This window comes from Myxine glutinosa, chromosome 2, assembly GCF_964187855.1.
Source record: "Myxine glutinosa chromosome 2, kmMyxGlut1.1, whole genome shotgun sequence".
Taxonomy (NCBI): domain Eukaryota; kingdom Metazoa; phylum Chordata; class Myxini; order Myxiniformes; family Myxinidae; genus Myxine; species Myxine glutinosa.
Window position 1 is genome coordinate 190,119,500 of NC_136262.1, and position 144,179 is coordinate 190,263,678.

A 144,179-nucleotide genomic window follows, 5' to 3' on the forward strand; every position below is an offset into this window, starting at 1 on the left:
GGAAGAAGGTGAAGATCGACGAAATACAGTTTCGATTTATGCCAGGAAGAGGAACGGCAGGCGCACTCTTTATTGTGAGGCAGTTGCAGAAGTACATGGAGAAGAGGAAGAAGTTGTTTCTTGGGTTTGTTGATCTGGAGAAAGCATTCGATAGGGTTCCACGCGAAGTAGTGACATGGTCATTGAGGAAGTTAGGAGTGGAGGAATGGTTGATCAGAGTAGTGATAGCAATGTACAAAAGAGCGCGCACAGCTGTAAGGACGAAGGACGGAACAGTGGTGAGTTTGAGGTGAAGGTTAGAGTGCATCAGGGGTCGGTGCTAAGTCCACTACTATTTGTAGCTGTGATGGAGGTGCTGGCTCAGACCGTAAAGGAGGGTTTAGCGTGGGAGTTGTTGTATGCAGATGATCTGGTGTTGATTGCGGAAAGTATGGATGGACTGAAGGAAAAAATGAACAAGTGGAAGGAATGTATGGAGACAAAAGGTCTGAAGGTGAATATAGGAAAGACGAAGGTGACGGCAAGTGGTAAAGCATGTGGTGAGGTGGAAAGAACTGGGAAGTGGCCATGTGCTGTGTGCAGGAAGGGTGTCGGAGTGAACTCCATTCAATGTACAATGTGCGCTGAGTGGGTTCATCAAAAATGTAGTGGTCTGAGAGGGTCATTAACCAGTGTGGCAGCTACATTCAAGTGTAAGGTGTGCACAGAGGGAGCTGCAGATGGAGGAAATGTTGAGTTGGATCTTGGAGACGGCATGAACCTGGAAGGTGTGAAAACATTTTGCTACCTAGGAGACATTCTGAATGGAGAAGGTGGATCAGACTCTGCAACGATTGTGAGAACGAGATGTGCATGGAAGAAGTTTCGGCAACTGAGTGGCGTGCTGATGAGGAGGGGAGTGTCGTTGAAGCTGAAGGGAAAGGTGTATGCTGCATGTGTGAGACGTGTTATGATTTATGGGAGCGAGACATGGGTAATGAACGTAGAGCAGCAACGAAGGCTGGAAAGGGTGGAAATGTGAATGGTTCGGTGGATGTGCGGAGTGTCGTTGAGAGAGAGGAAGACAAATGATGAATTGCGAAAGATGATGGGAATAGAGCCTGTGATTGATGCTGTGAAGAGGAACAGGTTGAGATGGTTTGGTCATGTGTTGAGGAAGGATGAAAGTGACTGGTTGAGAAGAGTGATGGAAATGAATGTAGAAGGAAGTAGAGGACGGGGAAGACCGAGAAAGACTTGGCTAAAGATGGTGGAAGAAGAAATGCGGGCAAGGGGGTTAACAAGGAGAGATGCAGAAAATAGGGCAAAATGGAGAAGATTGTCATGGGGACCGCAAGGCTAACCCCCGCTCTTGCAGGGAAAATGGCCTTAAAATGCATGTTGTTGCACACAAGAAGCGAAAAGTGGTGTTAAGCAATTAATTCACTTTGTCTGTCTGTCTACAAACGTCGGTTTACGAGTTTATGATCGAGGAACAATGTATTAAAATTGAATATTATATTTTGAACTCGAATCGGAACCTGAATGAGAAAGTATAAAACCTGTAGTTTAGCAGTACTTTGGCTCTGAATTTGGCCTGATCGTGCATTCACAAGGAGTGAGATAATATTTTTTAGTCCATCTGTCTGGCAGTGAAATAAAATTGAAAATAATTTCAAACAGTAAACTTACTGTATTAAGGACACAAACAAAAGGCAGGAATAACTATAAATAAATAAATAAATAAATAAATAAATAATTTAAAAAAAAGGTGTAAAAGACACCATCTACTGTGTTGAACTTCCAAACACCTTTTTTGTTATACAACCTTTAAAATCTTAATTTTTGTACACCACTCCTATCTTATGCCATCTCCAGCTGCTGCACGACGTCATCACCACGCACCGAAGGGGACCTGGCAATGACGCGTGCTGAAAGGGAGTACTCAGTTTTCACTCCGGTTTCTTGTTTGTTTGTTGGTCCGGGCGATGTCTCAACCATCCTTTGAGCTAGGAAGCTGAAAATTGGACACAATCGTGAGCATGTGCTTTTGAAAAAACGATATTTTTTTATTTTTTGATTAATCAATTCAGATTCATTATTTAATTATTATTTATTTATTTATTATTTACTCTGAGTACTTACACAGTCGTGGCCAAAAATATTGGCACCCTTGCACTTTTTTAAAATAATGCACCATTTCTTCCAGAAAATTGTTGAAATTAATAACTATTTTTGTATCCACATATGTATTTCTTTGGTTTGCAGTGGAACAAAACAAACAAAAAAAAGCTGAGGAAATTACTAAATCTTAGCTTATTCCACACAGAAATCCTAAAATGGCCCGGACAATATTATTGGCACCTTTTAGAAGTTGTTAGAAATATAATTGAACTTACCTATGGTGAGTTGCAGGTGCCTGCAATATAAAAATCACTCATTCAACCAGTTTTAATAGAGAAAAGGGGTCATTCTACTGTTTTGTGTCACTGTGTGTACCGCAATGAGCATGGAGAAAAAAGAAAACCAGAGAATTGTCTGAGGAGGTCAGCCACAAGCTTGTAGCCAGCATGGACAATCTCCATCTCCAGAGACCTTGATGTTACTGTGTCCACCATACGCAATGTTATCAGGAAGTATAAGGCCCATGGCACTATAGCAAACCTCCCAGGACGTGGCCGCAAGAGAAAACTTGATCGAAAATTGCAGCAAAGGATTGTTCAAATGGTGGAGAAAGCACCTCAATCAACTGACAAACAGATTCAAGCTGACCTTCAGACAAAGTACGACAGTTTCAACTCGCACCATCCGTCGCCAACTCAGTGAAAGGAGATTCTATGGCAGGAGACCCATGAGGACCCCACTGCTGAAAAAGCCCGACTGGAGTTTTCCAAAACACACCTGAACAAGCTAAAATCCTTCTGGGAGAATGTCCTGTGGAAAGATGAAACCAAATCAGAGATTTTTGGAAAAGCACATCATTTCTATGTTTACAAAAAACAAAATGAAGCCTTCAAATAAAAGAACACCTTCCCTACAGTCAAACATGGAGGAGGTTCAGTGATATTTTGGGGTTGCTGTGCTGCCTCTGGCACTGGGTGCCTTGAATGTGTGCATGGCATCATGAAATCAGGAGATTACCAAGGCATTTTGGAGCGCAATGTTGAACCCAGTATCAGAAAGCTGGGTCTCCATCGAAGGTCATGGGTCTTGTAGCAGGCCAATGACCACAAACACACTTGAAAAAGCACCCAGGAATGGTTCAAGACAAAACGCTGGACTGTTCTGAAGTGCCCAGCAATGAGTCCAGATCTAACGCCCATTGAACACCTGTGGGGAGATCTGAAAACAGCAATTGGGAGAAGGCACCCTTCAAATCTGGGAGAACTGGAGCAGTTTGCACAAGAAGAGTGGGCCAAACTGCCAGTAGAGTGGTGGAGGAAGCTCATTCATGGCTATAGGAAGCTCGTGACTGCAGTTATTTTGTCCAAATACTGTGCTACCAAATATTAAGTCGAGGGTGTCAATAATTTTGTCAACGCCATTTCTTTTTATTTTCTGATTTAAAAGGATATGTTAAGTTCTGAATCAAAAACAAAGGTTCTGTAATATTAACAGTGAAATAAAGAATTGTGGAGACCAAATCGTTTTGTCAATTTCAACTTATTTTTAGAGAAAATTGTGAGTTATTTGAAAAAAGTGCAAGGGTGCAAATATTATTGGCCACGACTATTTTTTTTTTCTCATCTGGGCAATATCTCAGGAACCTTTTGAGCTCGGAAGCTGATATTCAGACAACAATGACCAAGTGATTTGGCTATAAAGGGTATTTTTAATTTATTGATTAATCAATTAATTATTAGATTAATTACTTCCTTTTTTTTTTTAAGTTACAGGTTCAGATGAAAAGGTGGGGGTTTAGGTATTATATTAGCCAATTGATTAATAATTTTACCATTATTATTTGTTTCTTTTCATTATTAATAAAACAATTTTTTTTTCTTTTTCATTTGGACAATATCTCGGGTACCTTTTGAGCGAGGAAGCCGATATTCGGACACGACAGTGACCAAGTGATCTGACTATAAAGGATATTTTTGATTTATTGATTGGTCAATTTTTGATTTGTTGATAAATCAAGTAATCAATTTTTTTTTCGATTAATAAATTATTTAATTAATCCTCAAAAAGTTACAGCTTTGGATGAAACACTGGTGGTTTAAGTATGCTATTTGCCAATTGATTAAGAAATTAATTACTATACGATTACTATTTATTTATTTTAATTACGCAATTAATCAATCAATTATTGTACACCTCTCCCTCCCAAAACCAGCTCTATGTGCTGCATAGCGGCAATACCGCACGCTGGAGGATGTTATTTATTTATTTTATTTGGCATGGCGGCGGTGTACTTTGAATGTATCTGTACTTGTATTTAAATTTAATTATATGGTGTACTTGAAGACTGTAGAACACGAAACACCTTTTTGGCACTTTTAACCCTTTCATATCGTTATTTATGCTTTGGAAACAAAATGAAAGGGAATGGAAAATGCAATGAAGGTAAAGAGGTCGTAATGAAGGAACGAGGTGCAGTATACACTTCAGGTAAATGCTCTGGATATGACAAATTACAAACTGTGGTCTGTCTTTCCAACATTCTGTGACGTTTTATATGTGCACTTGAAAATTTCGAGTTCAGACTTTGCTTTCTGGGATTTAACATCACAGCATCGCACACCTACACTCAGCTGAAAACGCAAAATATCTCCCTTTTGGTAGAATAAATGCCTTATTTCCAATCAAACATGTCTACAAGTTATTTTAACAAGTCAGAAAAGCATAAAACATAAATGTGGAAATTTATTCATATGTAAATCAATCATTAATAGCCATTCCAAAATACTTTTCCTTCATTTCCCAGCAAGTTAGTCATAACCCAATTACAAGACGCAAATTCCACTGCCCAGGTAAACTGCAAACAAATAGTTTTAAAGCAATTTGAGTGAAGGAACAATTTGCACTACTTGGTAACAAATCCTGACCACTTGCATATCTTATACATTTAAACTTTTACAAATATTCGTATTTATAAATACAGTAATATGTACAACCGTCATGTAAATAGCTTGATTATGAAATATCTTTAAGCATAATGAGCAATGCATTAAATTGAGGGATGTGCAGACAATGACACCTGGAAAGACCAATCAGCTCGCAAAATGGGACTTTCATAGTTAAGCACAAATGACTATTTCCTTTACTGAAGGTAAGACTTGGTTGGAAAAACTAACTCCTCAAATTTTAGAAATGTTATTCGAAAAAAAGGAAGAATAAAACTAGTGTTGGAGAAATTTCATATCCCACACCCCCTGCCCTCCACATTACTTACCAAAGTACATTCATTTGTTAAACAATTAGCAAAGACCTGTAAGCAAAACAGCAACATTTAGGTCATCCATTGGCTTTGCAATATCATTTAGATTTCACCACAAGAATGAAAACTTTCCAGAACCGAGTAAAAAAGGATGAACGATAGATATAAACCTCATTTGCCAAACACTCTGCAGGATAATCACCAATGTTATCAATAAGAGTTCAGCTTAAACCCCATCGGCCCGCTGAAAGAAGAAAATATTTCCAAAAAACATGACCTGTTAAAATTGTATGCACCACATTATGTGAATTAGTATTATAAACCTCAAAACAATTGTTTAACAATTGTGCATTTATAACTTCAGCTTGCACGAACAAATTCGATCTTTACAAGAAGATCTCCGGTACAAAAACAGCATTATTCTGTGCACTTTACAATAATTGCACCAGGCACCAATCCTTTCAAACAATGCTTGCAAGGTCGTAATTCCTATGCCTATCGGAACAAGCAGGAAACATTGATCCTGTCTGTGGGTCACAGCAAAAAGTAAACGAGCAATAAAGTTTGATAAGACCAAAGCAAATGTGACTACAATCCGCTCTATTAGAGAAGATTGGCAAAACCCAAGCCATTTTGTACTGTAATGTGAGGCAATACAAAGGTAGTAATAGAGAAGGGGTGAGAGGGAGGAAAGAATCAAGGCCACAGACACCGTACAGGAGCCATCTCCCACTTCAAAAGACAGGACATATTCCGTCCCAGCAGTTCCAATATCTGGCTTGTCATTGGACAACCGATATAATCAAAGAATCCTACATCTCTTTTCGTCTTGCTTTCTTGACCGCCGATCTCCTCCTGAAGTCGGCCCCAGCAACGGTCCTGGTGTTGCTGCTGGACCAGTGGCAGCCCCAGCAACAGACTCTACGGCAGGCCGTGCCACGGAGGATGGTGACGGCTGCTGCCTTCTGGGCTGAAGAATAAGCACAACCATGTCGTAAACATTAATAACTTTGGCACAATTACGCCTACGCATCAATTAAAGATCTTGGGACTACTTTGACCATAATATGCATTGCGTTGATTGTGTATGGTTAAAAAAAAAATTCTTTTTCAAGTATACAAAAAAAACAATCCCCCCAACCAAAACCATGATCGTTACTACCACCGTTAATCCACCTCAAATCCACCCCCTACAAATTCCGTTTTCTTTCCCAAAAGTCCCTATAGTGTCCATCTTTTTTATCCCATGTACCCCAGCCATCTCTCTTTCCACAGATCTCCCAATGTCCTTGTTCCCTACTATTGCTGTGCTTCCCTCGATCTCCCCCTCTCGCTCCCTTTATTATGTTTCTATGTGTTAGCTCTTATACGAGCCTCAACTTAGTGTTAAAAAAAAACAAAAAAAAACAACGGAATTCTCAAAATATTTTTCAAAAAAGTCAAATCAAAATATCTCAAAAAAAAAAAAAAAAAAAAAAAAAGATAAAAAAGCATCTCAAAATAAAGAACAAGAGAAATAATAGAAAATGACAACTACAATGGCACTCTTCGACGTTGCAGCATCCCCCGCCCACATTATTACATCATTATACATACGGTACTTGTACCAAATTTGATTTAAATCCCTTCAGCTCTTCTCAAGTATCACTTTTTTTAATGTGACATGACCTCTGACCTTTGATGCCAAAATCTATTCAGTTAATCTTTTCATCATAATATACAGTATACTTATACCAAATTTGGTCAAGATTCCATCACTGGTTGGTTCACAAGTTATCGCGGTAATGCAAACCTATTACAGACCTTTGACCTCTTGACCCCAAAATATAATTAGTTCATCTTTACATACCTGTACCAAGTTTTGTGATGTAAAACGATGGCTATATGTTATACAGAATTTGTTTAAGATATTTCCAAAACTATATATCTGCGATCACACCGATCACCAAGGGTAAGCCTCACCCGACCAGGAGAGGCTTAGCATTGGCGCTTTACTGGCGGCCTACCTTTGGCCCACGATCCAATGATGGCCATATTTATTTTGGACCATCATATGACCTAGACCTTCAACATTTAGTGATAGAGTGTAAATTAAGAAAATGTGTCCCCATCTAAAAGGTATCCATAATATTCAATCGAGGGATGTGCAGAAAATGACACCTATAAAGACAAATCAGCACACAAGATGTGATTTTGCTAGTTAAGCACAAATGACTAATTATTATAATGATGGCTAATTAGGCCACAAACCAAAAGTAGGTCAAGGACTAATGAAATATCAGGTGCTCAACTTCATTGCAGGTCCACTATTATGATACAAGAACATCTTGGAAGGTCAAGCGGTCTTTGAGATGCTGCATTAGAGAAATTGAGCAATGACCAAAAAAAAGCGTTATTTTTTTCAGACCGCCATTTGACCTTGACATTTAACTTGGAAGGTTACAATGTAAATTAAGCTTAAATGTGCCATGCTCTCGGCTATCTAGAGAGGGAAATTTCGTTCTGATCAGACAAACCTTAGTTGATTTGAGAAAAATGTTAAACTGCCTATAATTAGGTCATGACCTTAAAATTAGGTCAAGGTAAAAAAAAAAAATGAACCCCGTGTACTTTGCATTCCCATTATTGAGGCAAAATTTCATTCCGAATGTCCTTGGACATCGGCAGAAAAAAAAATCGAAATAGTGCTTTCATACTGCTTCAAAAAGGGGACCAAAAAACAACAACAACCATGGTTCCCGAAAAAGGCCAACCCCCGCTTTGCGGGGAAAAATGGCCTCTAAAGGTGGTTTTTTATACTCCTACCCCGAGGTTTTTTTTTTTTTAAATACTCCTACCCCGAGGGGTGCAATACATTAACCTTTAACCTGGAGGGGCATGAGATAAATCAAGCGTAAATGTTCCTCACTCGGCGGTATGGAGATAGGGAATTTTTTTCCGATTGGACAAACTTTAGTCGAGTTATGGTGAAAATGTCAATATGTCTATGATTATGTCATGACCTCATAATTAGGTCAAGGTATAAAAAAAAAACCCCCACATACTTTATATTCACATTATTGATGCAACATTTCATACCGAAAGTCCCAGCAGGCTCCGAGATACAGCTGGGAAATTGATACATTGGAAGAAAAAAGAAAATAAATAATAATTTTCTAAATGGTGGGTTAGTACTCCTAGGGGTCTAAGAAACTCTTTGGTACCATTAAAATTGGAGGCACCAATTGTAGAAAGAAACCCTACAACACGAACAGCAATAAGTCTTCCCCTATCCTACAAGGGAGACTTGATTAATTATAAAAAGGCAGAAAGCATTACCTTTAGGGAAATCTACAAATACAGAAATCTGAAACTAACATGCTTCAATGGGTTCGGCAAAGTTTGACCAAAAAAAAGAAGAAGGTATTAATGAATAAATCCACCATTTGAACACAATTCATCCAATAGATTATTGTTACAAAGGTCGTGTCAGATAAAAGGGGCAGTTTCGACAAAGCTGGAGGTTTTACAGAGAAGGTGAAATAAATCCTATCAATATCATAAAACTTAACCAAAAACCCAGCAACTCACCTGCTGCTGCCTCTCTTGGTCCTGGTAAAACTGTGCTGCTCGAATGTTTTCCTCTTCTTGAAGCTGCTTGGCAAACTCCAAATCACTAACAGCAGGTGCTGTTGTGACAACTCCCTGCTCCTGCTGCAGTGACAATGCCACTAAGTAGTCCTGGCAAAAACAATGCCATGGCCAGGTAAAAAGCAGGGGGGATTCCAGGAAGGCAATATAGTTGCATGCATTTTTGACAATTATACCATGACTGTATGTCAAAGCAAAAAATGACCAATTTTCACAAATAAGCCACTTTTTTAGGTCTTTGTTTTGGATTATCTTCCCTTCCTGGATATTGTGCAATTCCAAGATTCAGGGAAAACTGGGGAAAGAAGCAATACATAATGCTTTATCAACTTCATCAATTATGAGATCATTATGCTTCATTGATGTAATTATCGGAGAGCAATGCATTTTAATTATCATTAAAAACAAAATTTCAAACACTCTAGACAGGCTGGTGCTGCTCTCCCAATTCTCGGACAAAAGATCCGAGTGATCTCCCTTGATTCGAGCATTTGACAGTCTAGCATCTCACCTTGCTTTCCAAACTGAGCCTACGGCCTGCAAGAATACCAACAAATGACTTGTTGACTTCCATTTTCAATGGGATCCTCATAACTCCTCTCCCTGTCAAGGCAGAAGTGCTCTAATTAGAAGTGTACTGGGCCCAGTGCTGTGCTCTTCTTCATCTTCAGCAACAATCTTCCAGTTCTGAGTTGCTGCACATGAAGATAGAATCTATAGCTTCCACCTCAATTAAAGTTAACTTTTTCGAACCGGCCCTCCGTGTTTTTCTGTTATATTTTTGTAGATGTTTGCCGTTTGTATTTTCATCAAAAAGTTTCCATGATAAACCGTACCTTATTGCCGATATTGTTGAATTTGTTTTTCATGTAGCCCAGGCCTACTCCCTGAATGGCCAAAAGCTAAATTGTCTCGGTTTTGAGATGTTTGTCGTTGTTTCTTTCTTTTTTTTCACTCCATAATGTTGTCCTTTCTGCCTCTTCAATGTTATTCTATTCCCCTCGCTTCCAAAAAAATTAAAACACTCCAAAACACAATGATTCTGCCTTCTACTTGTACTTCCTGTACATATTTTATTTGCTTTCCTCTCACTTTTCTCAATGTCTTCATGGAATATGCTTCTTCCATTAAAAGCATTTTAAAAACATTAAAATGCTTCACCATCCTTATTTCTCTGGCACTGGCACCCCACGTGTTCTTCTTCATCATATATATTCTTCCTCTTCTTCACAAGGGATATTTTGCAAATCTCTATCTCACCGAAGCACTTGGATTGCGCCCAAAGTCTGCGCTTCGTCGACCCTTGTTAATCATCACCAAGCTAATCCCTTCCTTTACAGGTTATTGTGGTTTTCTCTCCTCTCCCTCTACCAAACTTCCCATTTAATTACTGAATTGTTATTTCATCCCTAGTTTTTCCTTCCTCTTCTTTCAGCCTTTTACTTCGTGTGCTTGAGCCTGTATCCAGTTCAATCACCCCCAATGTCTTCCTCCCCTCTCCATACCATCTCACTCTTCTACTCGCCCATTCTTCCTCCAAGTGTGTCTCTGTTGTGTCTCTCCACTACCCTGGTGTTGGTGTGTTTCCTCGCTTTCCACTGTGTTCTAGCTGCTCTGTTCTGTCCGAGCTCTTCCTTCCACAAGCCTACACTTCATATACAAAAAAAAGAAAGTGTATTCTTTTGGATGTTCAGCCTGTCAAAATGTCCCCGATTTGAAAATATTATATAAGATCATTTAATTCCTCATACGTCTAGTCACCAATATAAGTTACCTGGTCTATCTGCTCTTGGTTGTTGCTAGAAACAAAAGTGGTGCTGGGTTCAGAAGGTGGTCGGAGTCCAAAATTTGCATCAAAGAAATTTCCATCACCATCAACATTCTGAAGGCTCTCCCAAACAACCTTGTCTTCTCTCAGGAAGCCCTGGTCAGTAACTAATAGGTACAGCTGGCCCTGTGGTACATCAGACATTACAGACGCACAAAGGTATTCATGAGCTCCATTGCTCTTAGGAACAATAGTGTGAAAATACACATGCACACGGGTATTGTCCATTTGAATGCAAGAAACTCGATCTCACCTTGTGCTTATAGATGGTGCTAAAATGGTTATTCCTGAAGAAGACACAGAGCTCCCCTTCTTTGATGTTTTTGTTCACTTCACACAAGCCATGGTATGTTAGTTGTGTAGCTGTATTGTCCAAAAACTGTTCAGCTATTATCCCTGCACATGAGGCAGATGTAGAGACAGTGCAAGGGGGTCATTCAATGCATGAACAAAATACAAAAATTGGACATTTTAGGGTTAATGGCAAATTGAATGGCAAATTCATATGATTTTTTGTTGTTGTTTAAATATTTATGTTCAGTGGATGGGGTGGGATGGGAATGGGGTCAGCGACAGAACCAAGGCTCGGTATGGTTTGTGTGCTTGTTACGTGCAGTGAATTTCACCTCCCTGCACCTTGTTGTACACCGCTCCTTTCCTATTCCATCTCCAGGCGCTGCATGACATCATCGCCAGGCACCAAAAGGGGCCCGGTGATGACGCGCGCTGAAAGGGAGTACTCAGTTTTCACTCCGGTTTCTAGTTTGTTTGTTACCTCCGCCACCAAAGGTGGATGGAGGTTATGTTTTCACCCCTATCTGTCCGTTTGTGAACATGATATCTCAAAAAGTTGTGGACGGATTCGGACAAACTTTGGCAGAGAGGTAGCATGTGTGACAAGGACGAAATGATTAGATTTTGGTGAAGATCCGGATTCAGATACGGCTAGTAGAATTTTTTTTAAAGTGATTCTTCACCATTGCGAGATTGGGCCAAAAACGATACAGAGCAGGATAACTCAAAAAGTTGTGGATGGATTTGGACGAAACTTGGTGGACCGGTTGGGTGTCTGACAAGGACGATTCGATTTTGGTGAAGATCTGAATATGGATTCGGACTTCAGAATTATTAGATTTTTTCATTGATTCTTCACCATTGGGAGATTGGGCTGAAACCAACATATAGCAGGATATCTCAAAAGGTTATGGATGGATTTGGACGAAACTTGTTGGACAGGTTTTGTGTGTGAGAAGGAAGAATCGATTCAATTTTGGTGAAGATCTGGATCTGGATCTGGATCCAGCTAGTACAATTTTTTTAAGTGATTCTTCACCATTGATTGATATCGCCAAAAATGATATACAGTCACGTGAAAAAGTAAGTACACCCCATGTAAAGTTTTGACTTTTTCAATATATTTCAACATACAGCTATTTGATCTTCATTTCAACAATATTGATAGATAAAGGTGATATAATATAACAAATATCATGAAACATTTACATTTTATAGTCCATTGTATAATTTAAATAAACATAAATGCAAATTTCACATGTGGAAAAAGTAAGTACACCCTTGGCTCTAATAGGTGGTATTGCCCCCTTTGGCAGAAACAACCTCAAGTAGGCGTTTCCTATAACTGTCTACCAGTCTCTGACATCGACTGGGAGAAATTTTTGCGCACTCCATGCAGAATTCTTTCAGCTGTGCGATGTTTGAGGGGTTTCTTGCATGCACAGCTCGTTGCAAATCCCCCCACAACATCTCGATGGGATTTAGATCCGGTCTTTGTCTTGGCCATTCCAGAACCCTCCATTTCTTTCTTTTCAGCCATTCCTTGGTGGATTTACTGGTATGTTTTGGGTCATTGTCATGTTGCAAGGTCCACCTTCGGTTGAGCTTCAACTTTCCGACAGATGGCCTCACATTATCCTCAAGCACCCTCTGGTACAATGAAGAATTCATAGTAGATTCTATGATGGTGAGCTGCCCAGGCCCTGATGCAGCAAAGCTGCCCCAAATCATAATATTGTTGCGGTTTTGAGAACCCACACTTGTAAATAAATATAACATCATTAAAGGTTAAAGGTAGCACCCTATAGGTAGGCCACAAGAAACACGTAGGTCACCATAGGACATCAGTTATTTCTTAGTACGTGTTAGATAAGGCCATTTTCCAATAATTGCATCTGCGTTGTGTCAATCAAATAAGAGTAGGCCCTTCCGTCCATTTTGGCAGCCTCCCTTCCAAGCGACGCCATTAAGCGCGCTCCAGTCTGTGCCCCATGGCCCTTCCCAATTTGTTATGCGCCTTTGTCAGCAGCGTTCGCCACCTCGCTGGGCTTCCGCCCAAACCAGCCCAGAAACCCACGAGGTAAGGCCCGAGAAGAGGGCGGAGCACCAGGATGGAGGTGTGGCCACGTCAACCAGCCGTCAGGGCGGGGCCAGTAAGCCATAAACAGCCAACCAGGGCTGGAGTGACATCGCCTGACAGGCGTGGCTTTTGGGCTTCGAGAGCGTTCGCTGGCTTGATTATAAAAGCGCGCACACAAAGCCCTCGTACGGACTGCTGCGATTTGAGAGGACTTACAGCGGAAGCTTGTGCTGAGAGGACTGTCGTGATTACAGAGGACTCGCGAGTATAAGGACCTATGCGCTTGAACAAAGAGGCCTAGCTGGCATTGGTATTTCAAAGAGATGCACTGTGGAAACCCGCTGTACTAAGGGCGAGCGCGCGGCACGCATTGCCACGAACTGCAGCGTGCAGGACATTGGGGAGAGGGTCGCTTGGAGCGAATAGTGCGCATATTACGTACGCCAGTATACCAGCCTTCCCCGTCATTATATTCTTCTTTGTACATAATTAATAAACCCATCTGTTCTTCCTATTTTCCTGGTTTCCTCTTAATTCCATCGTCCTAGTGTTTTCTCAATTGGGTAAGCGTGGCACGATTCCGAACCGCTACAATCGGGTCTAGTCACTTGTTAACAGCTCGGATCGCGGATCGCTATCCGCTCGGCGTTTCCATCCATATCTGTGATTCGGGCGGAAGTTATTCCCTCGTTTCTGGCTGACGTTAGTATTTAGGTAGTAGCGAATCCCTGGGCCTAAAAACCCTACCTAACGCCACGCCAGGAAGGACGTTATAGCTTCCAGGGCCGCGTCGGCCAGATAAGAGGACAAGGGGATTAACCCCCTCTTGATAAGGGGAGAGCCGATGTGCTGAGATCCGCAACAATATTTCCACCACCATGCTTTACAGTTGGTATCAGCTTCTTGTAGTCAAATGCTGTCTTTGGTTTTCGCCAAGCATGTCTTATGGTACTGTGGCCAAATAGCTCTACCTTTGACTCATCTGACCAGAGCACATTGTTCCAGAAGTGCTGGTCTTTGCCTAGGTGTTCATTGGCAAACTTTAGTCTTGCCCTGATGTTCATTCTGGACAGCAAAGGTTTCCTCCTGGCACACCTCCCATGTAGATCAAATTTGTGTAGCCTCTTTCTAATGGTAGACTCGTGCGCTTTGACATCAACAGTGGCAAGAGCTACCTGTAGGTCCAATGATGAAATTCTGGGGTTCTTAGAGACTTCTTTCAGCATCTTGCGGTCTGCTCTCGGGCTGAACTTGCTGGGGCGGCCTGGCCTGAACAAGTTGGCAGTTGTTTGGAATCTTCTCCACTTGTAGATGATCTTCCGGACAGTCAAATGATTGATTTCAAATTGTTTGGACATCTTTTTAAATCCCTTCCCAGACTCGTAGGCATCTATAACCTTCTTTCTGAAGGCCTCAGAAAGCTCTTTTGATCTAGGCATGGTGACGCCGCACACTTCAACAACAAAGAGCAAACCAAACTAAATATCTGAGGTTTAAATAAGACAGGTTCCTCCAACATCCTCTCTAACCATGTTCTAATCATTTGCACCTGAGCTGGTGCACCTCATTCTAATTTTAGGTATTTGAAGGAGTGATAAATGTAGGGGTGTACTTACTTTTTCCACATGCGAAATTTGCATTTATGTTTATTTAAATTATACAATGGACTACAAAATGTAAATGTTTCATGATATTTGTTGTATTATATCACCTTTATCTGTCAATATTGTTGAAATGAAGATCAAATAGCTGTATGTTGAAATATGTTGAAAAAGTCAAAACTTTACATGGGGTGTACCTACTTTTTCACGTGACTGTATAGCAGGATATCTCAAAAAGTTGTGGATGGATTTGGACGAAACTTGGTGGAGAGGTTGTGTGTGAAAAAGCTTTAATCGTTTCAATTTTGGTGAAGACCTGAATATGGATTCGGCTGCAATAATTTTTATGCCTCCGCCAACAGTCACCGAAGGCGTTTTCGGGTTGTCTGTCCGGGCTAAAGCTCGCGTTTCTCAGCAACCATATGTCCGATTGAGACGAACCTTTCAGGGTAGAAGTGACACCCATGCAGAATGTTTATGACAATTGTGATGTCACAGGTCACGTGGTATGGCAGCCATCTTGGATTAAAAGCAAATAAATAAATAAATTCTCTGAAACGGCTGAATGGAAAAATTTGAAACTTGGGACATTGTCAAGTACTCCCAATGGGGAACAAAAGCATGATAATGATGACATCATAGCTGAAGTGGTACACCAGCCAAAAATGTTTTAATCAAATTCTTTATCCTAAAAATCTTAAATTGCATGCACATGATCTATGACCCATTTTAAAAAATATTAAATTTATGACATCATCGGTCACATGGTTTGGCAGCCATTTTGGAATGAAGGAAAATATTAAATAATTATATCTCTGAAACCGCTCACCCTATTGATGCGAAATTTTAAAATATCATCTAACAGCACTGTTGCATATAGTTTGAAAATGATGATGTCATAAGTCACGTGGTTTGGCAGCCATATTGGATAGAAAAACGAACCGTATCCGATCAAAATGAAACTTCACAAACGTGATCCACTACCCATACATATGCAGAGTGATGGCATCTACCCGTTGTGGGAATATGCAGAGGCATATTGGCGACACAGTCGCATTGTTCAAGGTTTTTTTTTTTGGTTTTTTAAAAAGTGATTCTTCACCATCGAGAGATCGGGTGAAAAGCGATATATAACATGATATTCAAAAAAAAATTATGGACGACGTGTGAATAAACTTGGTGGATGAGTTGGTTGGGTGACGAGAACAAGCCGATTCGATTTTGGTTCAGGTCCGGATCCAGATCCATCCTATCAGTGGGAGATAAAACGTGACCTGTTCAGCCTGGCGGCGGTATACACTCTACCGAGTGTCGTTCTAGTAATGATCATGTTTTTTTTTTTATCAAAGAAACAAAAGTTAAACGTATTTTACACAATCGTAATATATGAAATTTTCAATATCTTTTCAAACTGGTGTGGCCAGTTTTTCAGGAAAAACAGCAGATATCTGGTTTGGAATTCTTTCCTACAATTTCTGGAGACATTCCATTGGGAGGCTGTTTCATGCTTTCTACATTATTTTGCATAACTTTTATTGCAGTGTTTTCCTTTTTCTTCCTATCCAAATAACCCAAAAGTCTTTACGCCACCACATTTTTTTCACTGACATGTAATACTGTATTATATTACCATTTTTTGTACCCTATAAATTCTTCTGGCAGGGAACAAAACAAAAAAAAAACGACAGAATTCTCAGACAATATAACAATATATTTCTGCTTTGAAATATAAAGTACACGTTTTTTGGTCATTTTGCATAACAATAAGTGGAATGCATCAACTGCACTAGTGATCTTACCGGTAGTCACCTCCTCACTGCTCTGAGAATTTTTGCTCGATATTATCTTTTCCACAAGCTGATTGTAACTGCATTTTCCAACAGCTTTGACCACATCGGTATTCTGCATTTCCAGAGGACAAACAAGATCAAAGAAGCCAAAGCAGTCAGTGATAGAACTGGGATAAAGAAAGATATAAACAAAATGCACAAGTACATAATTAAATAAAAGTAAATTCATAAATTTTCACACAATAAAACTAGAACGACACTTCGACGTCACGACGTCAACTGATATGCCTCCGCCCACATTATTACATCATTATACATACCTGTACCAAGTTTGAATTAGATCAATTCAGCCGTTCTCAAGTTATAGACATATTACAGACTTTGACCTTTGACCCCAAAATCTAATCAGTTCCTCTTTACATCATTCTACATAACTGTACCAAATTTGGTCAGAATCCAATCACTGGTTCACAAATTATCGCCGTAACAGGATTTTTACCTAACATGACCTCTCAATTTTGGCCTTTGACCTCATGACCCCAAAATCGAATCAGTTAATCTTTACCTCATTATACATACATGCACCAAGTTCGACTAAGATCCCTTTAGCCGTTCTCAAGTTATCGCGGTAACGAAAACCTATCACGGACGGACGAACGGACGGATGGACAGCCGGATGGACAACCTGAAAACATAATGCCTCCGGCGACTCCGTCAACGGAGGCATAAAAATAATTGTGAAAACAAACCTGTATCTCAGGCCTTATTTCTGCAAATGTATTTCAACTTCTCAGTTTTGTCAAAGCAAGTGTTAAAGTTTAACACTACTAAAGAACACATTCAAAAACCTAATAGCCTTTTTGCCTAAACCTCCCAATCGAAAATTTAAATTTCAGTCTGCTCCTCTTTTTCTATTTCAAGAGAAAAAATTAGCATAAAATGCCCCAAAAATAAATCGATAATAAACAAGAATGGCACTCGAAGAGCACATAGTCTCGCCTTGCTCGTTCATTCTGAACAAAAAATACCATCATCTATCTATAATTCCAGTAATCTCTGTGTGTGTGTGTGTCTGTGTGTTTGTTTGTCTGTGTGTTTGTCTGTGACCGCTGTTTCTCGACAACCACGGGTCCGATATACTTGAAACTTGCCAGGTATATTGCTGGGGACCCGAGGATGTGCCTTTTCAAGGTTTGAAATTAATCGGACAAGTGGTTCCCAAGGTATGGTCACCGTACTCGCAAGCCGTTCGCTTTGGCTTTGCGAATGGACCAAACCATTTCATGTAAATAGAGGGGGGGGGGGGGGGGTTCTACCGTACTCGCAAGCCGTTCGCTTTGGCTTTGCGAATGGACCAAACCATTTCATGTAAATAGAGGGGGGGGGTTCTGTGGTCGTTACTGCCACGTGGTTTCAAAGTTTTTTTTTGTTGTTGTTGTTTGCACGCATGTTTTTTTGCACCCACGTACGGGCACGCCCTAGTTAACTGAACACGCTAATATTATGGCCCACATACCCATAAAATCCATGCACCCTGTTATGTCGCATAGTTTCTTGGCATGGGTTATGAACGTCATAAATGTAATTATTCACTCACATGGGGTCATAGATCAGATATATGAAGTTGCAGATTTTTCGGATAAGCATTTATCCAATTATCAACCAATTATGGGTTGAATACCATTTAAATGACATCATCGTTATCCACCCGATATACTTGACGGAAAGTTGATGACAGATGCCAATTTTGTTTTTTTTGTGTTGAGTGGTTTCGGAGAAAATGATGTCCATTTCCTTTAATCCAATATGGCTGCCATACCATGTGACCTATGATGTCAGGGTTAGCAATAAAATATTCTCCATGGGGAGTCCCTCCTATGTTGAAAGTTTTGCATTGATCGGACAAGCGGTTGCAGAGAAAAACATTTCTAAAGCGAAAATATATGGGTGTGGCAAAGACAGGCAGACAGACAAACAGACACATTGCAATAATCCTGCACCCTCTTTGGGGCAAGACTAATAAAAAGTCCAGGAACTGCACAACAGCCTTTGTCACTTAGTTGGGCTTCACACATGGCAAAACCTCACATTGCAATGTGCAGAGTTTACAACAGGACTACAAACCGATTTAAAGAGTTCTGCAATGCAGTCAACAATGACAAGTTACAAGGAGCATTCAAAACTTTTATGAACGATCCATATAATCACATTCATCCTCTAGCCTTTGAGATACTAGCAACAGTCCGAATACAGCATCTTTTTTTTCTTTTTTTTTGTATTTTTCAAATATACAAATTCTAATATGAAAATGTTGGGTCTCAAGTGTATGTGTGTATATATATATATATATATATATATATATATATATATATATATATATATATATATATATATATATATATATATATATATATATATATATATATATATATATATATATATATATAGTTAGTCAAATGTGTTGAACCAGGCCCAGTAGCATAATGGTAAAAGCATCTACTGTGAATATGGAGTTATACCTGGCTGGATCATACCAAGGACTTTTAAAATGCTTCCTCGCTTGGCGCTCAGCATTAATACGATGGAGCACTGAGAAACTGCAAATGAGTGTTTGTGCGTGCAGTCTCCTTAATTCCCCAGCTAAATGTGGAGAGAAAAGCAACACACCCAGAATGCCTTGGGAAGTTATACCACTTCCCCGAAGGTCAGGGCCATCGGTTAGGAGTTAAGTCTGGTGTTGTCTCCCTTACTGTGTCCGTGATTTGTCTTGCAGCTCCTCAATGAGCCAAATATTTTATGTAACAAAAATAACTGAGGCTTATGAGGGGTAATTATTAATCAAGTCATCTCAAGTATTTGTAACTCCAGTTAGCAACCATCAAGACTGGATATCTAGAAGGTCCTCATCACCCCAAGTCAGTCTCTTTTCCCTCTAATTACCACTCTTCATCATTCACAATAGTCGTTTCTCACCTCCCCCTCATATTCTGCATGAAAATGGCCAGGCCACGAGATTGAATGTTTGAATTGCTCACATTCTGATGAGATGACGACAACAAGTGAGCGGCAACTCAATGACGGCAACTTCATTGCCATGGGGGCGAGAGCGCGACCCTCATGGGACCAGGGGAAGAGCCTCACGGCGGGGGTCGTGTGCGGTGGCTGTATAAATCAACCAAGCTCAGACAACGGAGAGTTGGTGTGATCATGAGCAGCAGTGAAGAGGCGTGATCTGCTGTCTGTCGAGCTGCTGTGATCATCAGCTGCCTAGCAAAGGAGTGAGGAGAGTTCAAGAGTTGGAAGGAGTAAGGGAGAGTAAGGGACACCGGATCGAGCCAGCACCCGGAGCATCCCGCACAAATGCAAGAGAGCCTGATCCGCACGACCATGATGCACCTACCGAGCAAACTTTGACTTTGACAAGTTTGACAAACTTTGACAAGCAAACTTCTACCCCATCCATTGTGTATTCTCAATTGCCGTGGGCCACTGAACAAGTTTGCCTGTGATTTTTTTTTTTTTTTGTATACAAGATCGAGGCTCGTGTAACAAGTAACATCAATCACACAAAAAAAAAAAAACACAAAAAACCGACACACAACATACAATAAAGGGAGTGGGGACAAGATGGGGGGAGAGAGGAAAGCACACAAGTACAACAGCAGAGAACAGGAACAACGGAAGATCTGTGGGAGGGAGATGGCTTGGGGAGAGGAGGCATGGGAAGGTGGGGGGGGGGGGGGGGGGAGGGGTGGGAGAGGAATGAAACATGGACACTGCTAGAACTTCCAGGTAGGAAGTTGGTATTTCAATAAAGTGGATCTGGGGTGAATTAATGGGGATACAAAAGATCAACGTTTTGGATGGGGGAAGATAAGAGATGGTGGTGAACAACTGTTTTAAAGACCTGGAGGGAGGAGTGGGATTGAAGAGAGTAAGGGAGTTTGTTCCAGAGGTGGGAGTAAAGAGGAATGAAAGAGTGAAGGTGAGCAGAGAGTCTTGATTTTGGCAATTTCACCATAAGAGGGTTACTGGCAGATCTGGTGCGACTTGCAGGAAATATTTGGGGGACAGAGCACAGACAGAGCTGTGGGAGCTAGGCCGGATAGGAGTCGGTAGAAGACAGAAAGACCACCAACCTGCCTGCGGTGAGTGAGTGAAAGGCCCTCACAATCAGATTCATCACGTGAGATTCCATTGATTCTGAAAGCTTTGGTTTCAACAGCGTGAAGCCGAGCTAGGTGTGAGGCAAGAGCACCAGCCCAGAGGGGAGAGCAGTATTCCATTGAGCTGCGGATGAAAGCCTTGTATGTGTTGAGCTCAGGAGTGCCAAGGAAGGACTTCGGACGACGGATGATGCCCAGTCAGCGACTGGCTTTGGAGGCCAGCTTGGAAATGTGGTTTTCCCAGGAAAGATCATGGCAGATAGTGAGACCCAAAAGCTTGAGTGACAGAACTTCTTGGAGAGGATTGTTCAGAAAATAGATGGGAGGGTTGTCCAGTCGGTCTTTTCGGAGAGACATAGTAAGAGTGTGAGATTTGTCAGGATTGAAAGACATGTTCCACTTGTTTGATCAGTCTATGATTTTATCGAGGTCTGCAGAGAGTGAGGAGGCTGCAGACTGTCGATCTGAGAGATGAAGAATGGAGCGGCAGAGAGTGGAGTCATCAGCAAAGAGATAGAGAGGATTTTCCAGAGAGTCGGAGAGATCATTGATGAAGACCAGAAAAAGCACAGGGCCCAGAACACTGCCTTGGGGAACTCCAGCCTGAACAGGAAGAGGAGATGAGAGAAATCCATTCAGGGCCACACGTTGACTACGACTAGAGAGGAAGTCCGCAAGCCATGCGTGGAGATTTCCATGGATACCATAGGAGGAGAGTTTGGCGAGCAGAGCGGGGTGCCAGACCGTATCAAAGGCACGTGATATGTCAAGGGAGACCAAGTTTAAGAGCTAAGTAAGGCATAGTTAAACCATTACTGTATGGCTAACAAGCACATGTACACAGTTAGCTACAAGATCTAATCACCCCAGATGCAAAACATGTAATCACTTTATTTCGTAAGACACTATTAAATGCCCGAGAGGGACATGGTGTGTCAAAGGATACTTGGACTACACTTCTAGCAACATTAAGTGCAGCTTGTCATGTGACCGTTACAGCCAACTTACATTTCCTTCATGTTACATTCCGTGATTAGACGTTTCGTGCCTTTCCTAATAGGTCACGAGGGTCACAAAAATTAATTACATCACGAGGTCAACATGTGTATTGCTTTTACATCACAAGGTCAACATGCAATTTGTCCAAAATCACGATTTTTCTCTGCCTATGTCATAACTTTACAGGATTTCTTCACTATACTACCACTTGGAGAGGCTTGACGTTTCGGTGCCATACTGTATTTGAGGGTACAGCATGAGGCTAAATACCATTGAGTTAAATAAATCTCCTGGACACCAGCTCACTCTACTGTGGTAAAACGCACACTGAAAACACTGCAGGTGGTAAAAGATGGTGGGAAACGTCACCTCTGTGCATGACGAGGTCATAGCGCCACATTCAAACCAGGGTATAATCAAGTTTTATTCGCGTTCGGGAAATAAGCCTTGCATTTATTCCCATGTGTATGAACAAATCAGCGTTGGACGAGGGTTTACTTGAGTCGCTGCTATTGATTATGTGAAGATAAATGAACAGATTCATGGAATTTCACCCACCAGCCGCACAAAGGTGCAAATGACATTTATCGTTGCCAGATTAAACACAATTTGTCTCCATTCGAGAGAGTCAGTTGGGGTGGAATAAAACCAAAGATTATTCAGAAGAAAAAAAAGTAAAAAAGGAATGGGTCGAGTTCAAATAATGCAAAAGAAATAAACCCCAATGACAACGTGCTTATACAATTCCCTACCCTTGGACTTTTGTTTGTCTTATTACTAAACCTTATCACCTATTAAGTACACAAACGGGAGATTAGACAGGATGAAGGGATGAAGTGGACAGGTAAGGGGTTCCCTTTCTCCAGGTACCATCAGCTAGTTTTGGCTCAGACGGGCTGGGTCATTCAGGCATGGCCGGAGGAAGGCTGGGGATCCGGGTAACGCTGCTCCCGCTCCCTTTGAAGTTCTGAGCAAAGGGGCATGACCCCCAGGCCTCCCAGGCTGAATAGCTTGTTGATGGCCTGAGGATTCTCATGCAGAGTATGGCAGAGGATCCGGTGCAGAATGTCTGTTGGCCATTTCGGGCAGTGTAAAACGATCCTGCTTGAAGTCTCAACTCTCCATGGTTGGCTGGAAAGATCTGAAAGGGGCAAGGTTTGAATCCCATTGGCCGCTTGTGTCAAAACAGAGTGCATGAGTCTCGGCCTTCGCCTTCAGAACCGTTGGTTCTCAAAGTTCCATTGACTTTTAAATGTTCATTGGACATGGCACGAGCCAAGCAACTCATGGGAGACCGTCCACAGAAGGTTTGCATTGAGGGAAGCAAAGGAGAGGGGTGAAGATGAGTGGGTGGCAGGGGTGGGGAGTTTGGGAGCTTCCTGCATATTCGATTCCAAAAATTCATATTTACACAAATAAAAAACCACCTATATAAACAACTCATATATTTAAGGATAACTAACAACTGTATAATTAATCGCTCCCCTTATCCTCATATGTCCATTTTCATTATAATAACATGGGGCCATGCAGGAATGGATGAGTTTTAAATGGCCAACAGGTGCTATTATATTTTGTAGTCTGTTATCCATAAGTTCCAGATCTATCCTGCATGAAAACCAAAGCTATGTATCTTTGTAGTGAGTACTGTGCTTTTGAGGGCAAATTTAAATTTCCTTTGAAGAAGAAAACGTTGCCAACTATACAAGGTTATATGCCACAAACTAGCTTTAAAACTACCTCACTTTACAAATTTGGATGCAACATTTTGTTGACATTTCTGCACCAAGGATTAATGATTGTGAATTAATGGCGATTGATGATCACAGTATTATTGGAGATCACCCTCCAGATCTCCAGCAAAAATGTCAATTTTCCTGTGAACACGATTGTCTATTTCACTGTTGCGGTAACTACTATATACACAAGTTCCGGCAGTAACTGTGATGTGCAGAAAGCTTCCTCAAAGACAGTGTTCTGTGTTCCAGTTCTTGCCATCTGTGCATTGGGAATTAGAGATATAGTACAGAGTAGCCACAAAGTCCATCTGCATAAGTGTGTCCTCTGTTACTTATTTGTTTTCCAGGTACAGCTTCAGCATGACGGACACCAGTGAGTACTGTACACGATATAAGAGAGACTGATTACTTGTGTTTGGGTTCACGACGGCACGTGAGAAGGAGCAGGTTTTGAGGCCATAAGGACAAGATTTTTGCAGAGGTTCGATAAGCCAGCTCCTACGTACGACACAATGCGGGCATGGGAGAAGAAGGCTTTTTCAACAGGGAGTGTCTTTGATTTGACTTGATTTAGAGCGAGGCTCTTCTGCATAGATTTCCCACCACTAAATCAAGACGAAGCGTATTTTTTTTGGACGAGTGCGCTATTTACCTCAGTAATCGATCCAAGAATGTTTATTTTTGGTGCAAAGAATATCCTCATTTTTATGAGGAAATTGAACAGCATCCTCCTCATGTCATGATGTGGGCAGCAATTTCAGAAGATCACTTCATCGGGCCATATTTTTTCGATACAAGTGTCAATCACACTGCTTATTTGAACATGCTTCAGATGTGGTTTGTTCCACAACTGTGTGAGAGATGTCTAAAGGCAACAGCTATCCTGCAACAAGATGGTGCACCAGCACATTATGCTTTCACAGTTGGAGAATATCTCAACGACAAATTCAGTGGACAATGGATTGGATGTGGATCTGAGATAGTGTGGCCTCCTCAAAGTCCGGACTTAACAACATGTGACAACTCGCTTTGGGGCATTGTGAAAGAGGAAATTTTTCATCTCTGCCTAACAACAGTTGAAGACCTCAAAACAGCTGTGACGGGCTGCTTTTATGACCTCCAACCCTCAACATGGAAGAAGATGTCCAGAAGAAATGAAGAAAAATTCAAATTTGTATGGAGAATGGAGGGGAGCATACAGATAAATTCTAACTGCGTGCATAGGGATTTTGTGGCCACTCGGTACAAGTGCACTTTCACAATGTTTAACAAAGATACCACCCCAGTCTCGCATTGTCCTGAGGCAGCAGTAATTCTGAATTGTGATACCACTTCTTCACTGTTGCGGTAATGGAAACAAGGCTGATATCTGACCATGAGGAAGAACATATTCCATAAACAGAAAACAGAACTTACTCCAAAAGGAGGTTGTATAATCAAAGATTATTTTTGTATTATTACGACTGATAATAATCTATCTATAATTCCAGCAATCTCTGTGTGTGTGTGTGTGTGTGTGTGTCTGTGTGTCTGTGTGTGTGTTTGTTTGTTTGTCTGTGACCGCTGTTTCTCGACAACCACGGGTCCGATATACTTGAAACTTGCCAGGTATATTGCTGGGGACCCGAGGATGTGCCTTTTCAAGGTTTCATATTAATCGGACAGGTAGTTACCGAGCTATGTCCAAAAAACGATTCAACCAATCAGAGAGCAGCGAGCTATCACGTGTGCCGAACGTGCCGAACAGACTCTGCCTCGGACGGCACATTTGAGAGCGTATTCATTTATTTCACGTTGGCAAACTATGTTGGCGTTAAACTATGTTTTACAACTAATTAAAACTAATTTGCGATTCTTTCGCTTTCCTGCGCGTTTGTGCACGCTATGGCGATTTCTTTACCAAACTCCGCAAGCCGTTCGCTTTGGACCAAACCATTTCATGTAAATAGAGGGGGGGGATTGTCACCGTACTCGCAAGCCGTTCGCTTTGGACCAAACCATTTCATGTAAATAGAGGGGGGGGATTGTCACCGTACTCGCAAGCCGTTCGCTTTGGACCAAACCATTTCATGTAAATAGAGGGGGGGGATATAATTTTAGATATATATATAGTACGGGCATGCCCTAGTAATAATAATAATGGGACCAAATGCACCTCTTCATAAACTTGCAAAATGACAGTCAGTTACTTTATGTTGAATTCAATGAAAAGATTTTAAAAAGAAAGATGTATACCCGAATTAAATCCCCACAATCATAAACTGGAGAGTTCATAGAACACCTTACTCCACGCAGTCTTGAGAAACAAGGACATGGGCAGGGTCTATGAGAGGCAAATTTGATTGGTCGTGACGATGTAAAATGCTCTAATTATATTGGTCAAAAAGGTGATTTGTGGTCTACAGTGTTCAAGTACATAATTCAAATGAAATAAAATAAAGATTTTAAAGGTTGTAGAAATTTTTTTTCTTGGAGATTTACCGCCATTGATGCGGCATCTTTTACACCACCTTATTTAACACATTACATTCATTCTTTGTGCCTGTTGTTTGTGTCCTTTATGACATCCTTAAAAACAGTAAGTTTCCTGTTTGGAAGGATTTTCAATTTTGTTTGACTGCCAGACAAACTAGAATGTCACTAGACATCACGACATCGAACGATATGCCTCCTTCCACATTATTACATCATTATACATACTTGTACCAAGTTTTATTTAAATCCTTTCAGCCGTTTGCAAGTTATAGACATATTACAGACTCAAGTATCACATTTTTACCTGACATGACCTCTGAACTTTGACCTTTGAAGCCAAAATCTAATCAATTCGTCTTTGCATCATAATATATACTTATACAAAGTTTGGTTAAAATCCCATCACTGGTTCACAAGTTAGCGCAGTAATATATATTGTTGCAGTTTTGAGAATAAAGGCAAGCCCCCCTCTTAGTTAGTTGCACTACAACATGTAGCCTCGCTTAGTTCAATTATTTATTATTAAATGTAAGCATTGTCTCCTTTCCTGTGTTAGTAGGCGTTGGAGCAGGCAAGTAAGTGTAGGCTTCATTGTTCATTGGGCTGGAATGCCATGTGCTATGCCCAGAACAAGTCTGGGAGGCCCGAGGGAGGAGCTGAAGGTGAGTGGCCGGTAAACGGCAAGCAGCCAATGGGAGCTCAAGGGGAGTGGCTAACAACGGCATCCAGGGGAGGTGCTTCGAACATTCGGGTGGGACTCTGGGGAGGGGCTATAAAACCCTGCCCCGGTCCCCCAAAACTGGCTCTGTGGTTCTCTCTGTGATCGAGTCGCTCGGTGGTAACGCCCTCCCCCATGGCCAAGCTCCCAACGCGCTGTCTGTCTCTGAGCTCTCTGTCCCGGGATTCTGAAGGACTGTGCGTGTGATAGAAAGCGCGAACTCTCCCTGCCCTGCGCTCTGCTGCCTGTTAATAGCGCTTGCGAGGACAATCTCTCCCGGAGCCACAGACGCCAACGATCTCCCTGCCCGGGGCTCCCTGCACGTGCCACGAACATCCCAGGGACACGCCCAGCGAACTGACCGGGACGAACGGCACCAACGGCCTTTGAGCGCGTCCTTCTTCCTTCCTTTCCCCGCGTGAGTGAAAGGGCCCTTGTCCGGGAATTAAGTTAAGGACAACAAGTTTCTGCCCTGTGTCTCTTTGCCCTGATCATTGTAAATTGAACATTCTAATAAACCTGTGTTCTTTTGCATCCATTTGGCCGTTCACGTCATTTCCCACTATTGGCTTCGCATTGTACGAATAAAACCGCTCAATCGGATTCAATAATAATTAACGGCACGAGTCACATGACACGCAAACCACTCGGGCGTATCAGACCAGCGTGACTCATGCGAGGTCCAGTCCCCATTCTCGTGGCAGCGTGTGTATAGAAGGTACTTGGGGATTCGACCGGATACCCTTCCGCACGCTCGCTACGGGGGTGGCGGCTGGAATTGCTCCGTAATCCGCCCCACGAGTGTAAAGTGGGTAGCGGCCTCGTGGACTCGAAGGCCCGAGGGGGAAAAGGGTTTAACCCCCCTCTGTACGTCGACGGGCTCGAGATCCGCACTAATATTTTTACCTAACGGGACCTCTGACTGTTGGTCTCTTGATCCCATAATCAAATCTGTTTATCTTACATCACTATACATGTACCAAGTTTGACTTAGATTCCTTCAGCCATTCTTAATTTATCGCTGCAATAAAAACCTATCACGGACGGACAGCTCCAAAAAACATACTGCTTCTGGAAACTTCTTCGGCGGAGGAATAAAAAAATAAATCTCACTCCTCTCTGCTAATGAGCGATCAGGACAAATTCAGAGCCAAAGGACTGCTAAACTACAGCATCGTTTTCCAATTTCACATTCTGATTTGTGTTCAAAATATAACATTCAATTGACATTTGTTACGCGATCATAAACTGACGTTTGTAGACAGAGACAGACAGACAGACAGACAGACAATGAACCAATTGTTTAACCGCTTTTTGCTTCACATGCACGAGGCAATAAACTAGAGTATATGTCTGCATGAGTGAGAATACAAGAAAAGCACAAATATTTATACTCAGCCAAAGTTATCCATATCAGTAATGTCAAAAGATCAGTCGTGGATAAATAAATAAATAAATAAATAAACTAAGATTAGTTCAAATTGCAGCATGGCAGTTTAGCAGTATTTCTTGAGAAACAGGTGATCACAAGGTCTTCATGAAAATGGAAGGGGAAGATTGAACAGAAGCAAATTATATCTATAAACTTTGAAAGGATTGCAAAAAGAGATATTTGAAAGTAAAAGACATAAAAGAGCACAATGCTACAAGAAAAAAATGAATGAATGAATGATCGTTTTAAGGCCATTTTTCCCCGCCAGAACGGGCGTTGACCTTGCGGGCTCCATGACAATCATGGTTCCCTGTTTGAGGCAAAGTTTTTTTTTTATGGCCGGATGCCCTTCCTGACGATAACCCTTAGTCACCTCTTAAGATGTGCAGGGATACTGTGTACCTATTCTTCGCTAAAAGAAAAGAAAAGAAAAAAGAAAAATTCCGAGGTATGCCAAGATTATCGACGCATTGTGACATCAATGTTCGGGCGAGAATTGTTTGGGGACATCAATTCCACGAGCGTGTCAAAACACGCTGATGTTGATCTAGTACAGATCTACACACATCAACACATGCTGAAAGTCGACCTAAATTGCTTTAACAACTCTCTAGTGCACATGTTGATGAGCAATGACCTTACTTTTGATAATATATGCCAGGGCATTGGCATTAGATGCTAAGCAGACATTGGCATTAGATGCTAAGAGATCACTGTTAATTTTTCAAGCATTCACATTCAGAAAGTTTCGATGCAACAATGACTTAGAGTTATGCACACTCACCTCTGAGTTGTCTAGTTTGGGTTTGAATCCCGACCCCGCTATAAACTGTCATCCCAGTGTTTCACAGGCAAGGTCATTCACCAATGTGTGTGCTGTCCCTCAGATGGATGCTAAACTGGGCTTCCCGTCTGCCGGCATTAGTTGGTGGACGTTAAACTGGGCTTCCCGTCTGCCGGCATTAGTTGGTGGACGTTAGATTCCATGGTGTCTGTCACAAAGAATAGGCGAGTAATCGCCGGCACCATGGCCAATTTCCAAATAAATACTTTGTGAAGCTTCAGGCCGAGCCAGTCACTTCATGAAAAACTTGGACCGAAAAACCTCCCACAGGAAGAAGAGGAGGAAGAAGAAGAAATGTGATTACATGCTCTAAACTCAGTAGAGAGCATACCTCCACCAGGCTGAACAGTGAACAGTTTACGTTTTGTATCCCACTGATAGGTCGGATCTGAATCCGGACCTCCAAAATCTAATCGGATTGTTCTCGTCACCAAAACAACTCATCCACCCAGTTTTTTTCACAACACGTCGACACAAATTTTAGAAATATGCTATATTGTTTTTGGCCCCATCTCTCAATGGTAAAGAATCATTATAAAATTCTCGTATCCGGATTCGGATCTTCACCAAAATTGAATCGATTCTTCCTTATCATATCACACACTCAACCTGTCCATCAAGTTTCGTGTAAATATGTCCACAATTTCGAGATATTCTATTCACAGACAACCAAGACAGACAGACAGGGGTGAAAACATAACCGAAGGTGGATTGAGGTAACAAAATAGAAATGAAAGGCAATGTCATATGAATTATTTTTTTTTTATGTACAGTACAGTATATGCATTACAAAACGATTTCAAGTATATGTATTGAATTTAGAGTAAACAAGCTATAATCAGAACCTCATACCATCAATTGACTTGTGGTGCAATCATATTGTGCTTCTCCAAATGGTGGAAAAAAATATATAAAAATAAAACTAATCTCTTGAAACGTTCTTTCTTGCTCTGATGAAGGGTAAGGCACGAAATATCAGTGTCTCTTCTCTCCACGGCATTTACAGTCACGTGAAAAAGTAAGTACACCCCGTGTAAAGTTTTGACTTTTTCAACATATTTCAACATACAGCTATTTGATCTTCATTTCAACAATATTGACAGATAAAGGTGATATAATAAAACAAATATCATGAAACATTTACATTTTGTAGTCCATTGTATCTATCTATAATTCCAGTAATCTCTGTACGTTTGTACGTTTGTACGTTTGTACGTTTGTCTGTGACCGCTGTTTCTCGACAACCACGGGTCCGATATACTTTTAACTTGCCAGGTATATTGCTGGGGACCCGAGGATGTGCCTTTTCAAGGTTTCATATTAATCGGACAATTACTTACCGAGCTATGTCCAAAAAACGATTCAACCAATCAGAGAGCAGCGAACTATCGCGTGTGCCGAACGTGGCGGACACACTCTGCCTCGGATGGCACATTTGAGAGCGTATTCATTTATTTCACGTTTGCAAACTATGTTGGCGTTAAACTATGTTTTAAAACTAATAAAAACGAATTTGCGATTCATTCGCTTTCCTGCGCGTTTGTGCACGCGATGGCGATTTCTTTACCAAACTCCGGAAGCCGTTCGCTTTGGACCAAACCATTTCATGTAAATAGAGGGGGGGGATATAATTTTAGATATAGATATAGTACGGGCAATGCCCTAGTAATTTAAATTAACATAAATGCAAATTTTGCATGTGGAAAAAGTAAGTACACCCCTACATTTATCACCACTTCAAATACCTAAAATTAGAATCAGGTGCACCAGCTCAGGTGCAAATGATTAGAACATCGTTAGAGAGGATCTTGGAGGAACCTGTCTTATTTAAACCTCAGACATTTAGTTTGGTTTGCTCTTTGTTGTTGAAGTGTGCGGCATCACCATGCCAAGATCAAAACTAAAAGAGCTCTCTGAGGCCTTCAGAAAGAAGGTTATAGATGCCTACGAGTCTGGGAAGGGATTTTAAAAGATCTCCAAACAATTTGAAATCAATCATTCGACTGTCCGGAAGATCATCTACAAGTGGAGAAGATTCCAAACAACTGCCAACTTGTTCAGGCCAGGCCGCCCCAGCAAGTTCAGTCCAAGAGCAGACCGCAAGATGCTGAAATGTCTCCAAGAACCCCAGAATGTCATCACGGGACCTCCAGGTAGCTCTTGCCACTGTTGATGTCAAAGTGCACGAGTCTACCATGAGAAAGAGGCTGCACAAATTTGATCTACATGGGAGGTGTGCCAGGAGGAAACCTTTGCTGTCCAGAAAGAACATCAGGGCAAGACTAAAGTTTGCCAATGAACACCGAGGCAAAGACCAGCACTTCTGGAACAATGTGCTCTGGACAGATGAGTCAAAGGTAGGGCTATGTGGCCACAGTACCAGAAGACATGTTTGGCGAAAACCAAAGACAGCATTTGACCACAAGAACCTGATCCGAACTGGAAAGCATGGTGGTGGAAATATTATGGTTTGGGGCAGCTATGCTGCATCAGGGCCTGGGCAGCTCACCATCATAGAATCCACTATGAATTCCCCTCAAACATCGCACAGCTGAAATAATTCTGCATGGAGGAGTCGGCAAAAATTTCTCCCAGTCGATGTCAGAGACTGGTAAACAGTTATAAGAAACGCCTACTTGAGGTTGTTTCTGCCAAAGGGGGCAATACCACCTATTAGAGCCAAGGGTGTACTTACTTTTTCCACATGCGAAATTTGCATTTATGTTTATTTAAATTACTAGGGCATGCCCGTACTATATCTATATCTAAAATTATATCCCCCCCTCTATTTACATGAAATGGTTTGGTCCATGAAATGTTTTGGTCCATTCGCAACGCCAAAGCGAACGGCGAACGCTTTACATGAAATGGTTTGGTGCATGAAATGTTTTGGTCCATTCGCAACGCCAAAGCGAACGGCGAACGGCTTGCGAGTACAGTGACAATCCCCCCGGGGTTTTTATTAGTTTTAAAACATAGTTTAACGCCAACATAGCGCCAACATAGTTTGCAAACGTGAAATAAATGAATACGCTCTCAAATGTGCCATCCGAGGCAGAGTGTGTCCGCCACGTTCGGCACACGCGATAGCTCGCTGCTCTCTGATTGGTTGAATCGTTTTTTGGACATAGCTCGGTAAGTAATTGTCCGATTAATATGAAACCTTGAAAAGGCACATCCTCGGGTCCCCAGCAATATACCTGGCAAGTTTAAAGTATATCGGACCCGTGGTTGTCGAGAAACAGCGGTCACAGACAAACAAACGTACAAACGTACAAACGTACAAACAAACACACAGAGATTACTGGAATTATAGATAGATACAATGGACTACAAAATGTAAATGTTTCATGATATTTGTTATATTATGTCACCTTTATCTGTCAATATTGTTGAAATGAAGATCAAATAGCTGTATGTTGAAATATGTTGAAAAAGTCAAAACTTTACATGGGGTGTACTTACTTTTTCACGTAACTGTAAGGTATTTTATTTCCTCTTTGTTTTGACTTCTTCCACCGCTCATGCAGATCGCTCATTTTGTGCTGAGATTAGCGATTACATTCTTTCTTCCAAATAAAACAAACCATTTAACTCGTAAAATACATACCAACCGATATATCCTCAAACACGTGGAAAACAAGGCCTTTAAGATCATTGGAATCGCCCGCGATGAAGCCGAGTCTATAGGTCTATCACTTTCCCATCATACACATGCCAGTGTTCTCTCGATTTTCCATCACCTCCTTTCTGGTCTTACACCCTCTGCTCTTTCTGTACTCTGTCCCCTGAGGTATCTGCAGGTTGCACCTGACCATCAACCCCCTTCTGATAAAACCCCCAACATCAAGAATCACTGCTCACCTCCACTCATCTGTTCATCTTTTTCCCACCTGTGGAACAATCATCCACACACACTTCAATCTCTTTCTTCCTTCTGGGCCTACAAGACAGCTGTTCACTACCATCTCAAGTCATCCCCCATCCAAAATCATGATATTTTCTACATCCAACAAACCACTCCTCACCCCTAACAAAATTTTGCTTATGTATCCATGTTGTGCAGCCCATGCATTCTCCCCTACCGCTCATTACCCTGCGCTCACAAAGCCAAAAGTGATTTTCTTGGCAACCGTTTTCTTTAAAATCCATATTCTCGGCAACTGTTGGTCCGATTGACACGGAATTTTACTACGAAGGCACCACAAGCTTGTGTAGCTGCTCAGTAGGCAAGACTCAGATCCAACGTTTTAACCGTGGAGTGATGTTTGTTTTGTTTGCCTCTGCCTGTAGATTTTTTTATTCATAATTACGAGGTCATAGGTCACATGGTACGGATGCCATCTTGGAAAAACGTTGCACCTCTATATCTCCGAAACCGCTCCATGCAAAAAATTGAAAGGTGGCTCATTGTAAATAATTCCACATGGGGAATAAGTGTTGTTAACGATGACGCCATTGGTGCCTTAATTATGACGTCATAATTTGACAGGGACAACACCTAGTCTGATCAGTTTGAAATTTATTGAGTGTGATCTACACAACAATTATATTCTCATGCACCATGTGATTACACAATAATTGTTTTTTGTGAAAGACAGATGGAAAAGAAAAAAAAAACTTGTTTTTTGTTGAATTATTAAATGGCAGATTGAAGATTAATTACAATTTGTATACGCCACGGACTTTACACGATTACACTTGCTCAAACACAGAAAGCACGATTTTTTTTTTGGGAAAGTGTTACTGTATTAGTAGAATTGCCATAACCATCAGAATACCAAATAAAAAATAAAAGGTTCACCAAAAGCTGGTCAAAATTGGAGAGATTCATATTCGAAAATGAAGGTATCACCATACGTGCGCTTCCTATAGTCAGTTCTAGGCAAGGCTCAGGTCCAAAGTTTCCTTGAGTCCCAAACACCACTCCATGGTTAAAACGTTGGATCTGAGTCTTGCCGACTGAGCAGCTACACGAGCTTGTGGTGCCTTCGTTTTTGAATGAAAAAAAAAAAAAAAACCTCGTGAAATAGATTCACCGTTTTAAACGCAACAAATGCAATCGAGCGTTTCATCCTGCCTCTCTCCTCCACCCCTCCAAACCAGGAACGTGTTTAAAACACGTCACTTCCCTGCTCAGCCGATTGTACAACTGATACTACAGGCAGGCAGCTAAAAGGCAAGAACAAAACTGCAATGTTGAGCCACACACCTGTGGGTCGACAAGCCAGCCATGATAAAGAGGAATCACAAGAAGGTCAAACACGATGCATTCTGGTGTGTACTCAAAGTCGGTGACACCGGTAAAGCGCACGTTGACGTCCAGGCCTGTCTGAAGCTTGTGCATTATCATGATGGCATCTCCAACGTTCTGAAATAAAAAGTGGATATGAACATTCACGTGTGCATCAAAATAAAAATTAGGATGTACAAAATCTTTTCCGCCCCCCCCCCCCCCACCACCCGCCACCCCCCTTTCAATAGGAACTAGAGCAATGTGCCTGTGTCCCCAATAGACCGCTGCGAAGTCCCACCCGTGACAATGGGTAGATGCCCTCGTTCACTGTCCTAAAAATAAACAAGTTTGGTTTAAATCCCTTCAGCTGTTTTGAAGTATCACATTTTTACCACAGGACAGGTTTCACATCGATCGGTGCAGCGTTTTTGGAGAAGGGATTAAAAAAAAAATATTGGCTTTCAAGCTAAAATGGCTGACAAACCACATGACATATGACATAAAAATGTACACTTGCCATATGTATGGATAGGGGATCACGTTTGTGAAGTTTCGTCTTGATCGGATAAGGTCGTTTTTCTATTCAAGATGGCTGCCAAACCACATAACGTACGACGGCATCATTTTCAAACTATATGCAACAATGGTGTTAGATGACATTTGTAAAATTTCCCATCGATAGGGTAAGTGGTTTCAGAGATATAGTTATTTAATGTTTTCCTTCAATCCAATCTGGCTGCCAAACCAGGTTACCTATGATGTCATAAGTTTAATATATCTCACAACAAATGGGTCATTGATCATGTGCATGCAATTTCAGATTTTTAGGATAAGGCATTCGATTAAAACATTTATGGCTAGTATACCACTTCACTGATGATATCATTATCATGCTTTTGTTCCCCATTGGGAGTACTTAATGTGCCAAGTTTCAAATTTTTCCAATAAGCGGTCTCTGAGAAATATTTTTTTAATGATTCGAGTGCAATCAAAGATGGCTGCCATACCACGTGACCTATGACATCACAATCATAAAAACATTCTACCTGGGTGTCCATCCTTCCATCAAACTTTTGTCTCAATCGGGCATGTGGTTGCTGAGAAAAACGAGGTTAAGGCCGTACGGACAGACGGACAGACAACCCGAAAACATGACTGGCCATCTCTTCAGGGGCGGAGGCATAAAAATCATTTTTTACTAAATCATGTATTACCATCAGCATCATCAATGGAAATTATTCCCCATCAAATATACACACAATGTTACTTTTCTTCAGGGGTAATGCTGTATGTAAAGCAAAGTCGGGCATGCTTAAAGTGGCCAGAAACTGAATACGAGAAACAATCCACCTTTTCAAAGTTAAAGGGATATTATGTTGCCTTAAGAATGGCAATTGGAAAAAAAACACGATTATGATTTTACTATTGTACATGCACCGTAAAAACAACAACAACAACATGCATATAAAGGCCATTTTCCCTGCTAGAGCAGGGGTTAGCCTTGCGGTCCCAATGACAATCTTCTCCATTTGGCTGTATTTTCTGCATCTCTCCTTGTTAACCCCCTTGCCCGCATTTCTTCTTCCACCATCTTTAGCCAAGTCTTTCTCGGTCTTCCCTGTCCTCTACTTCCTTCTACATTCATTTCCATCACTCTTCTCAACCAGTCACTTTCATCCTTCCTCAACAGATGACCAAACCATCTCAACCTGTTCCTCTTCACAGCATCAATCACAGGCTCTATTCCCATCATCTTTCGCAATTCATCATTTGTCTTCCTCTCTCTCAACGATACTCCGCACATCCACCGAACCATTCGCATTTCCACCCTTTCCAGCCTTCGTTACTGCTCTACATTCATGACCCATGTCTCGCTCCCATAAATCATAACACTTCTCACACATGCAGCATACACCTTTCCCTTCAGCTTCAACGACACACCCCTCCTCATCAGCACGCCACTCAGTTCCAGAAATTTCTTCCATGCACATCTCACTCACTCCAGCAACCGATGCCGAGTCTGATCCACCTTCTCCATTCAGTATGTCTCCGAGGTAGCAAAATGTTTTCACACCTTCCAGCTTCACGCCGTCTCCAAGATCCAACTCAACATTTCCTCCATCTGCAGCTCCCTCTGTGCACACCTTACATTTGAATGTAGCTGCCACACTGGTTAATGACCCTCTCAGACCACTACATTTTTGATGAACCCACTCAGCGCATTTTGTACATTGAATGGAGTTCACTCCGACACCCTTCCTGCACAGTGCACACAGCACATGGCCACTTCCCAGTTCTTTCCACCTCACCACATGCTTTACCACTTGCCATCACCTTCGTCTTTCCATTATTCACCTTCAGACCTTTTGTCTCCATACATTCCTTCCAATAGTTCATCTTTTCCTTCAGTCCATCCATACTTTCCGCAATCAACACCAGATCACCTGCATACAACAACTCCCACGGTAAACCATCCTTTACGTTCTGAGCCAGCACCTCCATCATAGCTACAAATAGTAGTGGACTTAGTACCAACCCCTGATGCACTCCCACCTTCACCTCAAACTCACCACTGTTCCCGTCCTTCGTCCTTACAGCTGTGCGCGCTCTTTTGAACATTGCCATCACTACTCTGATCAACCATTCCTCCAATTCTAACTTCCTCAATGCCCATGTCAATAGTTCGCGTGGAACCCTATCGAATGCTTTCTCCAGATCAACAAACCCAAGAAACAACTTCTTCCTCTTCTCCATGTACTTCTCCTGCAACTGCCTCACAATAAAGAGCGCGTCTGTCGTTCCTCTTCCTGGTATAAATCCAAACTGCATTTCGTCGATCTTCACCTTCTTCCTTATCCTCCTCTCCAACACCCTTTCCAATACCTTCATTCCATGCTCCAATAACTTTATCGCTCGGTACGAGCCACACTCCAGAGGGTCACCTTTCCCCTTGTATAGAGGGACGAGGGTACTCAGTTCCCAATCCACTGGAATGCGGCCTTCTTTCACCACCAGATTACAGATCTCTGTCATTCTCTTCACACCCCAACTCCCTGCTGCCTTCAACATATCTCCCACAACTCCCGTCGGCCCTCCCGCTTTTACACTCTTCATTGCTTTTATCGCTTCCTCAACTTCCTTCTTAGTTATCTTCTCTGCCGGTCCTAAAACTGGGATACTCTCTATGTTGCCATCCCATTCATTCTCAGTATTCAACAGCATTTCCATATATCTTTTCCATCTTCCTTTAATTCCATCTGGGTCCACAACGATTTGTCCCACTTCATCCTTCAAGCAACTCACCCCCATCACATCACACCTCTCTTTCGCTATCTGCTTTGCAATCCTGAATACCGCTCTCTGACCCTCTTCTGAATCCAAGCGTTCTCCGAACATTTTCCTACATGCCTCCTGCGCCTTTGCTACCTCTTTCTTTGCAGCCTTCTTGGCTGCCTTATAACTTTCATGCTCTGCCTTTTCTGCTCCCGTACCTTTCGCCTTCTGCCACTCCTTGACCTTCTTCCTCTTCTCGTCAATCCTCTTTCCAACTTCATCATCCCACCACCATGTTTCCGAGTGCCTCGGTCGTCCTTTTGTCCATCCACATACCTCACCAACGGCTCCCAAAAGACTATCTTTCATTGACATCCAACCACGTTCAAGCTCAACCACATCATCCTCCATCCTACTCATCCTCTCCTTTAATGCCTCCCTTCCTGTCACCTCTTTCACCCTCCAAATCTTCATTCTCGGTTGGTACTTCACCCGCCGAGCTCTCCTTGCACCTTTCACCCTTATGTCGCAGACAACCAAGTGGTGCTGTGAAACAGCCTCCTCCCCCGGGATCACCTTTGCGTCCCGGAGATGCCCCCTATCTCGCCTACGCACCATCAGGTAGTCAACGGTTGTCGTCGACCCACCTGACGCGTATGTAACAAGCTTATTATCCCCTTTCTGAAACTGAGTATTACAAATCAACAAATCAGCTCCATCAGCAAACTCCAAAATCCTTTGACCTTCTCCATTTCTCACACCATATCCGTAACCCACATGCACCCCCTCAAAACCATCCATACTCCTTCCCACATGTCCATTTAGGTCTCCTCCTACCACAACAACTTCCTCATCTTTCACGTTTTCCATCAGCTTCTCTATCGCACACCAGAACTTGTCCTTATCTTCATCGCTCCGACCAACCTGCAGAGCATATCCCGAGATGACGTTCACCAAGAGCTTTCCAATCATCATTTTCACCATCATCAACCTATCACTCACTCTAGTCACACTCACCACACTGTCTACAAACTCCTCAGAAAACAGGACACCAACACCATTCACGCCCTCCGGGCACCCTTGCCACACAAACTTGTATTTCTGTCCCTGCCTACCCTTCACCATTCTCACACCACTTCCCTTCCATCTCGTCTCTTGCACACAACATATGTCCACTCTTCTTCTGACCAATACGTCCACCACTTCTCCTGATCTCCCTGTCATTGTCCCTACATTCCATGTCCCAAACCTCAGAAACCGATTTCCACTTCGGGCTGTACCCTGCCCATATGTAGTTGTAATTGTCATGGTTCACTTTTTGCGGCAATGTTTTTATGGCCGGATGCCCTTCCTGTCGCCAACCCTCTTAGTCGCCTCTTATGACACGCAGGGATACGGTGTACCTATTCTAACCAGGGTACACACCGGTGTACTCGGTAGTATAGTCCGATAATAGGATTTATATATAGTCTCGGATAGTATAGTCTCGGACTTATAGTCCCTATTAACCCCATATATGGGTTAAATAGGAATAAATAGGATTTTTATGGCCGTCCCTATTCACCCCGTTTTACGGGTGAATAGGGACAGTCACCAATACAAAAAAATAATAATCAAGAAATAGGGACAGTTTGGAGAAACTTTATCCCATTTATTTTTTCATTGGCACCGTGGTTTATAGTATGGGTCCATATTATGTGCATCCATCTGAGCTATCAATTTAGCAATAAGTTGGAAACTCAGGATTGTTTCTTGATTATTATTTTTTTGTATTAGTGACTGTCCCTATTCACCCGTAAAACGGGGTCGTTTCCTGCAAACAAAATTCCTGCAATCAAGAAAATGGTCGAGTAGTTTTTCTCGACTGAATGTCAAGAATGATACAAAATCCTATTTATTCCTATTTAACCCATATATGGGGTTAATAGGGACTATAAGTTGCTTTTTAAAAAAACAAGAGAACACTTTCAACCCAAATATCAACAAATCAGTATGGTTATCAATTTTCAACAAAAAAAGTTTCCGAACTTTTTTTCAGTTTGTGTCCCCATTCACCTTGCTGTCCCTATTCATCCCATTTTACGGTACTCAATGATGCATTTATCATTTGCCAGTCCATAAGGCTAAGTTGCTGGTGTTGATAATATAAGGGCGTTGCTAAATAAAGGCATTCCGATTTGCGACGCAAGTCACGTGACTTGTTTCTGCGCTCATCACGTCAGCAGAAGTGGTGTGCAGATGTTTTCAAAATTCCTGCAATCAAGAAAATGGTCGAGTAGTTTTTCTCGACTGAATGTCAAGAATGATACAAGCACAGGGCACATACTACATGGTACCAATGGGAAGAGTATAAACGGACAGGCAGTTTCAGGTGCCTTTTGGCGATTTAATAGACGTACGGCACATGCAGCTCTTGAGTCCAAAGCAATGAGGTATGACAATTTCGCATCGGTGTAACCGGACACCTTTCGACAATTAAACACACCGGTGAGGGAACAGAAAACGTGGCTTGCACTTGGGAGTTTGTGCCGAGCTTCCAGTGTTTATTCCCAATTCATGCGTTAAAAGTCGGAGGTCCAAACAGACGACCCGGCCGACCTCCAAAAATATGCTCAGAAACATTTTTGATGGCATTTTTGGTTAAAAGATGTCAAACATGCTAAAAACTATCACCATGGTCCACGATTTCAGCTTGACATCGTGGCGTTTAACCTTCAAGTTCAAATATTGAGGTAAAAATGTCAAATTTCAAATTTTCTTCAAAAATGATCTATCTGTATGATTACAAGAACCAAAGACAGAGATAAAATATTCACCATTTTAGTCAGGTTCAGTATGTCCAGATTTAAAGTTTCGTTGGATTTTTTGGGGGTTTTGGAAAACTATATATTTTTGGAAACTATATTGTATAGTCAGTCAGAAAACCAATGTTGCTATTTGCACAGACTCCTGTATGGCGGCATTTTTGGATTTTCAGAATTGCCGCCGTAGAACTAATTTTTCTCAATATCTCAGCTTCTAAATAACATAGAGCTTTGATTCTAACGGCTAAACATACATTTTCAAGGGCCCCGAATCCAATGGTAACAAGCTCGATAAGCTAGACATCACCATAGAGCTCCTATGTGGCGGCCATCTTGGATTTTTCAAACTGGCCGCCGTAAAATTGATGTTTCTCAATATCTCAGCTTCTAAACAACATAAAGCTTTGATTCTAATGGCTAAACATACATTTTCAAGGGCCCCGAATCCAATGGTAACAAGTTCGATAAGCTAGACATGACCATAGAGCTCCTATGTGGCGGCCATCTTGGATTTTTCAAACTGGCCGCCGTAAAATTGATGTTTCTCAGGATCTCATCTTCTAAATAAGACGGAGCTTTGAACAATGCCAATGCTAGACAGAGATTCTTCATGGTTACACCAGAATTATCACGCCTGTCAAAAGACTTCCAGAGTCAGTTTGGCCTGGAAGGTGACAAGATCACAGAACATCATGACCTTGGTCCAAGTGCAGTCAAGAGGGAGCATGAAGCAATCAACAAGATCAAGGCTGTGATACTGAGTCACGGGAATCCATTTGACACTGAAGGTGACAAGCTGCACAATGTGATAACGAATGCTTACATCCCAGACGAGTATGTACCACAGATCTTGAACATTGATGTCACTAGTCAGAAGTTGTATGAAGACTACGTGTCAGAGCGTATCAATGGAGATGTTAGCCTCTGGGCACCAGTCAAGAAGGAGAACAACAAGATGTTCACGTCTGGGAACAAGAGAACCACAGTGAAACTCAGAGACAGGACTGTGGATCTGAAGGAGACTAAGGAACTGTACGGAAGGCTCATGGTCCTTGCCAAGTCAAACAGAGACGTCAACCAGAAATATGCCATCGGAAATTACGAGTTCACTGTGACACCAAGAGCACTGTTCGCTCCAGATGGGACAATTCTTCCATGCACTGACAAGTCGAAGTTAATTCATCTCCTCGACAAGTTAGCAAGAGCAGAAATTCACCCCGAAGATCAGCAGCAGACACCAGCTGCAAGTGTTCTACAAGAAGATCCAATGGACACAAGAACTATGGCATCCACATCTAGTAAACCTACAAGTCGGAAGATTGCACTGGTGGATGGGATGGTACTTGTGCATAAGCTGACAAAGAAACCAGCCACTGTAGTGAAAGTCAATGATCTGGGTGAATGCTTCAATGACAGACTCATGTCTCTAACAAAAGATTGTGATGGGATCATACTGGTCTTTGACACGTACAAAAACGATTCTCTGAAGAGTGCTACCAGGGCTAAAAGAAGGCAAGGAAAGGATGCAGTACAGTATCAAGTCAGAGATGACACCAACATCAAACACATCCCAATGAGCAGATTCCTTTCTCATGACAAAACAAAGGCTGATCTGACTGACTATCTGGCAGCGAAAACTCTAGAATACAACAGTCACTCATCCAAGTTGATCATCACGTCTGCTTCAGGGCGTACTAGGAGCAACAGTGACCTGCTCTTCGAGGACAACAACCATGAAGAAGCTGACACCCTGTTGATCCACCAGGCCATGCTGGCATCCCAGCGAAACCCACATGATGCGCAGTTGGTGTTCTTCTCTCCCGACACAGATGTCCTGGTACTAGTCATAGCAAACTATGACCTACTGCTGAGGAATACATCCATTTCCATGGCCTCTGGAATACTTCAAATAGAGCCACTGTGGACAGCTCTAGGGGTCGAAAGAGCAAAGGCGTTGCCAGCCTTTCATGCTTTCACAGGGGCAGACAACACTGGGAGGTTCTCTCGAATAGGCAAAGCAACCTGGCTGCATGTCTACCTCAAAGCAAGTGAAGATGTCATAGACACCGTGCGAATGCTTTCAGATGCAACTGAAGTGACGGAGGACATGTTGTTGACAAGAGCCACTGTGGCCACTGTGGACAGCTCTAGGGGTCGAAAGAGCAAAGGCGTTGCCAGCCTTTCATGCTTTCACAGGGGCAGGCATCCACATCGACAGCATCCCCGAACTACGATGGTATCTCTTTTGCAAACACATGGCAGAAAGTGACAGGCTTCCTCCTACTCTTGGAGCTCTCAAGCAGCACATCCTTGGAGTCCATATCCAAGCCAGAGTGTGGGGTCAGGCAAGCATTGCTCAACAGGATCCTCAGCTGAATCCCCTGCAAAACGGCTTTTACAAAGACACGGATGGACAAGTGAAACCAACCACAACTGAGGAGCCTCCAGCCCCCAAGGCCATCATTCAAATGGTTAGATGTCAGTGCAAAACAGACTGTTCTTCATCTCGATGTTCCTGCAGAACAAACAACTTGGCTTGTACAGACCTTTGTCAGTGTGACATCCAGTGCCAAAATGATGAGGACTCTCAAGATGTGATGAACGAAAGCGATGATGAGGATGATGATGACTTTACTCAATGATGAATCAAAGCTCTGTGCTCTTTAGAAGGTGTTACATCAGTTTTACGGCGGCCAGTTTGAAAAATCCAAGATGGCCGCCACATAGGAGCTCTATGGTCATGTCTAGCTTATCGAACTCGTCACCATTGGATTCGGGGCCCTTGAAAATGTATGTTTAGCCGTTAAAATCAAAGCTTTATGTTGTTTAGAAGCTGAGATATTGAGAAACATCAAGTTTACGGCGGCCAGTTTGAAAAATCCAAGATGGCCGCCACATAGGAGCTCTATGGTCATGTCTAGCTTATCGAACTTGTTACCATTGGATTCGGGGCCCTTGAAAATGTATGTTTAGCCGTTAGAATCAAAGCTCTATGTTATTTAGAAGCTGAGATATTGAGAAAAATTAGTTCTACGGCGGCAATTTTGAAAATCCAAGATGGCCGCCATACAGGAGTCTGTGCAAATAGCAACATTGGTTTTCTGACTGACTATACAATATAGTTTCCAAAAATATATAGTTTTCCAAATCCCCCAAAAATTCCAACGAAATTACATAGTGAACCTGACTATTTAATGAGTTATGGTGTTTTAAACATTGAAAATAATGGGAAACATGAATAAAATTCTGAAAAAAAGCAAACATCTCTTGAACCGTTTGACTCAAAATATTTACCAATGGATGTGTCCTCAAACTTGTGATGCATGAAGGTTTAGGCCCCTAGTATTATGCCCTAGGGCACTGGAAGGGTTAAACTTGGCTTAGATGCACGCTCCCATGATGTACACTTGTTATTAGTTTTGGGTCAGCATGTGTCACCCCCTGCTTTTAAATACCTTTCAGCTGCATCTTGAACATGTATGATTGAACTTGTCCAAAAGTAGAGCAAAATTCCACCACGTCTCTTGATTTTGCAATGCCAATGCCATGTGGTGCTTTGCTTCTGTGGTGGTGGGTTCTTATTTTGGAGAGGTCAATCATGGCTGACGGCATTATCCCTACAGTTACAATACTTAAGCGAAAACGCAATTCCTCTTCCACCATTGATTACTCATGCGGTTTCATCTGCCAATAAATCGAGAGTGGGTGGAGAACTACATGTCGGCTCTGAGGATGGGAAGAAATGCATCAGGGATGCTATGGTTGAACGAGAAAGGCTTACCGATTGAGCTTCTCTACCCATTTCACATCGACTCAAGAATATTTCTGACCATGGCTGGAGGGATTTGGAAATGAAATGGCACATCTGCTATGTAACCTTTTCCTCAGAGAGCCATCCAAACAGGCTGCTGTTACGGATTCATCACTTCCGCCTTTGTTGTTATTATATACTTGTAAGATTTTTAGTTTCAGGTAATTTTGTTAAGATTTTTGGGTGAAATGGAGATGACTTTAGTAAAAGGTAAAAAGAAATGTTTGTGGAGGAAAAAGGAAAACGCGGCAAAGAATTGGAAGGAGGAGGAGGAGGAGGAGAACGGCCATGAGAGAGATACAGCCGTGAATCGCGTCGAGGCTGTGAGCGGACCTTTTTGATATTGGTCACAAAGGAGTTGAGGCTTCCCGTGAAAAGGATTATTTGAGACATCGTCATATATTGCGAGTGTAATTAAAACTGCGTCTCAGCTTTTATCACCAAATGTGAGTCATCGTTGGAGAAATCAAGCGCCTCCATTAAGGGCCAATACACCATTTGGTCCTCGAAGAAGAAGAGGCTGTCCGCTTGGTGCATCTTGTTTTGCCATTCGGATTTCGTGTTGACCTCATCGTGTTGATTGCCGTTGGTTTACCTATCGGCTCGATTCCCATAATCGACCTCTCACCTTGTAACTCCTCATCCACAGGCACGCCAATACCTGCCTATTGATTTGCCGTTCTGCACGACCTCTATCTTCAACCAGCGTGGAGATCCATGCACGGACTTTGGGGAATGTTACATCCCACTCACGTTTGGCGTATTGTGAGTTCCTTGCTTTGAGAGCATTGGGGAATGATGGTACCATCATATGTATTGCTCATTTGATGCAAGTGACATTTTCATTGTACAGCAATACCCCGGCCTACGTCATTAATTGGTTCCATAAGCCGTGACGTAACTCGGTTTTTGACGTAAACCGGGCGTAATGTCTTAAAAATGCCTTAAAATGAAGACAAACACCGTAAAACTAGAGTAAATAACTGGAGGAGGCTGTGGCTTCGCCCTGAATCTTTGCCGCTCCCCGTCGGGAGTCCCTCCATTATTTTCTATCGGTCGGGTCTTCTCCTCGAACAGGGTGACCGGCACGGACGTGTCGACCGTGAGCTGGCTTGTGTGCCGAGTGGCCCCGCGGCCCGCTTCACCACGGCGTGCTTTACCCAACGTGTCCGAGCAGTTTCACCAGTGGTCGTGTCGTCCGTGACGAACGATCGAACGGGCTCAGGGTTCCGTGAACCCGGCCGCCCCGGGGATCGACGCTCGCCTCCGATTCGTAGGCGTGCCCCGTCTTTCCTCGAGCGGCCGAAGTTGCGTGCTTCTTTTTTTTTGGACGATGTGATATACGCAGAAACGACGACGTACAGGCAGGCATTTGCAAATCCATGTACATGTGCACATGCACACGTCGATCGGTTCGTCGACGCCGGGTGCCGGTGAGGTGCCCGACGAGGCACCCCGGCTCGATGCATGACACGGTCGTTCGTTTCACATGGGCCATGGGCCATGGGGCCTGACCTCGTCGCGGACACTGCACACTCTGCACGGTGACGTGACGTCTGCCACGGACGGTCATCCGAGCCGGCATCGTCGTCATGTTTCGCCGTTGCCACGTTACGTTGGTTGTTTTACACAGTAAAGGAATAATCACAAAAATACCAGCGAAAGGCAAAGCAAGCACGCGACCGCAGCACAGGACAAAATGCATATGGCGTCGCCTTTGTTTTGAATGAGAACCAGCAGCTATGTGTACATACAGTATACTGTACATACATTTTTTTTAATGTGCTTTTTATTGTATTTTAAATGGTTTTTTAGCTTCTTTTATTGTTAATTTATGTACTATTTTATTTATTTCAAATATTTTTAAGGAAAAATTAATTTTTTTCACGTCCTCCTATTATGATGTAGGAGTGACGTAAAGTCGCACATAATGATGTTCGCTGAACTGAAATTTACTCTAGAAGAGTGGCGTAAAGTCGGATTTGACGTAGGTCGAAATGGCGTAAAACGGGGTATTGCTGTACTTTCTTTAATAGTGTTATTATTGTGTATGTGAGAGTTGTTAATACAATTACTTGTTTTGTTATACAATTGCATTGGTGCAATGGCGCAGGAGGCACGTAGGAAAATGTTCGGAGAACGCTTGGATTCGGAAGAGGGTCAGAGAGCAGTATTCAGGATTGCAAAGCAGATAGCGAAAGAGAAGTGTGATGTGATGGGGGTGAGTTGCTTGAAGGATGAAGTGGGACAAATCGTTGTCGACCCACATGGAATTAAAGGAAGATGGAAAAGATATATGGAAATGCTGTTGAATACAGAGAATGAATGGGATGGCAACATAGAGAGTAACCCAGTTTTAGGACCGGCAGAGAAGATAACTGAGAAGGAAGATGAGGAAGCGATAAAAGCAATGAAGAGTAGAAAAGCGGGAGGGCCGACGGGAGTTGTGGGAGATATGTTGAAGGCAGCAGGAAGTTGGGGTGTGAAGAGAATGACAGAGATCTGTAATCTGGTGGTGAAAGAGGGCCGCATTCCAGTGGATTGGGAACTGAGTACCCTCGTCCCTCTATACAAGGGGAAAGGTGACCCTCTGGAGTGTGGCTCGTACCGAGCGATAAAGTTATTGGAGCATGGAATGAAGGTATTGGAAAGGGTGTTGGAGAGGAGGATAAGGAAGAGAGTGAAGATCGACGAAATGCAGTTTGGATTTATGCCAGGAAGAGGAACGACAGACGCACTTTTCATTGTGAGGCAGTTGCAGGAGAAGTACATGGAGAAGAGGAAGAAGTTGTTTCTTGGGTTTGTTGATCTGGAGAAAGCATTCGATGGGGTTCCACGCAAAGTATTGACATGGGCATTGAGGAAGTTAGGAGTGGAGGAATGGTTGATCAGAGTAGTGATGGCAATGTACAAAAGAGCACGCACAGCTGTAAGGACGAAGGACGGGAACAGTGGTGAGTTTGAGGTGAAGGTGGGAGTGCATCAGGGGTCGGTACTAAGTCCACTATTATTTGTAGCTGTGATGGAGGTGCTGGCTCAGAACGTAAAGGAGGGTTTACCATGGGAGTTGTTGTATGCAGATGATCTGGTGTTGATTGCGGAAAGTATGGATGGACTGAAAGAAAAGATGAACAAGTGGAAGGAATGTATGGAGACAAAAGGTCTGAAGGTGAATATCGGAAAGACGAAGGTGATGGCAAGTGGTAAAGCATGTGGTGAGGTGGAAAGAAATGGGAAGTGGCCCTGTGCTGTGTGTAGGAAGGGTGTCGGAGTGAACTCCATTCAATGTACAATGTGCGCTGAGTGGGTTCATCAAAAATGTAGTGGTCTGAGAGGGTCATTAACCAGTGTGGCAGCTACATTCAAATGTAAGGTGTGCACAGAGGGAGCTGCAGATGGAGGAAATGTTGAGTTGGATCTTGGAGACGGCGTGAAGCTGGAAGGTGTGAAAACATTTTGCTGCCTCGGAGACATGCTGAATGGAGAAGGTGGATCAGACTCGGCAACGGTTGCTAGAGTGAGATGTGCATGGAAGAAGTTTCGGGAACTGAGTGGCGTGCTGATGAGGAGGGGAGTGTCGTTGAAGCTGAAGGGAAAGGCGTATGCTGCATGTGTGAGAAGTGGTATGATTTATGGGAGCGAGACATGGGTAATGAACGTAGAGCAGCAACGAAGGTTGGAAAGGGTGGAAATGCGAATGGTTCAATGGATGTGCGGAGTATCGTTGAGAGAGAGGAAGACAAATGATGAATTGCGAAAGATGATGGGAATAGAGCCTGTGATTGATGCTGTGAAGAGGAACAGGTTGAGATGGTTTGGTCATGTGTTGAGGAAGGATGAAAGTGACTGGTTGAGAAGAGTGATGGAAATGAATGTAGAAGGAAGTAGAGGACGGGGAAGACCGAGAAAGACTTGGCTAAAGATGGTGGAAGAAGAAATGCGGGCAAGGGGGTTAACAAGGATGCAGAAAATAGGGCAAAATGGAGAAGATTGTCATGGGGACCGCAAGGCTAACCCCCGCTCTAGCAGGGAAAATTGCCCTTAAAATGCATGTTGTTGTTGTTGTTGTTGTTGTACAATTGCATTGGTGTGGTTTTACCATGGTCTATTTGAAAACGCAAAATAACAAATCTTTCTGCCATGTTCCCGCTCCATACTCTGAGGTGCACCGTAACTGGGGTTTGGGGAGGTGATACGTAACAGAAATGACCAGAAAGCCATTTAAACAGGCTGCAGAGAAAGGTCAAGAAAGAGAATGGCAAGTATTCTGCAGGAACGATCAGTGTAAATGATGACCAGACATCGGAGTCCTTCTAACTGAAGCCACGGACGCAAATTACCGCCAATTAATTGGGACCTTTGCATGTTTTGTCAACAAAAGACCAAACCCAACCTACATAACATCATGACTATGAACATGTCTGAGAGGACCCTTCACCTTTCCCAGGATAATTTTGTTATGTGGGTTCAGACAGTTGATGTCATCAACCTTGGTGCCGCCGAAGGCATATATCACACCCAATGCCGAAGAGTTTGAAAGGAAGGTGAAGAAGCAGGAACAACATTCTACAGATTTCAGTCTTCAATAACCCTGCCATAAATTGCTGGATCGTCTTGCATTGGATCATGTATGATATGGGTCTTTGGGTCATGCAACCACTGAGTCGGATCAAAGTAAAGAAATTGTGACAGGTGGCAGTTTCCCACAGCACAGGGAGTCATATCCAGGCCAGATGCCAATCACGAAGAGGTGGACACACGCATGATTCGCCATGCTGTAGAATAGGTTGAGTCAGGGTACAAGATAATCATTGCAACATGCAGAGACACTGACAATCTTCTGTTGCTAATCTACATCTTTGGGGAATAGACTGATATGTGTGGATGATGAGTGGTACTTCCAAGGATATGAAATGCTAAACCATACATGCATGCCATTACTCATGTGCGTGTGGAGAACACCCATGGGTTTAATGCATCAACTGGCTGCGACACCGTCTCTCCTCAATAGCTGATATTGAGAAGACATGTTGGGCAGTTTATCTGAAAAATATCCAGAGCTACTCCATGGTATAGGATGAGATTGTCCACTTGTTGATGTATAACAATTTCTTCGCCATTTATACAACGAGTACACCCGCACACAACGGGAGCTGCAGAAAGGGTCATTCCTCTTTGGGGTATATAGATTACAGTCGATCTATGGTCGGATCTCAAGAACATTGGGTGTGTGTTCATTTACCAAGTTTCTTGTGGAGAAATCGCCAAGTTGTTTAAGCATTCGAGCAAGCACTCAATTCAAAACCGTTAAGGAACGGCTGGCTTGGCAAGCGCATGCTAGCTGCTTGGTAAATGAGCACATCCCGGTCTTCCTCCCTTTGTTTCGTATCAAACAGCGGGAGCGAGTTTCAAAGGTACGCTACGAAAAATGCCACGGTAGTGGTATAAAGGGCCATGTTATGAACTCAACATTTGTGGGGTATATAGAGAACCCTGGTGTTGGGCTAGCGGCTTGGGTGCCGGCCTATGATTCTAAGGATCCTGGGTTCGAATCCCGGTCGATCGCTGAATTAACGCCAGGGGGGTTGACTCAGCCTGTCATCCTTCCGAGGTCGGCTAATTGAGTACCAGTTCACTGGTAATTCCCTGTTTGTCGTTAAAGGCGGCAAAAAGGGTTGGCGTCAGGAAGGGCATCCGGCCGTAAAACATTGCTTCAAAAAGGGGACCAAAAAACAACAACAACCACGGTTCCCGAAAAAGGCCAACCCCTGCTTTGCGGGGAAAAATGGCCTCTAAAGGTGGTTATTTTTATTTATTTATAGAGAACCATAGATCTTCGCTCAGTTCTGTCAGTAAACCTTACTTCATGGATGTCGGGATTCCTCCAAATTTCTTCATTTAGTGTTATAAACAGCATTAGCGATTGTTTAAAAAGCTAAGCATACGTGTTTGTGGTTTATAATATTTTTTCTTCCTGTGGAGGTCGTTGCTCACACGGAAACGCCATTATAACGATAAGCCATTTAAACACGTTATCACTGCAGGAAAAACGCCTTGGGGAAGTGGGACATTATTAGTATTAATATTGTTTTGTCATAACATTAATAATATGCAATTATCATTAATTTTGTTATTCAAAGCGTCTTTGGAAAAACGCGACGATAAATCTTCTTCTTTGGACAAACGCCACCATAAAGCTAACTTAATACGGCTAGCTATACACCTCAACACGCAACCCATTGACGGCAATGGCAGGGAAAACCCGCTCGGGGGAGAAAACTCCTTGGAAAGGGGGGGGGGGGGTCAAATGAATGTGCTACAACCTTCATTATGTAAACCTTGGTCATCCTGTCAAGTTTGGTTGAGATTGGATAAGTAAGGACGGAATGTATTTGCGTCAAAAAATTCATCAGACAAACGGACAGAAACAAATGCCGTATTTTAGTATGATGCAACAAATGTTACTGGTGGATGTTATAATGTGAGACATGCCATTTTTGAGAGAGGCAAAAAAAGCCATGGAGATGTTACCCCCAACCAGTGATCCCTTAGAACTGAACTCCAAGCGTGTAAATCTCCAATTGAAGGTATGGCTGCAGGCAAACAAGACCCAGAAAACACACCACAATTCGACACAAGCAATACCGTCTATACCGGAAGCATGAGCACGGCCAATGCTCTGCTCACGTCAATCACAGCCACTATGAACGAGTGTCGTTGTGACGCCCGATCTCGATTGCTGACACCAAATACTAAATAAAGAAAGTTCCATCTAAAAATATCTGGAGAACGCAGTCAAAGTGAAATTTAATTTAAAAGTTAAAAAAAATACAATTGTCATAAAGTCTTTTTTTTCCTCTTTTTTTTTTTTTCTCCACACCTAAAATCCTCCATGTGTCCTTGTACAGTGTATTTTGCCATTAGGGTGAAACAAAAGCAGGAATAATAAAATGAAAATAGAATATTTATAAACAGCTGTTGGGAAAAATGTGGAAACGGATTCCATGGGACACGTCACTTTAAACTAGGTTAATCTTGATTATGATGTCCATGATTACTCACCAACCAAGGAAGTATGCAGACGTGGGTGGCAGTATGCACATCGACGTAAATACACTAGGGAGGTTGTTACCTCCACCACCAAAGGTGGATGGAGGTTATGTTTTCACCCCTGTGTGTCTGTTTCTCTTTGTGAGCAATATATCTCAAAAAGTTGTGGATTGATTCGGACGAAATTTGGCAGAGAGGTAACGTTTGTGACAAGTCCGAAATGATTAGATTTTTATGAAGATCCGGGTTCGGATCCGGCTAGTATAATTTTTTGAGTGATTCTTCACCATTGGGTGATCGGGCCAAAAACGATACATAGCAGGATATCTCAAAAACTTATGGACGGATTTGGACGAAACTTAGTGGAGAGGTTGTGTGTGTGACAAGGACAAATACATTCGATTTTGGTGAAGATCTGAATATGAATTAGGATACGATAATTATTTATTTTTTGAAGTGATTCTTCATCATTGAGTGATAGGGCTAACTAGATACACCCACACTCCAGATTAGAAGTTGGTACTTCGCTTATTTTTCAACATATTCCACTCACAAGGTTCAGACATACATGGCGGCGGCCATCTTGGATTTTGACGTGGCGACCCAATTTTCAATAGCATTCTTCCTTATGCGTAGATACACCCACACACCAGATTAGACGTGAGTAGTTCGTTTATTTTTCAAGATATTTCGCTCACAAGGTTCAGGCATATATATGGTGGTGGCCATCTTGGATTTTGACGTGGCGACCCAATTTTCAATAGCGTTCTTCCTTATGCCTAGATACACCCACACACCAGATTAGACGTTAGTAGTTCGTTTATTTTTCAAGATATTTTGCTCACAAGGTTCAGGCATATATATAATGGTGGCCATCTTAGATTTTGACGTGGCGACCCAATTTTCAATAGCATTCTTCCTTATGCCTAGATACACCCACACACCAGATTAGAAGTTGGTACTTCGCTTATTTTTCAAGATATTCCGCTCACAAGGTTCAGACATACATGGCATCAGACATACATGGCGGCGGCCATCTTGGATTTTGACGTGGGTTGCACCCACACTCCAAATTAGAATTCGGTCCTTCGCTTAAGCACACACGCACACATGTACGGACGGACACACGGACGGAGGGGAAAACCATAGTCCACCTTTCGCTCTGCGGTGCGACGGGGGACAAAAACCAACATAGAGCAGGATATCTCAAAAAAGTTATGGATGGATTTGGACGAAACTTGGTGGACAGGTTGTGTGTGAGACAAGGAAGAATCGATTCAATTTTGGTGAAGATCCGGATTCGGATCCGGCTAGTAGAACTTTTAAAGGGATTCTTCACCATTGGGAGATCGGGCCAAAAATGATATATAGCAGGATATCTCAAAAAGTTGTGGAAGGATGATTTTGATTAAATGCGATTCTGTATTGTGATTTTCTGGTGTACTCTGGGATACAAAACAAACTGTTCACCTGGCGTAGGTAGGCTCTCTACCGAGTGCCGTTCTCGTTTTCGATGTTTTGGCACTCGTTTTTCCACAATATTTCACTGCAACGTTTCTCCAAGGTTGCACGCATGCAACCCAGATTTTGTTTTCACGGCAATCATCTTTTCACCAAATTTACAACAAAGTGGGACGACTCTCAAAGCGAATTTCCCTTTGACTGGGCTCTCTACTGAGGTTGTTAGACGGGATTTTATTTGCTATTAGCAAGTGTATCCGGCTTTGCCGGTGCTGTTCTAATCCTGTTGTCATTTTAAGAAATAATTTTTTTTTCGTGGTGGCCTAAAATACTTCCCGACACCAAATAAGGAAAGGGGTTGGGGATCATTTAATATTACCTTTCACATAGCTACAATGGCTTAGGCGCTACAGACCGATAAATAAAAAAAAATCCAACTTCTTTGTTTTGTCAACATTTTCAAAAAAATGTTTTCATTTGGCCTAAAAAAACCCCGGCACTCACTGATGAACCTCTGAAAGCTTAATAAAGACTTGTTCAGGCATCTTTGAGAAAAACAGCAACAGACGGACATACAAACATCTCTCTTATAATATATATAGATTTAGTGATATTATTTTATATCATTTGGACGATTTTATATCATTTAGTGATATTTCATCATTTTATATATATATAGCTAAACGCTCTTTCACCTACCTCATTCTCATCCACCCTCTGCAAAAATGTTCACTTCTCCCTTCGTTGACCTCCACACCCCTTCTGACCTCACTGACGACTACAACCACACTCTCTCCTCCTGCCTTGACCAGCTTGTGCCCGTGAAAACCAAAACAGTTTCTTTCACCCATTCTGCTCCCTGGTTTACCCCTGAACTCCGCCTGATGAAAACTCGTGCTCGCCAACTTGAAAGACTCCGCAATAAAACAGGTCTCACAATTCACTCCCAAGCCTACAAGAACCACCTACAACACTACAAAGATGCCCTCTCCCACGCCCGCTCCGCCTACTACTCTCAAATTATCCACTCTGGCTCTGGAAACCCAAAAGCACTCTTCTCTACAATAAACAAACTCCTCAGCCCCCTGGACACCACCACCCAGTCATTCACAGTAGACAACTGCATCTCCTTCCTTTCATTCTTCCAAAGCAAAATTGACATCTACAGCAGCTTAACCACCACCGCACCTGCTCCCCCTCAAACCACCTGCCCCCCCTTATCCTGCCAACCCCTGTCTCAGTTCTCCCCAGTCTCCCCTACTGACCTCTCTGAACTCCTCATAGGAATGAAAACTGCCACCTGCACTCTTGACCCCATCCTCTCCAGCTTTGTCAAGGCCTCCCTTCCTGCTCTCTCTCCACTTATCACTGCAACAATAAACTCCTCCCTGTCTACAGGCATCGTCCCACCATCCCTCAAAATTGCTGCTGTTACCCCCATTCTGAAAAAATCTGGACACAACCCTGACACCCTAAACAACTTCAGACCCATCTCCAACCTACCCTTTCTGTCAAAAGTTTTGGAACGCGCTGTAGCCACTCAACTTAAGCATCACCTCTCTGCCAATAACCTGTATGAAACATTCCAATCCGGATTCCGCTCCAACCACAGTACTGAAACTGCTCTCCTCAAAATCACCAACGACCTTCTCCTCTCCTCTGACGCTGGCAACCTCAACATTCTCATCCTCCTCGACCTCAGCGCCGCCTTTGACACCATCAATCACACCATCCTCCTCACCCGACTTGAAACCACCTTTAACATTACCGGCACTGCCCTCTCTTGGATCAAAACATACCTCTCCGACAGTTCATCTCCATCAATAACTGCAAATCCCCCACTGCTCCCCTCCCCCAAGGTGTCCCCCAAGGTTCAGTTCTTCGCCCCCTCCTCTTCATCCTGTACCTGTCCCCCCTTGGTCACTTAATCCGCCGTCATGGTCTCCAATTCCACTGCTTCGCCGATGACATCCAGCTTTTCATCTCCACCAAGTCCATCTCCACCGCCACCCACTCTATCCTGACAAACCGCATCACTGAAATAAAATCCTGGCTTCAAATCAACTTCCTCAAACTTAACTATGATAAATCTGAAATAATCATCATTGGCCCAAAAACGCTCACCAAATCCACCCATAACTTTGCCCTCAACATCGACGGTTTCCCAGTATCCACCTCCCCTCACATCCGGAATCTTGGCATCATCTTTGACCAAACCCTCTCCTTCGACAAATACACTAAACAGATCACAAAGACAGCCTTCTTTCACCTGAAAAACATCGCCCGTCTCCGTCCATCCCTCTCCTCCACGGCTGCAGAAACCCTCATCCACGCCTTCATCACCTCCCGTCTGGACTACTGCAACAGCCTCCTCTTTGGTTCACCCTCAATAATTATCAATAAACTCCAATACATTCAGAACTCCGCTGCCCGTCTACTCACCCATTCCCGGACCCATGACCATATCACCCCCATCCTTTACAAGCTTCACTGGCTCCCCATCCCCCAGAGAATCCAGTACAAAATCCTCCTCTTGACCTACAAAGCCCTCCATAACCTGGCCCCATCCTACCTGACTGACCTCCTCTCCAGACACACTCCCACCCGCAACCTCCGCTCTGCTGGTACCAACCTCCTGACCCCCCCCCCCCCCATGCGGACCAAATTCAGATCCTGGGGGGACAGGGCCTTCTCCATCGCTGCTCCCACCCTCTGGAACTCACTACCTCACACCATCAGAGACTCCTCCTCACTCACCACATTCAAAACATCACTCAAGACCCACCTGTTCAACACTGCATTCAACATTTAACCCCTGACTATCTCTTCTCCTTCTCCTTCCTTTTGCTTTGATTATTTACCTGTTGATTTTTGTCTTTTTGCACTTGTTTTTTTGTACTCTGTCAAAGCGTCTTTGGGCTTCTTGAAAAGCGCTATATAAAATAAATGTATTATTATTATTATTATTAGTGCAGTAATCGAGATAGAGATTCATAGCGATGCTCGTCTGAAGCAGCTGCAATCGATGTGAGTGGAGCATCGGCCGTGGCCATGCTCCAAGTTTCGACAGTACCCCTTATGCATCAACTTTTTGAACACCACTCCTTTCCTATTCCATCCCCATGCGCTGCATGACGTCATCGCCCATCACCGAAGGGGGCGCCGGCGATGATGGATGCTGAAAGGGAGTACTCAGTTTTCATTCCGGTTTCTTTCTTGTTTGTTTGTTTTCTTGTTTGTTTGTTGTCCGAGCAATACCTTAGCCATCCTTTGAGCTAGGAAGCTGAAATTTGGGCAGAATAGTGAGCATGTGCTTTGGCAAAAAAAACCAAAAAAAAAACTATTTTTGGGTTTTTGATGAATCAATAAATGAATTACTTAATTATTATCGATTTATTAATCACTTATTTATTTCCTTTCTCATCCGGGCAATATTTCAGGCACCTTTTGAGTTAGGAAGCTGATATTTGTACAAGACAATGACCAAGTGATTTGGCTGTAAATGGTATTTCAAATTTATTGATTAATTAAATAATCAATTAATCGATTAATTATTTAATTATTCAATTAATGATAATTAATTTTCAAAAAGTTACAGATTCGGATGAAACGGTGGTGGTTTCGCTATGATATCAGCCTTTTTTTTCTTTTCTTTTTTTGTATACAGAATCGAGGCTCGTGAAAGAGCTAACATTTATTTCACAAACAAATCAAACAGACAAACAAAATATATAAAAGGAGGGAGCGGAAGACAAGATGGGGAGAGAAGGGGAATCACACAAACACAACATTTGAGAGCAGGGAGATGTGTGGGAGGGAGAGGGCTTGGGGGAGGAGGCGTGGGAAGGGGGGTGGGGGGGGGGGGGGTGGGAGAAGTATAAAACACAAGGACACCAAGGACTTCCAGGACAGAAGATGGTATTTAAAAAAAGTGGATTTGGGGTGAAATTAGCGGGGGTAGAAAAGATCAAGGTTTTGGATGGGGGAAGATAAGAGATGGTGGTGAACAGCTGTTTTAAAGACCTGAAGGGTGGAGTGGGATTGAAGAGAGTGAGGGAGTTTGTTCCAGAGGCGGGAGAAAAGAGGAATAAAGGAGTGAAGGTGAGCAGAGAGTCTTGATTTTGGCAGTTTAACCATAAGAGGGTTGCAGGCAGATCTTGTGCGACCTGTAGGAATATTTGGGGGACAGAGCCCAGAGAGAGCTGGGGGGGCAAGGCTAGAGGAGTCGGTAGAGGACGGAAAGACCACCAACCTGCCTGCGGTGAGTGAGTGAAAGGCCCTTGGAGTTAGCTTCATCGCGGGAGATTCCAATGATTCTGAACGCTTTGGTTTCAACAGCGTGAAGACGAGCTAGGTGTGAGGCAGGAGCACCAGCCCAGAGGGGAGAGCAGTATTCCATTGAGCTGCGCATGAAAGCCTTGCATGTGGTGAGGAGCTCAGGTGTGCCAAGGAAGGACTTCGCACGACGGAGGATGCCCAGTCGGCGACTGGCTTTGGAGGCCAGATTTGAAATGTGGTTTTCCCAGGAATTAAGAAATTAATTAATTGATTAAGAAATTAATTATTTTACAATTAATATTTATTTATTTTAATTATTAATCACTTATTTATTTTCTCTTGGCAATATTTCAGGCACCTTTTGGGCAAGGAAGCTGATATTTAGACATGACAGTGACCAAGTGATTTAGCTATAAAGGATATTTTGATTTATTGATTAATCAATTATTTATTTATTTTTTGATTATTTAACTATTTAATTAATTTTCAAAAAGTTACAGCTTCAGATGAAACGCTGGTGGTTTAGGTATGCTATTCTCAAATGGATTAAGAAATTACTCATTTTATGACTATTTATTTCTTTAATTTTTCAATTAAATCAATCAATTATTGTACATCTCTCCCTCCCAATGCTGTCTCTTTGCACTGCACGGCGGTACCCCGGCAATGTCGCATGCTGGAGGATGTTATTTATTTATTTGGCATGGGGCGGTGTACTTTGAATGTATCTGTACTTTTTAAAATTACTTTCATAATTACATGGTGGGATTAGCCCCTGGTGTTGGGCTAGCGGCTAGGGTGCCAGCTTAGGATCCAAGGATCCTGGGTTCGAATCCCGGTCGATCGCTGTATTAACGCCAGGGGGGTTGACTCAGCCTGTCATCCTTCCGAGGTCGGCTAATTGAGTACCAGTTCACTGGTAATTCCCTGCTTGTCGTAAAAGGCGACAAACAGGGTTGGCGGCAGGAAGGGCATCCGGCCGTAAAACATTGCTTCAAAAAGGGGACCCAAAAAACAACAACAACCACGGTCCCCGAAAAGGCCAACCCCCGCTTTGCGGGGAAAAATGGCCTCTAAACGGTGGTTTAATTACATGGTGGGATTCAAGTCTGTGTAGAATTGCACACACAAAACCAGACAATATAGTGAATATTATATTTGCAATTCGACTCGTTTGCAATGTCATTTACTTCATTCCATTTTTTTCTGTGCAAGATTCTGTTTTCCATTTCAAGTCACGGATTACATGAATTCCACACATTTTCCACAAAAGTGGAAAATCACTGACTACTTATCCACCTTGAGTCCTGGCAAAGAGCACTTCGCAATGGAAAAGGCGTTTTAAATCAAATTAAAGCCCCTTGAGTGGCTCATGCTGTGTGGTTTACAGAGCAATGATCTAGCTTTTATTCAATTGCAAACTCCTTTTGAGGCTTCTGATTACATGCACTGTCCGCAGGTAAATTTGGAAGCAATGCCTATGAATACACACTCACATTGAAGCGAAAGGATTCGATAAGTACAGTATTACAATTGTGAGTCTGGAGAGATGATGTATTATCGGCATAAACCATGGATTCATATTTTTTCTCTATTTTAATATTTTATTGTAAACATGTACCATGGTTATAATCAAAACATTTAAGACACCTTCTTGTACACTTACTATATAGAGCTCAAAATTTGTTTATTGGGAGGCGAAATTGCTCTGTGAGTGCTGTGACTTGGCCATACAAGGTAATTTGAAACATTTATTGTTGGCCTCTTCAATCCAAGCATTGCTGTTTTTCATTCATTCACTACCATTATTGTTATTGTTTTAAATCAAATTACAAATACAACCCCAAAAAAGGTTGGCAATGTTGTCCACAGTCATTTGTGACGATTCTTGAAAAAAAAAGTGGTTTTACTGAGGTAAACAGAAAACTTGATGTCACGAGTAGCTTCATCCCCAATCAGACAGAAAAGGAGGAGTAAACAAGTGGGTGCAATTTGATTCATGGGACGAATAACTCGTGAACCATGAAGTTGAAAAGTTCAAAGGTAGAGACACTCCAGTCTAAGATGTTGCTGCCACACAGGGCTGGTACCAAAGGCAGACAGACAGACACAAAATTGGCAAACTGCGATGCTATGCTGTAAGTAAAAACCGGAAGCAGAAAAAGGTGCTTATAGAATTCAAGGACTTATAAAAAAAAATACAGTCTAACCTCGTGGATGAGCTAGATGCCAGAAGATAGAATGGATAAGGAAGCCACTGAACGAAAGGCATACCAGAAAGAGAAGGGGAACACACAACAGCACGACTGAGGGACGAAATAGAGGGAGGCTGCGAAGATAAGTGATGTGAGGAAGAATGAGGACTACGGCATAACACAGTGGGTAGACAAGATGGATACAGCCACAAACTCTCAGGAAGGAAAACAGGAAAGTTGGAATGAGGAGGGCTTGGAGAGAGTTAATGGGGAAGAAAAATATCATGGTTTTGGATGGGGGTGATCTGAGATGATGGTGAACAGCTGTCTTGAGAACCTGGAGGGAAGTATGAAATTTAAAGAGAATGTGGAAGTTCATTCCACATGTGGGAGAAGCGAAGAATGAATGATTGGAGATGAGCAGTGATTCTAGATTGTGGGAGTTTTACCAGAAGGGGGTTGTTGACAGACCTTGTGCATCATGCAAAAACCTGGGGGTGAGGGGGCACAGAAAGAGCAGAGAATGCAAGACCAGAAGGGAGGCGATAGAAGACAGAGAAACCACCGATCTGTCTGTGATGTGAAAGTGATAGGCCCAAAGGCTCAGCTTCATCACATGGGAGATTCCAATGATTTTGAAGGCCTTGGTTTCCACAGCGTTAAGCTGAGCAAGGTGTGAGGCAAGGTTGCCAGCCAAAATGGGAGAGCAGTACCTCATCAAGTTGCTGAAGAATGCCTTGTAGTTGCTGAAAAATGCCATCAAGTTGCCAAAAGACTGCACGACGGAGGATGCCCAGGTGACAACTGGCTTTGGAGACCAACTTGGAGATGTGGTTGGACCAAGAAAGATCATGGCTGATAATAAGACCAAAACATTTGAGTGACTGAAATTCTAAAGGACTGTTAAGAAAGTGGATGGGAAGGTTTGCAGATGGTCCTGCCGAAGAGACAGTGTGTGTGTGTGTATGTGTGTGTATGTGTGTGTATGTGTGTGTATGTGTGTGTGTGTGTATGTGTGTGTGTGTGTGTGTGTGTGTGTGTGCGTGCGCGTGATTTCTCATGATTAAACCACCTTTAGAGGCCATTTTTCCCCGCAAGCGGGGGTTGGCCTTTTTCGGGAACCGTGGTTGTTGTTGTTTTTCGGTCCCCTTTTTTCAGCAATGTTTTACGGCCGGATGCCCTTCCTGACGCCAACCCTTTTTGCCGCTCATGATTGAAAGGCATATTTTCAGTTTGATCAGCTCGTGATTCTATCAAGGCCATAGGCAAAAAATTTGGAGGGCTGGGTGCCAGACGATATTGAATGCTCGAGATATGTATTGATAATTACAACCATAACAGCAAAGGCAAGTTATGTCTTTTGAATAGATTGTAAGACATGGCAATTTTGCTTATTTGTCATTGAAATTGACAAAATCTGCTGTAATGTTGTGAAACATTACTTTTGCTTGGAATATAAATGGACTTGGAGGTCGGCATTGGACCGCATGAAGCAAAGTAACCAAAATATATTGTTGGGGTTTTGAGAACCCTGCACTTTGTAAATTGTTGTAAATATACCCTTTGTAAATAATTCTCTGTAAATACCTCCATTTCTTGTTAAGATCAAAGGTCGTCCCCTAGTTAGTCCATGAACAACACGTAGTGAACCATAGGCCCTCTTCATAGTTATTTCATTATTCTGTGTTTCAGGTAAGGCTGTGTTTCCAATAGTTTGACTCTACGTTGCATTAATCTAATAAGATAGGCCCCATTCCGTCCATTTGCTCTCCCTCTCCAAATTGTGGTACGTCGTTGCCAGCAGCCAGAACTCCATTACACACGAGGCCAAGGACAGGAAAAAGGGGGCGGAACGCCAAGGCAGAGGCGTGGCCGTCATCAACCCGCCAGTGACGTGGTTGGTAAGCCCTAACCATCAACCAGCATCGCGGTGAGCGAACCGGTAGGCGTGTTCTCGGAGCTGGCGGCTTGATTTGGGAGGGAGCAATAAAAGCAACTGCAAGGGACTGCTTGGCCAGTTGAGTGAGGGAGTTGGAGTGAGAGGGTCCGAAGAGAGTTGAGCGAGTGAGACGAACAAGGTACGAGAGCCGGTGAGAAGGCATGAGAGACGAGCTGCGCGGAGCTGCTTCAGAAAGCCCCTGCCGTGTGAAACCGAATACGTGGAGTCGCCGGCTGCTCGCTTCCAGCCCGGAGCGTGGAGCTGGAGCGGACCTCCTGGCTGTACCCTGCCGAAACTTCCAGCCCTGCTGTCCTGCACGGACCCTTCTCCCTCCTCCAGTGATTCCTGCCTGCAATTCCCTTTGTCGTGTAAGTCCGTGGTCTGTCCTTCTTGTTGTCTGGGGTTCGATAACTGGTCAAACTGAAGACTGAAGACCTGGACAAGACTGAAGACCTGGACCTGGACTGAAGACCTGTTCCATAACTGAAGACCTGGACAAAATCACAGACTGGTCAAACAAGTGGAACATGTCTTTCAATCCTGACAAATCTCACACTCTTACTATGTCTCTCCGAAAAGATCGACTGGACAACCCTCCCAACTACTTTCTCAACAATCCTCTCCAAGAAGTTCTGTCGCTCAAGCTTTTGGGTCTCACTATCTGCCATGATCTTTCTTGGGAAAACCACATTTCCAAGCTGGCCTCCAAAACCAGTCGCCGACTGGGCATCCTCCGTCGTGCGAAGTCCTTCCTAGGCACACCTGAGCTCCTCACCACATACAAGGCTTTCATCCGCAGCTCAATGGAATACTGTTCTCCCCTATGGGCTGGTGCTCCTGCCTCACACCTGGCTCGGCTTCACGCTGTTGAATCCAAAGCTTTCAGAATCATTGGAATCTCCCGCGATGAAGCTATCTCTGAGGGCCTTTCACTCACTCACCGCAGGCAGGTAGGTGGTCTTTCTGTCTTCTACCGACTCCTCTCCGGCCTTGCTCCCCCAGCTCTCTCTGTGCTCTGTCCCCCAAATATTCCTACAGGTCGCACAAGATCTGCCAGCCACCCTCTGATGGTTAAACTGCCGAAATCTCGGCTCTCTGCTCACCTTCACTCTTTCATTCCTCTTTTCTCCCGCCTCTGGAACAAACTCCCACACTCACTTCAATCACACTCCTCCCTCCAGGTCTTTAAAACAGCTGTTCACCATCATCTCTTATCTTCCCCCATCCAAAACCTTGATCTTTTCTACCCCCACTAATTCACCCCAGATCCACCTTGTTTGAAATTCCAACTTCTTTCCTGGAAGTCCTGGCAGTGTCCATATGTTTAATACCTCTCCCACCCCCCCCCCCCCCCTTCCCATGCCTCCCCCACAAAGCCCTCTCCCTCCCACAGTTCTCTCGATGTCTCCATGTCTCTCGGTCCCTGCTCTCAGGTATTGTGTTTGTGTCCTTCCCCCTCTCTCCCCATCTTGTCTACCGCTCCCGATGTTATTTGTTTTATGTGTCCGTTTGTCTTTCTGTGTGATTAATGTTCGCTCTTTCACGAGCCTCGATCTTGTATACAAAAAAACAAAAACAAAAAAAACCTGTTATTTCTTACCCCTTTTGGTTTCATTCTTCCCCGATCGCTTTAGTCTTTTCCTGATTGAATACCTGTGGCGCGATTTGGCCAACTGCTTTATAATCGGGTTTAGTCTCTTGGTAATGGCCTGAGTCGCAGCTCGCTTCGCTCGGCGCAATCCAATCACGCTGCGGCCCGGGTGGTAGTATTTCCTCGCTTACGGCCGGTGGTAGTACTTAGGTATTAAGACAAATTGGGCTTACAACCCTACTTACCATCGACCGGAAGTGACGTCATACCCCCAGGACCGGTCGGACGGCCAGCTTAACAGGACAAGGGGATTAACCCCCCCTTGCTAACGGGAGTGCCGTCCCCCAGATCCGTAACAATATATATATATATCTATATATATCACCTGCTCATAGTTGAGTCGCTGATCTTCCGAAAACTCCTTTGGTACGGTTTCTAAGATGAAATCACCTGCAGATTAAAGCATATCTGTAAGTATGTGGTATGAACACATTTAAAAGCAAGTACATCACATGGTTATGTCACAGATAAGGTTCAACTTTCACCACCCTCCTTCCCCAACTAGCTCTCAAAGAAGCATATAATAATTGAAATGTGATAGCGACTTTGTTTTTCTAAACAATTCTGAATCCAATATTATTTCAATTAACAAAAAAACAAAAAAAAACAAATTTTATACATTACAATATAACCATGACAAGCCGTAATTTGCTCATCAAATAATGCTTCAGGCTTGAGTTTCCCTCACCAACCTCCATGTAATTAAGAGAATCAGTAATGTGATTGAATTTTCAAATAGGCACAAGTACACAACAGTGAAGGAAACGGTCTCCGTCTCTATCGTTGTCTCTCATACGTACCACACTATTCACAGAGCATCGGTGCTGACGAAACAGCTTCTTGAGCAAGGGTTATACTGGGTGGTTTGCCATTGCATTCCCAGCAGTAGATAGGGCAGGAACTTGCAATTTGCTCATGGTGCCAGCGATAGCTCGCCTACTCTTCATAAAGGACACCGTGGAATCTTTAACGTCTTCACGAAGGACACACCCATGGCAAATATCAACTAATGTGCCAGATTGGACACCAGGCTTAACGTCAATCCGAGGGACATCACACATATATTGGTGAATCGCCCTGCCTGTGGATGACAGTTTATAGCTGGACAGAGATTCAAACCGAGGCTAGACAGCTGAGATGTGAGTGAGAGTACCTCGAGGCCATCCTGTCAGCCCACTATTAAATTGAAAAGCAACAAGCAAAAGAGGTTCATCATGGTAGGGAAACATATCAGGACTCCAATAAGGATAATGATCAAATGTACATCATGTGAAATACAATTTGAGCTTAATGAGACACTGGTCAGTTTTACATCATAATATGTACTCAAATTGTTCCTCAACGTTTAAAACCCCGGCGATGCATCCACAGCACCATTCGGCAATACTCAGGTGCCAAGCATCAGAGTATGGTAAAACTGAAAGTTGATGCAAATTGATATTCAGTGGCAATATGGCCACTATTACACCCAGAAAAGCAGTACGGTCACACAAAATAAAGAGCCTCAAGTGGGCCGGCGATCATCTCTTGATAGAGTTTCAGAGCAATCAGTTGGTAAATAAGGGATGAGGTTTCAAGGGGTAATCCCCCCTAGAAGCCACCATGTTCTGAAATCGAAAAATCTAGGACCGAGTAATCCTGCGGACTATCGAGTAGAAGGGCTGTATTAGGTTTCAGAGCAATCAGTTGGTAAATAAGGGATGAGGTTTCAAGGGGTAATCCCCCCTAGAAGCCACCATGTTCTGAAATCGAAAAATCTAGGACTGGGTAATCCTGCGGACTATCGAGTAGAAGGGCTGTATTAGGTTTCAGAGCAATCAGTTGGTAAATAAGGGACGAGTAGGGATCTGAAGTTTCATGGGGCAACCACACCCCCCTCCATGCCCGTGAGCCCCCATGATCCTAAATCGGAAAATTGAAGCCCGAGCGATTGTGCGGGCTGCTGTCTTGTATTCATTTGTCAAGTTTCAGACTAGTGAACCGGGTGATAATGGAGGAGTAGAAAAAATAGCAAAAAGTTAAAGGACGGATGGACGACCTCACAGATATCTAGACATCACGACTAAGTTTATAAATTAAACTCTTCGAGAATCGAGATGAGATGACATAGCACACGCTTGGCAAATATCAAACAGCTTCAGTTCAATCCAGGATTCAAGTTCCTTCTTCGCAATAGCTATGACGTTTTCTTCGCCCCCAAGCGACTCGTAAGAAGAAAACATACAGTGCGTTCTCCCACAAGAAAACAAGATGTGCAACAATAACTCGATTTATTTCTCAGCAAAGTAAACCACTCCATTTTCCTGCAAAGTTAACACCCACTCTCCTTAATCCCTAATATTGTGTCATTTTGTTAACGAGAGTTTTGTTGCTCCTTCAATGGAATGCAAAATGCCCCTCATCCTATATATAAAGAAATAGAAATGGATTGCAAATAATCGAACCCAGGTCCTCTGGGGGAACCAAACCAGTGATCTACCATCTGAGCTATCTGGGTGACCCTGACCAAGCGTGCAATTTTCCCACACATGGAATTGCCACTCTCTTTCCGTCAATGCTTCCGGGGCACTCGCTACCAACCATAGGAGTACTAACGGCCTGTTAAGGAGAAGGTCTTCCCCCAGTGGGTGGTGGGGAGGGGAGAGGGGGGGAATCCATGTCCGCTATGATAGACGCCACTACTGGTAGTGCAGTAACACAATTATATAAATGAACAGGATTGTGAATAACCAATAGTGGGAAAATTAGGCACCCAGACATTAAGTTGTACATGTACATGTACATATATATATATATATATATATATATATATATATATATATATATATATATATATATATATATATATATATATATATATATATATATATACACAGTGCATTCAGAAAGTATTCAGACCCCTTCACTTTTTTCACATTTTGTTATGTTGCAGCCTTATGCTGAAATCGTTTAAATTCATTTTTTCCCTCATCAATCTACACTCAATACCCCATAATGACAAAGAGAAAACAGGATTTTAGAAAGTTTCGCAAATTAATTAAAAAATAAAAAAAATTACATATCACATTGACATAAGTATTCATACCCTTTGCTATGACATGAAATTTAGCTCAGGTGCCGCCCATTTCTCTTGATCTTTGAGATGTTTCTACACCTTGATTGGAGTCCACCTGTGGTAAATTCGATTGATTGGACATGATTTGGAAAGGCACACACCTGTCTATATAAGGTCTCACAGCTGACAATGCATATCAGAGCAAATACCAAGCCATGAGGTCGAAGGAACTGCCTGCAGAGCTGAGACAGGATTGTGTCGAGGCACAGATCTGGGGAAGCCTAAACAATTTTTTTCTGCTGCATTGAAGGTTCCCAAGAGCACAGTGGCCTCCATAATTCTTAAATGGAAGAAGTTTGGAACAACCAGGACTCTTCCTAGAGCTGGCCGCCCGGCCAAACTGAGCAATCGGGGGAGAAGGGCATTGGTAAGAGAGGTGACCAAGAACTCGATGGTCACTCTGGCTGAGCTCCAGAGATCCTGTGTGGAGATAGGAGAAACTTCCAGACGGACAACCATCACTGCAACACTCCACCGATCTGGGCTTTATGGCAGAGTGGCCAGACGGAAGCCAAACAGTTCAATATTGGTTTCAACAGACCACAGAATCTTGTTTCTCACAGTCTGAGAGTCCTTTAGGTGCTTTTTTGCAAACTCAGAAACTTTTGCAAACTGTTGAAACCAAAGCTTTCAGAATCATTGGAATCTCCTGCGATGAAGCTACCTCCGAGGGCCTTTCACTCACTCAACGCAGGCAGGTTGGTGGTCTTTCTGTATTCTACCGACTCCTATCTGGCCTTGCACCCCCAGCTCTATCTGTGCTCTTTCCCGCAAATATTCCTGCAGGTCGCACAAGATCTGCCTGCAACCCTCTTCTGGTGAAATTGCCAAAATCAAGACTCTCTGCTCACCTTCACTCTTTCATTCCTCTTTACTCCCGCCATTGGAACAAACTCCCTCACTCTCTTCAATCCCACTCCTCTCTCCCTGTCTTTAAAACAGCTGTTAACCACCATCTCTTGTCTTCCCCCATCCAAAACCTTGATCTCTTCTACCCCCGTTAATTCACCCCAGATCCACTTTTTTTTTTGCAATCCCGACTTCTTTCTTGCCTGGAAGTTCGAGCAGTGTCCATGTGATTTTATAACTTCCCCCCCCCCCCCCCTGCCTTCCCATGCCTCCTCCCCCCAAGCCCTCTCCCTCCCACGGATGTTCCGTTGTCCCTGTTCTCTGCTGTTGCACTTGTGTGCTTCCCTCTCTCTCCCCATCTTGTCTCCCGCTCCCTTTATTGTATGTTTTGTGTGTCCATTTGTCTTTTTTGTGATTGATGTCAGCTCTTACACGAGCCTCGATGTTGTATACAAAAAAAAAAAAGTCTTCTTGGGTATGTCTGACTCAGCTTTGTACATCTGGATTTGGAGAGTTTCTCCCATTCTTCCTTGCAGATTTGCACAAGCTCTGTCAAGTTGGATGGGGAGCATCGCTGAACAGCAATCGTCATGTCTTTCCACAGATTCTCAATGGGATTCAAGTCTGGGCTTTGGCTGGGCCACTAAAGGATTTCACGTTCTTGTTCTGAAGCCATTCCAGTGTTGCTTTGGCTGTATGGTTGGGGTCATTTTTCTGTTGGAACATAAATCTTCGCCGCAATCTGAGGTCTTTTGCACTCTGAAGCAGGTTCTCCTCAAGGATTTGCCTATATTTGGCTCCATTAATTGTACCCTCTATCCTTACAAGTTTCCCAGTCCCTGCCCTGTGCTTGGGTTCCCCCACTTTGCATTCAGGCAAAATAGTGGAATATTTGTCTCATCTTCAGACAGAATATTTTGCATCATGCTCTCAGTTTTTCACCTGCCTTTTTGCAAACTCCAGGCATGCTGTCATGTGCCTTTTTCTCAGGACTGGCTTCTGTCTGGCAACTCTGATAAAGCCTTGATTTGTGAAGTGCTGCAGAGACTTGTCCTTCCGGCAGGTTCTCCCATCTCAGCCAAGGAACACTAAAATTTGTTCTATCAAGCCAAATCGTTGTGTCAGAGTGGTTATTGGGTTATTTGTCACCTATCTGACAAATGTCCTCCTTGCCCGGTTGCTCAGTATGGTCGGACGGCCTGCTCTAGGAAGAGTCCGGGTCGTTCCATATTCTTTCCATTTCCTAATGATGGAGCGCACTGTGTTCTTGGGAACTTTCAACATTCTAGAAATTGTTTTATACCCTTCTCCAGATCTATGCTTCCTCACAATTCTATCTTGGAGTTCTACAAACATTTCCTTGGACTTCATGGTAGAGTTTCTGCTCTGACATGCACCGTCAACCATGGGACCTTGTATAGAAAGGTGCGTTTCTTTCTAAATGTCCAAGCAATTAAATTGGCCACAAGTGGACTCCTATCAAGTTGTAGAGACAAAGACCATCTCAAGGATGATCAAAGGAAACTGGATGCACATGCGCTCAATTTGGAGTGTCATAGCAAAGGGGTTGAATACTTATTGACTCAAGCCATTTCAGCTTTTCGTTTTTTATTTTGTAAAAAATTCTAAAATAAAAATTCCACTTTGACATTATGGGGTATTGTGTGTTTATCAGTGACAAAAAAATCTCGGCCGCTTGTGGCCTATGTTATAAGTGCTGTGATTGGACAATCTTTATTAAAAAGATTGTCAGCATTTTGGGTGTTTTTTTCCACATTTTGAAAATATGTACAAGTTTTGTGCTTGACGAGTTTCAGATACGAATTCTGTAATATTTTTACACAACATATTATAAATGCAGTTCAACATGCGAGGTGGGTCACGAAAGTAAACAAAGCAGGGGCTCGGCCCACGGTCTGTACTCTATAAGAACACCCATACCCCAAAAGACAATTATCTATCTTTTCGCCAAGGACCCAAAAGACCCAGAGGACCCTGAAGACTCCGAAGACTCCGAAGACCCAAAAGGTATGCTCTCTACTGAGTGCCGTTCAAGTTACTTTAGTTATTAGAAGCAGCCTTGGAAAAATGCCACAATTATCTATCTGTACACCTTAACACGGATTTCGCCGATGACGGACAACTCCCTTGGGGAGGGGGGTAATGGAAGTCGCTTCAACCTCTATCGTGTGACCTTCAGTCACCCTGTTAAATTTGGTTGCAATTGGTTAAGTAACAACCGAATGTATCGCAGTCAGACAGACAAATAACTAAAGTGTATTTTAGTACGATATATTATGAACAAGTACACTTTAAAGAAGGAATTTACACATACACTTTAAAGTTTTATGAAATGTACACGTTCACTTTTGTGCACTCAACATCACCTCTAAGTTCAGGTACATTAAAAAAAACTAAAACAACACGTTAAAAAGTGAAAAGGGTACGTTTTCATAACAAGGAAGATAGTCATGATTGCTGGAGACAGATGGTATATTAACGGCCCAATGGTGTTCACACGTCTTTTTATGACATGGCAGTGCCGCGTGAGCAACATGCTAAGATGAAGTGAATGACGAGTTATTACCCTGCGCTCGCGAAGTGAAAAGTGGGGTTAAGCATTCAGTTACGCACGTGTGCCGTGTGCCATACATGTGCCATACGTGTCTGCATTTTAAAAATTCATTTTCTCAGCAACCGTTGGTCCGATTGACACAAAATTTTACCATAGAGGTGCCTCCGCCTGGAGAATATTTTATTCGTAACAAGCCGAAGTACCCGGCGTTGCCGGGCAGGGGAGGAGGGGAGGAGAGGGGTTTTGATGGGGGAAGGGGGGGAAAGAGGAGGGAAAAGGAAAAGGGGGGTGGGGGAAGGGGGGCAGGAAGAAGGGGAGGGGTGGGGGGGAGGCAGGAGAGGAAGGGGGTTCATATATATGCTGGTGGGTGAATGTGGCATTCAGCACATTTCTGAGTTAAGTGTGATGCCGATCAGGAAGAAGAACAAGCCGTAATACCAACTTCGTACACTTCCGGAATTGTTTGATTTATTTGCATTCAAATGTCTGGTGATTGTTTTGTATTTATTTATGCGAATGTGTACATGTATATAACTGTCATTAATTTTAAAAAGCTTAGGCACTATCAAGCGATTTAAAAAAAAAAAAAAAAAACTCCAAAAAACAAGCGTTGTTTTTTTTCATAAAATATATATTGTTGCGGTTTTGAGTTTTGGTAAGTCAGTATAATAAAGGTTAAATTTCCCCCTCATAGTTAGTCACACAAGCAACATGTAGCCTTGCGATAGTGTAGTTATCTCTTCGCATTTGTGAGCTTACTCCTTTTCCTATGTTAATTCTGCGTTGAGTAGAGTAAGGAGAATAGGTCCTACTTCTACTTCCATTGACGATCCCGCCTCCCTAGCCTCATGCCTCTTTGTGCCGCCTTTGGTTCATTTTGGCGCGAATTAACACGAGGCAGGCCTAGGAGGGTCGGGGCGGGACCGAATGAGGGCGGCAGAGAAGCTGACGGTAAGCGCGAGCTGCCAATCAGGGCTCAGAGGGTGTGACGGCAGGACTGCGTTACAGGGCGTGGTTGGAAGGTTCGAGGAGGTTCGAGAAGGTTCTGGGCGTATCAATATAAGTGGTTGCGCAAAGCCCCCAGGAGGACTTGCGAGTAGAAGGACTGACGAGAAGGACTCGCGAGCAGTTGGATGAAGAGAGCAGTACGAGGACTGAGCTGGCATTGAGTGGAGAAAGACACGCATGAACCAGGATACGCGCCCATATGAAAGTAACGCTCGGTTGAGCTTGAAGCCGAGCCGCATATAGTGCATTGAGTTACGCGAGTGATAACGCGCTGTGAAACCGCCAGCCGCACCGAGAGACGCGTACTTTTCCTTCCTACCTCATCGGCTGCCTTTTGTTCGGGAGACGCGCTACGAGGATCCTTCCACCGCCTGCGTGCCTTCTTCGCGGGACCTGCGGGGACCGTGGAGAGCCGGACGGGGCCGTTCCTGTACGACCACGTCGACGCGGTTGGCCTGAACATCAACCTGCCTGCAATCCCCTGTGTGAGTGTGACGGGCCCGAGTCTGGGCTTTTAAGAATAAGACTGATTAAGTGCTGCTCTGTGTCTCTGCGTCTACCGATCATTGTACATACGTGTGGGAATAATAATTAAACCTGTGTTCTTACTTGCCATTCGATCGTTCTCGTGATTTCCTCATTGGCTAAGCGTGGTACGAGTAGAACCGCTCAAATCGGGGTCCAATAATTAACGGTAACTGCACAGACCACGTGGTACTCAATCCGCTCGGTGTACCCAAATCACACGTGGCTCGTGCGAGGCTTGCTTCCCCGCTTCCGTGGCGGCGCAGGCATTTAGGTACGAGCGAGACTTGGTCCCAAAACCCTACGTCTTGCGTTTGCTCGGAAGAGGCGTTTCAAGTCTCTCGGTTCCGCCAAGCCCAGAAAGAACAAGGGGCTTAATCCCCCCTTGATAAGGGTAAGAAGGGCGGCGGAGAACCGTAACAAATTTTTTTTTTTTTTGCCGAAAACACTCCCAGGCACTCACTGATGAACCTCTGAAAGTTTGACGAAGATCCGTTCAGCCATCTCTGAGAAAAATGGTGACACAGACAGACAGACACACACCCAGACAGACATCTGTTATATAGTAGAATATGACGTCATAGGTCACGTGGTACAAACGCCATCTTGGAAAAACGTTTCACCTCGATATCTCCCAAACCACTCAATGGAAAAAATTGAAACATGGCTCATTGTCAAGTACTCTCCATGGGTAAAAAGATATGTTGATGGTGATGTCATCGGTGCCTTACTTATGTCATCATAATTCGACAAGTACAATGCTTGATCTGATCAATATGAATAAAACAAAAATTCCTCTGCAACTGTTAGACCGATGGACACGAAATCTTCAGAATATGTGCGGCTCCTCTTGTATAATTTTTTAATGATAATTATAACGTCATAGGTCACGTGGTACAGACGCCATCTTGGAAAAAAAATCGAAAAAAGTTGCACCTCTATATCTCCGAAACCGCTCCATGGAAAAAATTGAAACATGGCTCATTGTCAAGTACTCCCCTGGGGAATAAGATATGTTAATGATGATGTCATCTGTGCTTTCGTTATGACGTCATTCGACAAGTACAACACATATCCGATCATTGTGAATTTTTTTTCTCAACAACTGTTGGTCTGATGTGCACGAAATTTTCACCATATGAGCGCCTCATGTGGAATATTTTAATGATAATCATGACGTCATAGGTCATGTGATACAGACGCCATCTTGGAAGAACCAAAAAATGTTGCACCTCTACATCTCCAAAACCAGTGCATGGAAAAAATGGAAACATGGCTTATTGTAAACAAGTCCATAATCCATATGGGGAATAGGTATTTTTAACGATGACGTCATTGGTGCCATAATTATGACGTCATCATTTGACAGGGACAACGCTTAGTCTGATCAGTTTGAAATGTATTGGGCATGATCTATGCAACAATTTTATTAGAGAATATAAATTTATGATGTCATCGCTCACGTGGTCTGGCAGCCATATTGGATCAAAGAAAAAAATGTTCAAAAACAGAAGAGTTGGCTCACAACAAGTTGACTGCGAAGGGTAAGTATTCTATGAATACCCTCTAGTTACGTATGCAGTTCAGTCACCTGCGCTACCCCACGCTACAGTGTTAATTCACGGGCAAAAGTACCCATAAGTGGCATGCACTGTCACTCTGTGAAAAACAACTAAAATTCATATTATTCTCCTTTGTAATAATTGGTCGATGGATCAAAGTACAAGGTTCAGACCCCCTTCCCCTCACCCCCCCCCCCCCCCCCCCCCCATACGCTGCAGCTCCGCATTGTCGTGCAATGCCGCTGTGTTATCTGGTCCGCCTGCTGAAACTGTATTTTTGTTTTTAACACGAGATCGTATTTTTTTACTTTTTGTGTGATCTGCTTTCACTAATATCCTGATATACACTACTCACAATAAGTTAGGGATACTGGCAGGTTCTTCTGTGTGGTTGATTTTGTGTATTAATTATGTTGAAAAACGTTGTTGGTCCTAATTCTATGGTTATTAATGTGTGAAAAAACACAGCATTCTTGATTTCAATACCATAACCGTAACCCCTATAATAATAAAAAATCAACTCACTCCCACAATATCCCTAACTTATTGTGAGCAGTGTATCTCTCCCTGTCTCTGTCTCTCTGTGTCTGTCTGTATTCCCACCACCAAAGCGACAGGTGGTATTTGATGGTCCTAAAATAAAATGAGCCGTCACAAAAAATATTATTTCAGAAATGCTTTTCAACAAAAATAACACCAAGAGCAATATGTAATTTTTTTTTTAACCCTGCAGTGATAGGAATCAAACAGATGAAGACAGTTGGGGCCATCTATTCATTAGCAATTACCACGTCACAAATTTTGATTCCAACCCAGCTCATTCCCACCTCTGAACACACCATGTGTGCATCAGGTGAAGCAGCACTCCCACCCCCAAACAAAGAACACACAAAGGAACTTTGTCTCCACAATTTAACATTCTGCCAGAGTATCCCCTACAATTATTATTCCACAAAATAACTTGGACTATGTTTGCACACTGAACACAGCTGTAAAGTAAAGAAACACATCACCAGAAATAAGAAAGCAACAAACTTGCTCACCGAGACATTCCATCAGTTGCTCTGCAGTTATAATCTCAATCCCTGCTGGGAAACGGATCTGAGCAAAAAAGGTAAAATGATTATTTTCAGTTTGCAGAAAAACTACACTGACAAGTAAAAAATAAAAAGTATTTTACAACCACAAGTCAACATAGAGAACAAGTCTGCCAAGCAGTATTTCCAATAATCATAATTCCACCAAATAAATAAATACATGCATGCATGTCCAACAAGAGTCTTGTTTATTCGATTTTCCCTTGTCCAAATATTGAAAATATTGATTTTGAAACAAATATTGATTTTCCCTTGTCCTTGTTATTTGAAAAAAAAATTTAAATCATAAATTACTTTCGAGGTAATTGCTGCAAATAAAATCAAATGCTGCACATTTGAGGACTAAGTTTCTTTTTTTTCTTTTTTTACATGACAATGGTTTACATTACATCCATGTTTACATTGCATCCACATTTACATCATTAAAGCTATTGTAGTGTCATTTTCTTGCCTTGTCTGGATGCGTCCAATTGTACAATTTCATCCATAGCTTTTATTTCTCACATTCTTCAATTCGGCCTTTACGGTGGTATAATGGCTGACACTTTACAGGTTGTTAATCGGTATTGTCTGTGGTTGTTGCCATTTGTTTTTTTTCACGAAATATTTCACAATCACAACATCTGTACAGTATAATCCCAGTACAATTAGTATGCAGTAGAAGAGGAGGGGAGGGGGGTTCATGTCTATGTGCATTTCCACCATTATCATGCGGATGGTGGTGGGTTAATATTCTTCTTCTTTAATGGCCACAATTATTACCATGTTGTCTGGTTGGCCGCTAGAGCAGGAATTTGGAATGTGTTCAGGGTGCCGGCAATAGCTCGCCTACTCTTTGCGAAAGACACAGATGTTTAACATCCACTAACTTGTGTCAGCAGACGGGACGCCCAGTTTAACGTTCATCCGAGGGATGGCTCACATTGATGAATCACCCTGCCTGTGAAACAAATGGATGACAGTTTAGAGCTGGGTCGGGATTTGAACCATTGTTATAAAATGGTCATATTTACTGCTCCAAAGATTTTCTCGTTAAGGAGATATTTGGTGATGGGAACTGTTTATTTTCAAGTCTCGCTTTATTGGTAGAGGGTAATCAGAACACGCATGTCCACCTAAGACTGTTCTGTCATTTCTGGACATCTGTTCATCATTTATGCATATTTTTGGACTGGTTCTCTGGGTTTTTAGCAGGGATGGTTGATCCGTGTGGCCCAGATGGAACACCACAGCGTGTAGTTACAAGAGGCCAATATCGGGGACGTACATGGAGAGACGGTGTATTTGCAGATAACCTAAAGATAAAGGCAATTTGTGAGATGTACAATTTGACACATGGTTACTTCCAAAACGAACACCATTTCGCTGCACAGCCTATTGTCATAACAGGAGGCGTCAATGAAATGTCAGTGTCTGTGCTATACAATGGTGTTGTAACATTATGTGGTACTAGCAACGGTACCCGCCCTATGGGCGGGGGCTTCAATTGGGAGGCCCAAATGAAAAGGCAAAATATCAGAAATTGAAGACTTTTTTTTATTTCAAACGATTCATATAAACATCCGTTAAATAATATCACACGCAAATCATCAAAATCTAAACAGTACATGGCGCCCATTTTGAAAAAAGATTGAATTTTGCAAAACGGAAGCGGCAGCTACACGTTTTTCTCAGTCGCATGTTTATGTGTGAAGAGTGCGCGCCGAATCTGTAACACAGAAGCGGCCGCTACACCTGTTTCTCAGTCGCTTTGCACACGCTGCCATGTTACTTCGGAACCGCACGTTTATATAGGAAGAGTTCGTCAGGAGTCGATCTACTCTCTCCTGATACGTATAATTTACAACAAAAGCCACATCACTGTTCGTATCGGGAAACATTATTCCATCGTGTTTGGAAAAACTGGAAAATTGGAAAACATGGAAAATTGGAAAAACAATATGGCCTATTTTACTCCAGGGGGTCCCAGGATTACCCACCCAAAATATCGTTGTGATCGGTTCAGCCGTTTTTGCGGAACCTTCAAACGAATGGACAGACATTTGGTGAATTATAGCAAGATGACACATGGTGCGGTACGACACATGGCGCGGTGCGACACAGAGCGCGGTGCGACACAGGGCGCGGTGCGACACAGGGCGCGGTGCGAGACAAGGCGCGGTGCGACACAGGGCGCGGTGCGACACAGGGCGCGGTGCGACACAGGGCGCGGTGCGACACAGGGCGCGGTGCGACACAGGGCGCGGTGCGACACAGGGCGCGGTGCGACACAGGGCGCGGTGCGACACAGGGCGCGGTGCGACACAGGGCGCGGTGCGACACAGGGCGCGGTACGACACAGGGCGCGGTACGACACAGGGCGCGGTACGACACAGGGCGCGGTACGACACAGGGCGCGGTACGACACAGGGCGCGGTACGACACAGGGCGCGGTACGACACAGGGCGCGGTACGACACAGGGCGCGGTACGACACAGGGCGCGGTACGACACAGGGCGCGGTACGACACAGGGCGCGGTACGACACAGGGCGCGGTACGACACAGGGCGCGGTACGACACAGGGCGCGGTACGACACAGGGCGCGGTATGACTTGGGCCATTATGATGCCCTCTTCCCAATATGCAATGTTTTATTGAGTGAGACCAAGTGGCAATCATGAGGCAAGAGATCCATGGATATAGATGATCCTGTTGAAGGACACCATAGACATTCAAAAAGGAAAGACAAAGTTACAAGTATTTTGAGGACGATCAGTTGAAAGAGGAAGGATTCACACACACCTTAATCACTGAGGTACAATTCTATTTATCCCACGGAACTGTGTATTCTCTTGATAAAGTGCTCCGCCTCTAATCCTCCCCAGCTGTTGTGCTGAAGTTTCGCGGGCTCAACTAGTGATGTCCAATTAAACATAATTGATATCTAATTTAATGTACACCTAATCTATATTATATACATATTTTCAAGTGTTTGCGTGTTCGTTTGTGTATTTGTACATTATTATTTTATGGCCAAACCGTAGCATCTAGAGGCCCCAAATTTTGGATATATGTACTTTAGAATCTGGGCACGTTTTTAAGCTCCCACACATTGGCATTGACATCCGTTTTAAGGCCACCAAAAGCCACTATAAAATGTATATTGGAATGTAGGATCAGGTAGTGTTGCTGCCAGCACACAAGCAAAAGGTAACCACCATGAGGCCAATAACCTCATAGCTTTTCAATGTCCAACAGGTCCTGAAACCACCGCCGGGAAAACTGGGTACCGCCAGGAAAACTGGGTACCACCGGGTATCCCCACCCTTCGCCCCCATCCCCCCGGCTTCCAGATAACCGCTGCCATTAAACATAACCTATATCTAATCTCCAATTTGATCTATATCTAATTAAATGTAATCAATATCTAATTTCTCATTTAATCTATATCTAATTAAACAATCTATAAATGTAATTTTTAATTTCCTTCAAGATAAATATAAACAGATGCTTACCATGTGTTAAAAGTTCAAGAAGGCAGAAATGAACTTGTGAGTTTATTCAAACTACACGGCGACCAAGCACGCAAGCCTTAGGCTGCAGGCCATCATCGAGAAACTGACTCCGCCTACCCGGAAACGGAAACAGAGTTACCTAATACGTCATGCGTAATACCAAAGGGTTTTGCAGTATCCAACACCATGGTTGAAACATAAGGTGGGATTTCTCCTTCTGTTCTGACTATGAAACCTCAATGTCTGAACAATTAATATTAAAATTCATCTTTAAAGAGTGATATAAAGATAAACTTTATTTCCTATACGTATATATCGAAGCATTAGGCGGGATTTCCTTTGATGTACTCCCACGATAATTAGTACACCGCTTCTCATCAAGTCATTCATGAACCATACACCACTTCAATCCAGGAACTTTGCAGTCACGATAAAGGAATTGCAGTATTACGATTATATTTACCATATCATTATTATTAACGCTATTATTATTATTACGAAAACGATACTACTGTATTAAGAAACCTGGGCTAAATTGTCTGAATCATTCAATTGTCTATGGCTATGCTATACAAGGTGTGTGGAAATTATTAAATAAGGCAATTGTCTTGTGTATGCATCTGAAAAATCATGGAAAAACAAAAAACAAGGCCGATCTCCACCACATTTTGCATACGTGTTGCTTGTACCCAGTGTCAGATCATGGGGACAGAAAATGGGGGTTGGAGATGGCTCACGATTTTCGCCTGTGCATGTACCACAGGGCGAGTGGCTTACTGACCCCTGCTGAAGACAGGGACTATTAGCCCCCGCATAAAATATAAAACATATAGCCACCCCTGCTTCCCACACTCTACGCGCAACCAGGCTACGCCAGAAGGGGGTGGGTGTTTTTAGTAAAGCAAATTCATTAGTTTATTTATTTTTGGCCAAAATATTCAGAAATTGACTAACAACCATGAAATCAAACAACAACAACAACAGCAGCAGCAACTTAATTTTACTACACCACATAGAAAACTACCTTAGCTGGTTTACCTCGATAAATGTTATTTTCATGGTCATTTACTGACCATATATCGGAATTTCTTTTTTTAACACGAGAAAATGAAAATAAAACACCGGTGTATTGGTCATTTTATTGACCTCAAGTTGGTCAAATGTTTGCTAAAGCAGGAAATTTTAAAGCCAAATTAAGACCTCCTAAAAGGATTTTCAAATTTTCAAAAAAAAGATCTTCCAGATTGCTAAAATAGCAGACACTTCAGGGGGGGCTTGAACCCTTCTGGATGCCGAGCCGGCCTCCAGACATCTAGCCTTAATAGGATTTACCTCCTATTCTAAAAACTAACAAGAACCCTGCATTTGGTCCCAAAAGGAGTACACAGTCAAGGCGTGTAGAATCTCATTCTACATGGTGAGCATATCGAGCGGTGCATTACTATCCTATGGAAAGAATGTGGATCTGTGTATTTATACTTTGCTGCATGGTGTGCAATGGCAGGGTAACCTTACATATCTTCCAACAACTTGATAAAGCCGATTTTGCAGCATTGTGTGTAAAACAGTCTGTTCCGCACTTCCCAGGAAGTTCTATGTTGTTCTAAGCAAACTACGCCTGAAGTTAATTGGTTATTGGGCAAGGTTCACAGTGATCTGTACATTTAGATTTATAATGATGTGTTAAGTGGGAACTTATTCACGCACATGGTAACCTTATTAAACAGTATGGGCGTTGTCATCTATTTAATAGGTACTTGATGCGAGTGGGAGGGCTGAGTAGGGGGGTGGTGAGAGGATCCCGATTCAGATTTGACAACTACCAGTCAATGGAACCTGTTGTTTTAATTATAATTAGACTTAACTGCATTTTACTTTACTGGAGACTTTACTGGAGACAGTTTCCATCTCCGGAATAAAATTACATTTTCTTTTTCAAACCGATCGAATGCTCAGCGAAGAGCTTGTACATGCATAACGTGTATGACATGAATAGAAGTATGCACTTTTACAAACATGATAAGGACATCGGTAGACAATGGACAAATAAATGTACATGGATGGATTTTGTGAACCCCCCAAAGTCAACCCCCCCCTGGCGTCATGCACTACATGTTCAGATGGAAATGTCAAACAGACCAACCTGAGATCGCCTTCAGATTGTATGATCTGCTGCCAAAAAACAACAACTCAAGTTATTTACAACTCTTAGACATGAGCCACTGCAAAAGCTAAACAGAAATTAAAACAAATAAATAAACCAAAATCTCAAGTGTCTGGAGGAGAAAAATCCTTAAAAAAATTTTTTTTTGTATACAACATGGAGGCTCATGTAAGAGCTAACATTAATGACAAAAAAAAACAAAAAAAAAACTGACACATAAAACATATAATAAATGGAGCGGGACACAAGATGGGGAGAGAGAGGGAAGCACACAAGTACAACAGTAGAGGACAGGGACATCGGGAGATCTGTGGGAGGGAGAGGGCTTGGTGGTAGGGGGCAGGGGAAGGGGGGGGGGGGGGAGGAGGTGGGAGAGGTAAAAACACATGGCCACTGCTAGGATTTCCAGGAAAGAAATCGGTATTTCAAGAAAGTGGCTCTGGGGTGAATCAATGGGGGTAGAAAAAAAATAAAGGTTTTGGATGGGGGAAGATAAGAGATGGTGGTCAACAGCTGTTTTAAAGACCTGGAGGGATGAGTGGGATTGAAGATAGTGAGGGAGTTTGTTCCAGAGGCGGGAGTAAAGAGGAATGAAAGAGTGAAGGTGAGAAGAGAGTCTTGATTTTGGCAATTTCGCCATAAGAGGGTTGCTGGCAGATCTTGTGCGACCTGTAGGAATATTTGGGGGACAGAGCACAGATAGAGCTGGGGGAGCAAGGCCGGAGAGGAGTCGGTAGAAGACAGAAAGACCACCAACGGCCTGCAGTGAGTGAGTGAAAGGCCCTCAGAATCGGCTTCATCGTGGGAGATTCCAATGATTCTGAAAGCTTTGGTTTCAACAGCGTGAAGACGAGCTAGGTGTGAGGCAGGAGCACCAGCCCAGAGGGGAGAGCAGTATTCCATTGAGCTGCAGATGAAAGCCTTGTATGTGGTGAGGAGCTCAGGTGTGCCAAGGAAGGACTTCGCACGACGTACGATGCCCAGTCGGCGATTGGCTTTGGAGGCCAGCTTGGAAATGTGGTTTTGCCAGGAAAGATCATGGCAGATAGCGAGACCCAAAAGCTTGAGTGACAGAACTTCTCGGAGAGGATTGTTCAGACAGTAGATGTGAGTGTTGTCCAGAGAACAGGGACATCAACACTTATTTGAGTTATTTGAAAGACTTATTTGAAATCATGAACACTTATTTGAGATAGATGGCTGGTTATCCACAAATTGAAGAAACCATCGACTGCACCGCAATTTTTCACAAAAACCGCACCATTCAATCCTGCATGTAACAGCTCATCAAATATTGAACACATTTAAAGCTTTAATCAATGCACCACAATCAAAACGTTTTTACCTCCACTGAAGGTGGACGGAGGTTCTGTTTGCACTCATTTAGCTCTGTCTGTTTGTCTGTGTGTGTGCAGTATAGCGCAAAACGTTATGGACGGATTTGGACGAAACCTGGTTGACAGGTTGGGTGTATCACAAGGGCAAAGTGATTACAGATTAGATTTTGGTGAAGACCCAAATCCATATCCGATAATTTTTTTAGTGATTCTTCAGCATTGAGAGTTGGGCCCAAAAACAATAAATAGCACAATTTCTCAAAACGTTATGGACGAGTTATGACAAAACTAGGTGGATGAGTTGGGTAGGTGACAAGAAAGGGCTGGATAAAGATCTGTCATATCAGTGGGATACCAAACTTAAGCTGTTCAACCTGGCGGAGGTATGCGCTCTGCCAAATGCCGTTAAAGTTGTTTGTATTACTACCAATATCCCAATGAAACCCTCATATAATCACTTATGGGTGATCAATGGTGCTGTCTGGCCCAAACCTCCATTGGAGCAATGCTATAATTACCCTATTTAGCGCTGTTTTGATTGGCGCTCAGTTTTCAGCAATGCAACCCAGGCGGTACGTTACGCAAGGTATGTCGGTACTTGTATGAAATTAATTATGAGGCGTCGAGTTCATCGACGATTTCAGATAAAACATTTACACAGCTTAGCACCAGTATGTTTGGGATTGTGCATACAGTCACGAGACTTTATCTGCTAAAAGAGAAACAGATTCCCATGATGATGCGTGTTAACAGTGTAATATGCGACAAGTTTGCAATTCATTTGGAAAGATTTACATCCTCAAATCAAAATCCATGCAAGTTTTCCACTCATGCACTACCTGATTATTTTTCCTCGAAGCTTCATTCATATACGAAGCATTTACATCTTTCGACCGGCGGGATAGCTTGGAAGTGGGCGCACTCACCTCTGAGCTGTGTTGCCCAATTTCAAATCTTGACCGGGCAACAAACTGTCAACCTGATGTTTCTCATTGAGAGGAATACCATCAATGTGCGTACCGTGCAGTGGAAGGATGTTGAGCTGGGTGTCCCATCTGTTACCCTTAGTTTGTGGATGTTAAATGACCCACGGTGACTTTCGAGAAGATGGAGCGAGCGCCGACACCCACATCAAATTCCAAATTCCTGCACCTTCAGTCGAGTATCCTGCATTGGAGTGGCTATAGGTAATTGTTTCCAAGATAGTTCTGAATGACAGAACCAGCACTCGAAAGTGAGTGAGTGAGTGAGTACTTGCACCTTCAGTTTGGTAGAAATTTCTGCAAGATAGTTAATCTCCGAGATTGGAAATGCTTGTAAATGACATGTGTGGCAACTCCGACAAAACCGCAGATCGCTACAGTCACGTGAAAAAGTAAGTACACCCCATGTAAAGTTTTGACTTTTTCAACATATTTCAACATACAGCTATTTGATCTTCATTTCAACAATATTGATAGATAAAGGTGATATAATATAACAAATATCATGAAACATTTACATTTTGTAGTCCATTGTATAATTTAAATAAACATAAATGCAAATTTTGCATGTGGAAAACACAAGTACACCCCTACATTTATCACTACTTCAAATACCTAAAATTAGAATCAGGTGCACCAGCTCAGGTGCAAATGATTAGAACATCGTTAGAGAGGATCTTGGAGGAACCTGTCTTATTTAAACCTCAGACATTTAGTTTGGTTTGCTCTTTGTTGTTGAAGTGTGTGGCGTCACCATGCCTAGATCAAAAGAGCTCTCTGAGGCCTTCAGAAAGAAGGTTATATGTGCCGATGAGTCTGGGAAGGGTTTTAAAAAGATCTTCAAACAATTTGAAATCAATCATTCGACTGTCCGGAAGATCATCTACAAGTAGAGAAGATTCCAAACACCTGCCAACTTGTTCAGGCCAGGCCACCCCAGCAAGTTCAGCCCGAGAGCACACCGCAAGATGCTGAAAGAAGTCTCGAAGAACCCCAGAATGTCATCACGGGACGTACAGGTAGCTCTTGCCACTGTTGATGTCAAAGTGCACGAGTCTACCATTAGAAAGAGGCTGCACAAATTTGATCTACATGGGAGGTGTGCCAGGAGGAAACCTTTGCTGTCCAGAAATAACATCAGGGCAAGACTAAAGTTTGCCAATGAACACCGAGGCAAAGACCAGCACTTCTGGAACAATGTGCTCTGGACAGATGAGTCAAAGGTAGAGCTATTTGGCCACAGTACCAGAAGACATGTTTGGCAAAAACCAAAGACAGCATTTGACCACAAGAACCTGATACCAACTATAAAGCATGGTGGTGGAAATATTATTGTTTGGGGCAGCTTGGCTGCATCAGGGCCTGGGCAGCTCACCATCATATAATCCACTATGAATTCTTCATTGTACCAGAGGGTGCTTGAGGATAATGTGAGGCCATCTGTCGGAAAGTTGAAGCTCAACCGAAGGTGGACCTTGCAACATGACAATGACCCGAAACACACCAGTAAATCCACCAAGGAATGGCTGAAAAGAAAGAAATGGAGGGTTCTGGAGTGGCCAAGTCAAAGCCCGGATCTAAATCCCATCGAGATGTTGTGGGGGGATTTGAAACGAGCTGTGCATGCAATTGTGCATGCTGTGCAACAATTTTTTGTTGAATAAATTATTGCTAAGTCAATTTTCCATTGTTTTTTGTTCAATTAGATCAGCTTTATCTATAGATACTGTTTAAATGAAGATCAAATATTGATATGTCCACATATGTTAAAAAGATTTTAAAAACATTTCATGGGGTGTACTTACTTTTTCCACAAGCGAAATTTGCATTTATGTTTATTTAAATTATACAATGGACTACAAAATGTAAATGTTTCATGATATTTGTTATATTATATCACCTTTATCTATCAATATTGTTGAAATGAAGATCAAATAGCTGTATGTTGAAATATGTTGAAAAAGTCAAAACTTTACATGGGGTGTACTTACTTTTTCACATGACTGTACATGTTAAAGCACAACTTCAATTATAATCACGTCCAGAACATAAAGGAAAATAAAACAAAGGAAAGGGAAAGAAGTAAAGTGATGAAATAAAAAATTAATGGGAAAAGGAAAAAGGAAGAAGAGATGATGGTAAAACGTGGTTCGTTGGAGGAAACGCAGGGTAAATGCTTTGGAGCTGTCATTCCTTCGATGGAATTATCCCACATATTAAAGGCAAAACAAGCTCATCTCTACGATGCATTTTGTCTTGAATGTGCAAATAAATAAAACTTCATGATTAATGAGGACGACTAGAGAATTAGAATGTAAACAAACACATCTTATCTTACTTTTGGAAACTTGTACTCTGCATACACAGTAACATCTCAATTCTTTATGCAAAATAATAAATACAAGCTGTGACATTCACCTTCTTTCTGACATCCCAAAAACATTACATAATGTTTCTCACTTTTTGTTTTACAAGAATTCGCCTTATCCTCCCACCCCCAAATTCATCCCATCCTTTCATTACCTCTGCCACTGACGGTGGATGGAGGTTATGTTTTCACCTCTGTCTGTCTGTCTGTGAGCAGGATGTCTTAATAAGTTGCGGACCGATTCGGATGAAGTTTAGTAGACATGTTAGGTGTGTGACAAGGATGAAATGATTAGATTTTGGTGAAGATCCAAATCCAGATCCGATAATTTTTTTTCGTGATTCTTCCCCATTGAGAGGAGATTGGCCCAAAAACAATAAATAGCACGATATTTCAAAAAGTTATGGACGGGTTATGACAAAACTTGGTGGATGAGTTGGGTAGGTGACAAGAACAAGCTGATTGGATGTCGATCAAGGTATGGATGAAGATCCTGTCATTGCGATACAAACTGTAAAGTGTTCAGCCTGGCAGAGGTATACGTTCTACCCAATGCCATTCAATTTTAAATTGTCCAGATTAAAGTTACCAATAAGTATCCACTTGCTCCAATAAAATAAAAAGCATCATATGAGCCAAATTTCATGACTTGCTACATAGTAATCACTCGAAAGGTACTTTCAAAAGACGTGAATATTTTTATTGAACAATTTTTACAGCGTAGCCCGTAGTAGGGCAAAGCCATCTAAAACAGTGTTGGTCTGTCCGTATGTATGTATGACTATGTCCCTCACAAATGTACACCAATCAGAGCTGAGGATCTGGTCACATGACAGGGGTGATGTGATTACATCCGTGATGTCATTACGGCATATGACGACCGACTCCAAACCCACCATTTTGATTTTTATGTCATCTAGGCTGAACATATCGTCAAACCTGTCATATATCACAATCGCCATGCTCTACCTTTACGTTTTTCATTCAGTGTGAAACACAAACAAACCAATAATTGTTAAAATGACCATGAAATATCGAAAGCATCGGCGTTACGGGTCTTCCAACAATACGGGATGTATAGGCCTTAGGCTTCATGCCTCACATTCAGGCCGCTTCGGACAAAGTAGCCCAGGTATCTTATACAGTTAGTATTGTTTTCGTACTAATAATAATATACGAAATATAATCATAACACTGCAATCCCTTTGTTGTGACTGCCAAGCTATATCAAGATTGAAGCGGTGTATGGTTGGTCCATTGTTGACTCGAAACATATTGAATAAACCAGTGTTTCAATGCAATCTCTTCACTTCCATGGTAACAAACAGCTTAGAGACTTGGAGTACTTCAAAATAATTGAATACTTACATTATTTGCGAACTGGTATCTCCACCTAGGTCATACTATCCTCTTCAACTAAAGTATCAAACAAGCCCGGCTATGCCAATGTTAGACTTTCTGGCTTGGTTTTGAACATGTGGCAAGTGGTTTTGTTCATATGTACAAAAATACTTGCGAATTTCCTGGCTTGTGATTGATCACTATTTTAAAGCAGTTGCAAATCATAGCAAAGCAAGAGGGTGCAAGACCAGAACTGAGGCTATAGAAGACCTCGAGACCACCGACCTGACTGATGTGAAAGCGACAGGCCCATAGACTCAGCTTCGTCTCGGGGGATTCTAACGAGATTTAAGGCGTTGGTTGCTGAGCAGTAGTGAGGTGCAGTAGTGAGTAGCGAGCAGTGAGGTAGTGGCGCCAACCATGTCACAAAGCAAGATTCTAGTGTGTAAAAACATGCCACCACTCCTCCTGCCCCATGACTTTATTTGTCCCCTTGACCCTCCTCTAAAAATGAGATATCCCAAAACAGAAATCGCTTTTCCCATGATAAAACGTGGTACCATCGGACAAATTATCATGTTTAATTTCAAATTACCTGTACATTTTAGCTCTGATGTGGCTTAGTAAGATTGCCTGGAGGGACGCACACTTGCCTCCAGGTGTTCCATCCTGGGTTAAAATCCAGACCCAACCTATAACTTATCATCCCGATGTTTCACAGACAAGGTGATTCATCAACACGTGTGCTGTTCCTCGGATGGACGTTAAGCTGGTCGTCCTGTCTGCCAGCATTAGTTGGTGGATGTTAAAGACCCCACCGTGTCTTTCGAGAAGAGTAGGCGAGCTATCGCCACCTCCATGAAGAATTTGAAATCCCTGCCCAAACTGCTTCTTCGAATGTCAGGCCTGACCAGCTTGTTCATGAGAGAGTTGAAACAAACTTCCCCATCCTTGCCCTCTTCCCCACACCCCTACAAGCCAACCAAACAAGAATGTGGGAATACAGTAATTGGGGCCATGGAAGAAGAACATTAAAGCTCTGACTAGCAAAATATCAGAAAAAAATAGATTTACGATAAAGTTATTTACAGTATCACCATCTCACCATAATGAAGCCAAGGCCTGTTAAGCAAAGTCTAAGTCCCAATATTTATTTGTCAGTGTCTAAAATGCCAGGTCAAAGAGGTGCCAAAGCAGAAAAGAAAAACGATTGCAAACGCTAAAGGACAAATGGATTATTAAGCTCATGATTAAACCGAGGTGAAGTTGTGGATGAAACAATGCAAAGCGTAGACTTGGTGAAACGCTAAGCGAAGCCTGTCCTGGAAGCAGTAATGTTATATTTCATTTCAATTACTTATTCATTGCAATACTCTTCTTTACTGAATTGACGCATCCTTTTTGGGCACCTACATTTTGGAGTAAATGGCATGATCGTGGCTCGTGGGAAAGATATATATATATATATATATATATATATATATATATATATATATATATATATATATATATATATATATATATATAGGAGTGTGCGCTGGATCAGCACGTCGCTGCGTCCTTGGACGACTCCTCAGCACCATCCCAACACACCACTGTGTGTGCTATGGTGTTTTTACAGCAGCCGGAGTGCAAATCCTGCCACCAACCTTCTTTAGAGAGGACCCAGTACCCTGGTACTTATTTTTCTGACCTCGGAAGGATGGCAGGCCAAGTCAACCCCACCTGGTATTAATTCAGCAGCTGAACGGGATTCAAACTCAGGACCTTAGAAGCCTAAGCCCGCCACCCTAACCATTAGGCCAACGCCAGGAAACATAGGTGGTGCTCAGAAAAGCAAAGCAAAAGCTGAAAGGACTCTTTCCTGGCCTTTTTCTCAAGACTGGGTGGGGTAAGGTGTTCTACGAACTCTCTCGTTCATTTTGTTGTGCCCACAAATGGCTGTCAGTTTGTTACCTTTTTGCCCTCAGTCTATTCACTCTTCCATAACACTATATTTTACGGTTTCATGAGCCTGACGTGGTATCTCTCCGTTTTAAAGATCATTATGAATATTTTGTCCAGCTAATGAAGCCTTTCGGCAGAAAGAATGCTGACCTAGACTGGGGTTGATGTAAACTTTTTCAAAAGTATGTGCCCATTGGGTATAGATCCATGATAATGCCTTGGGGAGGTCCCTCATAAGTGAGGGCTGTGTCATTCCATGAAGACAAATACCTGAATATGAAGACATGACAACCTTAAATTAATTAACAGCACATTCTTCCTTCTAATCCACCCCTCCCACTCCACCACACATTTTGTGTTTTCAAACAAATCTGCATAAACAAAACGGAAAAACTCGATGTTTGTTTGTCATCAACCGTGATGCGTCGCGTATAGCGCCACCTGGTGGTGGAGAGCATTACAAGTCAGCTGTGAAGATCACTTGCAGTCTTCCACTATACACGTGGCATAGCACATGTGCTTTACTTATCACCCCCAGATGGAGGTGGTATTACTCTCCCATAGGGAGCGGATGTTTCATACAAGTACCATCCTGGGATTCCCCAACTCATTCATTTTCTGGGATTCGCCAACGCATTCATTTCCTACGATTCCCTGCTACTAGATGGTGCAAAATACATGCTTGTATGCCTATTGGATTTTTTTTGATACATGCAATGTGGGACCCGTTACGTAAGAACACAGTAACAGAATTTTAAGCTAACAGGACCTCTGACCTTTGACCCCATAATCTAATCAGTTGATATTTGCGTCATTATACAGAACATACCAGTAACAAGTTTGACTTGGATCCCTTCAAGCCGTTCTTAAGTTATCGCGGTAACGAAAACATATCATGGATGGACCAATGGACAACCTGAAAACACAATGCTTCCAGAAATTTTGTCGGCGGAGGCATAAAAACATTCCTTCTTTTTATCGTTGATAGTACACATTACTGTCCGACTCAACCACTCAGTTCTCTTTCTACCACTTCCAACACTTCACCAAACAGTTTACCTCTGCAATGCAGCATATGGGAATGCTAGGTTTTATATCTTCTTACTCTTCTTACATCTGGGTACCAAACATCATGAGCTAGGTGTTACTGTATTTAGAAAACAAAACAAAATGCACCGCCAATTGTATACAAGCTCATCTGAATACCACCAAACCTGGTGTTGGCTTAATAGTTAAGGTGGCTGGATTGAGATATCTGGGTCCTGAGTTCAAGCCCCTGTTAGCCGCCGAATTAACTCGAGGTGGGTTGACAGACTGTCATCGTTCCGAGGTCGGCAAAATGAGTACCAGCCTACTGGGGAGAATGAGCCATTCAAGTGTCCTGCATCACAGTGACGAGCCCAGGATTGTGCCTAATGGCCTCGGAAACCGCTTCGGTTACCCTATGCATATGAAGATGCAAAAGGAATGGTCTTCTTATCTGAATACAACCTTATTATCTTAAAAATACAAGCTTAACGAAATAAAATACACAATTTGGTGTCTGTCTGTGGTTGATGCATTCGGTCATGACTTATCCAACCTCAACCAAACTTGCTAGAGGCACTGAAGGTCAGAAGACAAAGGTTTCCATAACCTCACCCACATAACCAGGAGTTCTGAAGGTCAGACCGACACAAATCCTCCACGTAAATGCGCACCGTGTAGTGCCACTCCCAGTGGTGGTGGGATAGGGTATCACGAGTGACTTTAAAAAAACGCTTAATTGCATCACGAGTAAGAGGCGTTCAAATTATTTCCACACTTACTTAGCCGATGTTGCTTTAGACCTGACTGCAAAGCCTTCTGAGGAATTCCCATTTTTAATCACCTTATTTTGCCTTGGAAAAACACCACATTAAGGTGTATCGATAGCAGCTTGAGCGTCGTATTCCCAAAGCTGCTTCTAATAACAAAAGTAATTACAACAACAATAACAAGAGCATAATAAAATATATATATATATTAACAATAATAATAGTAATACCAATTGGCAATATCAATAAGGATGGTAACATAACCACCTTCCCCACCTCTCCCCGACCCTCTCCGGCCCTTGTGTTTCCAGTGGAAATAAATGTGACTTCGTTTTGCTAATGCTTCAGTCACATTTGGCTCGGTGGCCGTAGGGTCTAAAAAAATCTACGGCCACAAGCAATTCTAGGGCGGCCGCAGTATTTCCACGGTCACACAATGTAGCAGTCACATATGTTTTTATTTTTCGGGTAGCCGCACGGGGTATTTATAAATTGTGGAGACCGAAAACGTGGGGGTGCCGTACGGTCTTTGATTTGCTGTCGCACGGTGACCTTAGGGCGTCCCTGCGGCGGCCATAGAATTTTCAAGGCAGACGCAAGGTAGCCTCAAGGTGCCCGCAAGGCGACCGCAGGGGGGCCCTAGGGCGAACGTGCGGCCAGACGGACGGTAACGAGTGGGTATATATACCAGTTCTTTTTCATATGTATAACAGCACTTACAGTTGTCATGGCTACGGCTTGTCGAATTGCTACGGCCACCCTAGAAACGAAAAAAGTTACAACTCCGCGCTATAATTCCACGGCGACCCCTACGGCCTGTAAAAGATAGCCATACGCCCTAGGGCCACCCTGAGGCCACCTCAGAAACTCTGCGGCCGCCGCACGTTTCTGTCAATTTAGGGGGGGTACGGCCGCCGTATCCTAGCCGTAGAGCAAATGTGACTGAGGTGTTAAACAAATTCGGGCATCGCAACAAAATTATCTGCGTCTGGGAAGCAGGATAGGTCAAAATTTCCCAAAGAGGTGCGGAGATACATAACTTTTACTCGTTTATTTTACACGATTAAGGTTTATATACGAGCTTGGAATAGATATCCTGTGCAGAGGAATAAGATGGAAAAAAACATTATTGTACTTTTACATAAATGAGGATTTTAATAGACAATGGACAAGTAAACAGAGTACAGTATAGGGGATTTGGATCTGGAAACCCAATGTCAAGAGCTAGGTAAGTGTTCAGATGGGAACACCTAATGGCCCAAAACCAAATGATACCACATTTACACAATCGGATGTGTGTGTGTGGTAAACAACAGCATGCTCCGCAGTGCACATAGACACATAATGAGACCACCCTTCGAGGCCATTTTTCCCCGCAGAGCAGGGGTTGGCCTTTTTCGGGCACCATGGTCCCCTTTTTGAAGCAATGTTTTATGGCTGGATGCCCTTCCTGCCGCCAACCGTGTTAGTCGCCCCTTGCGACACACAGGGAATTACCAGTGAACTGGTACTCAATTTGCCGACCTCGGAAGGATGACAGGCTGAGTCAACCACCCTGGTGTTAATTCAGCGATGACCGGGATTCGAACCCAGGATCCTAGGATCCCAAGCCGGCACCCTAACAGCTAAGCCAACACCAGGCTTCACATCGACACATAATGCAGCAATACATTGTCGATGGCACAAACATCACTCGGAAAATACGTCAACTCACACCTCAAATAAACAACACGAAACAACTAGTGGCGGCCAGTTACCTCCATGCACAAATTACCAACGAGCCATGATCCAGTTCACTATACGTGCTGACACACTCTCAAATAAGCCTCTCCGTACGAAATCTTGTTTAAAAAATCCATTCGGAACCCATCAGCAGATGTCTGTCACTAAACTTGGTTCAAATGATCCCTTAACTTAACCTACAAAGCATCTTGATTCGCAGCTGTTAAATGGCAGGAAGACGATATAAGGTAAGATTAGATGCGCAGCCAATTTGATGCAATTGCACTCGTTTATGGATCAATTTATATGGGACATGGATGCAATTTGCACTTGGAACAACGCAGGAATAATGGAAGTCGTGACATTTGGTGGGGTCCAACTAATCAGCACATGCGAGTCGCATCCTTTCCATAAAAATTGGCAATCACAGCTCATATGCGACGGACAAACATGCCGTTCTACAACTCGCTAGCCAAAAGCAAAATGTATCAATTGCCATGTTGCCCGAGGATTGATCAGGAAAATGCGAGCAGACTCCATGTGGATACATTGCTTTACTTGAATCCACGAGTGAAAATTTAGTTGTTGTAAACCACAATAGATCAGGGAAAAAATTTAAAGGGGGAAAAAAAAAAAAAAAAAAAACTTTGGAAAAGCAATATTGGATTCACAAATTTCTTGGGTTCTTGGGTATTTCTTGGGTTTCATTTCTAATGTAGACACCTTCACGTATTGATCAAAAACGAGAACATCAAACCAGATTTTAAGCGGTGAAGCCGCTTCAATATTTGGCTTTGTCCGTCCGTCCATCAAAAATTTAGTTCAAAATGAATCTTTCTAACCCAACGTGCTTAATCCTAAAGGATTCTAAAGGGCAATTATATAGTGTTATACAGCGTAATTCTCATGGGTTTCGTTCATTTTTAGGCTTTGCCTATTTCATATTAAAAACGCCAAACTGAACCGCTTCCTTCGGACACGGATGCGATTTTTTTTTTTATACGGTCGAGGCTCATGGAGGAGCTGGAACATGGAACTGAAAGGGTCAGGTCATAACAGAATAAAAAGAATAGTAGAATGAAAGGGGGAGACACAAACAGCAGGGATGAAGGACAAAATAGAGGGAGCCTTGAAGAAATAAGGTATGTGTGAAGAATGAGAGGTAGACTGGACCCAAGTGGTGGACAATATGGATACAGAAGCAAACTCTGAGGAAGTAAAAACTGGACATTTGGAAGGAAGTAGGTTGAGATGAGGAGTTAACAGGGGTAGAAAAGATCATGGATTACGGACAATCTGGGATGGTGGTAAACAGCTGTCTTGGAAGACTTGGATGGAAGAATGAAATTGAAAAGTGTGGAAGTTGGTTCAACAGGTTGGAAAAAAGAGGAACGAATGAGTTGAGGTGAGCGGCGTTTCTGGATTTTGGGAGTTTCACCAGAAGGGGCCTGAGGGTGGATTGTGTGTGCACTGTAGAGGCATGACGGGTCGAGGGGGGCAAGAGGGTACAGGACCAGAACTGAGGCTGTAGAAGACCTAGAGACCACCGACCTGACTGCGATGTGAAAACGACAGACCCATCGACTCAGCTTCGTCTCGGGAGATTCTAACGAGGTTTAAGGCGTTGGTTGCCGAGCAAAGTGCGAGGTAGTGGTGCCAACCCAGAGGGGAGAGCAGTACTCCATCAAGCTGCGGATGAAGACCTTGCAGGTGGATAAGAGTTCAGGTGTGCCAAGGAAAGACTTTGCATATTACGGAGAACGCCCAGCCAGTGGATGGCTTTGGAGGCCAACTTAGAAATGTGGTTTGACCAAAAGGATCATGGCTGATAGCAAGACACAAGAGCTTGAGTGACTGAACTTCCTCAAGAACATCGTCAAGAAAGTAGATAGGAGGGTTTGCCAGACAACCTTTTCGGAGAGAGATAGTGAGAGTGTGGGATGTCAGGATTGAAAGTCATATTCCAAGAGTTTGACCATGTTGTGATTCCTTTGCAAGATCTGAAGAGACGGAAGATGCTGCAGCCTGCACGTCTGAAGGATGAGGGATGGTAGAGTCATCAGCAGAAAGATAAAGAGGATCTTCCAGAGAGTCGGGGAGAGAGAGATAGAGCGTTAATGAGATCGGGAAAAGGGACGCATCTCAAAGAAAAATAAATATTGCAAATACAAACCAGACTTTGTCTAGTTGGGCTGGTCGTTTGGTCCAGTGATACCTCTTCCTTTCTTTCTCCACTGGCTGGTGTCGGTTCAATTCACATTGATGCGCACACTCGCCAACCCACACCCGAGTGGCACCAAGTGTGGCACGTTCGTCAAATACACATCGGCAAGGGTCGACAGATCAATTTGGACGTTTGAAGACCTAAGGTTAATTTGATAACCCACGCAATTCGTGAATATTGCAATATTCAATTGAGGAATGAATTAAAGTGGGATTTTATGCACGAGATGGTCCAGCACTCTCACCTGTGCTTCATGAGGACGGATCAGGTGGACACCTGAGGTTCTTGCGGATATTCGGCACACGAAGAATCCATTTTTAACTCAAACATACCTTCCAGGAGAGCAGCAGCACGTTCATAATGGCTAACAGAGGACAAGGGCCGTTCTCATTCTGCGTGATGATCGCGGTACTCTCCCCCTTCCACTTGAGCCACTTGATGTGGTAGATGGGATACTTCTCTTTTCCCGCCGCTTGGTCTTCGGCCGACTTGGTCTGCCCCGTTCCGGCGGCGGCGGCGTCCGCATCGCTCGGCGAACTCCCGGGGTCGACACCAATCTCCCGGTCTGGACCGTCCTCCCCAGGGCCGGCGGGTCCCGGGTCTCGCCTCGCATCCCTGGGGACTGAAACCGCCGGGGAGGAACGAGGCTTCGAGCTCGGCTCTCCTGTGATCCGAGGGTCGGGTGCACACGAAACCTCAGGAGGTCCCGCGTGGGTCTTCGAAGCAGCTTCTTCTTCTTCTTCTTCTTCGGCATCGGATGTGGCCGCACGGGACTCGGGCGCGTTCACAGAGTCCACGGCGGTCGTCGACCCGGCCTCGGCCTGCACCTCCCGAGCATCCGTGGGCCTGATATCCACCGCACCGACCCGGTCTTCTCGTTCACAGGTGGGAGGATTCGCCACGATGTTGACTCCATCGACAGCGCCAGGTCCATCTTCGCTCACTGAGCCGTCATCCAGGGATATCACGTCGCACTCGCCGCCAGAGATTTCCTCCCCAGCGAGGGGAGGATCAGAACCCTCTAATCGCGAAATGTTGGAGTTTTCGTAACCCTGGTCTGCCGGTTGTCCGACCGCATTGGGCTCCCTGTCATCGGCGCTGCCACCGCCCTCACTAACCACCGCCTCTTGCAGGTCAGCCATAGCCAGGCCTAGCGCGGACCAGCTCCTTCTGAGGAAACCACGGCGAATCCAGCACGCGTGGCCTCGGTCCGATGGTCTTGCACCGCGACTAATTTGCTGCACGAATCCCCTCGATCAGTGGCGCAGCTTGGTCCATAACAGCTGCCAGGCGGCGCCTCAGCCGTGGCCCAAAAGCCCGTCGGACTCTTCTTCCTCCTTCGGAGGTGTTTACCTCTTCTTCTCCTTCTTACTTTAATGTTCCCTCAAACGGTCACACTCGGCAAAGGACGTTTCGCTGAACTCTGGCTCGATGATTGCTCCATATTTTCTGTTGATATTATTAATTGACCCTCAGGTTATGAGGTCGACGGTCACATGTAACTTGTGCAACCTCTTAAACACTGAGGAATCACCAAGTGATTCATCGCCACTTCGGCCTACTAGTACTATTGCTAAACTGACAGGGTGTGTCTATGTAATCACCAAAGGCAAAGGGACCGAAAAACACTCATTTCACTCATTTAGATAAAATTATGAAACATTGATCGTGATACGAGGAATTGTAAACATAACCTTTGTGACGCATTTTCAGAGGAAAGGACCGCTTAATGCACTGGGTGGTTTGCCATTGCATTCCCAGCAGTAGTCAAGTATTTAGGGCAGGAATTTCGAATTTGTTCACGGTGCCGGTGATAGCTTGCCTATGGTCTTCGCGAAGGACGTCGTGGGATCTTTAACATCCACCAACTAATGCTGGCAGACAGGACGACCAGCTTAACATCCATCAGAGGGACGGCACTCACGTTGATGAATCATCCTGCCTGTGAAACACCGGGATGGTAGTTTATAGCTGTGTTGGGATTCGAACCCAGGTTGGACAGGCAGCTTAGAGGCGAGTGTGTCATATTTCGAGCCTTACCAAAGAACAAAGATTACTCGTGTGAATACAAGTTTCATCTGCTACAACGGTTCACAGATTATGCAGTGTGTTAACGTCCCTGACGGTGTGATCCGTTGCAGTATCAGGATGAAAACGCGCACAGAATTGTCCATGCTGTTCGAATCACCATCGAATATAAAAACGCGAATCTTTGATCACAAATACTGTAAATTTAAAAGTAATGTTTCTCTACAACGATAAAATTGTAAAACATATAACCCGCGAAATTTTTCTTCATTTTGTTTGATTGCATTGTGTTATTAAATTATTTGGAGATTACACACATCGATGTTAAACAGTGAGTTCGCTTGCGATACACCCCCAATGCTTTGTAAAACTGTCCAAAGAAAATGATTTTGAGTGCCATGATTTTCAATACAGTCCGAGGTGTTTATAATTATAAACACTGCAAGAAATACGCAACGGGAAGTGAAAAATCTCCGAAGTGTCATCCTTTTCAAGAATCACAGAAAAGCTCCGAGAAAACCAAAATAAACAACAATGTCGTGTATTGTAAACACTATTTTATCAAAAATTATTTCACTACCTATACACCGTCTAATGTGTAATGAACCTGAGGAACATTCAATGAAGCACTCCATTCGAAACCGTTGATATGGAACGGCTGACTTGGCAAGCGCTAGCAAGCTGCTTGGTAACTGAACACACTCCTGGACTCGTACCAAGAAGGTAAACAAGTTAGGCCTACATTTAATTGCTGATATTGTGGTATTAACCACAGAGATATAAAACAAACGTAAATTCAATGAGTTACCACTTACCAGTGTACCCTGGGGGTTGCTGACACGTCACACACTGTCCAATATTTGTTTAGGGCAGGCATATTGAAATGTTGCATGGTGTCGACGATAACGTACACCGACGTTTGATCAAAAGGGACATTGCGAGCTTTATTACTTGCAAAATCGAAGATTTTCAATAAATTGGTTGGTCTCGTGCGTTATTCTGTGTATATGTCTGTCTGTCAATCGCCTACAGGTCACAATTTTAAACCGATCTTCAAAAACTTCACCAAATGGCAGAGTTGGTCATAAAGAAGAAGCCTATTCACTATTGATTTTGACGTCAAAGGTCACCTTGAGGTCACATTTCTAAAATTGTCATTTCTTTCATCCAATTGACTTGGAAATAGAACAGCATTTTCATATTGAGTCGCTAAATTGGGAAATCAGCTCTTTTTGAGGCCAAAGGTCAAAGGCCAACTCAAGGTCAAACTTCTAAAATCATCAATTGTCATCTGAAAAATCAACATTTTTCATCCGATAGACTTGGAAATTGCACAGCAATTTCATAGTGCCTCACTGATTTGGGAAACCGACTATTTTAAGGTCAATGGTCAACTTAAGGTCAAACTTCCAAAATCATCAATTGTCATCTGAAATATCCTCAATTTTCATCCAATTGACCCGAGCTTTGATTAAGATCATCAATTTTAATCTTAACCAGATGTTTGGTACGACAGAACTTTAATATACAGGAAAACAAACACGACATAATGAAAATAACACCGAAGCTTTTCGTGCTGTACTCTTCAAGGCGATTCACAGCAAAGAGACCGGAAGAGATGAGAACTAGTGCATTTATAAGCATGTCTAAGTAACCGCGACACCGATTGGTTCTTCAGTCCTGACGTCATTGGTGTTCTGAACGCCCATTGGTTGACTCAATCACCACTGGGCTCCGATTGGCTGGAGCGGAGTTGTCAACGATGACGCACCACTTGCATCATGATGTCGGACAGCGGTCGGGGAAATACCTTTAATCTTTCCTTGTTGAAAGAGAATGAGAGAATGTACATAGAGTCCATGGAATGGATGAAGAGTGCTTTTGATATACGTAGATGTAACGTACTCCGACCTCGGCTCAATATATTGAACATATCTGCATTGTACTGGTCTGCACAATCGGGGTTGGCATCCAAGTGCCGTGTAATGGCACAAGAAGAAGAAGAAATGGTCGACGGTCCTTGAACGTTCTTGCATGCTCGTACTGGTTAAGTCCTCATTTCCAAGTTCTTTCTTCGAATCGCCAGGGGGACATGCCGTTTGATACGATCAGCCAACCTTTGGGTTGTACGGCCATTGTACGGTTGTACGGCCAAACAGCATGTCCCCCTGGCGATTCGTGGAAAGAACTTGGGAGTGAGGACTCAACCGAACCGGTGCGAGAATGCAAGAACGTTCAAGGACCATCGACCATTTATTCTTCTTCTTCTGCCATTGCACGGCACTTGGATGCCAACCCCGATTGTGCAGACCAGTACAATGCAGATATGTTCAAGATATTGAGCCGAGGTCGGAGTACATTATATATACATATGTTAAAAGCAACCTTCATCCATTCCACGGATCCTACATTGTGTTGCCAAAAGGAATTTGTACATTCTCTCATTCTCTTTCAACATGGAAAGATAAAGGTATTTCCCCGACCGATGTCCAAGGTAATGATGCAAATGGTGCGTCATCGCTGACAACTCCGCTCCAGCCAATCGGAACCCGGGACAGTGTTGAATGAGTCAACCAATGGGCGTTCAGAACACCAATGACGTCATGACTGAAGAACCAATCGGTGTCACGGTTACTTAGACATCTATCTATAATTCCAGTAATCTCTGTCTGTCTGTCTGTACGTCTGTACGTTTGTCTGTGACCGCTGTTTCTCGACAACCACGGGTCCGATATACTTTTAACTTGCCAGGTATATTGCTGGGGACCCGAGGATGTGCCTTTTCAAGGTTTCATATTAATCGGACAATTACTTACCGAGCTATGTCCAAAAAACGATTCAACCAATCAGAGAGCAGCGAACGATCGCGTGTGCCGAACGTGGCGGGCACACTCTGCCTCGGATGGCACATTTGAGAGCGTATTCATTTATTTCACGTTTGCAAACTATGTTGGCGTTAAACTATGTTTTACAACTAATAAAAACGAATTTGCGATTCATTCGCTTTCCTGCGCGTTTGTGCACGCGATGGCGATTTCTTTACCAAACTCCGGAAGCCGTTCGCTTTGGACCAAACCATTGCATGTAAATAGAGGGGGGGGTTCTGTGGTCGTTGCGAATGGACCAAACCATTCATGTAAATAGAGGGGGGGGGATTGTCACTGTACTCGCAAGCCGTTCGCCGTTCGCTTTGGCGTTGCGAATGGACCAAACCATTTCATGTAAATAGAGGGGGGGGATATAATTTTAGATAGATATATAGTACGGGCATATATATAGTACGGGCATGCCCTAGTGCTTATAAATGCACTAGTTCTCATCTCTTCTGGTCTCTTTGCTGTGAATCGCCTTGAAGAGTACAATACAAAAAGCTTCGGTGTTATTGTCATTATGTCATGTTTGTTTTCATGCATATTAAAATGTTAATCTTGATGTTGATGAAATGGACAAGTTTATGTATCTCAACTTTTTATTTTGGGGAGGGGTGAATTTTGCTCTGCATGATGTCTGTCTTGTTTATTATTATCCATCACTATCAGTTAGTGTGAGCAGACGGGTTTCCAACTTAACGTCCATCCAAAAGAAGTCTTGTCTGCAAAGCCCTCTCCATCAGTTTCAAATAGAATCGAGAATTGAAATCTGACTTGACAGCTCTATGGTAAGTATGTAATGTTACTTCTGTACCATGTCAGATCTCTCTTAGATCAGAATATTTTCTTTAAAAACTTAACAGTCAGTTTCAAAATTCTCTTGAAGTACAACTTATGCACTTAATAGGAATATCTGACGGATTGCAACACATGCTTTCAAAATTCTCTCTCGCGGGGCCCGACAGAAGAAAGAACAAGGAATCGTTGAGCACTAACTGATACTGGGCTCGCGTCAGACCCATGTACAGAAGATCAAATTCATTCAAAAAGAACCCGGGCAACGCCGGATGCATTCAGCTAGTAATCTATAAGTAGATGGAGGTTATGGTAGATGGAGGTTATGTTTTCATAGGTCATTATCCATCGGCCAGAAAAACAGCTAGAAACTGAGTTCCATGGCACCCATCTGGGTAATACGTGAAAGTGGACGTGTCTAAGGGTTTAATAAGCGCTGATTACGAATCTGCAGTTCCACACTCTATATTCCATGGCAAAAGTGGTCAAAAAGAGCCCTGAAACTCCTTACGAGGGTACTGGGGGTTCACAAGTCCAAGCCGCCATCACACAATTTCGATGAAACTTCACCACAACCTTCACCACCCGTGATGTATCAACGTTTGTTCAAAGCATTAGAAAAATCTGGGTCTGACGAGGTATACTGGGGGCGAGCGGGGGATGAAGGGGGGGGGGGAGTTGCCCTCCAAAATAGGTATTTTTTTTGGTTTGTTTATTTAAAGTCTTATGATTATGTTAGTATGATTATACATGCTGCCCTGTCTTCTAGCAACCATTGAAATTGTTTTAAGATACCTTTAGTCAGTGTAATATACTGTTTATTCTACCAGGTGAGTGCCCAGGGGTATTGCCCCTATTTTTGTTCTTTTACTTTTACAGTATGATTTATGGGAGCGAGACATGGGTAATGAACGTAGAGCAGCAAGGAAGGCTGGAAAGGGTGGAAATGCGAATGGTTCGGTGGATGTGCGGAGTATTGTTGAGAGAGAGGAAGACAAATGATGAATTGCGAAAGATGATGGGAATATTGCCTGTGATTGATGCTGTGAAGAGGAACAGGTTGAGATGGTTTGGTCATGTGTTGAGGAAGGATGAAAGTGACTGGTTGAGAAGAGTGATGGAAATTAATGTAGAAGGAAGTCGAGGACGGGGAAGACCAAGAAAGACTTGGCTAAAGATGGTGGAAGAAGAAATGCGGGCAAGGGGGTTAACAAGGAGAGATGCAGAAAATAGGGCAAAATGGAGAAGATGGTCATGGGGACCGCAAGGCTAACCCCCGCTCTAGCAGGGAAAATGGCCTTAAAATGCCTGTTGTTGTTAATGTTGTACAGTACAGGGAATTTTTAAGTCTCAATCATCAGATTTCAAAACTGTCAATATTCTTCCTTTCTTTCTTTTTCACTCTCCATGACCCACATCCATAGATTGCATTTGTAAATAATAGAACAGCACTCGGTAGATAGTAAACCTCTGCCAGGTTGAACAATTTACATTTCGTATCCACTAAGGCACTGATAGGCCGGATCTGGATCCACTAAGGCACTAATTGGCCAAAAGCCAATTTCTTGTTCTTGTCACCTAACCAACTCATCCACCAAGTTGGGTCATCAGTGGTCCATAACGTTTTGAGATATCGTGCGATGTATCGGTTTTGGCCCTACCACTCAATGGTGACATTCACTTGAAGATTTTAAAATTTATCATATGCAGATCTGAATCTTCACCAAATCGAAACTTTCGTCCTTGTCGCACAACCAACCTGTCCACCAAGATTTGTCAGAATCCGTCCATAACGTTTTGAGATATCTATACTATAAGTGCCGTGGAGTGTTTTGGGCAAAAAAAAAAGAAACAAGTACAAAAAGTTTGAATTCAAACAAAAGCCGCGTCGATGTTACACAATGCCTAGATGCAGCTGTGCCTATAACGTCGATGTTATAGGCACAGGACATTCCTATTGATTCGATTACTTGATGTTATTTTTGTGCAAAGTGAAAATATATCTCGGCAATTTCCCGTGTGTGGCGACGAATTTTTAATACTAGGGCATGCCCGTACTAGATATAAGCTAGGACGTGCCCGTACGTGGGTGCCCGTTCCTTGCAAAAAAAAAAAAAACTGCAAAAAAAAAAAAACTGCAAAAAAAAAAACAATGGTTTGGTCCATTCGCAACGACCACAGAACCCCCCCCCCTCTATTTACATGAATGGTTTGGTCCATTCGCAAAGCCAAAGCGAACGACCACAGAACCCCCCCCCTCTATTTACATGAATGGTTTGGTCCATTCGCAAAGCCAAAGCGAACGACCACAGAACCCCCCCCCCCCCCCTCTATTTACATGAATGGTTTGGTCCATTCGCAACGGCAAAGCGAACGGCGAACGGCTAAATCGCCATAGCTCGGTAAGTACTTGTCCGATTAATTTCAAACCTTGAAAAGGCACATCCTCGGGTCCCCAGCAATATACCTGGCAAGTTTCAAGTATATCGGACCGGTAGTTGTCGAGAAACAGCGGTCACAGACAAACGTACAGACGTACAGACGTACAGACGTACAGACGTACAGACGTACAAACGTACAAACGTACAGAGATTACTGGAATTATAGATAGATATCTCGGCATTTTCCCATCTGTTATTTCAGGCGGTGTATGACTGACCATGCCGCGATTTAAAAATATATATATCTCGGCAATTTCCCGTGTGTAGCGACACGTGAACGAAGCTATGCTCCTCTCTCCACATTATTGTGACGACGTATAAATTAAATATTTCATCGTGACGATTGTCATCAAATGGACGAATTTTTAATATATCTCGGCATTTTCCCGTCTGTTATTTCAGGCGGTGTATGACTGACCATGCCGCGATTTAAACAAAATATATCTCGGCAATTTCCCGTATGTGGCGACACGTGAACGAAGCTATGCTCCTCTCTCCACATTATTGTGACGACGTATAAATTAAATATTTCATCGTGACGATTGTCATGAAATGGACGAATTTTTAATATATCTTGGCATTTTCCCGTCTGTTATTTCGGGCGGTGTATGACTGACCATGCCGCGATTTAAACAAAATATATATATCTCGGCATTTTCCCGTCTGTTATTTCGGGCGGTGTATGACTGACCATGCCGCGATTTTAAAAAAATATATCTCAATGGACTTGAAGTTACAGGCCTTTGAGAATTCATTTCGTTCTATAAAGGGCAACTTTCATTCGGATTTTCTTCCCGTTTTTTTTCAACCGAGTCTAAAACTATGTTAGCGACTGTGAAAAATGAAATGATATATCGAATTTGATTTGAAAAAAACTGTGTGAGAGAGGAAGACACCACGGGCCTACAAAACAGGCCTCAAAGCTATGCGAGTTAATAAAATGGTGGATATTTGTTTATATGAAGCCTCTCCCACAATGGGTGGAGCTATGGTTCCCAGAATGGGTGGAGCTTTGAGGTTTTGTCTTCTCTGCAAGAACAAGAACAAGAAGAAGAAGAACAACAACAACAACAACAGCAGCAGAGTGCACTCTATGAGCAGCGTCTGCGACGCGGCTAAAAATTTTGATTTTAAAATAAATTTTGGTTTTTATGCCTCTGCCGACAAAGTCACTGGAGCCATTGTTTTCAGGTTGTCTGTCCAGCTGTCCGTCGTGATAGGTTTTCGTCACCGCGATAACTTGAGAATGGCTGAAGGGATCTTAGTCAAGCTTGGTGCAGGTATGTATAATGAGGTAAAGATGAACTGATTAGATTTTGGGGTCCCGAGGTCAAAGGTCAGAGGTCATGTCAGGTAAAAATAGTGATAACTTGAGAACAACTGAATGGATTTAAAGCAAACTTGGTACAAGTATTATGATGATGTAATAATGGGGGCGGAGGCATATATCGGTCGACGTCGTGACGTCGAAGCGTGTCTAGTTTTGGATTATTAAAATTGCTTTATAGTGCCTGAGCCATTGTACCTATGTGTAAGGTAATATCAAATTATCCCCGATTAGTGTGCACTGTGTATAATATTATACGATTAAATATAAATTTTCCTTGGTGGGTGTATCGAAGTATTTTAGGCACCAAAAAAATATAGAAAAAAACCCAAATTGATTTCTTCTAAATGCCAACAGGATTACAACATCACCGGGCAATGTCGGGTACTCCTGTCATCTCGGTGTTTCACAGGCAGGGCGATTCATCAATGTGTGACATTCGGATAGACGTTAAACTGGGTGTTCTGCCTGCTGTCATTAGTTGGTGGACGTTGAAGATCCCATCATGTCTTACACCAAGAGTAGACGAGATATCGCTGGCACCATTGCCAAATTCCTATTTTCTGCCTTAACTACTGCTGGGGGGGGGGGGGGGGGGGCATGGCAAACCACCCAGCATGACCCTTGTCCAGAAACTCCTTCGGCAGAATAGTCAGGTTCACTATGTTTTTTCGTTCAAAATCATGGTAGATTAGCAAACCTATACATTTTTGGAAACGTTATTACATGGAAAATCTGAAAATCAATGTTTACATTTGCCAATTCCGACCAATTCGATTCGACCAATTCGACCAATCGACCAATTCCATTCGACCAATTCGACCATTCGACCAATCGCTTCGATCGACCATTCGACCAATTCGATCGATTCGATTCGATTCATCGAATTCGATTCGATCGACCATTCGACCAATTCGATTTGCCAATCAATTTGACCGACCTTTGCTTGTGTGGAACGGACTGTGAAAACGATGCGGACTATATTGTCGGATACGACACACAGGACAGTGATGACGAACTCTAAATGGCATATTCTGTAATCGTGTATGTTTGATGCCATTGACTGCCTGTGTATATTTTGTCATTGACTGCCTGTGTAGATGTGAAGTTATACTGACTGCATGTGTATATATGATTTTGCTGACTGCCTGTGTATGTTTGGTGATATGAATTATTGTGACACATTTTGATGTTATTAACTGCCTGTACAAAATGATAACATGTATTTGATTATGCAACTTATCGCGAATATAAAGACAGTATTTTGCAATTCAAATCCTTTGATTCGTGTCTTACCATTCCCCATAGCACTAATTTGATACTTTCATTGGATTCCTTGTCCCTGAAAATATAGGTTTAGTATATTTTAAAAAGTTTTTAGGGTAATTAGAGGCAGAAATAGAACAAAATATGTATTTTACAGTGGCCATTTTGAAAATCCAAAATGGCCGCCATACAGGTATCTCTCCAAATGTAAACATTGATTTTTAGTTTCCTTATGCTATAACCTTTCCAAAAATGTATAGGTTTGCTAATCTACCATGATTTTGAACGAAATATAATTTATTGACATAGTGAACCTGACTAGAAGCAATGCTCGGTAACAGAATATGTCCCATATCAGAATCAGAGAATGAATGAATGAATGAATGATCGTTTTAAGGCCATTTTTCCCGCTAGAGCGGGGGTTAGCCTTGCGGGCTCCATGACAATCATGGTTCCCTGTTTGAGGCAATATTTTTATGGCCAGATGCCCTTCCTGGCGCCAACCCTTGGTCGCCTCTTACGATGCGCAGGGATACGGTGTACCTATTCTAAATCGGGGTGCACACCGTGATCATTCATCCCAGCAAGCTGGTACTCAATTTGCAGACTTCAGAGGGATGACAGGCTGAGTCAACCCCTCTGGTGTTAATTTAGCGATCGACCGGGATTCGAACACAGGATCCTATGATCCCAAGCCGGCCCAAGCCGGCACCCTCACCGCTAAGCCAACACCAGGATTCAATATCACCATATCAGAATCAGAGAATGTTATGTATTGCTTTAGGTTGCAGTTGTCTTAGTAGCTAAATAGCAGGTGGTTTTTATTGATTCTATTTGGAAGTAGGTGTTCAAAAACCTTGTTACCCTCACCAGAGGAGAGGGTATTGCATTTGAGTCTGTTTGTTTGTCTGTCTGACTGTTTGTCCGCACAGAATAAATATGATTTTCTCTGCAACCGTTGGTCCGATTGACAGGAAATTTTCACCATAGGTGCAACTCCACCTGCAGAATTTTTTAATGATAATTATGACATCATCGGTCACATGGTACAGGCGCCATCTTGGAAAAATTCTCTATATCCGCTATATCTAAATGCACCTCTATATCTCCGAAAGCACTGAATAGACAAAATTGAGACATGGCTCATTGTAAAGAACTCTCCATGGGGAATAAAATATGTTAATGATGATGTCATAGGTGCCTCCATTATGACGTCATAATTCGACACGTACAAAACTTCATCAGATCAAGATGAAATTTCTTGAGCATAATCTAGGAATAAATTAGTTTAGAAAAATAATGATGATGACGTCATCGGTCACGTGGTTCAGCCGCCATATTTGTTTGAACACAAAAGCCTTAAAAATCACTGAAAATACATCCTGGCGAGGGTTTGCAATCTCTGATTGCTCTTTTTCTTGTTGTTGTACAGCCCCGGACAGTTCTCTTGAACAACCCTGCAGCACAAAGACAGCCGATCGCCAATCGATCTCACAGGAGCGACCCAAAGATCCCTCACATCCAGGACGGTGTACCCCCGCCTTCACGAAGTCAGGGCCACGGCAGAGTTAGAAGAAAAGAGAAAGGAAGACAGAGAGAAAGAGAGAGAAAGAGAGAGAGAGAGAGAGAGAGAGAGAGAGAGAGAGAGAGAGAGAGAGAGACAGACAGACAGTTAGACAGACAGACAGACAGAGACACAGAGACACAGCTGTACCGTGACTGCGCTGTCCTGATGACTCCAGGCAACAGGGAAGCATGGGGAGGATTTGACCCCCGACATCCATTGGGGAGTGGGAGGAAGGGGGTGCAACCACCCCAGGGAAAATCCCCGATAGTTGTTCAAAAACCGAGTTGTTTTAGGAGCTAGTCAAGAGTCATGATGAGGCTTCTTCATTAACCTGGGAATAATTCTGGGAATAAGAGGTCAAAGGCTGGGATTGGATTGGCTGATGGACAGTTGAGGTAAAGAAAGGTAGTGAAATAGTGTTGGCAAATGAATCAAATATAAAGCGAGTGAATCGGGGAACAAGGAGAGTAGAGGAAGATTATAAACAGTGTGATAAATGATTGATGTTGGCATTATTGGGGATGGTGACGGAAACAGATGTCAGAGGGTACTCTATGTTGCAGGAAGCATGTATAAGTGGCACATTTGAGGATTGTTATCCATAGGTTGAAGGAATTTCCAGGAGATAACAGTGTGTGGGAGAATTTGTCGATGAAAGTTTGTTGAGGTTGTCCCATGTTGAGGTTGTCCCAACCCAACCCAACCAATTTTCCAATTCCTAACCAGCAGAGGGCATTGCATCAGCAGCACAGCCATGTCCTCAGGTGAGGGCAGGAATTTGTAATTTGTTCAGGGTGCCAGCGAATTACTCACGTACTCTTCGCTTTTAATGTCGCACGACCAATGCTGCCAGACGGGACACCCAGTTTAACGTCCATCCGAGGGACGGCACACACATTGCTGAACCACCCAACCTGTGAAACACCAGGATGATAGTTTATAGCTTGTTCGAGATTCCAACCCAGGCTAGACAGCTTACAGGTGAATGTGCGTACTTCTAGGCCATCCGAGCCCAACTTAAGTAATTGTTTTACATTTATAGCATTGATTTTAATTAAATTGCGTGCAACTTGCATTCTTTCGCATTCTTTGGCCTCAACATCAACCAAGACCTGTCTTTGGCTGATCATAGCTCCAAGCTGGTGGCTTCCATAGTCAAGCATTACCATGACAATGTTTGAAAAGGCAAGTTTTTAATGCCTTTTCTCATTTAGCATTTTGACGCTGTGCCCACATCACGCTGAGAGATACCCCACTTTCTGCTCCACGTTATAAGAATGAGGCCATGATATGTCAACTCTCCATCCATAATGTTTTAAACTGTGCATGGATGATATCAGTCCTAACTGAGTGATGTTAACTTTATAATGTGTCATATATATATAAATATAAATATATATATAAATATATATATCTCTATATATATATATATATATATATATATATATATATATATATATATATATATATATATATATATATATATATATATCTATATCTATATATAAAGGAGGAATGTCTGTGTGTGTGTCTGTCTGGATGTCCGCTTATAACTCAAGAACTACACATCGGAGAAAAGTTTTAGACACAGATTCGGAATCAGCATAAAATCCTGGTGGTTATAGGCTACTTTGTATTTTAATATCAATGGTTTAAAAAACCGGGCCAGCTGCAATTCCATGGTGTAGTTTGTGGCGGCGTAATTGCCCCTTTCCGATCCCGCGGTTGCGCGTACGTACAGTATACTGTACGTACATATTTATATATTTTTAATGTGCTTTTTATTGTATTTTAAATTGTTTTTTTGCTTCTTTTATTGTTAATTTATGTACTATTGTATTTATTTTAAATATATTTTTAAGGAAAACAAATGTTTTCACGTCCGTAGGAGTGACGTAAAGTCGCACATAATGACAAAATGCGCGCCATTTTTTCGCGCCAAGAACGAATAAACGTTTTTTTTTTTTAGTTGAGATTTTATTCGAATTCGAATTCCATTAAATTTCAACTGTTGGAAACAATAATTATTTCAACTGTTGGAAATTGAAATAATTATTGTTTCCAACAGTTGAAATTTAATGGAATTCGAATTCGAATAAAATCTCAACTAAAAAAAAAAACGTCGCGTTTTAAAATGATGACGTCATCAGCGTATTTCGGAACGTTAATTTTTCAACTTCATATTCGGAATCAGTACGTCCCAGAGAAACTACAGCACACCTTAAATGTTTAAAAAACCTTCGGGTTTTAAAATTATGACGTCATCAGCGTATTTCGTAACGTTAATGTTTAAACTTTGACGACAATGACTTCCGACTTCCGGGTTCGGAATGCGGGACCAATGCCATTTGACAGGGAATAAAAAATAAATGCGACATTCAATTGACGACAATGACTTCCGACTTGACTCCCCCCTCCCCCCTCCACCCTACCCCCTCCCCTTCTCCCCTCCCCCTTCCCCCCTACCCCTCCCCCTCCCCCTCCCCTCCACCCTCTCCCTCCCCCCTCTCCCTCCCCCTCCCCTCCTCCCTCCCCCTCCCCCCTCCCCCTCCACTCCCCCTCCACTCCCCCCTCACCTCCCCCCTCCCCCCTCCCCTCCCCCCTTGCCCCTACCCCTCCCCCTCCCCCTCCTCCCCCTCCCAATCCCCCCCCTCTTCTCCCCCCTCCTCCTCCCCCTCTCCCCTCTTCTCCCCTCCCCCCCCTCTTCTTCCCTCCCCCCCTCTTCTCCCCTCCCCCCCCCAGTTCCCCTCCCCTCCCCTCCCGTTCCCCTCCCCTCCCATTCCCCTCCCCTCCCCTTCCCCCTCCCCTCCCTTCCCCCGCCCGGCAATGCCGGGTACTTCCCATGGCCAGCTGTACGTGGGCTGCTCGAGGGTTGGAAAACCAAGCAATCTTTATGTCTTGGCACCAAGTAAGAAAACCAGAAATGTTGTATACCAAGAGGTTTTGAGAAATTGACAATTGACAAAACGTCATGTAGGAAATGTACTGTGATATTGCTCTAAAATATACATGTTCTTTTCATCATATTGTTACGGTCCGCGGATTAGGATGTTATTTTTACCGAGCGGAGGTATAACCGCGGCCGAACAGTTGTTCCCTGACTAAACCCGATTTACCCAAACGTTGGCCGTATCGCGCCACAGATACTCAATAGGGGAAAAGACAAAGACGACACGGATGTGAAGAAGAAGAAGACGAAGGCAAAAAAAAGGTTTGAAATACAATTACTATTTATTACCATTTACAGGCTCAAAGTAACCAAGGAGAAGGAAAGATAATAAAATAATTTACAGAAGCTTTTAGAGACACAGGGAAAATACTAGCTTATACCGACTTAATTAACTACCCAGGACAGAACAAACAAAGATGACTCACACGGGGAATTGCTGAGTGGATTGGCTGGAAGGAGGTGTGTGGCTGGAGGGGGAGGACGGCACGGAGCTGGCTGGAGCTTGATCCCGCACGGGACGTCGGGCTGGACCTCGACGGCCGCTGATGCCACCGAGCCTGTCGTGTGCGCGGGATCACGGGTCGGAGCTGCTTGGTGGAGCCGACGCGCTGGTGGGGGGTCTGGCGTGACGGGTTCTCTCCTCTCTCTTCCTTGGTCCAACCACTCTTTCTCCACCGACAACTCAACGCAACCACTCAACGCAACCACTCAACGCAACCACTGACCACCCCTGATGACCCACTCAGCTCTTGTCATGGACCTCTCTACGCCGCTCAGCTCTTGGATTCATCTCTCATGGGTTATATATAGCCCCACCCTTGAACCTTTGCGAACCTCCCCGATCGCTCTTCCTCCGCCCTCTCAAACCAAACCCCTCGTGCTTGGTTGGTTGTTCGGGGCCGGGCCACTCCTCCCCTCTCTGACGAGGTGGGGACCCGCCTTTCTTCCCCAACCCTGCCTCGTGGCCAATGGTGGTTGAAGAAAACCGCCCAAAATGCAGTTGGCCATTGAAATGAAATGAAAGGGGATCTACTCTTATTTCACTTGGTGCAATGGAGTATTTAAATTAATGGGAGACACAGCCTTACCCTAAGACACATAATAAGATATAAGATACTGAACAAGGGTTTTATCGGGTCCTGCAATGTGGTGTTTCATGGAATAACTACCGAGACGCCCTTTGACCTTTACACTACGGAAGTATTTACAAGGATCATGACATTTACAAAGGGTGATCTTTACAACAATTTACACTACAACAAAAAAAACAAACCATTCTCATATCCACAACACTGCACCCTCCTCCTCTTAGGCACGTCCCGGGCCTACAACTTAAATTTAGTGTGACACGTAGGTGTAGTTCCCTCTACTTTTAACCTGACCCTGAGTGCGACAGTTTTAAAACATAAATAAATGTGTCCCGCTGCTCCATTGCACCCTGCCTAACAGACTCACGCCCACAGTTAACCGAATTGCGGAATGGTCTTCAAACTACACACTGACTGTGGGGAGCATTATTTACAATTGACACTACTTTTATTTACAAGACTAACCCAGGACCTGTGATTGTTCTTTCTGGGGGGGGAGACAGTCTGCTCTGCATCAATGCACCATGAAAGCACCCAAAACGCACCAAAACACCCTCAAGCACCCATCGGTGCAGTCACCACTGTTCATCAGTGTTCATGAATGTTCAATAATAAAAATAAATCAACAACCCCTAACCCTGCAGGTGGTCTCTTGCTCTTCGGCTCCCTCTGCTGGCGGCCTATTTGTATTAAAACTTGCACCCAACGTGACCATTTTTATTTATTTATGGCCCACAGGGGCCGACGTGTGGTTCACCTGTGGGGCATCGGTGCCCTGTGGCCCAGGTCCGCCAGCAAGATTTCGGGCCCTCATGGCCGGTTCCAGCAGAGGGGCCATGCCCCAACCCATGGGGTCCACCAGTGGTGCTCGGCCACAGACATGTGGTCCATAATGTGGTGCATCGATGCAGACAGCTGGTTCTGGGAGTTCCGGGCGCACAATGGAGGACTCACGCACGCTCCCCTCGGTGCCCAATGGCGCACAGGTTATGTGGGAGACAAAAGGGGGACAAGACAAATGAGCGAGGGGTAAGGTCACAAGGGTACACATCAATAAGGCAATGCAAGGCGAAATGCGTATGGAGAGCGAAATGAGAAAGCTCGTCCCTACTGTACGTCACCCCCCCCCTCCCCGTCACCTACATTACCCTTGCCCTTACCCCATATTTACAAAATCTACACATTTACAAATTCGTCGCTACTGTCACATCTCCCCTTATTTCCCTTATACCAAATTCGTCACCACAATCCCTCTAACCAAAATTTGCCATCATCAATTCATCATCAATCCTCATAAGGAGGGAGAGATGGAACATCAAGCACAATGTCACACCCACGTCATGATGCGTCTCACAATCCAAAACATTTGCACATAAAAAATAATCAAAACAACCTGGCATGGTGTGGAGGTACGTCATCTCAGGTGAGTGGATGCAGATGGTGCAAGGAAATCCTTCATCCTATCTATCCTCTAAATGACTTTAACACACTTTACACTACCCCGGGTCTTTCCCTGCCAATCCATTGGCCAACTTACACTATGGGTTCTAAAAACCAATTCACATTGACCAAACTGTGGTGCTTCTCAATTTGGGGTCTCACTCCCCCGATTCATCTCCCGGTGCCCTTGCACAATTTCTGGGCTGTGACGTGTAGCTCTCCCAGCAGGTCTACCCACCTGCACACCTCCACCACTGCAGTTGCCACCCGAGCTTACCTAGCTCCTCACCCTAACCTATCTACTGGGGAAGGCCCCTCCTGGCTCTGTCACCCCTCGGTGCCCTCTGGCACTGGGCTACCCGGGTCCGTCCTCCGGATCCTCAGGCCCCATCCACAACAACTCTACCGGCTCCCAGAGCCCACCTGCGGCCTCACCTGGCCGACATCCTCACAGTGGTGGAGTGCCCAAACCAACTACACACACTAACAGGCTACACGCCCAGCCATTTCCACAACACTAATGCACCCATCCATACATCATTCTTCCACCCGCACCACAGATGCCAATATCCAACCACAATTTACCTATACCCGCTACCTAACACTTACACTACCCGCCCCGGGTATTCGTGATGGGGGTCCACTCTTCCCCCATTCACACCTTCGCACCATCCACTCCACTCCATAGTTTCCACCATACTCACTCCACGACCATCCATTCCAATACTCCAGTTATTTCAATACTATTTATTCCATGCAACCATTCTCCATACACCTGTTGTTGCACACCTTTGGAATCACACCTGGTGCCACCTGCACCCTCCTTCTCCCTGGACCATTTGGTCAACACAATACACATCACCATCACTCCCTCATACACTGCTCCATACACCTGTTCAGTTGCACACCTGTGCAATCACACCTGTTCAATCACACCTGTTCAATCCTCACACACTGCTCAATACACTTGAATACACCTCCAACACTCACACGGCATCATCTGAACTACCTGTTGCCCTGCTAACTTAGTGCTCCCCGTCTTCCCTTTAAACTAAGCACATACCACGTCATTATCATCCACTCTAATCTACCTGCGTCCCCACTACAGGTGTCATTGTCACTAACTAACCTTAACGTTACCTAAGGTCATCTTCGCTAGATCCCTACACACGATATATCCTAACCCTCCCGGGCTAGTTTTCACTGCCATACACCCCATAAACTAGTGCTCCTTTGCCCCCCACTGTGAGGGATGGTGGATTGGCCATCCCATCACATGGGGCATCTCTTACTATAAATTTTGCTCGTCCAATTTCCACAAATCAAAAATTTTGCCAATCATCTGCCAATCACTGTACCATTACCAATCATCACTCTGCCAATCCTTTGCCAATCATCAAATTTTGTTTTTCTAATTTCGGGTCTAGACCACTATCCTCATCATTACAGTCTCTTTACTAATGCCTCTCGGTGCGCCAATTCACTTCCACAGCCCGGCTTCGTAAAGCCGAGCAATGAATGCGGGTTGTTTGGTGCCGGCGGCTGGATACGTCCCGCATTCGGTGCAGGGAAGGAGGCTTACCCGGGCCGAGATCCCACGCACCATCTCGGCACAGAGCCGTCCAATGGCCCGATCTCGACCTGCCGGAACGTCTCAACAAAAAGTGGTCGCCATGACGACCCTTCCTATCGGGCTGCCCGTTCCGCCTAGTGGAGCACTGACGCGGCCGTTCCAAGCGAGGCCCAGCGTGGATCGCGTACAGTGGTCCTTTCGAACCCGCCGTGGTTCGGATCCCCGCTGGTCCTCGCGGCACGCGAAACCCGGCACGCACCGAGGGCCCGATTCGGCTAAATGTCGTTCTAACCGCTAACCCGGTTACCGTCGATGCCTCACCTGCATGCTTACACCCCGCAGCCCGTTCCTTGCTCATACATCCAGCTGTTCCCATGCTCCTCGTCATTGCACCTTCTCTTCCACACCCAGGTACACTCAATCCGCTCACAGACTTGGTCACACACCTGACCACCGAACACCTTGGCACACATTCGTCGTTCGCACACCTCACCAACACACCTCTTCGCGCCCCCTTCTCGGTCACCTCCTCTGTGACAATCACAGGTGTGCTCTCACTCGCACACCCAACCACGTGCCTCACTACCAACTCAAGTGTGCATTCCCACACATGCTCTACCATTCCAGGTGTGCTTCCTTCCATTCCAGGTGTACATCCTCTCTCACCTGTCACAACCAACTCACGCTCCGTGTCACTCTCACTACTTTCACCACCACTCTTGACAGTGCACTCACCCTTACTCTCGACAGCGCACTCTTTCCTCATGCACCTGTCCGTTACACACCTTTCTCACGCACACTCTCCCGTTACATCCTCTGTAACACTCACCACAGGTGTGCATTCTTCCTTACTCTTGACAGCGCACTCTTTCCCCATGCACCCGTCCGTTACACACCTTTCCCGCGCATCCTCTTGCGCACACTCTCTTGTTACTTCCTCCGTAACACTCACCACAGGTGTACACTTTCTTGTTACATCCTCTGTAACACTCCTCACTACGCGCTTCCATGTGCTCCCTCGCACACGCGCTACAACCGACTCACTCTCGACAGCACACTCACTCCTTGGCGCGCACTTTTTCCTCACACACCCCAGAGTCGGACATTCTCGCACACCTCCTCCTGCGCACACCGTACCTGTCGCACACTTCACCAACGGCCTCTCACGAACACCCGGGTCCACATCAACCCCCAAGCCGACTGAAGCTCCCCTCACATCATGTACATTTCCTCGTATATCGCCACTCACCTTGGCACCTCGTCTCCGCACCTCCTTCGCCACCTGCAACCTCTTTATTTGGTTAGTGAGCACACCATTATGAGTTGAGCACCGACCTTGTACATATTCCATCACCTCCTCCTGTATTTCTCTCTTAGTTTCTGTCCGTCTCTTCTTAATTTCACTTACCTCTTCTTCCACTTCCTCTAATTTTTGCTTCACCTCTTTTATTTCCCGGTGCGTCTCCTCAAGTTCGTCCTCTAAGGCTACCTTGACCGTTTCTATGTGCGTCCTCACCTCTCGGTCCTTCGTCTCCATTACTTCTGTCACCTCGTCCAACCTCGTTGTCAGTCCCTCACGTACCATCTGACATTGCCTCTGTGTCGCTATTAAGTCGTCCTTGATGTCTCTTTGTGTCGCTCTTAACCCTCCTAGTACCGCAGTGTTCCTTTGAACCTGCTCCGTTAGTTCTTTTTGTCCCTCTGTCAGCTGTTCCACCTCCTCCGTCAGACCCTCTATTCCCCCTTGTAACCTCGCCGTATTATTCCTCACTTCTTTCTCCATATGCTTTTCACCTCGCTTTACCTCCTCGCGTACCCCCGAGACCTCCTCACTTACACCTCGTCGTATCTCCTCTTTCATCTCCTCCCTCTCTTTTGTAGATGCCACCCTCATCTGTCCCAATTCATCCCTCTGAGCATCCAGTTTGGTTTCTACCCCGATTTTCACCTCCTCTATCTGCTCTCCCATTTGTTTAATTTCTCGGGCGGATTGCTCCCCTATTTCCCGCAATTTGTCTTCCATCCTATTTTCTAACCCCATTAACCCGTTTTTCACCTCCTCTATCTGATTCTCCTGGGCAGCCATTCTATTTTCCACCCCCGTTAACCCATTCTTTACCTCTTTTATCCCGTTGTCTAACCCCTCAAATTTGTCGTCTAACTTCCCAAATTTATTGTCTAACCCCTCCCCGGTACCCCTCGCTTCGTCCCTCATTACCCCCAATTGCTCACTCTGAGCCCTCGCTTCGTCCCTTATTTGCTCACTATTAGCCCTCGCTTCATCCCTTATCCGCTCACCCTGAGCATCCATCCGGTTCCCCAAGTCCTTCCTCAGGTCTTCACTTGTCTGGACCATGAGCGCCCTTATTTGTATCATAAAGAGGTCCCAATTCACCGGTGCTGCTACGGTCACGGGCGCCACCAGATTTGGTGCCGCTGTAACCGCGTGCGCCAAGGCGCCATTTTGCGCGCCGGTAACCTCGTGCGCGAGAGCGCCATTTTGCGCGTCTGAAACCTCCGCAACCACATTGCCATTTTTCTCCTCCTCCCTTTCCTCCACATACATTTCCCCGAGGTCCTGGGTCGATTCCACCCCATCTATCACTCCCACCGGCATCCCGTCGCCTTGACCAGCCATGGCGCGATTTCAAAATTCGGGTTTTGCTTTACAACACAAATTTCCAGCAGCTCGTAATTTTGAGCGCGTTAAGCGCGCTTCGGGCCTCGTATCTCACTCCCCGACACCAATTTGTTACGGTCCGCGGATTAGGATGTTATTTTTACCGAGCGGAGGTATAACCGCGGCCGAACAGTTGTTCCCTGACTAAACCCAATTTACCCAAACGTTGGCCGTATCGCGCCACAGATACTCAATAGGGGAAAAGACAAAGACGACACGGATGTGAAGAAGAAGAAGACGAAGGCAAAAAAAAGGTTTGAAATACAATTACTATTTATTACTATTTACAGGCTCAAAGTAACCAAGGAGAAGGAAAGATAATAAAATAATTTACAGAAGCTTTTAGAGACACAGGGAAAATACTAGCTTATACCGACTTAATTAACTACCCAGGACAGAACAAACAAAGACGACTCACACGGGGAATTGCTGAGTGGATTGGCTGGAAGGAGGTGTGTGGCTGGAGGGGGAGGACGGCACGGAGCTGGCTGGAGCTTGATCCCGCACGGGACGTCGGGCTGGACCTCGACGGCCGCTGATGCCACCGAGCCTGTCGTGTGCGCGGGATCACGGGTCGGAGCTGCTTGGTGGAGCCGACGCGCTGGTGGGGGGTCTGGCGTGACGGGTTCTCTCCTCTCTCTTCCTTGGTCCAACCACTCTTTCTCCACCGACAACTCAACGCAACCACTCAACGCAACCACTCAACACAACCACTGACCACCCCTGACGACCAACTCAGCTCTTGTCATGGACCTCTCTACGCCACTCAGCTCTTGGACTCATCTCTCATGGGTTATATATAGCCCCACCCTTGAACCTTTGCGAACCTCCCCGATCGCTCTTCCTCCGCCCTCTCAAACCAAACCCCTCGTGCTTGGTTGGTTGTTCGGGGCCGGGCCACTCCTCCCCTCTCTGACGAGGTGGGGACCCGCCTTTCTTCCCCAACCCTGCCTCGTGGCCAATGGTGGTTGAAGAAAACCGCCCAAAATGCAGTTGGCCATTGAAATGAAATGAAAGGGGATCTACTCTTATTTCACTTGGTGCAATGGAGTATCTATCTATAATTCCAGTAATCTCTGTGTGTATGTTTGTATGTTTGTATGTTTGTATGTCTGTATGTCTGTGACCGCTGTTTCTCGACAACCACGGGTCCGATATACTTTAAACTTGCCAGGTATATTGCTGGGGACCCGAGGATGTGCCTTTTCAAGGTTTCATATTAATCGGACAAGTAGTTACCGAGCTATGTCCAAAAAACGATTCAACCAATCAGAGAGCAGCGAGCTATCACGTGTGCCGAACGTGCCGAACAGACTCTGCCTCGGACGGCACATTTGAGAGCGTATTCATTTATTTCACGTTGGCAAACTATGTTGGCGTTAAACTATGTTTTAAAACTAATTAAAACTAATTTGCGATTCTTTCGCTTTCCTGCGCGTTTGTGCACGCTATGGCGATTTCTTTACCAAACTCCGCAAGCCGTTCGCTTTGGACCAAACCATTTCATGTAAATAGAGGGGGGGGATTGTCACCGTACTCGCAAGCCGTTCGCTTTGGACCAAACCATTTCATGTAAATAGAGGGGGGGGGATTGTCACCGTACTCGCAAGCCGTTCGCTTTGGACCAAACCATTTCATGTAAATAGAGGGGGGGGGATATAATTTTAGATATATATATAGTACGGGCATGCCCTAGTTTAAATTAATGGGAGATACAGCCTTACCCTAAGACACATAATAAGATATAAGCTACTGAACAAGGGTTTTATCGGGTCCTGCAATGTGGTGTTTCATGGAATAACTACCGAGACGCCCTTTTACCTTTACACTACGGAGGTATTTACAAGGATCATGACATTTACAAAGGGTGATCTTTACAACAATTTACACTACAACAACAACAAAAAAAAACCATTCTCATATCCACAACAATATATTTGTCTTATTCTTATTCAACCCGGGCGAAGCCGGGTACTTCAGCTAGTATATATATACATACGTCAATGAGTGAAATTGGTTAATATTTATGTCACGTGTCCTCCACCCACAAGGTGATAGTGTTTCTCTCTGGTTTTGCTTTGCGAGAGAGCTTCAGCGCATCTTGTCATTGCTCCTAGATTAGAGAAATTATGGGCCATTTGAGACAGACAAGGCATATCGTCAGTCAAACGTTGGGCCATCGTTGAGGCGACGTCAGCCCTGTCGTTGGGCCAATGTAAAAAAAAAAAACATTGAGCCAACGTAATTTTGGCCCAGTGTGCCAGCAGTGGGTCGACTTTGGAAGGGAGCGCTGGCCCAATGTTGTACCGACGTTAGACAAACGTTGGAATGATGTGTTGGCCCAACATTGGACCGACGTTAGACAGACGTTGATCAGACATTGGAATTACGTGTTGGCCCAACGGTGGACCGACGTTAGATAGACGTTGGTCAGACGTTATAATTACGTTTTACCCAAAATCTGCACAAAATTTCAGCCAAATCCATCCACAATGTTTTGAGATATCCTGTTCACAGACAAAGAGACAAACAAACAGACCAAGGAAAAACATTAACAGGGTAAGAGGATACTAACAGGGTAAAAAAAAAGAAGAAAAGGGTGAAAACATTACCTCCATGCACCTTCAGTGGCAGAGATAACAATGTAGTAGCTCAAGACTGCTTTAATTAAACTTCCATGTCTGTCTCTATCCTTTAAAACTTTCCTTACACCAATTAGAGTTTTTCTTAAAATCAAGACTACCTATTCCCCATTATCTACTGATGTACATTTCCAATATGTGACCCACATTTTAATATGACTCAGGCCCACTACTTACAATCTTGCTGCAATTTAACTTGGAACACAATAACTCAAACGCAGTTACTCAAGACTCAGAAATGTTTAAGAAATCCTGACATTATGCTCCTTGTTTTTAATTCTTCTCTCGATTCAATCAATGCTTTCGCTTTTTTATTTTCTGATTGTCCTGGAGGCCTCTGGAGTGTTTGGTGGAAGTGGCATCTTCTCTGCATTAGGATAGGATCATTGCAGGAAAAAGGGCTTGCAGGATGGCCTAGATCTAGACGTACGCACACGTAAAACTGGCATCCCGTCTGTCGACATTAGTTGGTGGATGTTAAAGACCCCACGGTGTCCTTCTAGTCAGGGCCCTTAGGGATATTTTGGGGCCGTTTGGTTCAAATTCTTCCAAAAGCACCAAATTTGGCCCAGATGTTGCCCATGCCATACTCTTTCGATTTTTGACGGGCGCCAAGACGGGCGCCCCCCCCCCCCGGGGGCCCCATATTGGCGAAATACTAAATGGCCGCCACCCGGATTAGAGGAAAATCAGTTAAATGACCAAAAGGGTTGGAATCATGTATGATACCACTTTTCAGGGGTTTTCGAGGTCGAGGAATCCAATTATGATGTTATTTTGATGATTCGAGGTCAAGGTCAACCCTCAAGGTCATCTTAAAGGTCATTTTTGAGTCAAATATGTCGGTTTTTGAGTTTTTTGTCAAGATTTACGCGAGGTTCACCATTTTATGTTTCTGAGTTGGGTAATCGAACTCTGACCTTATTTTTGACAATTAGAGGAAATATTTACATGTCTATTTCCTAATTTTCAGGCATATGCAGTTCATCAGTCTAATTACAAAGGTACGGATTTTGATGTTTTATGAACTTAATGCCATATCCTTGTGTTTAATTTTTGTGCGATCATGATCCGGGTTCATGTATACATGATTGTATACATGTCATAAATATGACGTCATAGGTCATGTGACCTGGCGGCCATATTGGATTTTATGAAAACCTTAAAAATGGATCCCTGCCTTCATTTTTCGATCGATTCATTTTGAACTTTGACCACTTATAGTACGCCATGTGATTGGATGCATATCCTAATTATGACGTCATAGGTCAGGTGACATGGCGGGATGGACCGGTATGGTCCCCGGATCATACCGCCCTTGGCGCCCGTCAAAAATCGAAAGAGTATGGCATGGGCAACATCTGCGCCAAATTTGATGCTTTTGGAAGAATTTGAACCAAAATATCCCTAAGGGCCCTGACTATTCAGAGTATGTGAGTTGTGGCTAGCACACTGGAATATTTATTTTTTACAAATTCCTGCCCTAACCTACAGAGGGTATTGCATCAGCGGCCTATAGCTGCACCGTCAGTCAATGATGCTATCCCGCAGCCTTATACAGCATCAGAAAAAAAGAAGATTGTAGGGAAAGCTTCAGCTGATGCAGATCAGTGACTTCATAATGTTCAATGAACCCTCCTATGCCCAAACCCAGGGTGTGTTCTGTTAGCAAGTAGGTTGCTATTGCTCACAATCACTGGCCAAGCCAGCCGTTCCACATTCGCCGCTTTGAAAACTGCTCGCCAACCTGTTTGGCACGCTGAGCAAGTGATCAAGGGAAGTGCTTGGAATATGGTAAACAAGCTGTTGCTACTGGAACATGCCCACCAAAGGTAGCAAAGATGGTCCTGTAGTCTGATTTCAAAATATTGGTGGATATTTCTTCAATTTTGCAATCACAGAGGACGACATGGAAATGATCAGTTCAAACTTTTATTGTTACTTCTACTTTTAATCCTAATACTTTTACTCCTAACTGAAATATATCACATGATTTAAAATATATAAATTTGCAATTGGTCACTGGCCTTGACACCAATACAAATTTTATTACAGCCCCAGGCATCTAAAAGTGCTTTCAGAAAGTATTCACACCCTTCGACTTCGGGGGCATCTGCCAGTTACTGTAAAGAACAATATACTACAGTAACCCCTCCCCAAAATGCACAGTGGTAGGGTCCAAACTCCATATATAAGCTTCGCAGGGAGCTCCTCCTTCTGACTCTCCATTTATTCATCTTTCTTTCCATCTTCCTTGTACTCAGTAGCTGCTGCTAACACAATAAAATTAGTTTGGTGAAGTCATCACAAGAGGATCGAGGGAAATTGAAAACGACGGCCAAGTTATGCATTTGCATTTGTTCGAGTAGCACAATAGCATTGTTTCCATGGAGACCAATGTTGATAAGTGGTGGCGTGGTCTTCGTTCTGTTGGAGTGCCGTAACGTTTTGAGTACAAGGCGCAGTTTTGAAAATTGGAGGTGCACCTTATAAACAGGTCTAAGAAAGTTTGCATCGGAACTCCTGTAGGGCACAGAGCGCTGCTGTGCGAATCCGCCGTGCTCATACACCGGAAACTCTGGGCTAGTACATGTAGTACTGAAGTACACTCTTGCACTTTTGACCGACACTCGTCAAACATTTTCTGTGGAAATTATTTGCAAACAGCTGACAAATGATTGACGCTGATGACTGACAGCTTCTTGACGCTCATACCAGACTAAATACGCAGAAATGCAAACATTTTTTTCCCATCAAGAAAGGGACAAAAATGGGGGTGCACCTTATACTTGAGTGCGCCTGATACTCAAAACTTTACAGTATTGTCTTGAGCGCTTTGCTTAAGCGTAAGCCACTTAGCGAGCGGTAAGGACGATGCTTGCTTACAGAACACACCCCTAATCTTAGAGCTATTTTCAACACACAATGACATCCATTGCTCCATTTTCATTACTATTCCCTCCTATATCCTGAATGTGAGTACGTCTATAACGTATGTACAATCAGAATGTGAGTATATCTGTAAAGTATGTACAATTAGAATATGAGTACGTCGATAAAGTATGTACAATTAGAATGTGAGTACGTCTATAAAGTATGTACAATTAGAATGTGACTACGTCTATAAAGTATGTACAATTAGAATGTGAGCACATCCATAAAGAATGTACAATTAGAATGTGAGTACGTCTATAAAGTATGTACAATTAGAATGTGAGTACGTCTATAAAGTATGTACAATTAGAATGTGAGTATGTCTATGAAGTAGTACAATTTGAATGTGAGTACGTCTATAAAGTATGTACAATTTGAATGTGAGTACGTCTATAAAGTATGTACATTTAGAATGCGAGTACGTCTATAAAGTATGTACAATTAGAATGTGAGTACGTCTATAAAGTATGTACAATTAGAATGTGAGTACGTCTGTAAAGCCAACATCACCTGGAACCTGAAAGGTTCATCACCTGAAAGGCTGGAAATCAGCCAACATCACCGCTTTGCACAAAAAAGGTGCAAAAACAGATCCTAGCAACTACAGACCAATCAGCCTTCTCCCAATTATCAGCAAAGTCATGGAATCCATCATTGCTTCGGATATGAAATCCTTCCTCTTCTCCAATGGCTTGATCTCTGATCATCAATTTGGTTTCAGACCAGGTCACTCTACTCTGGACATGCTGCTTCTGCTGTCTCAACAATGGATGGAGGTCCTCAATGCCAAACAGGAAATTAGAGCTGTCTCCCTCGACATATCACGTGCCTTCGACACGGTCTGGCACCCCGCTCTGCTCACCAAACTCTCCTCCTTTGGTATCCATGGAAATCTCCACGCATGGCTGGCGGACTTCCTCTCTAGTCGTCGTCAACGTGTGGCCCTGAATGGGTTTCTCTCATCTCCTCTTCCTGTTCAGGCTGGAGTTCCCCAAGGCAGTGTTCTGGGCCCCGTGCTTTTTCTGGTCTTCATCAATGATCTCTCTGACTCTCTCGAAAATCCTCTCTATCTCTTTGCTGATGACTCCACTCTCTGCCGCTCCATTCCTCTTCCCTCAGATCGGCAGTCTGCTGCCTCCTCACTCTCTGAAGACCTGGACAAAATCACGGACTGGTCAAACAAGTGGAACATGTCTTTCAATCCTGACAAATCTCACACTCTTACTATGTCTCTCCGAAAAGATCGACTGGACAACCCTCCCATCTACTCTCTCAACAATCCTCTCCAAGAAGTTCTGTCGCTCAAGATTTTGGGTCTCACTATCTGCCATGATCTTTCTTGGGAAAACCACATTTCCAAGCTGGCCTCCAAAGCCAGTCGCCGACTGGGCATCCTCCGTCGTGCAAAGTCCTTCCTCGGCACACCTGAGCTCCTCACCACATACAAGGCTTTCATCCGCAGCTCAATGGAATACTGTTCTCCCCTATGGGCCGGTGCTCCTGCCTCACACCTAGCTCGGCTTCACGCTGTTGAAACCAAAGCTTTCAGAATTATTGGAATCTCCCGCGATGAAGCTATCTCTGAGGGCCTTTCACTCACTCACCGCAGGCAGGTAGGTGGTCTTTCTGTCTTCTACCGACTCCTCTCCGGCCTTGCACCCCCAGCTCTCTCTGTGCTCTGTCCCCCAAATATTCCTACAGGTCGCACAAGATCTGCCAGCAACCCTCTGATGGTTAAACTGCCGAAATCTCGGCTCTCTGCTCACCTTCACTCTTTCATTCCTCTTTTCTCCCACCTCTGGAACAAACTCCCTCACTCCCTTCAATCCCACTCCTCCCTCCAGGTCTTTAAAACAGCTGTTCACCACCATCTCTTATCTTCCCCCATCCAAAACCTTGATCTTTTCTACCCCCGCTAATTCACCCCAGATCCACCTTGTTTGAAATTCCAACTTCTTTCCTGGAAGTCCTGGCAGTGTCCATATGTTTTATACCTCTCCCACCGCCCCCTTCCCATGCCCCCCCCCCCCCAAAGCCCTCGCCCTCTCTCAGATCTCTCGATGTCTCCATGTCTCTCGGTCCCTGCTCTCAAATGTTGTGTTTGTGTCCTTCCCCCTCTCTCCCCATCTTGTCTACCGCTCCCGATGTTATATGTTTTATGTGTCGGTTTGTCTCTCTGTGTGATTAATGTTCGCTCTTTCACGAGCCTCGATCTTGTATACAAAAAAAAGAAAAAGAAAAAAAAAAGTATGTACAATTAGAATGTGAGTACGTCTATAAAGTATGTACAATTAGAATGTGAGTACGTCTATAAAGTATGTACAATTAGAATATGAGTACGTCTTTAGACCAATCCAATTAGAATTTTATGGTAAAATGCCATAAAATGCCTTTCACTTTCACTTATCTCGAAATTTTGCACACATATTACACTTCATTACCTCTACTAGAATATAAAGTTTCACGTCGATCAATGAAGCGGTTGAAGAGTTATAATTTTTAAAAATATTTTCGTTTAATTATTTATATCCGCCAAACCACGTGACCTATCGCAAATTCCAAAAGGTCATTTAAGTAGACTGATATGCTGAACACATCTGTGAAGTTTCCCCTCGATAGGATCACAAATGAGGGAGGAGCTTGGTTTTAAAAGTTTATGCTTAAAAACGTCATAACTGCGAAACCATGTGATGCATGACATCATTCTCGCTGACTTTTTGTCCGTCATGGGTGTGCGATTCTGCCTGCAAAGTTTGGCCTCGATCTGTTCAGTCGATAGCTTCATCGCAGTGCAGCTCACATTGTCCTTGAAGCGGGACAATGGCTTGATCTCTGATCATCAATTTGGATTCAGACCAGGTCATTCTACTCTGGACATGTTGCTTCTGCTGTCTCAACAATGGATGGAGGTCCTCAATGCCAAACAGGAAATCAGAGCTGTCTCACTTGACATATCATGTGCCTTCGATACGGTCTGGCACCCAGCTCTGCTCACCAAACTCTCCTCCTATGGTATCCATGGAAATCTCCACTCATGGCTTGCGGACTTCCTCTCTGGTCGTAGGCAACGTGTGGCCCTGAATGGATTTCTCTCATCTCCCCTTCCTGTTCTGGCTGGAGTTCCCCAAAGTAGTGTTCTGGGCCCTGTGCTATTTCTGGTCTTCATCAATGATCTCCCTGACTCTCTGGAAAATCCTCTCTATCTCTTTGCTGATGACTCCACTATCTGCCGCTCCATTCCTCATCCCTCAGATCGGCAGTCTGCAGCCTCCTCACTCTCTGCAGACCTTGACAAAATCACAGACTGGTCAAACAAGTGGAACATGTCTTTCAATCCTGACAAATCTCACACTCTTACAATGTCTCTCCGAAAGGACCGACTGGAAAACCCTCCCATCTACTTTCTCAACAATCCTCTCCAAGAAGTTCTGTTGCTCAAGCTTTTGGATCTCACTATCTGCCATGATCTTTCTTGGGAAAACCACATTTCCAAGCTGGCCTCCAAAGCCAGTCGCCGACTGGGCATCCTCCGTCGTGCGAAGTCCTTCCTTGGCACACCTGAGCTCCTCACCACATACAAGGCTTTCATCTGCAGCTCAATGGAATACTGTTCCCCCCTCTGGGCTGGTGCTCCTGCCTCACACCTAGCTCGGCTTCACGCTGTTGAGGCCAAAGCTTTCAGAATCATTGGAATCTCCTGCGATGAAGTTAACTCCGAGGGCCTTTCACTCACTCACCGCAGGCAGGTTGGTGGTCTTTCTGTCTTCTACCGAATCCTCTCCGGCCTTGCTCCCCCAGCTCTCTCTGTGCTCTGTCCCCCCAATATTCCTTCAGGTCGCACAAGATCTGCCTGCAACCCTCTTATGGTTAAACTGCCAAAATCTAGGCTCTCTGCTCACCTTTACTCTTTCATTCCCCTTTTCTCCCGCCTCTGGAACAAACTCCCCCACTCCCTTCAATCCCACTCCTCCCTCCAGGTCTTTAAAACAGCTGTTCACCACCATCTCTTATCTTCCCCCATCCAAAACCTCGATCTTTTCTACCCCCGCTAATTCACCCCAGAGTCCTTGCAGTGTTCATGTTTTATACCTCTCCCACCTCCCCCCAAGTCCTACCGATGTCCCTGCTCTCAAATGTTGTGTTTGTGTCCTTCCCCCTCTCCCCCCATCTTGTCTGCCGCTCCCCTTGTTTTTTGTGTTTTGTGTGTCGGTTTGACTTTTTGTGTGATTAATGTTAGCTCTTTCACGAACCTCGATCTTGTATACAAAAAAGAAAAAAAAAAAAGAAGAAAAAAAAGTTGTTTAAGGCCCGTTCTCACTTGAACGATTTTTTGTACAACTGCGGTACGACTAAAAAATTGTACAGCCGTGCGATTTCCGTATGAATGTCCCCGTTTTTTTCCATGCAGTCTCACTTGTACAACTGCCGTGCAACTGCCGTTAAACTCTCTTGTGACTTTTCCTGCCGAAACATCCGATAACGGTTCAAGTTGCGAGCGACTGCCGTGCGACTGCCGTACAACCTCAAGGAGTCCCGCGCAAGTGCCGTGCGATTTTTGTTCAACTCGCGTGCGACCTGTGCGCATGCGGTACAACCAGCGTACAACCAATCAGAGCGCCGTGCGTCCGCTGTACAAACACCGTTCGATCCGCTTGAATCGCATAAAAGCAGGGCCTTTGGGCGTCGATCTTCATAACTACACTAGATGTTCAACAGTCACACAAGTATTCAACACAACACAATGATGCCACCGAAGAAGGCCGATGCTAAGCATCCAGCCAAGGCACCCAGGAGAAGAGGCAGAGCAAGCAAGCAGTCTGAAGACGCCACCACCGCCGCTGCCACCCCCACCCCCGCCGAGGAGGAGGCCCATGGCGACTCGGACGGCACGGTGAAGTCGGTGGCGCAGTCAACCCACTCCACCAACGACGTCCCTGTGACGAAGACGAAGAAGGCCAAGCCCCCAAGCTCAACCTGAACACAGAGGAGGAGAAGGACTTCGCTGAGTGGCTGGCACAGAACGAGCTGCTGTACGACAGGAGCCTCCGCGAGTACAAAGACAAGGCGAAGCGAGTACAAAGACAAGGCGAAGCGGGACAAGCTGTGGGAGGACAAGGCACGCGAGATGAACGTCGACCCCGCGGCACTCTGCACCTGGTACCTGGGTATGCGGACACGATATGCCAAGCTGAAGGAGGGGGCTCCGTCCGGCTCCGGCGCCGAGCAACACACTGAGAGGGAGAAGTGGATCCTGAGCGCCTTCGACTTCTTGAGCAGGCATATTGTTCGCATGCAGCCAAGGACGTCCAAGCTGAAGCTGTCCAGTGCCTCGTCTCAGCAGGATTCGAGCCAGCAGTCGAGTGAGCCAGCCAGATCCAGAGTCAAGAGTTCTCTGACCTGACGCAAGACCTCGACAACTTCGACTATGACGACTCCCTAGCCGAGCCATTGAGCGAACCGAAGAAGAGGGGCGAAGAATCACGCAGCCGCCGACCTGGAGCTGGAGGCACTGGTGAAGAAGGCTCAAGAGAGTGACTTTCTGCACAAGCTGATCCAGGCGCAGCTGGCGGCTGAGAAACCTGCTGCTGCCGAGCCATCCAGTGTGCGGGAGAAGTTCGGGGCCTGGCAGGTGGACAAGTACAAGCAGATTGACAACTAGCTCTGGGATGACTTCGAGCAAGAGGCTTCCAACTTGATGTCACGCTTCGTCGCAAGGTCCAAGGTGCTGCAGGCTCACATCCAGCAACCACAGTTGCAGCTACCACAGCCGTACAACTGGTCTCAACCACAGATGGGATACCAGCCGCCGCCGTCCATCTTCCAGCAGTCATCCAGCTTCTAGCAGCCCTACCAGCAGCAGCAGCAGCCCACGTACCACCAGCTGGCGTCTGTAGACTCTCGCTCTGCCCCGCTAACGACCTGCACCTCCATCATCTTGCCAGCCCCTCTGATGTCCACACTGGCGCCTAGCGCGACGGAGTCCACTGCTATGACCCAGGCTACGCTCAACATCCTTGATGTCCAACTACAATGATCTGCCCAGCACGCTCATGGCTACGAGCTCGCAGCTGAACACTCCGGTTACACGGTCTCCGGCGGACGACTATCAGCCGCATCAGCAGCAGCAGCTTGATGGTGAAGATGGTGACGATGGTGCTGAGATGGAAGACTGATCTGAAGAAATCTTCCTTGCTCGGGGGTCAAATCCCGGGCGTGCTTGAAAATCAAACGGCCCTTTTCAAGGCCACCGACAAAGTTCAATAAAAAAAGAAATCACATGAATAATTGAATAAATCATTGAATGAATGAATAAATAAATAAATGCATGAAAGTTTGTGGGTACATGTACATGTACATGTACTTATAAGTATTAAACATATTTTTATTTATCTATTTATTTACTTAGTTATAAGGGGGTAGTGGGGGAAAACATTTGACTTATTTTGGGGAAATGGGACAACTTTCATTTCATTTGTGACTATGGGTCATTAGACTTTTATTATCTTGTTATAGCATAGCATTGCAAAGTTTGAACCTTTTGGGATAGTGTCGGTTGCCCTGAAAAGGGCCGTCTGATCTTCGAGCGCGCCCGGGGTTTGACCCCCGAGCAATGAAGATTTCTTCAGATCATGTCATTCTGCCACGGCACCGCACCGACTGGGCTGTTGTAATAGTGCTTCAGGTAGAGTCGCTGCCTCTTTGCTGCCTTCGTGCTCAGGTTGCTGGGCCCCATGGCCTCCAGGTCGAGTCGGGCATCGTCCCTCCAGGCGCCATGGACCACTTGGTAGGCCTCGTCTTCCTGGTCGACCACCACGTTCTGGAGCGTCGGGTAGCGCAGCCGCATGAGGTTGTGGAGGCTGCAGCAGGCCATCACCATTGCAACCACTGTGTCGGGCTTCTGGCGGAGAGCAGTGAGCAGGCACATGAACCGGTTGGCGAGGATGCCGAAGGCGTTCTCGACGATTCTTCTCGCCCTTGAAAGACGGTAGCTGAAGATGCGCTCATCATCGGCCATGCTTCTTCGCGAGAAGGGCTTCATCATCCAGGCCTTGAGGGCGAACGCATCATCGCCGATGAAGAAGAACGGCGTGTCTTGGTCATCTCCGGGAAGCGGCTCTGCATCTGGGAAGCCGATCTGCTTGTCTTCGATGGCCGTCTTCAGTTTGCACTGGTTCCACAGTTGGGCGTCGGACGCAGAGCCGTTGGCACCGCAGCTCACCCACACGAACTTGTAGTCTGCGTCAACCAAGGCCATGAGCACCACGGAGTGATAGCCTTTGTAGTTGTAGTACAGCGAGCCTGCGTTGGCTGGACACCGGATGCGGATGTGCTTGCCGTCGAGAGCACCCAGGGCATGATGGAAGTTCGATCTGCGGCCAAACATCTCAGCGATCTCCATCAAGCCTTCTGGTGTTGAGGGGGTGGAGATGACCTCGTCGGCGTACTCGGCCAGGATTGCCTCGCAGACCTCGACGATGATGTTGCTGATGGTGTTGTGGGTCACTCTGAACGAGAACATCAGCGACTTCTAGCTGTCGCCGGTCGCCAGATGCACGGCCATCCTCTGGTGAAAATTTCACGTCAATCGGACCAACGGTTGCCGAGAAAATGAATTTTTAAAATGCAGACACGCACGTACGTACTACGTACGACGTACGGACTGACTCGAATGCTTAACCCTACTTTTGCTTCGCGAGCGCAGGGTACGTAATGAATGACAATTAATGGCAACTAGCCACAACCAACGAATGTCGTGGATTTTAGGTTTTAAAAGTAGATTTTAAAAGGCTATTTTCAATGTTCACCCAGATTTTAATACTCTGTGTGCATTGTTCGATTTAAGTGAACCGGTCGGTAAACAAACAAAAAGCATCGAATTCGATGGCAAAAAAACCACACAAAGCGCTGATAGGGAAAGGCTTCAATGTGAGGTCCACGTGCGAGATTAATGCCTGTGAAGAAGATACCTATGTGTGACGTCATGGGGCGTGGTTACTTTCGCATGACGTCACGTTCGGGTGTGCTCTCCTTGTCGATCCTTTTGTACGCCTTTATGTTCATCAAAGTTACTCTTTGACGGGTTGGTGGACGTTGTGATGGCGGCGCTGAGGTACAAGTCGGCACGATTGTTGCTGTCGCTCTGTCTGTTGGTTGTCGCGCAAGGTAAGAGTGCTCTGTGCGAAGCGGCCTGTGGAGAAATTGGTGGGACGAGGGATTTGCCGGTTTAATGGAGACAGTGAGATAGATAGATGGGCAGATACATGTAGACAGCCGGGCAGACGTCAAGTCAAGAGCGAAAGAAGGAGAGATCCGTTCGTGCCGTTGCCGCGAATCACCACAGACAAAGACTGTTGCAGATGGTATTCCGCAGCAGGATGCGATGACGATGACAAATAGAAAAGGAAATTGTCATGATGGTATCTAATCTACCCGAACGTGTGTCCGTCAGCACTCTGGGTTGTGTGTGCTTCCTTGTTCATGTCCCACTCATCGTACACCGCTCTTTCCTTTCCTTTTCGTCTTGTTGCTCCTCCCGCACTGTCTTCCCGTTAATTCCCGAGCAACTCGTCCCCACCTCGAAATTCCTCCCCCCCACCCCCCACCCCCCACCCCCATTACCTCTTCCTCAGCATGTTTCCTCCACTATCCTCACTCCCACCATTGCCTCTCCCCTCCACCCCACTGCCTTTCCCCAAATCCTCCATTGCCTTCCTTTCCACCCCCATCGCCTTTCCTCCTCCACCCCCATGGCTATTCTCTGTTGCCTTTTCCCCCACCCCCATTGCCTTTCCCCCCACCCCCATTGCCTTTTCCCCCACCCCCATTGCCTTTTCCCCCACCCCCATTGCCTTTTCCCCCACCCCCATTGCCTTTTCCCCCGCCCCCATTTCCTTTTCCCCCGCCCCCATTGCCTTTTTTGCCACCCCCATTGCCTTTTCCCCCCACCCCCATTGCCTTTTCCGCCACCCCCATTGCCTTTTTCCCCCACCCCCATTGCCTTTTTCCCCCACCGCCTTTTTCCCCCACCCCCATTGCCTTTTCCCCCGCCCCCATTGCCTTTTCCCCCGCCCCCATTGCCTTTTCCCCCACCCCCATTGCCTTTTCCCCTGCCCCCATTGCCTTTTTCGCCACCCCCATTGCCTTTTCCCCCACCCCATTTCCTTTTCCCCCACCCCATTGCCTTTTCCCCACCCCATTGCCTTCCCCCCCCCCCATTGCCTTTTCCCCCCCAACACCATTGCCTTTTCCCCCACCCCCACTGCCTTTTCCCCCACCCCCACTGCTTTCCCTCCCACGCCCATTGCCTTCTCCCCACCCCCCAATGCCTCCTACCCCCCACTACCCATTGCCTTTTCCTTTCCCCATCCTCCATTGCCTTTCCCCCCACCACCTGTTGCTTTTGGCCTGCAATCTTCCATTGCATTTTCCTCCCCCCTCCCCCCCTATTGCCTTGTCCTCTCCCCCCCCCCCCATCCTCAATTGCCTTTCTCCTCCACCCCATTGCCTTTCCCCCCACCCCCTGTTGCTTTTCCCCTCCAATCCTCCATCGCCTTCCCCTTCTCATCCCTCGCCCCTCCATTGTCTTTCCTCCCCACCCCCATTGCTGTTTACCTCCAATTCCCCTACCCCCAATTGCCTTTTCCCTTCACCCCTTATGCCTCCCCCCACCCCCCAATTATCTTTTCCTTCAACTACCTCTCCCCATTGGCTTCTTCCTCTAGTCCCTCCCCCATTAGTTTCTCCCTCCACCCCTTTCCCCATTAGTTTCTCCCTCTATCCCTCTCTACCCTTCCTCACCCCACCCCCCAATTTTCTTTCCCCTCTTCAAATCGCCACCATTGGCCTTTCCTTTTGCATCCTCACCACCGTTACTCTTTCCTCCTTTCCCAGATACAAAAAGCTACTGTGACGTGTCCACGAGTGAATTCTCGCAGACACCACGGTCTGGCTTAGTTAACCCTACGTTGGCCGGCACACGACTCGCTGATGCGTCGCCCTCCCTCTAACACCGTTTGATAGTCTGCTCAAGCATCAATCTCGCACTCGATGCCTCAAAGGAGACTATGCTACGTCGGAACAATCCTTCCGGTCCCATTCTACACTGAAGATCTGCGTAAGCTAATTATAATATCCCACGGAGACGTCACCATGAAAACACATTTGGGTCTATCCCGGCAATGTTTAACTGGTTACAAATACTCGACAGGCCCAAGGCTAATAGAAGGGCCCACTGAATTGAAAATATGTATATAGAACGCTCATACTCCGTGAAAAGTGAAGCCGCCGTGTCGCCATCTTGGTTAGCACGACTCGACCGACTCGCTTCGCGGATCTCGTTTGTTTTGAACGTGTCCCAGATTTTAAAAGCCAGACAACTGTTAAAAACATTTACATTTTACAATTTTACAATTTACATTTTTACAATTTACAAAATTTACATTGACATTTACATTTACATTACTGTTAAAACAAACATTACATGTACACACGTTGTACACACAGACATGTACATTCTCTCGACTGCTCACTCTGCCAACCATTTGGGCCTACTTAATAAAGTTTATTGCATTTCATCACTTTAGTTTGCATTATTTTGATCCGTAATAAAAGGACAGCTAAATTCATGTTTTTAATTTTGACCAAAAAAAAATCATTGTCATCTATCTATAATTCCACTAATCTCTGTCTGTGTGTGTGTGTGTGTGTATGCGACCGCTGTTTCTCGACAACTACCGGTCCGATATACTTGAAACTTGCCAGGTATATTGCTGGGGACCCGAGGATGTGCCTTTTCAAGGTTTCATATTAATCGGACAAGTAGTTACCGAGCTATGTCCAAAAAACGATTCAACCAATCAGAGAGCAGCGAGCTATCACGTGTGCCGAACGTGCCGAACAGACTCTGCCTCGGACGGCACATTTGAGAGCGTATTCATTTATTTCACGTTGGCAAACTATGTTGGCGTTAAACTATGTTTTAAAACTAATTAAAACTACTTTGCGATTCATCGTAACTGCGATTCGTAACTGCCGTTCGCTTTGGCTTTGCGAATGGACCAAACCATTTCATGTAAATAGAGGGGGGGGATTGTCACCGTACTCGCAAGCCGTTCGCTTTGGACCAAACCATTTCATGTAAATAGAGGGGGGGGATATAATTTTAGATATAGATATAGTACGGGCATGCCCTAGTTGTGAAATAATTCGGACAGACTCTTCGCAAGTTTCATGAAAATGTCCCGAGTTCTTCACGCTCCCAAATTAACAATATTTGTTCTCGAAATTTTTTTTGTGAAAAGGAAAGGATAAAGGAAAGTTGTAGTAACTGTGATAGGTTTCCTATTGAAAAACGATCGCACAAAAGGTGAAAAAACGCAATCGCTTTTCGCTCTGAATTACGTGCAAACGCATGACGGAAATCAACATCGCCCAGCATCGAGTGCCAACCAAGATGGCGCCCGGTAGGTACATCTCCATCCATGTGGTGTGAATGGCAATGGTCATTCTATATATTTTCAGTTCAGTGGAAGGGCTGAGGGCTGAAGTTTGACTTCTGTCTTTAGAGGAGGAAGAGGAGGAGTGAGGGCGTGGGGGGCGAAGTCTCAGGAGTCTGATCCCTTTCATCAAATGCAGCAGGTTCACTCGTGCTGATCGTCGCCTGAACTTCTTCCCTGGATTTATTTGGAGCAAAAACGGCTTGGCAGACGTTCTACCTTTCAACGCCGCATCTTGTCTTTCCTGCCTTAGTTTGGCTTCCTTTAGTTTTTGCCAGCCTCCTTTCTTAGACAATTAGTTGGTCAATTGTGATGCATAAAATCAGGAAAAAAACAAAATTCAAAAATTCGATGGCCGAAACAAACGAGGGCCTAAGGCCTTTTTAACCTGATGGGTTAATCCAACCCTTATCCTCAATACAGGAAGTACCCTCACTTCCTTCCACATCGTACACTCTCTTCCTTTCACCGGTGTGCGTGTTGTGTGTGTGTTGTGTGTGTGTGTGTGTGTTTTTGTGTTTTTGCTGTTGTTTACCTCATTTATTTGCGTGTTTCCCAACGGTCTTCACCATGCTGATATCATTTGTCCCATAGTTTGTTCGGTTATTGGTATTGACATCAAATTTGTCGAGTACAGTACAGTCAGTTTGTTCAGCCTTCAAGCTCAGCCGAATCGGCATTTTGTTTTGTGAAGTTGTAAATTAAGAGCACCACCTTGTATTTATGACTCTAAACTGGTCCGAATGTAAAGCAATTTCTTAAAAGAAATTGTGCAATCACCCAAGTGATCTTTATGAAGCTACTTCCTCTTTTGGGTCGTGTCACATGATCTTTCTACTTTCCTGAAAATTGAATGCTCGGAATGCGCTGCCTTTCTCCATGACTCGGGTGTAACTCGTGGTTTATTAACTGTTTTTATTCCTGTTTCACTGGAACCGCTGACATTTTGAGTTGGCATCGTATGGCCGATGCAGACTTTTTCATTACAGTTTGTGTTGTACTTGAGTAGGGCGTTCAAAATGTTTGTTGGAGTGGCTCACAAAAGTCCCCAAGAGTCGCATGTTTTCATGTTCGGTGTCGTTTCCCTCGACCATTGTTATGGCTCCATTTGTCTTTCAAACTGTGTATCGGTAAAATAGTTGTTCACGTTGCTCAATCAGCCACGGCTCTGTCGGTTGTCGTTTCCGTATCGGCGGCCATACTGTTGAAACTTCAGATGTTGAAATACTGTGTATACCAGTCGGGGTGGGTCCTGTAGGAGAGGGGAGAGGGACGTGATCCACATGCTCGAAACCACAATTGCGAACGTTGGTCTACGCAGCATAAGCAGCTGTTGGGGTGGTTACCATCCCTCTTCATTTATCCTCGATGGCCTGCCCCAATTTTGACACGAGACTAGATTCCTCTGTAATTGTAGTTTTCTGAGGCATGGCCTTTTGACCCTGTAGTCCAGCTTGTTATTTATTTTGACGCAGGTTATTCCGGGAACTGAATGACATTGCCAAATCTCCATTTGTCGAATTGTAATGTGTGGCTCACATTTTGGTCCAAATTGCTTGTGTCGCCAACATCTTGGGCAACGTTTTCCAATGTCGGATTGCAGTTTGCAATGGTTGTAAAACTACCGTTGAACATTAAACACTTTGAGTGCTCTGATTAATTTAATTCATGGTCGTGCCTCCCTGATTTGAGAGACCCGCCATTTCTTTTTATTTGATCAAACACTGGGGAGATGGGAAATGTCCTCAGACTACCTGGCACCCATTTTGTCAATCAGAGCTTGTCTTCGTCAACAGGTGGCCCATGCCGACAGGCCTGTAGGAATGCCAGGTCAAGGTTTGACATTTGCATTTTGAGTCTATAAATCAGATAATTAAATCAAGTCGTCATGTGCACTTTCTTGTTAATTTTAATGGGTACAAACTGCTTCTTTATAGTGAACATTTTGTTTTGAGTGGATTCTGTTGAATATTTGTGAATGAAATCAATGTTTTCATGTCACTTGGCTGCAAGAATATATCTGCATTAGAAAAAGTAATTTTGACCATTCAGCCTGTGTTGTGTATTGATGCAAGCATTAAAACATGTATTTCTAATCAACACAAGAACGCAACATCTCTTATTAGTCCCCTACCGGTGTACACCGGAGGGGACTATAGGTTTGCACTCCGTCCCTCCGTCTGTCAGTCTGTCCGTCTGTCAGTCTGTCCGTCCGTCACGCAAAGAACAGTTTTCCGGACTTTTTTTCTAAACTCTTAATGCTAATGATTTCAAACTTGGTACATAGTTTCCTCATGATAAGTTACAGATCAAGTTCGAACTTCACGACGTTTCGGTCATTTTTGACAAAGTTATGGCACTTTGAACTTTGGTAATTTCCCCAACAGTTTTCCGGACGACAGACTGCCGGTAGGGGACATGTATTGCAGCGCAATACTCAGAATGCTTGTTACTCCTAAAAAGTATCACAATTGCCGAACAGGATTGGAGACATCAATCATGATCACTTAACGCACACCACAAACTTGAATTTTTACCTACCGAGGAGTTATTTGTCATTGTGCATCTAATCATCTTTGAAATGTATCAATCCTCCTTTCTCTTCATACTCTTATTGGTAAACCATTCCAATTACTAGAATAGCACTCAGTACAGCGCATACCTCTGCCGGGCTGAAGAGTTTACATTTTGTCTCCCACTGATGGGCCAGATCTGCATCCGCACCTTAACCAAAATTTACCCAGCTTGTTCTTGTCACCTTCACCACCAAGTTTTATCACAACCTGCCCATAACCTTTTGCGATGCCATGCTTTATATCGTTTTTAGCCCTATCATTCAACTAGGAAGAGTACCCGTCCCAAGTGACGGGAAAAGCTAGCAAAAGTATTCCCCTCCTCTCTCTCCCTTCCCCACTCCCCTCTCCCCTCCACATGTCCGTGTCTATCGTTTTTAAGCGGATTTAATTTCCTTTTTAGTTGTTTGTTTTTTTGCTTTCGCTATTCAGTTGTACTCCCTGGCGGGAGTAATGCATTTGATTGTGTGTGTGTGTGTGTGTGTGTGTGTGTGTGTGTGTGTGTGTGTGTGTGTGTGTGTGTTGGGGTGTGTGTGTGTTGGGGTGTGTGTGTGTTGGGGGTGTTGGTGTGTTTGTGAACAAGATATCTGGAAAAGTTCTGAACGGATTTGGATGAAAGTTGGTGGGATGATTGCCCTTGGCATAAGGAAGAATTAATTAGTTTTTGGTGAAGCTCAGGATATTATTCCGGATCCAGGAATTTTTTGAAGGATTGTTTACCATTGGAAGATAGGGCTCATTTTTTTAAACATTATCTTCTATATCTTCTATATCTTCTATATATTCTATATTTAACGTTGTGATATGAAAATAGTTTTCATATTTGTTGTAAATGTAGTTTAAACTCGTGGTTATGCGTTAGAGCGGTGTATTTTGTTAGCAGCGTCGTCTTCAAGGTTCTTTTTTTTTTCTTTCTAATAAAGACATATTCTGTCATTTTAAAACCACCAAAGTGTGTATTAGGTTTCCCCGTTTCATAAAATGTATCGCTTGATACGTATAATGCTTTAAAACTTTTTTTTTTTTTTATACCTTTTATACCTTAGAAGAGATATCAACATTTACCTCAGCGAATGTCAATCGCGGTGTCACTATTTGATGAACTTATAAAGACTTAGGTGAGTTATAAGTGTGACCAGCATGTGCACGGGATTCTTCCCAGAAGAATGAGTGGTCGCATTAGCGTGTACAACATAAATGAGTGAGTTTTGTTTTCACGTTTGGGCCAGATTTACATGTTGTATCCCCAAGGAATGAAACGAACGTTTTCCTGGCTTACAATTTTATTTGAAGTCACACATGCCTCAAAATACACTCACTTATATAGAATTGAATGCTGAATCCGAAAATGTAAGTGAAATTACCTTTTTCTTTTTTTTTAACATTATCTTCTATATATTTACCTTCGCAAAAGCGGAAGGTTATGTTTTGATCGCTGTGTATTTATTACCTTCGCAAAAGCGGAAGGTTATGTTTTGATCGCTGTGTATTTATTTGTATGTCTGTGTGTGTGTGTGTATGTTATTCGCATAACTCAAAAAGTATTCAACCGATTCGCATGAAATTTGGTGGGATGATTGGTTATTATACGGGACACATTTGATTAGATTTTGGGAGCAATCGGGTCAAAGGTCAAGGTCAAGGTCACGAAAAGGTCAAAATCGTATTTTTATTTGTCATAACTCGGTCAATTCTTATCCGATTTGCATGAAATCAGCACCAAACTGTTCACTGTTCTGTTCCCTACACTCCCATGCCAAGTACAGAACAGTAGCTGCGGCGAAGGTATGCGCTCTACCGAGTGCCCGTTCTAGTTTGTATGTCTGTGTGTGTGTGTGTGTGTATGTTATTCGCATAACTCAAAAAGTATTCAACCGAATTGCATGAAATTTGGTGGGATGATTGGTTATTATACGGGACACATTTGATTAGATTTTGGGAGCAATCGGGTCAAAGGTCAAGGTCAAGGTCACGAAAAGGTCAAAATCGTATTTTTACCATAGCGCGGTCAATTTTTATCCAATTGGCATGCAACTAATGCCAAAATGTTCAGAATTCAATGCCCGATCTTGTGATATACGACATGACCCAGTGAAGACATTACCCTTGTTAGCGGTTGGGGGTCAAAGGTCAGGGGGGTCACGACCTTGCAAAATGTGCGTTTTTTGTCATAACTCGGTCAATTCTTATCCGATTTGCATGAAATCAGCACCAAACTGTTCACTGTTCTGTTCCCTACACTCCCATGCCAAGTACAGAACAGTAGCTGCGGCGAAGGTATGCGCTCTACCGAGTGCCCGTTCTAGTCTAAATATATATCTGTGCAGTGTCTGTCTTGTGTTTTCACTGAACTACTCCCTCAAACTTTTGTGAAATCGTACTATTCCAACTTGACCTATGGCGGGAGTATGTGCTCTAATGAGTGGCGTTCTAGTTACCTTCGCAAAAGCGGAAGGTTATGTTTTGATCGCTGTGTATTTATTTGTATGTCTGTGTGTGTGTGTGTGTGTGTGTGTGTATGTTATTCGCATAACTCAAAAAGTATTCAACCGAATTGCATGAAATTTGGTGGGATGATTGGTTATTATACGGGACACATTTGATTAGATTTTGGGAGCAATCGGGTCAAAGGTCAAGGTCAAGGTCACGAAAAGGTCAAAATCGTATTTTTACCATAGCGCGGTCAATTTTTATCCAATTGGCATGCAACTAATGCCAAAATGTTCAGAATTCAATGCCCGATCTTGTGATATACGACATGACCCAGTGAAGACATTACCCTTGTTAGCGGTTGGGGGTCAAAGGTCAGGGGGGTCACGACCTTGCAAAATGTGCGTTTTTTGTCATAACTCGGTCAATTCTTATCCGATTTGCATGAAATCAGCACCAAACTGTTCACTGTTCTGTTCCCTACACTCCCATGCCAAGTACAGAACAGTAGCTGCGGCGAAGGTATGCGCTCTACCGAGTGCCCGTTCTAGTTTTTATTTGTTGTTGGATGCACCATACTCGTTACAGGGCGACGGTGCTGCCAAAGCAGCTTCCTGAACAAGGGTTAAACTGGGTGGTTTGCTATTGCCTTCGCAGCAGTAGTTCGGGAAGGAATTTGTAACTTGTTCAAGGTGCCAGCAATAGCTCGCCCACACTTCGCGAAGGACACCGTGAAGATCTTTAAAATCCATCAACAAATTCGGATACAAAATTCTGGGCTCAGAAAGCATTGGGTTAATCCGGATACGTGGACCGGACACACTATTTTCAGGTTAGATACTCTACCTCTGCTGATACAAGAATGATATACAGGTGGTGGACAAAAGAATGGAAACACCTGGGTAAATGAGGGACACCAGGCCTCCACACCAATGTGGCCCATGTGTTAATGAAGGAAATAACATCCCAGCATGCTTAGGGTCATGAATAAAAATGCTGCATAGGCATGGTTGCCTATAATTGTGGCTAGCATGGCTGCAAGAGGAGACCCCTCCGCCCCCCCCCCCAATGCCCCATCCACAGATTGTGTGGTCAACCAATGGTTTTATTATGAGCATGCCACTGACGTTATTAATATGTCATGGCCTTCACAGTCCAGATAAACCCAATTGATCATTTATGGGATATTTGGGAACGACACCTGAGGACAGTATTTTCCACCTCCATCAAACAGGTGTGAGTTGATTGACTTTCTCATGGAAGAATGGTGCCGCATCCCTCCTGCAGAATTCCAGAGGCTGCTGGACTCTATTCCACGTTCTGCACTTGGTGGCCCAACACCCAGACGCATGCCACTCCACCTTGGAAATGAACATACAGGATGGCATCCTCTTCCAAAAAAAGCCCCGTTTCATCCACATTAAAACTGTAGCTGGGAAGGATAAACCTCCACAAGGGCTTTACATTTAGATGGAAATTTAGCTGCTGTCTGGTTGTCCAAGCTCGCACCTTCACCAGTTATGCGAATGTTACGCAAATTGTTACAGCACTTGAATCTATCCAATCACACTCGACTGGCCATAAATGTCTCCTTGGTAGATACCACGCCTTCCTGTTCCTTTACTTCATCAGATAAACTCAGTGCCTTAGCCATTATTACTGCCTGGCTTGCATAGCACGCTGATTCATATTCCTCAATCCAGGAGAATAAACTGCAGAGTTTTCATTAACTTTGTAGCAACTACGTGAGTCGTGGACTGACTAGAAGCATTGATTTTTACGGCATAGCCCTTAGGGCAAAGTTGTCGAGAACAGTGTTTGTATGTATGTATGTATGTATGTATGTGGTTTGCATGTATGTACCTCACAAACGTACACCAATCAGAGCTGAGGATCTGGTCACATGACAGGGGTGATGTGATGTCATTACGGTGGTACAATGGCTGACCACACACACTGCCATTGTGATTCCTATGCCGTTCAGGCCAGACATATCGTTGAACCTGTCATATATCACAATCGCCATGCTCTACCTTTACATTTTTCATTCAGTGTGAAGAACAAACAAATCGATTGTTAAAAATGGCCATCAAATATCGAAAGTATAGGCGTTACGAGTCTGCCAACATGGTACGTATAGGCCTTAGGCTTCATGGCTTTATGCCTCACCTTTAGGCCGCTTCAGACAAATTAGCCCAGGTTTCATTATACAGTAATTAATACAGTAGTATCGTTTTCGTAGTAATAATAATAGGAAATATAATTGTAACACTGCCATCCCTTTGTCATGACTGCAAGGCTACTGGATTGAAGGTTGGTTGGTTCATTGTTGACTCAAAACATTTTGAATAAACCAGTGTCTCAATGCAATCTCTTCACTTTCATGGTGACAGAGAGCTTAGAGACTTGGAGTACTTCGAAATAATTTAATACTTACATTATTTGCTAACTGGTATCTCCACTCAGGTCATACTATACTCTTCAACTAAAGTATCAAACAAGCCCGGCTCCGCTGCTGTTAGACTTTCGGTCTTGGTTTCTTTGTTCTTTACAATTGTCCTTGTGGACAACTTCCTTAAACCAAATTCACACCCACCAGTGGTGGCACCAACGTCCAGCTCCATCCACCTTAACACTTTCCATTTCAGCTTCAGTCTGATGCGTTTTCTTGACACTTTCAGAAAACCAAGGCTCTTGGCACAATTACCAATATGGCGGCACACAGAGCAGAAAGACGATAAGCGCGCTGATTGGAGATGCGCTCTGATTGGCTGCCAGCGATGTCAACACTCGCTGTTGCATTTTCGGTCGGGGTGGTGTATTTAAACCTGTAACGTTTGACTCATTTAATTGAACGAATTTTTTTTTTCTAGGTAATTAATAAGTTCTCCACGCATGGCTTGCGGGCTTCCTCTCTGATCATAGTCAACGTGTGGCCCTGAATGGATCTCCCCTTCCTGTTCAGGCTGGAGTTCCCTAAGGCAGTGTTCTGGGCCCTGTGCTTTTTCTGGTCTTCATCAATGATCGCTCTGACTCTCTGGAAAATCCTCTCTATCTCTTTGCTGATGACTCCACTCTCTGCCGCTCCATACCTCATCCCTCAGATCGGCAGTCCGCAGCCTCCTCACTCTCTGCAGACCTGGTCAAAATCAGACTGGTCAAACAAGTGGACCATGTCTTTCAATCCTGACAAATCTCACACTCTCACTATGTCTCTTCGAAAAGACCATCTGGTCAACCCTCCCATCTACTTTCTCAACAATCCTCTCCAAGAAGTTCTGTCACTCAATCTCTTGGGTCTCACAATCTACCATGATCTTTCCTGGGAAAAATATATTTCCAAGCTGGCCTCCAAAGCCAGTCGCCGACTGGGCATTCTCCGTCGTGCGAAGTCCTTCCTTGGCACACCTGAGCTCCTCACCAGATACAAGGCTTTCATCCGCAGCTCAATGGAATACTGCCCTCCCCTCTGGGCTGGTGCTCCTGCCTCACACCTCGCTTGGCTGCACACTGTAGAAACCAAAGCTTTCAGAATCATTGGAATCTCGTGCGATGAAGCCGATTGTGAGGGCCTTTCACTCACTCACCACAGGCAGGTTGGTGGTCTTTCTGTCTTCTACCGACTCCTCTCTGGCCTACCTCTCCCTCCCCCCCCCCAGCTCTCTCTGTGCTCTGTCCCCCAAACACTCCTACAGGTCGCACAAGATCTGCCTGCAACCCTCTTATGGTGAAACTGCCGAAATCAAGACTCTCTGCTCACCTTCACTCTTTCATTCCTCTTTTCTCCCACCTCTGGAACAAACTCCCTCACTCTCTTCAATCCCTCTCGTCCCTCCAGGTCTTTAAAACAGCTGTTCACCACCATCTCTTATCCTCCCCCATCCAAAACCTTGATCTTTTCTACCTCTGTTAATTCACCCCAGATCCACTTTTCTGAAATACTGACTTCTTTCCTGGAAGTCCTAGCAGTGTCCATGTGTTTTTTTTAATTATTATTGCCTCTTCCCCCCCCCCCCCCCACCCCCACTTCCCATACCTCCTTGCCCCAAGCCCTCTACCTCCCACAGATCTCCCGATGTCCCTGCTCTCAAATGTTGTACTTGTGTGCTTCCCCCTCTCTCCCCATCTTGTCTCCCGCTCCCTTCATGTTTTATTTGTCTGTGCCTGTTTTCATGTTCAATGTGTTTGCTCTTACACGAGCCTCGATCTTGTATACAAAAAAAAACAAAAAACTGAATAATTAGTTTGCGCTAAAGTGAATCCGCGCGAAGCGGGGTCGCGTAGTGTGGGGTATCACAGTACACCAATGGATAGATAATAAAATAATGCTGATAACTGTTCATGCCAAACACACTCGGTTCTTGCCTACATTTCTCATCAAACACCTTCTACAACTCCCCTTATCCCTTTTCCCCCACACGGAAGCTGCGATCAAACACCAGTAATCGCCTGGTAGTTTCTCGTACAAGGATGAAGGCTTTGGGTGATAAAGCATTCTTCAGAGATGTTCTTCAACTGTGGAACTCTGCCTCTTGAAATCCGCACAGCTCATTAATTGGGATTTGCAAATCTATATTAAAATCTCATCTTTTTAAATAATTGCTATATTAAGTTTTACTTTTATTACCTCTTTATTCTTTGTTCTTAACATCCCAAGTTCCAAATACCTACCCTTACCTTATTACTCCCCTGTGATGTTAGTGGCAATCTGCTCAGAGTTGGTTTTAAGTCAGAAACATTCACAACGTGTTATGGGTGACTTGGTTTTGTGCATGCATTGTTTGGGCATAAACCTTTACCTTGACCTAACACACCAGAGTCCAAATAATTTGTTGAGAATACAAAGAGCAATAGTGTGAACATAACGATAAGGTACCCTCCCTCCCTCACTCCTCTGAGCCACAGTTTTCATTCTGTAACACTCCCACTCGTTGTTACTCTTCCTCATGGTGTTAAGCCAGTTGTTGCTCCACTCAGTTGCCAACCCTACACCTTGTTACTCTTCCTCATGGTGTTAAGCCAGTTGTTGCTCCACTCACTTGCCAACCCTACACTCCAACCTTTAGAAACAACCTTTGATATAGAATGTTATAAAATCCCTTTGGAAAAGCCAAATATTGTATGTCAAATTGACCACGCAACCACTACCCAAGAAATTGATTCCCTCTTCAAGGGATTCTAACGAATTTGTAAACAAAATATATTTTTCAAAATGTAGCTAATCCGCTCGATATGATCAGTTTTCTATAAGATACCTTTTTTAATATAAAGGTGTAACACTAACTTAGTCGCTTGTTATCTTCCTTGTCAGACACATTTGTCTTATTTGCCTTCATAAACCTTATTTGTCTTCATGGGGGAAGCTTGGCCCAAGTCTTTCACGAACCAGCTGGCCAGGCCTGACGTTTGATTAAGGTTAGAGCAGGAATTTGTAGTTTGTGCATTGTGCCTGCGATACCTCGCCTACTCTTCGTGAAGAACACCGTGGGATTTTTAACATCCACCAACTAATGCCAGCAGATGGGACACCCGTTTAACATCCATCCGAGGGACGGTGCACACATTGATGAATCACCCTGCCGGTGAAACCCTGGGATGACAGTTCATAGCTGTGCTGGAATTTCAACCCAGGCTAGACAGCTTGCAGGCGATTGTACATACCTTTAGGAGTCTAGGTAATGTGCCAGTTTGGGGTGCAGATCAAATGCCCTTCACACTCTGTTCTCTGGTTTAAAATTTCAACTGACTTATATGATGACCCTACAGGGTATTGCAGATGCAATTTGCATTTTTCAAAACCAAAATATGAATAAAAATATTCGTGCTGAAAATTTTCCCCTAAAACACAAGCTGAGAAATGCGCTTCGGGAGATAACATGCCACCGATTCTATTTTCTTTTTTCTTTTTCACTCAACACACACCATAAGCCGATGTAATGAAGCGGAGAACATTCCCTTTACACTCTTTTGTAAGCTATGGAGGGCAATAAGGAAGAAATTGTTTTGCTCTCTTGCAGTAAGTGACCATCAACTAGAATTGTCTGATTCGCACAAAGCATGTTTAGATGTATAAATGTCGTTAGAAATATGCCATGACACTGTAACATGAGTAGGCATCTGAGATGCTGTATCTTAGATGCCAACTAAAGATAACATGAATAGGCATCAAATATGCTTAGGAAGAGCTTAAGAGCAGATGGGTATAATTATTGACAGTGTGATGGGAAGATCAAGTCGTAAGAAGGAATGATGTAGGGGGACGTAGGGAAAAAAACCACCTTTAGAGGCCATTTTTCCCCGCAAACGGGGGTTGGCCTTTTTCGGGAACTGTGGTTGTTGTTGTTTTTCGGTCCCCTTTTTGAAGCAATGTTTTACGGCCGGATGCCCTTCCTGACGCCAACCCTTTTTGCGCCTTTAACGACAAGCAGGGAATTACCAGTGAACTGGTACTCAATTTGCCGACCTCGGAAGGATGAACAGGCTGAGTCAACCCCCCTGGCGTTAATTCAGCGATTGACCGGGATTCGAACCCAGGATCCTAGGATCCTAAAGCCGGCACCCTAGCCGCTAGCCCAACACCAGGGATAATATTTTTTTTTTTTAGGATGAAAAAAGACGTAGGAAAGATGAAAGAAAGGTGGATGAGGAGGAAGTTAACTCTACATTATGTCCTACCCCATCCCACTGCTCGGCAGACTTCAGCTACATCACTTTGCTGATCTGGAATTTATTTGATTCTGGTCTGAGAAATTGAACACGTCCTTCAATCCTGGAAAATGTCACTGTCTCACCCTGCTGCTCTGGAAAGATCGTCAAACAATAACACCTATCTATTCCCTTGGTCGTCCACTGGAAGGTGTTCAGTCTCTTGAAATTATTGGCCTCACCATCAGCCATGACCTCCGCTTGGCCAACCACATCCCAAGACTAACTGGCATCCTGCATTGATCCAAGTCTTTTCTTGGAAAATCGGAGCTAATCACAATCTGTTAGGCCATTGTCCATAGCATAATGGAGTACTGCTCTCTGCTGGACTGGAACCCCATCACCACATTTGTCACCTGGATTCTGTGGACTCCGAAGCTTTGAAAATTATTGGAATCTCCTTCATTGAGGCTAAAGCACAAGGTATGTTGCCTTCACGTCGCAGGCAGGTCGGTGTTCGCTCTTGCTTATCATTATTATTATTTTCAATGCCTCTTCTCCACCATTGCTCCATCTGTCCTCTCTTCTCCAACAATCCCCAGCAACCCGAAGATGCTTGCGTTATTCCAGCAACTCCTGGTGAAACCTACAAAATCCAGGCTGATTGCTCACCT

General features: G+C 43.9%; 2 protein-coding genes across 6 annotated transcripts in view; one reads left to right on the top strand and one right to left on the bottom strand.

Annotated features, from left to right (window-relative positions):
- Nucleotides 1-4,827: 4,827 nt before the first annotated feature.
- On the bottom strand, nucleotides 4,828-94,846 carry LOC137420978 (ubiquitin carboxyl-terminal hydrolase MINDY-1). Of its 4 annotated transcripts, none has more exons than XM_068106545.2 (9): nucleotides 93,094-94,846; nucleotides 73,331-73,388; nucleotides 62,979-63,043; nucleotides 34,168-34,326; nucleotides 16,592-16,694; nucleotides 11,071-11,213; nucleotides 10,764-10,943; nucleotides 8,930-9,079; nucleotides 4,828-6,329 (listed from the first exon to the last, which is right to left on the bottom strand). In XM_068106545.2, exons 1-9 carry the CDS (start codon nucleotides 93,901-93,903, stop codon nucleotides 6,162-6,164), a joined length of 1,836 nt encoding a protein of 611 aa, XP_067962646.2. In that variant the 5' UTR covers nucleotides 93,904-94,846; the 3' UTR covers nucleotides 4,828-6,161. The 4 variants fall into 4 exon arrangements, with proteins under 4 accessions (XP_067962646.2, XP_067962647.2, XP_067962648.2 ...); XM_068106546.2 differs by having other exon boundaries at nucleotides 8,930-9,052; nucleotides 93,094-94,705; XM_068106547.2 differs by lacking the exons at nucleotides 62,979-63,043; nucleotides 73,331-73,388 and having other exon boundaries at nucleotides 93,094-94,108.
- A 33,413-nt stretch (nucleotides 94,847-128,259) lies between these two features.
- The window catches only part of ADAM10 (ADAM metallopeptidase domain 10), a 175,545-nt gene continuing 159,625 nt past the window's right edge, over nucleotides 128,260-144,179 (top strand). The window contains exon 1 of one of the 2 annotated variants that reach the window (XM_068106543.2): nucleotides 128,260-128,525. In XM_068106543.2, the coding sequence (XP_067962644.2) occupies nucleotides 128,459-128,525 (67 nt within the window). In that variant the 5' untranslated portion in view covers nucleotides 128,260-128,458. The remainder of the gene's footprint in view (nucleotides 128,526-144,179) is intronic. The other variant, XM_068106544.2, reaches the window with a different exon arrangement.

Coding starts and splice junctions, on each gene's coding strand:
- LOC137420978 (XM_068106545.2), bottom strand. CDS start 93,903: ATGGCTGACCTGCAAGAGGCGGTGGTTAGTGAGGGCGGTGGCAGCGCC. Junction 63,044..73,330: donor GCAACTGATGGAATGTCTCG/GTGAGCAAGTTT, acceptor TTTAATCTGCAG/GTGATTTCATCTTAGAAACC. Junction 6,330..8,929: donor ACCAAGAGAGGCAGCAGCAG/GTGAGTTGCTGG, acceptor CTTATTCTTCAG/CCCAGAAGGCAGCAGCCGTC.